The 144,179-nt window shown below is 39.2% G+C and overlaps 1 protein-coding gene across 4 annotated transcripts; it reads right to left on the bottom strand.

Moving 5' to 3' along the window:
* Positions 1-44,384: 44,384 nt before the first annotated feature.
* Positions 44,385-125,337, bottom strand: IGF1 (insulin like growth factor 1). 4 transcript variants are annotated; one of them, XM_021675558.2, is made up of 4 exons: positions 125,015-125,337; positions 120,296-120,452; positions 66,757-66,938; positions 44,385-49,810 (listed from the first exon to the last, which is right to left on the bottom strand). In XM_021675558.2, the coding sequence occupies exons 1-4, from the start codon at positions 125,075-125,077 to the stop codon at positions 49,751-49,753; spliced, it is 462 nt and encodes a 153-aa protein (XP_021531233.1). In that variant the 5' UTR covers positions 125,078-125,337; the 3' UTR covers positions 44,385-49,750. The 4 variants fall into 4 exon arrangements, with proteins under 4 accessions (XP_021531233.1, XP_021531234.1, XP_012324642.3 ...); XM_021675559.2 differs by lacking the exon at positions 125,015-125,337 and adding an exon at positions 123,213-123,221; XM_012469219.3 differs by lacking the exon at positions 44,385-49,810 and adding an exon at positions 64,496-65,249.
* Positions 125,338-144,179: the final 18,842 nt, after the last annotated feature.

Here is a 144,179-nt window from a genome sequence, read left to right as displayed (position 1 = left end):
CAGAATCATGCCAGTGCACTGGTATCAATTATTTTGTTGATCCTTTAGCAAATCCTCAAACTGATTTTTCTGCCCTCCTGAGACACAAATCACAAAGCTGACCTTAACCACGTTGGCATTCCCCTCTAGTCCCAAGGCACACAAAAAAACAGCACAGGGTTGTTGATTTATTGTCTTCCCACACAGGTCACACTTGAGCCCAGACAGATAGAGAAGATCTGTTTTTAACGAGAGAAATGCACCATTACTTGGTCATAAATTCAACTTAATGGTAATTTTAGTAGGGCAGCTTGCCCAGGGTTTGTAGAAACACAAATCAAAAATCCCAAATTCCATGCATATCCTCCTAGAAACTCTTTTGGCAACTCCATTCCATTTGCTTTTTAAGGAAATCAGCTTCCTTATTTATGGTCCCTAGTTGCTTAGGGTGGATTTGCACAGAGTCTAGAATCACTGTGGCAGCAGAGAGGGGAGTGGGTGGCATGCTGCTTGAACTATTTTTGCCAAGCATTAGGCCTTGACTTCAGTTGTCAAGGAGGCACAAGTGAGCTGACACACAGTTTTGGTAGACAGCCCCACAAAAGTAGCATGTAGTGAAAATGTTCAGATGACTCTAAGGAAAGGCTTCATTTTTTTCAAATCCTCCTATCCTTGACTGATTCCAAATGACAAATACTGGTCATTATGAACCTCAGATCACAGAACAAGCTCTGAATCCTCACAAAGTTGACTTAGTCCAAGTTGGCATAGAAGTATCTATGGAATATATTCAGGCATAAGGCTACCAGACACCCCTCCACGCTCTTAGAAGTAGACTCAAACATACCATCTTGTATGCATGACATATCCTGTGCTCACTATGATCATAGCAACTCGAAGACCTTATTGTTCTTAATTATTCATGTATGTTCCCTTATAGCACACTATGTTCTCCCAGGTGCAGGGCAATGCCATACCTGAATTTGTTTCTCCAGTTTTTAACCCAGTGCTTCACATGTGACAGATACACAGCTAGCATTGGTCGAATGGATAGAAGTATGAACGAATAAAGTTCATACCTTTCCAGTAAGGTCTGACTCTTAAGTCAGAGAACCTGGAAAATGGCCATTCCTTCTATTTTTTTAGGATGATATACCTGACCAGGTGAAGACAGTAGAGAGAAAACAGAACTGAAAGTAACTGTCTCCCATAGGTAGAGTAATTTGAGTTTGCTGAAAATAGTACTTTATTTAAACCAAAATTTACAGAATGTCAATACAGTGAAAGCATAATGTCAGGTACTGAACAACATTCAACTAGGAATCAAAGAACTTGAGATTCCTCACTCTTTGTATCTAAGATCCAGTGTTTAATGCTACCATAAAATTACTTTATTCTTAATAGCACTGCTCTATCCAGAGAAAATATATGACATTCTAGCTCTCCTTCTCTGATTTGGTTTTGTAGATGGGTCTACCTATAACGATCCCCTCAGGGGCAGAGAGAAATTTAGCTGGCAGTTTATTTCTATTCCTACTCACACACCTAGCATATGGGAAGGCTGGAAATAAAGCCAAAGGAGAAGCCTGAAACACCCAGGCAATGGCATGTTTGGATCCTTATAAATTCTCTATCAAATAGTGATGAAGAGACTCAAAGGCAGTGGGTCTCCAGCTTGATGGGCATCAGAATCACCTGGAAGTCTTCTTAAGACACATTATTGTTGGGCCCCACTCCCCAGAGTTCCAGAGTCAGTAGGTCTAGGTTAAGATTCCAGAAGTTGCATTTCTAGGAAGTTCTCAAGCAATGCAAATGCTACTGGTTTAGGACCAGCTGAACTAAGGTAAGCCCTGATACTTACCTCCCACCAAATCAAATTCTCCCATTCCCTGGCATAATGCCACAGGGGATTCCATTTGTATGGTTTTGTCCAGGTAGCCTTGGACTCAAATAAAAGAGTCAGTAGGAATTACTTATTTCGTAGCTGTTTTACACTGATCGGGGGCAAATTTTTTATGCCGGATGTCTTCCTTTTGCAGTTTAACCTGTATTTATAGGCTGCCTCTCTTGTCGTTAGTTGGAAATATAAATGATAGTATCAATGAAAGCAATCTGCAAAACTATTGTTAACATAGGGTTGCATACACATAAACTGTTTATTCATGCCATTGGGCTTATGTGGCTAACTGTGTAAAATGGTGAATTTAACATTAGTCTTTGGATTCTTTCTTCTTTCCCTCATCTGCTCTGACTAGGAGAGTAATTGTAGCTAACATCTAAATGGAGAAATATTGGCCAGGTCTTTCTGTCTTCTAGATAGCTCCTGTGGTCCAGCCAAGCTATCTGGATTTCTGATTAGACAGTTTTTAGAAAGACAAAAAAATGTATTTTCTCAAGAATTATTTTTAGTTGTTTTTCTTCTTGTAATGAAAGGCTTATCTAAATAGCTCAAGCTTCATTCAGGATTCTTCCCCACTCTTTGTTGTCACCCAGCCTTCCCTGATCCTCCCCACCCTCAGACAGCCAGTGATTTAAAAATATGTTGGAAGATTTTAATGGTCTCTGCAGAGTAGAATTGCATTCTTCTGTGTAACATTTGGACACCAAGCACAGAGATAGCACAGTCTGTCTAGCTCTTTTGTAATTCTTTCATGGTATTGTTTTAATTGTGGCATGGATTAATTACTGGCTGTGCACAGATTATTCCACATTCTTAAAATAATTATGGGGATTTGATAAGATAATGCTGTGAATTCACTTAATGCTTCTTTTCCAATAGGCTTCATGTTCTTAAAAGGAGAGACACCAAAGAAGGACAGCCAGTCAGTGCCAGCATTGGTCATTTTCTGCACCTTGTGAGGAATGACCAGGATAATATATGCACATTCTTTTATTTCAGATCATCTTCCACCTGCCCAAGGAGGCATTTAATTCAGTACTCAAAAATCCTAAAGCTAGTGTGATACACATCCTATTAAGATCCCTTTACTAGCTAATACTTAATATAGGCTTCACAACTAGTAACCTAGCCAGGCCTGAGTGGACACATTAGTTTTAAATTCAGTGCTTTGTTTATGTAACTATATTAGTCAGGGTTCTCTAAAGGGACAGAACTAATAGGAGAGATTAATATGTGACGGGGAGTTTATTAAGGAGTATTGACTCACATGATGACTCACATGAACATAAGGTGAAGTCCCACAATAGACTGTCTGCAAGCTGAGGAGCCAGGAAACCATTCCAAGTCCCAAAACTTCAAAAGTAGGGAAGCTGATAGTGCAGCCTTCAGTCTGTGGCCAAAGGCCTGAGAGCCCCTAGCAAATTGCTGATGTAAGTCCAGGAGTCCAAAAGCTGAAGAACTTGAGAGTCTGATGTTCGAGGGCAGGAAGCATCCAGCACAGGGGAAGGATGGAGGCCAGAAGACTCAGCTGGTCTAGTCCTTCCACATTCCTCTGCCTGCTTTTATCATGGCCATGGTGTCAGCTGATTAGATGGTGCCCACTTAGATTGAGGGTGGGTCTGTCTCTCTTAGTCCACTAATTCAAATGTTAATCTCCTTTGGCAATAGCTTCACAGACACACTCAGGAACAATACTTTGCATTTTTCGATCTAATCGAGTTGACACTCAATACCGACCATCACAGTAACTGATGACTGCTATCTCCCTTAGCAGTTCCTTAGCTTCAGAAGAGTGTAATGTGGTCATAAATCTTTGTTAGAACTATTTTATTGGTTAATTTTATGTGTCAACTTGACTGGCCTAAGCAATGCCCAGATAGCTGGTAGAACATTTGTTCTGGGTGTGCCTGTTAGTGTATTTCTGGAAGACACTAGCATTTGAATCAGCAGACTGAGTAAAGAAGATGCACTCTCACCCATGTGGGTGAGCATCATCCAGTCCATTGAGAGCCAAATAGAACAAAAAGGTGTGGCAAGGGTGAATTTACTCTCGCTTCTTGAGCTGGGACATCTATCTCCTCCTGCCCTTGGGCCTTAGAGTTCTTGTTTCTTGGCTTTTGGACTTCAAGACTTACAATAATGCCCCCACTCACCACAAGATTCTCAGGTTTATGGCTGTGAACTTGGAGTTATACCATCAGTTCCTCTGGTCTCAGCCCTTCATGCTTGGACTGACTTCTGCCACTGGCTTTCCTGGGTTTCCCACTTGTAGATGGCATATCATGGGACTTCTTAGCCTCTGTAATTTCATGATCCAATGCCTGCAAGAAATATCCTCTTCTTTCTTTCTTTTCCTTCTTTCCTTCTTTCTTTCCTTCCTTCCTTCCTTCTTTCCTTCTTTCCTTCCTTCCTTCCTTCTTTCCTTCTTTCTTTCCTTCCTTCCTTCCTTCTTTCCTTCCTTCCTTCCTTCTTTCCTTCTTTCTTTCTTTCAGTTTTGTTCCTCTGGAGAACTCTGGCTAATAAACTATCATGCAATTTGTATGGTTTGTTGAATACTGATTTAATCATTCATTCAACAAATATTTATTTTCTGCCGGCTATGTGCCAAGTGCTGTTCTAAACTCTAGCAGTGAACAAGCTAAGCAGAATTCCTACCTTTGTGGCACTGATATTTGAGATGCGGGGAGACAAACAGTAAACAAACAATGAAATAACAATTTCAGATATGATTAGTCCTGTGAGTAAAGTAAAGCAGGGTTAGGTAATAGAGAGTGGCTAGAGTGGGGAAATTTTAGATAGAAGATAGCATTTGAACAGAATCCTAGTGATGAGAAGGAATCAGACTTGTGAAGGTTTGGGGGAAGGGAATTTTAGGCAGAAGGAAGGGAAAGTGTAAGGGGCTGAGTCCATGGTAAACTTAGTGGTTCTGTGAACAGTGAGCAGGGCAGAGGGGCTGGAGCAGAGCAAGTAAGCAGCAGAGTTGTTGGAAGAAGAGGAGGCTGAGGCCAGGTCAGAGGATTGTTCCCCCATGGCAATAAGGTTAGATTTTTATGTAATGGGATGTCTTAGAGTATTTACACTGCCTAGTTGATATTTTTGAAAGATCATTCTGGTTGAGGAGATAAGATTCATAGGCAAGAATGAAAGTAGAAAGGGCAATTTAGGAAGCTATTGTACTGGCCCAGTTATCCTCGACTTGGATTAGGATGGGAATGGTAGAGAGCTAAAACCTACAAGATTTTCTAATGGGTAGGGTCTGAGGATTAAAGAAATGAATGGAATCAAGGCTGATTCCTAGATTTCTGGCTTAAGAAAGTGGGGAACAATGGAATCATTAACTGAGATAGGGAAGACTAGGGCAGGCGAAATTTTGTTTAGATTTGTTAAGTTTGAGATAAGTATTATCCATTCACATAGGAGTTTAGCAGAGAGTTCAAAATATAAAACTAGAGCTCAGGGGATAGGTCAGAGTTGAGGATATGTGTGTAGGAATCCTTACTGAATATATGTAGTATTTATTATGTAAGCTACATCTTGGGTGAGTAAGGAGATGAGGTGATGCAAAGAAAGTATACATCATTGCCCTGGCCTACTAGAGAATGTACTTGTAAAATGTCATCTTTTTAAAATGATGTACTTAATGAATAACATAGAGTGGAAACATAGAAGGAAACATAAAGTGGGATTTGAATATATAATATGTTTTTGTTCATTTGTTTAATAGCAAACAACCCAAAATTTAGATATTCAAATAAGAGTTATCTTTCAAGGTAGCCTCTTGGGAGAGCTAGCCAATTGGCTCAGCAATTTCTTAGAGCTTTCTTGGAGTGATTGAGATTCTCTTTTAGATTTTCTCATGGCATACAAGAAAGTTAGCCTAGCTTTTTATAAAATTATATATCATTTTTTAATTAAAAAATAGAACTTTCTTGAAAGTTCACCTGTTATTGGACTTGTGACAAAAGAAAAATTAAAAAACCCAAATATGTCACCAGAGGGATATGACTTGGTACCCATATTAGTCCATTCTCCTGATGCTATAAGGATGTAACTGAGACTGGGTAATTTATAAAGGAAAGATGTTTAATTGATTCACAGTACTGCAGAGCTAGGGAGGCTGCAGGAAACTTACAGTCATGGCAGAAGGTGAAGCAAACATTTCCTTCTTCACATGTCAGCAGGAAAGAGAAGAATGAGAACTGAGTGAGGGGGGAAGCCTCTTATAAAACCATTAGATCTTGTACTTGTAAGAACTTACACACTATTATGAGAATAGCATGGGGGAAACCTTCTTCATGATTCAATTACCTCCCACTGTATCCCTTCCACAACACGTGGGGAATATGGGAACTATAATTCAATGCCTTTCCAACAGTCCCCCAAAGTCTTTCCTCATTTCAGCATTCGCTCAAAAGTCCAAGTCCAAAGGCTCATCTGAGACAAAGTAAGTCCCTTTTACCTATGAGGTTGCAAAATCTAAACCAAGTTAGTTACTTCCTAGATACAATGGGGCTACAGGCATTGGCAAATACACCCATTCCAAATGGGAGAAATTGGCTAAAACAAAGGGGCCACAGGCCCCATGCAAGTCTGAAATCCAATAGGGCAGTCATTAAACCTTAAAATTCCAAAATGATATCCTTTGACTCCATGTCTCACATCCAGGTCATGCTAACTCAAGAGGTGGACTCTCATGGCCTTGAAGAGTTCAGCCCCTGTGGCTTTGCAGGGTACACCCCCTCCCCGCACCTCTGGCTGCTTTCATGGGTCGGCATTGAGTGTCTGCAGCTTTTCCAGGCACACAGTTCAAGTTGCCAGTGGATCTACTCTTCTGAGGTCTGGAGGATGGTGGCCCTCTTTTCACAGCTCCACTAGGCAGTGCCCCAGTGGGGACTCTGGGCAAGGGTGTCCAACCCCACATTTCCCTTCCACACTGCCCTAGCAGAGGTTCTCCATGAGGGCTCCACCCCTGCAGCAAACTTCTGCCTGGTCATCTAGGCATTTCCATACATCTCTGAAATCTGGATATAGGTTCCCAAACCTCAGTTCTTATCTTCTACACACCCACAGGGCCAAGAACATGTGGAAGCTGCCAAGGCTTGGGGCTTGCACCCTCTGAAGCAGTGGTCCAAGCTGCACATTGGTCCCTTTTAGCCACAGCTCGAGCTGAAGCAATTGGGATTCAGGGCGCCATGTCCTGATGCTGCACGTAACAGGAGGACCCTGTCCACTAAAGCATTTTTCCCTCCTAGGCTTCCAGGCCTGTGATGGAAGGGGCTGTGATGAAGGTCTCTGACATGCCCAGGAGACATTTCCTCATTGTCTTGGTGGTTAACATTCTGCTCCTTGTTACTTAGGCAAATTTCTGTGGCAGGCTTTAATTTCTTCCCAGAAAATTGGTTTTTCTTCTTTTTGAATGAAGGAATAAAATTTAACTTTACCTTTGCCTTCCCCATCTGTCTTCCTCTTTGTAGTATATCCCTAGAAACCTCACTCACACCCTCTGCTTCTGAAGCCTAAAGTAATCTGTTCCTGTATGCTGTAACATCTCCCTCAAACATGAAACACTCTTATTTTTCTTTCTCCCCCATTTTGCTGCTGGGATATGTCAACAAATCTCTGGGCTAGGATGCTAATATACTAATTAATTCATAATCAGGTATAAATGATTTGATATTGATTTACTATGGCCTAAACTTTTATTTTAACAAAAGGACAGGACTTAAAGAAATATATCTCTAATGATGGAAATGAAAGCATTTGCAAGTAGTAAAATGATATATTTCTTGGCTGAGAGCCTTCTCCATGTCTCTGATATCACAGCCTATACAATTAAATTGCCAATTATAATTTCTAGGAACAAAAACCTTTCAGATTCTGCCTGATGCTACAATTTCTTTTTCTTTTTAAGAGATATTTTGCAGCATCATGTCGTGTAGTATATTAGCAAGTGATCCTCATAGTTGTGCTAGAGCAATGGACCAAATTTTGCCTTAGTCTTTGTTTAGCTGGATGGTACCTCCACACTGTACTGGGGCTCTCCATCACCATATCTCCTTCGGTCTTGTGTAACATATTATTACAATCAGCTTCACTTGTTCCTAGTTCTTTCAGCATCTGTAGTGGCAGCTGGCGCATCTCCCACTTCATCAGGAAGTGCATTCAAGGGTATCCGGCTAGAAAGTTCCCCCAGCAAGCATTTCTTCATATCGTAAAAAGAAGAGGCAAGGTTTCACTTGTAGGTATTCACATCTGGGGTCAAGTAAGGTAGCGTAAAGTCAGGGGGATATTCCATCATCAAAGTGTCCTCATTATGGGTGAGGTCAGTAAAAAATATCCACTCTTTTTTCTAATAGACTGGCATTCCTTTGATCCTGGTTTTAATCAGAAAAGGAGTGAGCAGAATTATGTGATTGGCACTGCCCTTGTTTGTTTTCTAAATTCTCAAAGGGAATTGCTCTCATACCATGGGTTTCCCCCAAGATATACAATTCTGATTACTAAGGTTCACTTTTGTGTGGGGTTTCCTGCATTTTACCTTTGAACACCCAAGTCTATCTTTCCTGCAATTAACAGGAAAATTCCATTGTGTCATTTGCAGTTTTGCTTTTTCTTCTTGAGGAAACAATCTTCGTTGCCCTTCACCTGCCTTTACCTCCAGTATTCTGTACAAATGTGTCATCGCATGACAAAGAGGGTGGTAATGAGGACCAGCATGTGTCAAAGTGTTTGAAAACTGTTCTAGTTAATTAGAAAGAGCCATGCTTTAGAAAATTCAACTCATGTGAACATAACTGGCTCAGAGAACTAACTTCTCATCAACATTTTCTCTCTGGGGAAGAGCTGTGGGACAACCCCTTCCAAGGTCATTCAATTTTGTCTTTGTAATTTCATAGTATGCCATGTGTCTGGTAATCGGTATTAGAGCCAAAAGTGTTGCTATACTTCAACAATCTTTGGCAGTTATTGAGATAGATGTGTCTCTTAGAGAAAGATTAACTGGAGTCTGAAATGTTTAAGGAAGCTAACAATTATTGAGTGCTTGTTCTGTGCCAGGCAATATGCTAGGAATTTCTGCATCTGCTGTCTCATGTCATAGAATCTCGATTTTTCTGCTTATGAGTTGGAATATGGGATTTTATTTAAGTCTTCCTTTTATTAATTTTGTCTGAAATGTTGCATATGTAGTTTTGTACTTGAAGGAAAGTGTATTCAGTGGTTTAAAGGAGCCACAAAAGTAGTAAATAATTTGGAATTAGACTTGTTCATTAAATACACAAATAAATCCAAAGTACACAAACAAATTCACATTACAGAGTTAGAACTTGTATTAGGCCATTCTTACATTTCTATAAAGAAATAATGAGACAGGATAATTTACAAAACAATAAGTTTGATTGGCTCATAGTTCTGCAGGCTGTACAGGAACTGCAGGCTGCATAGTGGCATCTGCTTCTCAGAAGGCTTCAGGAAACTTTCAATCATGGCACATGGTAAAAGCAGGAAAAAGAGAAAGAGGAGAGGTGCTACACACTTTTAAATGACCCAAATCTTGTGAGAACTGACCCACTATCTCGAGGACAATACCAAGGGGATGTTACTAAACCATTCATGAGAAATCCACCCCTATGATCCAGTCACCTCCCACCAAGCCCCACCTCCAACATTGGGGATTACATTTCAATATGAGGTTTGGGTGGGGACAACATTCAAACTATATTAGGGCTAGTAAATGCCACTAGAGTAAAATAAACTCACAGGACAGTTTTGTGAATTTGGTACGAAAGCAATCATTAGAACTATTTATCAATATTTCAGACTTTCTCTTCCTGCAGTATTCTCATACCACATAATGTATTAGCAAGTGATCCTCATAATTAGGCTACTATTCTCCAAATCTCTGAAATTAGGTGTGGTCATGTAACTTGTTATGGCCAATGAAATGTGAGCAGAACTGATGTGTGTCCCTTCAGGCAGAAGCCTTTAGGGCCAGTAGAAGAGACACCATCTTCCCTTCCTCCAGCCATGGTGACCAACAACATTCCTGAGAGTGCAGGTCTTCCAGCCTGAGTCCTGAGTGAGGACAATGTGAAGCCAAACTCACTACCAACCCAAAGTAGCAGGAGTGAGAAATAAATAAACCTCTGTTATAAGTTACAGAGATTTGGGGATTGTTTGTTAATATAGCACAACCTAGATCATTCTAATTCATACAGGAACCATCCACCCAGAAAGCCAAAAAGTCCTTCCTATATGTATCTGCTTTCATTATCTGAGAGGTTTAACCAGAGGTTTGAATTTACCAGATTCTTGTGATGATTATATAGTTTGGTAGTTAAGAGGTCTGTGCAGTCAGCCTGCCACCATAGGTACATCAGCTCTGCTGCTTTCTACCAGTGAAGACTTGAATGTGTTACTTGATCCATCTAGGTCTCAATTTCCTCATCTGAAAAATGGGCATAATAAACCTTCTAGAGCTATTGTGAGGTGAAATAAGGTAATGTACAGAAAGTATGTGTCAGTTTGTAAGTTTTCTGTCATTAACGTTAGCTGTCGTTCCATTGTCCAGTACCAGCACTCACTTTATGCAGTCTTATCTTTTTGGAGTCTAATGGTTTGAACACCTTATCTTTCAAGTCCCTTCCAGCTCTGAAACGGTATGAGTCCATGAAATACCTTACATTTTTGTCCCTCAATTTCCTCAGAATAGCTTTAAATTGTAGGTTAAGTGTTATAGTGCATGTGGGAACTGATGTTAGCAGAGTTTCTCTGGCTTAAGAAATCCATCTACAAAAAATCAGTTTTCTCTGCCTCAACTCTCTTCCAGTTGACCTATTTCATCATTCCCTGAAGTTTTCCCAGAATTGTTTGATTTTGTAGTTGCTTGCTTCTTTTTCATTCTGAAATACATTTTTTTCTTTTGATTTTTGATACTGAACAACATAAATTTTCCTTTTAATGGACTTGCCCATGTATTTGGTACTTAAAACCAGGAATATGTCAGGAACAATTTCCCAAGAGATTATGGAGGTTTTTGATGGTGTTTTAAAGTCTGATGACACTGAAGAGAGGAAAGGAGAAAAACTTGTTCTCAGACACATAGCAACTTTAACATTACACCGAAACATTTCATATACACATATTTGCAGGAATATTTCTGATTTGTTGTGTATATTTTCCAATGTTCTCTCTAGGAAAGAATGCACTAACACTTGAAAAAAGTAGTTATGATTGTGTGAAAATGTTTTGTTAAAATAGAAAAAAAGTGTAGTCTTAAGTATTTTGCTGGCATAGTAGGAACCAATAACTATTGCTTTGAAATGTAGATGTGCATCGTGACGCTCTGAACAAGACTGTGCAAGGAAAGTAGCAATGTCTAGAATGGAGGAAGAGGCCAGGACCTATAGTTATCAGATGGGAGCAGGTAGTGCCAAGGTTGTTTGTAGAAAAGATGGTGATGATTGAGTTCCTGGGACAACGACCTGAGAGATCAGGGAACATGAAAAGGTAGAGTCAGGGGGGCTGGGAGTGGGATGTCAATGGGAGAAAAACTGAGGCAGGAAGAGGGACAAGATCAAAGAGGATACAGAATGAAGACAGAGCTACAGACAAATCCCTCAGGACCAAAAGTCAGAGATGATCCCAGTTTGTTTAATCCAGAGAAAGGAAAAAGGATATCCTCTAAAAGGACCTAGGTTATGGCTGGAGGGAGAAGACAGATAACAGGAAAGAACTAGGCTTCTCTGGAGACCCAAAGAGCAAGACCAGCCTAACTTCCCCCTTCCTTTCTCTGCTCTAACACTTCTCATAAAACAATAGTTTAACTTGAGGCTAGAAGGTGGAAATGAAACAAACTGAAAAGAGAGAGAACCTGAGTCCCCAAGCCAGGAGACTGTCAGAGAGGGCCGAGCAGAAAGACTAGCATAATGATGGGGCTTGCAGTGACAGGCCATGGCAGGAAGGGATTGTCTCATACTTTATGAGTATTATTTTATAGAATAAGTGTGTGCAGTAGGAAGCATTGAACTTGTGCTGAGCTTGCCAGCAGCATGGCCTTCCACTCCAATTCTGGAAAGCTAATACCCTGAAATTTCCTCCCAGGTGGTAAAGTGCCTTGCCCAGAGTTGTTGCCCAACAAATAATGTATGAGACAGACCTCTCCAGAGGAAGCTAGTCAGATGTGAGCTGGGGCAGGAAGAAGGGGCAGGGAAGGTGTACTGTGCTGATAAAGCAAGTAGGAAGAGGAGCAATTTCCTATTCTCCTTCTTCCAACCCTCAGATGTGGTGAGTCATGGGGAATTCTGATTGGTAAATCCATCACCTGAAGTAGGCTCCTTTCACCACATAATGGCATTATATAATTTGCTGCAATATTTCCATTGCTTAGGCTAGACTAGAGGGTCATTGATAATCCAAAGCAAATAAAGGAAGAGTTTGAGAAATAATTGATGTTAGACAAGATTCCAGAATCCTCTGACAATGCAGGGTCATGAATCCCTGCCTATTTTTCTCTTGCAGTCTTTAAGAATACCAATGGAATCAGATCTGATTCAGTCTTAGGATACTTTGATTTTTCCACTTTGGGTTATTAGACCCCAAGAATTTCTTGACTTCCTTCCTGTCTCCCTTCTTTGGAGGAAGGGCTTCCTAAATGTTTTCTAGAAGGATGGTCTTAGATGCTATTACCTCAAACTTGGGTTCTCTACTTGTCTTGGATTTGTTTTGTGCTGCTATAACAGAACAGCACAGACTAGATAATTTATAATGAATAAAAATGTATTTGGCTCACAGTTCTAGAGGCTGGGAAGTCCAAGACTGAGAAGCCACACCTGGTGAGGGCACTCTTGCTGTGTTATAAAATGACAGGAAGCATCATACAGGCAAAGAGAGAGAGAAAGAGAGAGAGGAGAGGAGAGGAGAGAAGAAGAGAGGGCTGAGCTGATTTTTTTTTTAAATAAAAAATTAGCAACCTCTAATATAACCTCTACCCTCATGAAAGGATTAATGCTACTTCAATAGTAGCATTAATGCTACTTTGATAGCAGCATTAATCCATTCATGACAGTAGAGCCCTCATGATCTAATGACCTCTTAAAGGTCTCATGTCTTAACACTGTTGCATTGGAAATTAAGTTTCCAACACATAAACTTTGGGGGACACATTCAAACTATACTACCCCTAATTAGCTATATATCCGTAGGAAATTGCCTTAATCATCTGAATTTCAGTATCTTCGTCTATAAAATGGGGTACCACTTCCTACTCATAGAGAAGTTGTATAAACTCTTGACACAGGACATTTAAGAAGTACTAAGGTTACATATGGCATACTTCTCTCAGGATGGTGAGTGCCTAGTATATCTTCTTTGCCCAAATAATTCTAGGAGAACTTGCCCCAGAAGAAAGCAAGCCAATTTTGTGTAATGGTCTCAAGGACTTTGTTCCAGAGATAAAGTTTCTCCTAAATAGCAACCTAGCATGTGAAATGGACTGTCCATTGTTTCTTTCATCTCCCAGCTTCAATTGTTTTCCTAAAAGTCTGGCTGCCTGACAGGTCAGGCTGCTAACCCCTTCATTAGTCCAACAGAGGCCTGGGTATGAAAACAGGTGAAAATGGGTCCTACCGGTATACATACGTTTTAGGTGAATGTGATGGTTAATACTGAATGTAAACTTGATTAGGTTGAAGGATGCAAAGTTTTGTTCCTGGTTATGTCTGCAAGGGTGTTGCCCAAGGAGATTAACATTCGATCAGTGGACTAGGAAAGGCAGACCCACTCTTAATCTTGGTGGAGAAACCCAATCAGCTGCCAGACCAGCTAGGATAAAAAGCAGGCAGAAGAATGTGGAAAGATTAGAATGGCTTAGCCTCCCAGGCTACATCTTTCTCCCATGCTAGATGCTTCCTGCTCTTGACCATCAGACTCCAAGTTCTTCAGCCTTGGGACTTGGACTGGCTTCTTTGCTCCTCAACTTGCAGACGACCTATTGTGGGACCTTGTGATCATGTGAGTTAATACTACTTAATAAACTCCCCTTTATATATTTCTATCCTATTAGTCCTCTAGATAACTCTGACTAATATAGTGAGTTATACTTTGCTGAGGTCAAAAAAAAGGAAAGAAGTCTCACCAAAGGCTAGGGATGATATAAAATAGAAGACATTTGCTGAGTGTCGATTCTCAGGACCTATAAGATGACACAATTAGCTTCTTCCTTGACCCTCAATCTCATCACTCGTATACCTAGTGGTCATGGTGGCATTGGTATTCATTGCTTCTTTAGTCACAGGTTATGAAATAATCACTAGATAACACACATGTGTGACTCTGTAATGATGATTTGTCTTCCAATCATAAGACCTGAGAGAGATAGAGTACTTCCAGCCTGACCATGGCAACACCAGGCTTGCAGTATTCGTGCTGAAGGGTGCTCTGAATCAGAGTTGAATGCAATAGTGTTTATGGGCAACATAGAGAAACTCCTGTACCTTCTGCTGGACCCCTGGGAGAGCTAATGCCATCTCTGTTGCAGGGAACTACATTTCCCAGGTTCCATTACCAACTGGTTTTCAGGCAGGTTTGGCTATTGAAAGGCACTGCAGAGCAGATGAACCAGAGTATTTCCCCTCCTTTTTGCTTTAAATGAGGCTTCTAGCAGTGGCTACTTTTGTTTGTTTCTGAAATTTTAGCTTCTATTGGTTAACCCCATTCTTTGTGTCTCCAGCTCCCATGGAGTGATCCCTGCCAAAAACTTTCACCAAATGGCTTTGGTATCTGGTTCTAGTAATGCTGTATTCTCTCTTTGTCCTTCCAGCCCTAGAGGTGGTGGCCGCTTTTGGCTCTTGCTAATATCTGAGTTACCTCACCATCTTTTGGCTGTTTAGCTCTTTCATCACTTATGTAACCATCCCTATATTAAATTTTTTATGCTTAAAATGCCTCAGTTGGTGTCTGTTTTTCTGACTAGATTCTCACCGCTACATGTTTCTCAGTCATTGCTACTTCACCTTCATTTTGGACTGAAGTCTCCCATGTAAGGTTTGTAATCTCCCCAGCCACAAACTGGGAAACCAGGTAATGATTCCTTAAGTCTTTAGGTTTCTCTGAATATATCCTAGATTTCTTTCACTGACCTGTTTGGGCTTTTGGCCCTATGAGGGAGACAGGGTGCTTGTTTTTTTTAAATGACCTACCTTATAAACACCAGTCAGGATTCTTGAGATTTTTCTCCATCCATTGTTTAATTTCTTTTATAGTAGAAAAACTGCTCTTAGTTCAACATTCATTTTTTCCTTTCCTTTGGTTTATGTTATAAACTCTGTTATCTCTCTAGCCTTTACTGTTGGAGAAAAAAGACTTTCAGTAAAACAAATAAACTCGAATACAAAGACAAAATAGGGATGGATGCAGAACACCAAGGACCACATAGATCAGCTGAAGTGATGAGAGTCAGCAACAGATTATATCAGATCTCAAGGGACAGCAATGACTGCAGGACTATTAGCAATTCCCAGTAATGGGGGTGTGATGATAGTGGTAGCAGTGATGTCGTCATCAACTAGGGTTCTGTGGCATGATTTTGAACATGATCCCTTAATGTATAGCATCCAAGCCTGATTTACTGACTTTCCTAGAGATTTGTTGAGCTACTCAATATAATTTTTTGGCAAATAATTATGTTTTTATTTCTGTAACTAAAAATAGTTCCAAAAATTGAAATTCTGAACAATGTTTCCTGATTTACAAAACCATACATTCCAACATGTCCAGGTGTACTTTAATCTGATGTGCCCTCATAATGGGTCTATAATATTTGAGTTCCATGTAATATTTATCAAAATGTTCACCACAATCATTAGGTGATTAATATAATCTATCCTTTGAAGGTCTTTGTCCTCAGCTTTGTCAGTGGTGCTCAGTGGACTTGTTGTTAGTCAAGTGGCCATGGTGGTAGAAACTGACATCCTAGCTTACTGATGTGAACTTTCTTTCATCAAGGCTTTCTTGATATCATCAATTTGTCAGCTCTATTGACACTCCCATCTGATGCCATTCCAAGGATACTGGTCAGTCACATGGTGGCTGGTGAGCCACATTTGACTCCTTTTGGGGAGGAAGAAGCACTATGCCATAACTAAAATAGGCACTATTTGGATTTGGATTTACTTTCTTTTCCTCCCCCAATTTTTGCTTCTGTCAAAGCTATCATCTTTAGATGATCTAGATGCCTTCTTCACTATCACATTATCCTACCCATTGTTGCTTCTCACCAGGAAACTTTTTGGAGAGGAGGCCAACAGGCTGACACACATGAAAATTCATGTTCTTGTAAACTCTCTGTTCTGAAAGCAACTGGCTTTACAAAACAGTGGAATGACTGAGGTAAGACTCAGTTATGATGCCAATTTGAAGTCAAAATCTTGAAAGGTTGTGGTGCCATTTTGGAGGTGAGACATATGTTTTCCTGTGTTTGATACATGGTGAAAGCTCTTGCTGAAAAGATAAATACAGGGACCAAGGTAAGGAAATGAGAATTCCATTTCTCATGTTTACTTTAATATTGCACCCATGACTCTGTGCAATACACATATAGGAGTTTTAGTAGTTGGAGGGGAAATGCTTTCACCACAGGAAACAACAGATACTGCCACCCTGCTATTTCAGGCTCCTGGGACCACTTGGCAGGGAAAATATGGGTCATAGTATTGGCTGGGATGAGTGATCCTGTTAGCAAAGATTTCTGATACATATTATGATACACAGTGGGATCTGAGAGGAATATGAATGCCTCCAGTGGATCCTCTTAGGATTCCTGGGTCTGGTGGTAAGTTAAGGGAAGACTATAGCAATTATTTATAGGCAGGACCACTGAAAACTCACATCCCTCAGGAGTGAAGTTTTGGATCACTTCACAATAGAAACACTGGCCATCTGAAGAGAAAATAAAAGAAACATAAGATGAGTAGTGGAGGGTAGAAATAATACATTTTCACTATGGCCTTTTTACCAGGGAAGCCATGCTTTGAGAGCAGACATAAAAAGAGCAGGACATATTTGCATTTAACCAGTTCTATTACTGAACACATAAAATCATAAAGCAAATCCTCCAAAGATTTTCTTTTGTAACCAGAATAAAATTGAAACTTATTTGAATTTATTCAGGCTTCTAAAAGACTGTGTAAATTAGCACTTGCCTACCTCATCCAATTGTCTGCCATGTTTAAGCCTGCAGGTAAAGCTCATTTCAGCCTCCAGGATTTGTACTAGCTGTTCCCTTCACCTGGAATGTTTTCCCCCAACATATCCACGTGGCTTAATCCCTCACTTCATTTGACTCTCTGCTCAAATGCCCCTTGTTAGTGAAATCGTCCCTGCCCACCCTATATAAACAGCACTACCCCATATTCTCTCTCTTCCCCTTATCCACGCTTTAGTTCCATGATGGAACTGGTAACTGTATTATATATTAAACATGTATGTGTTTCCTGTCTGTTCCTCTCCAGTGGAATATAATCTCCACTAAGAGAGAGACTTTTAAAGTTGGTTGTTGAATCCTCAGAGCCTAGAGCAGTGGAAGTGCTCAAGTATTCACTGAATAAATGATTTAATCAATCGTTTAAATTAAACAGAGAAAATATTTGTTAACAGATTCTAGAAAGCTTTGGAAATCAGACTAAGATGTTTGGAACCTTCACATTTCAAATAACTTAGTAAGGAGTAAAATAGAAGCTATTTTAGAGTTTTTGAAATTGCTCAGGAACCTTTGCTGTTTTCCAAGTTCTTTGGTCATTCAGAATCGTGCCAGTGGCTTGCTCTGTTCTGGGGATGCGTTTATGTTGATCCCTATTCTTCAATAAGTGCCCCAAACCCAACCTGCTGGTTACCCTTGTTTCCTTTTCCAGCTAGCAACAGACCTCTCTCCATCTCTCCCTTTTCTTGTTTAACATTTTCTTCTCCAAGTGCTATATTTTGATTATTCAGCAGCTGCTTCATACAGATGGTGGGACTTTGTATATTTGTTATTGCCCAGCATCATGATGAATGTGCCATTTGCTTCATGTATCAGCTTTTGAAGGCTATTCTAAAGCTTCTGCTTGGTACTTTCATTATCAGAATGTACCTGATGCTTCTCAGATGGCTGGTTTTAGTGAAATAGATATAGTATGGAGTTAGCTCTTTACTGTCCAGCAGGGCAGTCAAGGTAACCTTCTTTTTCCACTTGATCTGTCCAAATCATTCTGCTTCAAATAATTGCTGCTTCAAGGTTTGTCCAGAAACTCCTGCTGTTTTTCCAGGCCTTACTGGTCTTCTCCTTGAGGTCCTTTTGCATGTATAGCTTATATCTCACATGCAAACCCTTAATTATATACTGTTAGACCTTATTCCACCAGGGCTTCAGACACTCTTCTGCCTTCATGTAGTTATAAGTTCACACATTCCCATCATCAACACATTTCTTCATCAGTAATCATCAGTATTAGAGAGTTTGACATGCCCCACCCCATTCTGTTTGAAAATCTCTACACATTACATTTGTCTGAATTATCTTCCTCAATTAGATTGTAATTTCTGGGATCCTTGATTGTATCTCATGTTTCTATAGTATTCTTCTAGGTGTGGTTTGATGCCTGAAATAGTACTGGGCACATAATGGATGCTTTTTATTACAAGAAGCAATTAGTTGATAGATTTTTTAATTGAGTTCTAATCTTTTTTTTTTTTTTTTTACTGAAATATAGTCCCCATGTGTATATATATATTTGATGTTTTTACCTCCATTCCAAACTTTCAGGACAAACGTACTAATTCTAATTTGTTCTTAGATTGATCCTATGACTATGCAATGTGCAATGTGACTACAAGGATAATCCAGTTTTGGTTCTGTAAGTATTAACTCCATTGCTAAGATAGCAAAGACCAGGAATACCTTCCCTGCCACCCTTTAAGCCTCTTCCAGTCTGACCTCCAACATCCAAGAAAGCAGGAGTGCAGCTGGAGACTGGGTACAACCATGTAAGCAATCAATTGATCAATAATCAGTCAATCAATCAATCATGCCTACATAATAAAACCCTAACAAAAGCTCTGGACACTGAGCTGAGTTCCCCAAGATGGCAATACTGTGTATTGTTTCACATCAGTGCTGGAAAGATAATTTGTACTGAGGACAATAGAAGCTTGCCATTTGGTATCCTGAACTGTATTCTGTGTGTCTTTTCTTTCGGCTGGTTCTAATCCTTTTTCTGTAATAAATCATAGCCATGAGTATAATAGTTTTCAGTGACTTCTGTGAATCTTTCTAAAGAATTATCAAATCTGGGGTGGTTTAGGGACTTCTCCAAACTCCCAGTTAGTGTCAAAACTGAGGACAGTCTGGGAGATTGTTCCCAGTTTGGCTAACTCCAGGTAATGAAACATCCACAGCCTCTCTTTCCTGGATATTAAAATATGACTGAAATGGGCCAGGCATGGTGGCTCATACCTGTAATCCTAACACTTTGGGAGGCTGAGGTGGGTGGATCACCTGAGGTCAGGAGTTTGAGACCAGGCTAACCAACAGGGCGAAACCCCGTCTCTACTAAAATACAAAAATTAGCCAGATGTGTTGGCACACAACTGTAATTCCAGCTACTCGAGAGACTGAGGCAGGAGAATTGCTTCAACTCGGTAGGTGGATGTTGCAGTGACCTGAGATTGCACCATTGCACTCTAGCTTGGGCAACAAGAGCAAAACTCCATCTCAAAAAAAAATATGACTGGAATGACAACTTTACATTGTTGTAGTTTGAGAGAGATAGGGCTGGCTTTTCTTTATGTTCTAATTTATTTTCTCACCCACTCCATTAGTTCTGGCTTCATTTCTCAGCTTCCAGACCTTCTCTGCATAATATGCCTCACCTTGTACTCATCCTTGCCTCAGCTCTAGGCTTCATGGAGGTAGGATAGATAGGAAGAGCTGCAATGCACCTGGTGTATCTCACTGTTAAGGTTCTCTAAAAGTCAGAAGTGGCTTCCTGGGAACCAGGAATTAAGGTTCTCTAAAAGTCAGAAGTGGCTTCCTGGGAACCAGGAATGACCCTCGGTCACTGTCCCACAAACTTACAAGTTTCCTCACTTCCAGTCACACCTGGGACTTAGTATCACCAGGGCAAATCATTAGGTGCCTGAGGATACTGGGTTTCCTCTGCATTAAAAACCATTTCTACCCTTTCCCAGAACTTCTTGAAGTTGACTTAGCCCCATGTATTAATCCATTCTCATGCTACTAATAAAGTCATACCCAGGACTGCGTAATTTATAAAGGAAAGATGTTTAATTGACTCAAGGTCGGCATGGCTGAGAAGGCCTCAGGAAACTTACAATCATAGTGGAAGGGGAAGCAAACATGTCCTTCTTCACGTGGGGCAGCAAGAAGTGCCCAGGAAAAAGGGGGAAAGCCCCTTATAAAATTATCAGATCTCCTGAGAACTCACTATCATGAGAACAGCATGAGGGTAACTGCCCCTATGATTCAATTACCTCCCACAACACATAGGGATTATGGGAATTGGGAACTCAATTCAAGATGAGATTTGGGTGGGGACACAATCAGACCATATCATTTCATTCTGGCCCCTCCCAAATCTCATGCTTTCACATTTCAAAACACAATCATGCCCTTCCGACAATCCCCTGAAGTCTTACCTCATTCCAGCATTAACTCAAAAGTCTAAGTCCAAAGTGTCATCTGAGACAAGGCAAATTCCTTCCACCTGTAAGCCGTTTATGACCATGAGAACAAACTAATACACGCCATGTTTCACAAACTGGACTGATAATAAGAATCATCTGGGGTTCTTGTTAATATTCAGATTCTCAGCATGTCTAATGGAGATTTTGATTGTAGGTCTGGGTTTTTGCTCAGGAGTCTGTTTTATTTTAATTTAAATAATAAGTGCCCCAGTTATTCTTATAATCATCTACCACATCCCTGGCCTTACGTTTTGCTTCATGTCCATTTTGAACTTTCAGTTACATCTTACATATTCCCCCTTGGTGTTATAAAACAAACTTGAATCTGTTCTGCATACCCTCTGTGTTGGAAGAGTCATGCCCTAGTCCTCATCCTGGGGCTGGCAGTTCTCTTACCCCGCCTCATTATGGCCGACCATCCTCTCTGGCACTAGGATCTTTCCTGTGCCCTATTCCAGTGCCTGTAATCTTGCCACATGTAGATGGACATCTGATATGGTGACCAACTCCACAGACAACTTCATTTAATTCAATAAACATTTACTGATTTGAGTTATGTCCCAGGCACTGTACTAGGTGATGGCGAGATGAAAAAAGGAAAATATTCACAGTTTAAAGGGTGTGACAGACACATAAAGAAACAGCCATAATATTGTGTGATAAATGCTTTAGCAGAAGCATGTACAAAGTGCTATGGAAACTCAGACAAGAGTGTGATTAATTCCTCCTGGGAAGGGTCGGGAAAAGTCACGGAGAAGAGTTTACATTTGGAAAGTAATCAAAAGTTCTCTCAGAGGTCAGGGAGAGGGGAGGGCATTCCAGGCAGAGAGCAAAGCCGAAACAAATCCAAGGAAAGTGAGAGTGTTTGATCTACTTGGGCAATTTGGACTGAGTCACCCAGTGGGCCAAGAGCAGTGTTTGTTCCAAGTGTGGTCCTCATGCCATCTTCTTCCATAATTCCTTGGGGAGCCTATTGGAAATACACATTTCAAGACCTTAACCTCATTTACAGATTGTAATCTTGGGGTGCAGCCTGACAATGTTTATTCATAACTAGCCCCACCTCAGTGATTCTTTAAACCAAAAATAAAGCAGTTTTTCTCTACCTTGGTATATTATAATCATCAATGAGCTTTAGAAAATACTGAGGGCTGATCTCACTCTCCAAGGTTCCCATTTAAAGAGTTTTGGGATGTAGCCTGGGCATCTGCAATTTTTAAAGCTCCCTTAGTGATTTTAATGCGTGGAACCACTGCACCCAAGTTTGAGGACCACAGAATGAGAGCATCAGATTCAAGAAGGCAAAGCAGGCACTTGGAGACCTGCTACAAATTATAATGGAGGTGTAAAAAGTTCATGCAGAGTTTTCCATGCCATGTTGGGGAGTTTGGTTTCGATTTTGTAGGTGGTGAAGAGACAATGTGGGAGGTGACTTCTACAAGCTCATATTTCTGTTTAGACCCCATTAAATGGTGGTATTAGAAAACCAGATTGAATCTGATTTGTACACCCACAGTGTTGAGGGAAGGAATGCTTTACTACCACTCCATGAAGTGGGCTCAGCTATGCCCTCAGAGTAACTGTTCTTCTTTCAGATAAGGGCTCTGAATACTCCTGTTGCATTCTTTTTTTTTTTTTTCTCAGAAAGCAACTATCATATATATATTTAATTTTTTTAATTTTTATTTTACTTTAGGTGCATACTATATCTGGCATTTCTCCCCATGTTATCCCTCCCCACCATCCCCTCGCTCCCCAACCCCTGCCCTCTCTCCCCTACCCCTGCCAACTGCATTCTTAAGAGGCACCATGGGCACCTATCCTGTGCTCACTGTTGAAAAATCCTCATCTGTATCCCAGGTAAACTTTGAGTCATGCAAACCTTCATGGAGGGAAGACCTAAGGGAGATTGGTGGTGGGCATTAAATATTCACATGGTCTCTATTAGGCCCAGAAGTTACAGGTATTTATTTTGACCTTGAAGTTCAGGAATAGAAGAAAATGTGTTGCTTGGATTATGGTGCCTACAGAGCACAGAGAAGTTTTGAGATGGACCACAATGGCATAGAAGAAGGAGAGATGAGAGGTGAGGGAGAAAGTATAGTTAAAAGCCAATCACCACCCCAGAGTGAGGTCTTTGGATGTTAGTGGGCTAACTTGATTAAGACAGAACCAGATATGTTGTGGGTACAATTGTGAAGGGAAAGGAGAGGAGGTCAGAAGTCTAATGCTGGAGCCACCTGAAGGCCCTAACTAGCAGCTAGTCACGCAGACCTCAATGAAGTCTCTCCGTCTCATAGTCTCCTTGATTTTCTCCCCTTCCCCTCTTCTATCTTTTCAGTCTTTTCCCTCTTCTTTAAATCCCTGCATCCTCACTACCCAGAGTGCTCCCAGAAACAACAGCAAAACCTACCAGAATCCTACATTTCTTAATGAGCCCACGACTTACAGCCTTTGTTGAATCTTATAACCAAGAAGAATGTTGATGATTCTTTGGTACAACCTCTTCAATTTGCAAATTGAGAAATGGAGGTCGAGAAAGGAGACATGATTGTCCAGAAAAAAAGGTCACATAGTTAGTTAGTGGTAGAATTCAAACAGACCCATGTTTTCTGACTTTCTCTGTAAGCCTGCATCTACTGTGCTATGCTCTAGTCACAATGGGGAATTCTCAGGCTTTGCATGCTTTGAGAGGTCAGTTGGACATTCTCCATGTTTGGTTCCTACAACCACTTTGTAAGAAGGCTATAGCAATATGGAAGGAATGTGCTTTGCTTAAGAATGCAAGTTTCACCAGAAAGGAAGTAGAAATATAGAAAAGTTCAAGTTCACATAATTTTAGGCCATGTAAGTAGAATTTTTGTATAGTAGATTCTAAAATTACTGTTTGCCATTATTATGTGATGTAGAGTACCAGAACCATTACCCTAGGACAAGGAAAGACTGTCTGATGATTGTGTGTTTGAGTGAAGGAAAAGACATGATGTGGTTACATAACTTTGGTGTTTTGAGCTTGGTCTTGCTTCATTTTTAAGGATTCTAACCTTGTCTGCTGGTGCTTCATGGGTACATGGAAGATAAGATCATTGCTTCTTGCACAAAACAGTGCAATGAGAACTTTCTCTGTGACATTATGGAGTCTGGGAATCTAGTGTAGCATCTGACTCAGTGCCTAGCCCAATAGCAAGCATGGGTTATTTGTTGAGTTGAGTTGAGATAAAGCCTGCAGGTCTGCAGCAAATTACTATCGATGCCATCTTGAACAAGTCATTTTCTTTTTCCAAGCTCACTCTTCTGTCTTACAAAATAACAAATAAGAACCAGAAAACTTCTGACATTCCTTCCCACTTAGATATTGGCAGCCCCTTTTAAAAAAAAATCCTAGAAATTTGGACTTAAGAGACCCTTTGAAGGTCAATTAGCCCAACCCACAGTTTGTTCAAGGCAGAGCCAGATTATTCAAAGAAGTAGAGATTTGGCAACTTCATGGCTTGTGGAATAGTGAAAGTAAGCCAAAAAGAATAATTTGGGTTAAAAAATCATTTGAGGGCCAGAATTATTCTTTTAGGTCAATATCTATCACATTAATGAGGAATAGTTAAATCTCTATTTTGCTTTGGTTTTCTTCTTTGCTCTCTACTGATATATAACATATATACATCAGTAAAATGCACAAGTCTTAACTGTACACTGTGAGGAATTTTTACATATGTATCCACCCATGTAACTATTTCACAAACCAAGATATGGAATATTTTGACAACTGGAGATAGTTTCCTCATGCCTTCACTACCCTCTCTCAAGGGATAGATTGAATTCTATCACTATAGGTTTGTTTTGCCTACTTTTGAACTTTATGTGAATGGAACCACAGTGTATATAACCCCTTGTGTCTGACTTTTCACTCAACATTGTGTCTGAGATTCATCCATATTGTTGCATATATCAGGAGTCTTTTTGTTGTTGTTGCGATGTGTGAATTGTAAGACTACCACAACTTAAGAATTCATCAGTGCAGAGTATTAGCTACAGACCAGGAGATAAAGTCAGAAGATTTGTGTTCTAATCTTAAATGTATTACTAAGTAGCTATATAAGCCTTTCACTGGGCCCATTTTCCTTAACTGTGAATGAAGAGGTCAGGCTAAAGAATCACTAGCAATTTTTTCTAACTCTAAAGGCCAATGAATGTATGTGAATCACAGACCGAACAAGCAGCTAGAAGATATGAAAAATCTCATACATCTTACAAAGAACTCATACTAAGAATACATAAGTGACTCCTACAAGTCAATAAACAAAAAAGAAAAGCCAATTAAAAATGGGAAACATGTGTGTATTTGCTGCTGTTGTTATAGTAGAGAAAATATTGTTGAGTGGGAAACCATAGTGTCATCATTATGACCATGTAACAGATATTTTCAAATATGTAGAAAGGTGTGGCCATCCACATGCTGCAGAAGCTGATTTTTAAAAAAGGATCCTTTTGTATTATTTTCTGTAAGGGAGGCACCATGTTTCATTTTAGTGAGTGCATGAAATGCACGTAAAAGGGCTTCATAAACTGTAAAACTCTCTGCAAATGAAAAGCACTATTATTATTCCAGATACAATATAAGTGCAGCTGACATCAACCACCATTTATCCAGTTGCAGGTGTAACAACCAACAAGGGTATTTTTCTTTGTTCCTTTGCCATGGCTGTGAGAGAGATCTGAACCCAATACATAAATAACAGCTGTGATTTTAATTTAGAATTTTGAATGGGTAAGCAAGGTGTACACTGAATGCATATCAACAGATAGGTTTTCATTTGGGCAGCCACATTATTATTTCCTCAGACTTTGAAAAGGGAAAGTTTTAACAGGCCTCTTGGAAGTGACCCTTGCTTTTTCCCCCAGCTGTTCGCAGTTACTGTCACAGAATGCATCATCACTCTCCCATGCGCACAGTGGGAAGATAACTTTGCTATCCAGAGCAAAGGGAGTTTTTATGCTGTGTCAGGGATACAAGAGTTTGTGTATGGTTCATTGTCCATTTTCCAATTAAGCTCCCTCTCTAGGTGCTGGAGCTTCCTGCCCAGAGAGCCTGCCTGGACTCCTTATCATTTCAGCAGAAATAAGTCAGCATGAGAGGTCACTGCAAATCAGATTTTTTGCCAGAATGCTTGCCTTTTTCTTCCCCAAGATTTTGCAACTCCAGTCTTGACTTAGCAGAGTGGGAAATTATCCCATCAATGTAATCAACCCAGATTGGTCAACCAAAGAGAATTTCTTGTTGAATCACATTTGCGGCTAGTATCTTCTTGGACAAGGACAAGGGTATCTCCATGACTCTGTCCCTTGACTGGGGTGTCTAACTATTTGTCTAACAATTGGGTATTCTCTTTCTTGTATTGTGTATAGATGTGCTTCAGACTTTACATTTGCCATTTAAAGCTGCCCTTATGATAGATTTAGTAGCTCTGTAGTAATACACAAAGAAAGCTAATCTAAATACTATATAGTTGTAGAGAGGAAAGAGTTTCAAAACCCAGCAAATCTGAATTCTAATAAAAATTTATCACTATACCTGGATGATAAGCCTCAGCTGCCTTGTCTGTAAAATGGAGATAAAATTACCTTCCTAGCTCTGAAGATTATCATAAGGTCAAGAGAGGCAATGCATGTACACCTTCCCAGAGATGGTCTGACCCATAGTAATTGCCTCATAAATACCGAGTGAGTTGATTGTTCCATAAACTGTATAGCTGGAGAAGATCCCCCAATGCAGACACATGGCTAGCCCAAGTTTCACAGAAGTTTAATGGCAGATCTAGGAGAAAAATTAAAACCCAGAGCTTTTTTCTACTCTGGAGCAAAGGGGGCTACATCCAAGAATTGTTTCCTCAGGTTTGAGGAGGAGACAGCAAAACAAAACATTTCAAGGTAAATTATTATGCTTTGATGATTTCTTAAACTGAGTGGCCTATAGTTTACTGGCGTAGAAGGAAGCTTTTTGTTTTAGAAATATTATCTCTGCTTATGTTTACAGCATATCTTTCCTGTTCAGCCAGAGGCATCCATATTGCTTTGAGGAGAGTTAGCATTATTAGATTAGGACTAGCAAAAAGAAAGAGACTAATAAAGTAGATTCTTGCATCCCACAATAGAAACAGATTTGAATGCTGCAGCTTTGATTTGCAAGAGCAAGTTTCTCTATGGGAGAGGGAAAAGCTTGAGAATCCAAAGGGAAGGTCTTTAAGGAAGCAAGTTATAGAGTCTTTGACATAAAGTTAGGTTACAAAGAGAATAGGGCAAGAACCAAGTCACCCCACTCCCTCTCTGGGCTAGTGAGTGGTTGATAGTCACCTGATTGGAGGAGGGAGAAAAGTGGTGGGCTGAGAGTTGGGATGAAGAGGCCAGAGGGGACCATGGGGAGGAGACCCAGCAAGCATAAGGGGAGAGTGTACCTTGCACACCATGTTTTGCTGTTTAGGGGAGGGCCATCTTAGCCATCTCTCTTAGCCTTTGCTGTTGAGAACCTTCTGTAAACATCTGCTTACATATCAACCTATAGATTTTCAGCAGAAGTGATACCCCACAATGTCCCCGGATTTTGCTAAGGTCCATATGAGTTATCTGTTTGGAGATCTGTTTTTCAGTGGCGAAGGACACTAATAAATACCATGAAACAGGCACGATTTCCAGAAGGTGCTTGAAGATATGTAGCATAGACCCTCAGCATTTGTACTGGATGCAGCAACCATCTCATGCCCTAGGTTTAATTTTAGTAGTTAATACAGCATGGCAGTTAGGAGTGTGGTCTCTGGCACCAGATCGACTGCCTTAGATCCTGGTTTTCTCCTCTTATTAGATGGGAAATTTTGAGGAAACTTATGAAATCTTAGAGCCTTCACTTACTTGTCTACCAGATCACAGTACCATCATTTCCACAACATAGGTTTACTAAATAAATTAATACACATGAAAGACTTAGTTAGAACAATGCCTGGTACATAGTATAGTTCAATACTTGCTAGTTGTATTTGTTCTCACTGCCTGTGCCCAGCCAAATTTGTGTGTGTGTGTTTGGGGGGGAGGAGCGGTGTATGTGTGTGTGTATGGTACAGAGCTAACAATCGTTGACAGCTTTATTTGCAATAACAAAAAGAGAAGTTATTTATTCTCTATCTCACCTTTCTGGGGTTGTTAATTTGATTTTCTATTCATTCATTTGTATATGCTTTTAGGAAACATTTGTGGAACCCCATCAGCACTAGGCTAACTACTGAAGCTAAAATGGCATATAAGACAGGCATATTCCTGCCCTCATGTAGTTTACAGCTCCAACTAGTCTATTCCAATAACTCTTTGCCCTTTATCTGATTTTGGGGCCTGGGCCAATCTCCTGAGCACATTTCTTAGTGCTGGCAATCAGGGTCCTGCAGCAGGCCATAAAATGCATGGTATATAGGTTTAATAATGTCAGGGGAAATTTTCAGTTAATCCCTTGGACTGTGGGTACACCCAGGATTCAAAGGCCAGACCAAAATGGCACGAAGAGAAACAGAGAACTGGTAATTATCTGGTGAATTTGGGTCATGTGGAAAGCCAAACCAAATTACTTTTGCCAAGGAAAAAATGATTTTTTTCTCTTCAAATGAATTCGTTTTGGTGAGATTTTGGCAGGGTCTTCCCTTTCCCACTTTGCGTTGTTCAACCTAGAAACCAGCACGGTGTGAGTAAGATAGAAAGACAAGGACTTTGAGGGAAATGAGAACTGCTCATCCATGGGATATCTGGGGAGTCTTGGCCTTATTTCTAGTATATAACATATAAGGAAAATTGAAGCAAGGTTCTCAGTCATGTTAAGTTGGCAGTGCTACTATAAATCCAGTCCATTCTTAGGTGCTCTATTTTCAACTAAATCTGACAGCTTCTGTTTATTTGTGAAACAGATGTTTTAAGTTAGACATTTTCTTATGTCTTTTTGTTCAGAATTATAATTTTGTATTTCTAAGGCAAAAGCAAATGAAGGGAACATGCTTAATTTTTAGGTTATGAGTAATTTATTATACTTTTAATAGAGGATTTCAATGTATTCCCCAGCCAGGAAATGGTAATGGAAATTGCCTATTTTGACATGTAATCTATAAAATCTTGTTAAATAGTGTAATGAGAATTTGTCACTTTGTCACCTAGCTGACCTTTTACAACCCTGAAACTCAAAGTGAAGTGAAACCTTCCTCAATTCAGATGAAATGCCTGCATTTTTACTGTGTTTTCACCAAGAAACCCCTTCAGCCAAAATTTCAGCTAATCCAAGTCAATTTTTAAGCAAAGTGCATAACCAGAAATTGGCACAAACATTTGTGTATCATCCTTTCCATATTCAAAAGCTGTCTGAGACTCATTTGATTAAGCATAAAAATAACTCTGTGAATGTCATTAGAAAGGCTGCTGAGCATTCCATGTCTGGTCCCTTGAATTTGTATTCTGGGGATGCATTATTAAGTCACTGCTAAGTCGTTTCTCTTGTAAGAACCTGATCATGCTCTCTAGAGGCTGAAAAAAATTATTTTCATATTGAGTTTAGAAGACTTAGTTTTTCTATTTCCATTCAACAGAAAGGAAACAGCTGGTAAGTTAGGGAAGGCCAGTATAGTTTGTTTGGCTACTGTAATCTCCACTGTCTTCTCTGGTTAACAGAGTATCTTTATTCCATCCAGGGCTCCCTCCTGCCAAATCTCCTCATTAAACTGAGTTGTGATTAGAAAAGAATAAATGACATTTTATTTCATATGTGAATCCTTTCAAACTTCTATACTCCTCTTTGTTTTCCTCTTACAAAACTTTTCCTCGGTCTTGGGCATTTCTTCTTCCTGGCAGACCTTCAACACAAGATGTGCAAAGTTCTTGACATGTCTTCTAGACTACTACTGAATGAAGCACCTCTTCATTCGTTCCTGTGGGCACAACTGTTATCCATGCACTTATTCATTCCATAAACATTAATTCTTACACACAAAATGGCCATGTGTATTCTAGACTCAAGTTGTCGTCTCTGAAGACCACTTCCAAAAATGGAATGCTCTTTCTCTTCCTCAGATTTGTTTTCTGTTAAGTGCATGTGCTTTATTCCAGTCAAGGACATCCAAGATACATATTGCATATGGTAGAATGGGTTCCAAATGTGGACAGATGTTGACAGAAGTGTCAGTTGGGGAACTTATTACAAATGTAGATGTAGGGTCTCAGCTTCTAGAAGTTCTGAGCCAGTTGGGTAGGGCTCAGAGGTTTCTATATGCAGCTATATGTTGTTCCACTGATGTGTAGGGCTAGAGTTATAGCAGTGGATGTGGAAAAAGAGGATACATTGAAAAATAACCTAGGAGGCAGAACGTGCTGGGCTTGATGGCCACAGATAGCTGTAGGAGTGAGAACAGAGGAGTTGAAGATACCCTGTGTGTACATATTCTTTCTTAGTTCATTTGTAAAAACAAAAAGAATACTACTTATTTGAGTGATGGAAAATTACCCAGGATTGTTTCAACAAGGCAATGCTAAAAATATTCCCCAAACAATTCTTTGGTCTCAAAAAATAAATACCAGATGGAGTGTGCACTTTCTGATGGACTGCAAGGAATTTATTGAAGGTTGAAAGAAAGTAAAACTTAATGTTGCATTTAGCAAAGACTTTGACTTTTCTTTTTTGTACATTCAACCTGGGGCCATAGTGACAGTCATATTGGTGTCACTATGTATTTGTTATTCAGAACTTCAAAAGCACCTTCTCTGTTGATGTATTTTCCTACTAAGGTTGTCTTACCTGCCACAGTGAGCTTTTTCTTTTCTTTTCTTTTCTTTTTTTTCTGAGACAGGGTCCTGCTCCACTGGCCAGGCTGGAGTGCCGTGGTGTGATAATGGCTCACTGCAGCCTTGACTTTTTGGGCTAAATATATTCTCTTATCTCAGCCTCCCAAGTAACTTGGACCACAGATATGTGCCACCACACTCAGCTAATTTTTTGTAATTATTTTTTTAAGAGACGGGTTTCACAATGTTGCCTGGGCTCATCTCAAACTCCTGGGCTCAAGCAATCCACCTGCCTCTACCTCCTTAAGTACTGGAATCCTGGATATGAGCCATCATGCCTGGCCCACAATAAACATTTTATACCTTTTACTCTGGCTTCAAATTTCCATCCTTCAGCCCCTTTCTTCACCATTGTCCTCACTTTGAGTGATGGCTTTGAATTCTACCTCATGGAGAATGTAGAGATTATCAGATAGGCATACTGTACTTTTTCTAAGTCTATAAACCTATTTGCAGCTGCACTTTTTTTTCTTCTTCCCCTGTCCCCATTTATCATCAAGGAAGTAGCATTTCTCTCTTCAAAGACCGTTTTTCCTGCAAGATTCTAAATTTTATGCCTTCTCATCTTCTCAAGGACTTCATTCTTCAAATTTTCTCTTTTCACTCTTTTTTTTACCTTTAGCCTCTAAATTTATGCTGGATCTTTTTTTTTTTTTAATTTCCATAGGTTTTTTGGGGAACAGGTGGTATTTGGTTACGTGAGTAAGTTCTTTAGTGGTGATTTGTGAGATTTTGGTGCACCCATCTCACCTGAGCAGTATACACGGAACCCAATTTGTAGTCTTTTACCCTCAACCACTTCCCACACTTTCCCTAAGTCCCCAAAGTCTATTGTATAGTTCTTATGCCTTTGCATCCTCATAGCTTAGCTCCCACTTATGAGTGAGAACATACGACGTTTGGTTTTCCATTCCTGAGTTAATTCACTTAGAATAATGGTCTCCAATCCCATCCAGGTTGCTGTGAATGCCATTAATTAATTCCTTGCTGAGTAGTAGCCTATCATTTACATGTATATATATCACAGTTTCTTTATTGACTCTATTGATGGGCATTTGGGTTGGTTCCACATTTTTCCAATTGTGAATTGTGTTGCTATAAACATGCGTGTGCAAGTATCTTCTTTGTACAATGACTTCTTTACCTCTAGGTAGTTACCCAGTAGTGGGATTGCTGGATCAAATGGTAAGTTCTACTTGTAGTTCTTCAAGTAATCTCCACACTGTTTTCCCTAGTGGTTGTACTAGTTTACATTCCCACAAGCAGTTTAGAAGTGTTCCCTCTTCACTGCATCCACACCAATATCTATTATTTTTTGATCTTTTGATTATGGCCATTCTTGCAGGAGTGAGGTGGTATTGCACTGTGGTTTTAACTTGTATTTCCCTTATCATTAGTGATGTTGAGCATTTTTTCAAGTTTGTTGGCCATTTCTGTATCTTCTTTTGAGAATTGTCTATTCATGTCCTTAGTCCGCTTTTTGATGAGATTGTTTTTTCTTGCTAATTTGTTTGAGTTCATTGTAGATTCTGGATATTAGTCCTTTGTCAGATGTATAGATTGTGATTTTCTCCCTCTCTGTGGGTTGTTTGTTTACTCTGCTGACTGTTCCTTTTGCTGTGCAAAAGCTCTTTAGTTTAAGTAAGTCCCAGCTATTTATCTTTGTTTTTATTACATTTGCTTTTGGGTTCTTGGTCAGGAAATCCTTGCCTAAGCCAATGTCTTGAAGGGTTTTTCTAATGTTATCTTCTAAAATTCTTATAGTTTTAGATTTTACATTTAAGTCCTTGATCCATCTTGAGTTGATTTTTGTATAAGGTAAGAGATGAGGATCCAGTTTCATTCTCCTACATGTGGCTTGCCAATTATCCCAGCACTGTTTGTTGAATAGGATGTCTTTTCACCACTTTATGTTTTTGTTTGCTTTGTCAAAGATCAGCTGGCTGTGAGTATTTGGGTTTATTTCTGTGTTCTCTATTCTGTTCCATTGGTCTATGTGCCTGTTTTTATGCCAGTACTAGGAAATGTGGCGCATATACACCATGGACTACTATGCAGCCATAAAAATTAGTTCGTGTCCTTTGTAGGGACATGGATGAACCCAGAAGCCATCATTCTCAGGAAACTGACACAAGAACAGAAAATCAAGCACCACATGTTCTCACTCATAGGTGGGTGTTGAACAGTGAGAACACATGGACACAGGGAGGGGAGCATCACACACTGAGGTCTTTGCAGGGGGACTAGGGGAGGAACAGTGTGGGGGTAGGGAGTTGGGGAGGGATAGCATGGGGATAAATGCCAGATATAGGTGGGGGTAGGGAGTTGGGGAGGGATAGCATGAGGAGAAATGCCAAATATGGGTGATGGGGATGGAGGCAGCAAACCACATTGCCATGTGTGTACCTAAACAACAATCCTGCATGTTCTTTACATGTACCCTAGAACCTAAAATGCAATTTTTTATATATATATATATATATATATAAATATTTTATATATATATATATATATATATATATTTATATTTAAGAAAGATTTAGAATCCACCCTAGATCAAGGATGGTTGAATCGTGGAATTCTTAACCACATCTGCAAAGACTCTATTTCCAAACAAGGTCACATTCATCAGTGTGTGTGTGCAGGCAGTAGGGCTTGAACATATCTTTGTGAGGCATACAGTTCAACCCACTATGGCATTAAGTAACCAAATTAAATTTTAAGTGAGCAATGGCAGGGCTTATGATGACAGTGTATATATAAAGATTGTAGGAAGTTGGATTTCGTATACGTTTTTAAGAGAGAGATTATGAGATTCACTGATGGATTTTATTTGGAGTGTGGCAGAAGGAACAGCATCAAAAATGACTCAGAGTTTTGACCTGCTACAGGGTGAATAGTATTTACTGATCTAGAAAGATGCAAGTTTTGCGGGGAGAGGACTATGAAGGCTTTCTCCAATCACTTTAATAATATAGCATAGAATTTAAGAGCAAAACTTCTGGGGGCAAATAGACCTGGGCTCACATTAATGTGCCTTGGAGTATGTTACTTCATCTTCCTGGGGCTTGGGATTCCCATTTGCAAAATGGGTATAGTAAAAATAATACCTTTCTCATAATATTATTGGAATGATTTCATGTGATTATACATGAACTATTAATAGTGGCAAACAGGCAGTACTTCCTCTGTAAATCTTATCTATTCATCTCATTTTGAAAGGAGCCTACAGAGATTCACAAGACCCCTTCAAATGCACCATTCCTTTATTCCGACATCACTGTGGTGGATTAGGTAGATTGATGTGGTAGCAGGATATAGGTTAGACTGGAATGGGACGAGAAGGAGGCAGGGAGCCTACTAAGTTGTCCATTGAGAGATTGTCAAGAGTGGTGGCATGAGAATAGCGGGGAGAGATAAAACAGAGAGGATGTTACTGAGGGAACTGCACAGGACTTGGCAAAAGATGCACTGTGAGAAAAGATAAAGATATCTGACTTTCTAACTCTGGAAAGTTGGAACACAGTAACTGATGAAAGTGGCAAAGTAAAAGTGTAGTGTAATCTTGGGATGAGAAAGGGGAAGTGGCATATTGAGTTTAGACTCTCCAAATTGAAGTAGTGACAATACAAGAAGTTAGGCACCAAGTAGAATCATGGCATGTAGTAAGTGCTTCATATCTGAATGGTTGGTAGACCTAGGTCAGTATTGTCCAATAGACATGTGAGAGCCACAAATGTAAGCCATGTGTCATTTAAATTTTCCTAGTAGCCACATTAAAAAAAGTAGGATGAAATGAATGAAACTTTCAATAATATATTTTATTTAACCTAATATAGCCAAAAAGTTTTCATTCCAACATGTAATTGCTATAAAACATTGATTATGTTATATTCTTTTTTTCAGGCTAAGTTTTTGAAATCCCATATGTATTTTATACCCACAGCACATCCCAATTTGTACCAGCCGTATCTCGAGTGCTCATTAGCTACTGTATTGGACAGTATAATTCTAGGTGGAGGTGCTTGTCAGTAGATTATGACAGCTGCATTTCCAAAGATAGACATCAATCTACAATCACCTGCATAGAAGAAGAAACCAGGTAATAGGATGAACTTTGTAAGAGAGAGGATACTAAAAGAGAAGGGAACCTAAGATAGAATTGGACAGCGATTCATTTTGCAAAGGTTTGTTTTTTCCATTAGACTCCCCTGCCCCTGAAAAGAGGTGAATTAGTAGCAGTAATTCAATGTATTTTTTTAAACATATTGACCTCTTGGTTTTTTAATTCTACTATTTGCAAGTATCTTGTTCATATATTTGTTTATTTTCCTTCTCCTCTTTACCATAATATGAATCTGTTTTGCTTACAACTATATTTCCAGAATAATATCTCTCATGCATTAGTACTCAGTGAAGGCATGTAAGATAAAAGCTAAATCTCTACCTTCAGAGAATTTACAATATGATTGGTAAAGAACAGTTACATTGAGAAAAAAATATACTAATGATAGATTCATAGAGAATTAGATTCCTAATGAATGATATTGCTAATGTGAAGGCAGGAGTTCAACAGAGAGAAAGTCATTAATTTTGAAGTAGCCTAGAAATGCAGAATTGAAACATGGTCTATACCTTAAATGATGGCTAGCCTTTGAATATTTGGGAAGCAAGGGGAAGCTGTCCAGGTAGGGTGAATGAATTATGAAAAGGTGTGGTACATGTGAATATTTTAGATGCAATAGATATTAAGAAAAGGAAAGGTATCAAATTGAAATGGTGGCCACTAAAGTTTTTCATAAGATATACTAAACAAAACTTTAATGCTACATCAAATAAATTGAGAGAGGAGTACTGGTGAGCAGTCATTGCAATTGTCCAGAGGCAATAAGGGTTGGACAAATAAGGGTGATGCCTTTGGGGGTAGGCAGAAGGAGAGATATCAGAGATGTTTGAATAATGACCTTAGCATATTTTGATCTCTATTTAAAAAAAGAGGCTGTTATTTGACATAAGTGACCTTTAAGGATGACCTAATGGGCATTGAATGTTTGAATGTGTTGCTGAGGATAACTCCAAGGTTCTGAACTTGGTTGACTGAATTATGGTGCCGTAGACTGGAAGTTCCAAATAGCAAATTGCTTTTAGAGGTGGAGACTGAGAGAGGAAAATGTGTTGAAGTCAAAGTGTTGGCAGATATCCACATGGAAATTTCCAGTAAGCCTTTAGATGACTAAGGGATTCAGAGAATGTAGGCTCTTTCCAAATCTTCTGTTCTTTTTGCCTATATAGAAAGTGTTTACTTTATGTGTTTCCTTGTGGCTCTGTTGATTACATTTTTATGTGTGGTTTGGAGCTCCTCTGGCTTCAGACCTGTATTTGTTTTGGGGATAGTTGGAGTAGAGTGCTAATGAGCCCAAGATCATGGGTTTGATCCCCAAAAGGGCCAGTTAGTTTCATGGAGAGGAAAATTGCATTCTGTGGTTCATCATAGACTTCACCCCTAATCCTGTCTGCTTGTAACTATGTAGCATTGGTTCCCAAGGGGGTCCAGTGAGAAAGTGTGAGTGGTTGTGTGTGCAATCTATTTAAGCTACTGAAAGAATAACTCTAAGTGGGTTTATCTAGGTTGCTTCTTCAGGAAGCTTTGTCTGCCCTCCTTCCTCAACTCTTGGGACAGAGATCCCCCTTTCAGAGACAACACCATGAACAAATGCACATGAAACTGCCACGTTCATGTCTGCTAGCCTCTGCTTTCCTATGTTCATTTACTTCTCAAGTAGAGGGCAGTATGAGCACCCAGGAGTGTGTGGTTCTTTGGTACAAGTGTCTACTTGTAAGTATTGGAGTATTATCAGTTGGAGTTTGAGAATTGGCTTACTAATGTTATATTAAAAAGCCCTAGAGAGCATGAATGTACCCAAAAGACTCTCTAAGCAAACCTTTCCCCAACAGATTTTCCTTCTCAGGCTGCTTTTGCTTGCTGCATACTTTTACTGGGAAATACAAGTCAACACAGAATTCTTGTGAAGTGGTCATACAAGGATACAGCATTAGAATACTCAGTGTTCTTGAGAAGAATGCTGGTATCCATAAAACACCCACAGAAGGCATCTTCCATACAAATACAGAGTTACCAGCACCTGCTGGGATGGCATCTAAAATCTGTTTTTGTGGATACTGCATTTTCAAAAATCAGTCTTAAAAGTTCTCAAATTGCTTTTTAAGTTGACAGATATACCCTGGGTCCTACAAGAGTGACCCTGGAGAGCACTTGGAATAATGTCTTACACACACTAAAAGATTCAAAATTAATCTTCATGGCTTAAAAAAAAAAAACTTGAAAATTCTTTTCAAGTTCACTTCTCTTTCAGGGAATTGGAGATTGCTACACCAGGGATATTTCTCTTATTTGACATTATGGAAAATTTTAAAGACTGAGAAGTAAGAGACCAGACCATCAAATACTATTTAACTGATTTCTAAGAATAATAGTGATGTCTTAAGAGAATATATTGTGGAATAAATATGACTAAAAGTAAAAGGCAGAATAAAATTATATGCTGATGAATCCAGTAAAACTGGTGGAAAATTTATTAGTATTTGGTTTGTGCACAATGACAAGCAACAGACTTATTTGCATTGTTCCTTTGAATTGATTACATTGAGGGGAAATTATTTTAATACTATAAAGGGACAGCCTGAAAATATTAAATAAGTAGTTAAAAATCATTATATGAAAATTTTGTAGCTCTGCTGGCTGGGCTGGGCTGGAGTGAAGAAAGATAAAGAATTATGACACAGCAAGAAAATGCTAGACTTGAAATTTTTACATCTGCATTGTGGTGCAAGGATCTGCCCTGGGACTTTTTACTTGATTTTTCTGGTCAGAATCAAATTAGGGTAAAAAGTAGTTAGTGTCAGAAATGTTGAGGCCATGAGTTAGGAGTACATATAGAAAAAGGTGTGACAAAGCCAATGGAGAGTATTCTACCTTGGCTAGCTTAGATCCTTAATTAATGCTCTCATTCTTAATAATAGCAGAAGTAATGATAATAAAAGTCAGAGTAAAAATGCCAGTATCCATAAAACCACACAAAACAAGAGCTGATGAGCAAACTAGTGCTGCACTATGCCAGCGGTTTCATCTAGTCACAGGAAAATTAAAAAACTGAAAAAGATTAAGATTATATAATGAGTTTTCTATAAAACTTAATTTACTCAATTAAAGAATCTGCCCTTTTTTCTTAGATTATATTCATGCCATAATTTTTAAAAAATTAATTCATTTTCAGTGACACAATGGTGATGATAGATGGTTTTTTTTATGTCCTTATTTCAGGCAAATAAAGATTTTGCCACCTTAGGTTGATTTTTCTCAATTTCTACTTTTATTTTTGGAAATTTCACTATTTTGAGAAATCTAGAAGTTTAGGAACTATTGTATGACAGCGTTTAATCCTCAAATACTAATTTGAGGCAGATATTACGGTTACTATCAAAATAAGAGGAAACTGAGCGCCACAGAAATTGTTTTAATTTGCCCAAAGCACCAAGCTATCAATATTAGAACATGACACAAGCCTACATCTGCCTGATTTCAGCACACGTTTCTTACTACTACTAGGAAGGAAAGCACAAACCCTTTAACCCTTTAAACAGAGAGGATTTTTTTTTTTTTTTTTAGATGTCTCGCTCTGTTGATTGGGCTGGAATTCAGTTGCATGATCACAGCTCATTGCAGCCTTGACCTCCCAGGCTCAAGCGATCCTCTCACCTCAGCCTCTTGAGTAGCTGGGACTACAGAGGCGCACCACCACACCCAGCTTTTTTTTTTTTTTTTTTTTTTTTTTTTTTTTTTACTTTTAGGAGAGATGAGATCTCACTCTGTTACCTACGCTGGTCTCCAGCTCCTGGAATTAAGTGATCCTCCTGCCTTGACCCTCCAAAGTACTGGGATTATAGGCATAAGCCACATGACCAACAGAGGATTTGATACAGGTGATGGAAGAGATGAGCAGCCAAATAAGGGAGGGGAGTCAACTCAGAAAAAATAACATCCTAAAATCACTACCATCCCTATGGCTAGAGACACTCAGAGAAGGGGTGGTGTTTGGGAAAAACCATCTGCATGGATCTAGGTCCACTAGGGGCACAGAATGCTGCTTGCACTGTGAGGAAGGGATTATGAAGGCAAGGGCTGCAAGTACTGCTGAAGATGCTGTTGGAGGCAGAGAGAAAAGGAGGGAAATACCTGGTTTTTTCCTTCCTCTTGTCTTTCATCTTTTGCTAATGCCTCCTATTGGCCAAACTTACCCAGAAACCAGAGCTCATAGGTGCTGAGAAATTAGTTCCTTGTGAAAATAAGCAAATCAAGGGAATGTTGGGAAATGGATATGAGAGCAAACAAGCAATCAACTAGCACATTCTAGCATGAATCTGTATTAAATTATTCCACTGTACCTTTTACTGTAGCAGTGAGGTCTAGAGATACCAGAAGACACTTCTCAATAGTAACTGTATAAGAGAATCTACTTGGTGATAGTTGAGAGATGAGGATGTCTCTATTTCCAATGCATCTTTAAGGCAGAGTGAGGCAGAAGAAATAAAAAGATACTTGGCTTTGGGGTAGCCTTATTTTTTAGTATTTTAGATCATATGAGGGAGGCTGAATTAGAAGCTCTGAACTAAATAAGATGGAGAAGCACAATCCTGGGTCATGCTTCTTTGTTGCTGTTGGCTCTTTCCCTCTTTCTAGGAAAATCACCTCCCCACTTGTTTTCCCTTTTAGAGATGAGGGGTTGGGAAAGGCAGTTTTATATTCATGGAGTGATAGATTCAACCATAGCACTTGTATAGGGACATTTCTATGATCTCTGTGATCCCCTACATGTCCATTTGAAGGGAGAGACCCTACTCATGGTCCTTTCTGAAGGAGCTTTGGACCTAAGCAGGAACCACTGAATTCAATAAATGAGATGGAGTTAGGAAATTGTAGCACAGTTACTCAATTTTTAAATCTCCATTTAAAAGAGAAACTTCCCTACCAGGTCACATTTCCTACCTTACTTAGCTCAAGGTCAAATTTTATTTCTGATGTAGTGCTGCAATTGTCTCAATTCCAATTTACATCTGCTCCTGTTTTTAGTGATTGCTTTATTCTTTTCCAAGCCATCTCATTCCATCACAGGGTGAAGAAAAGAACATTTAGAAACCAGATGTTGTATTAACTATAACCATTATCCTTTATGGGATCCCAGAGGTTTAATCTCTATTCATAAACAGGTGAGGAAGATACCAGCTTTCAGCTGAGCTTTACACTTAGGATGCTTCACTGAGAAGGGGGCGAAGGCTCTGCCATCCATCTGTCATGATGACCTGGGCAGGCTCATAATGGATGGATATAGCCCAGCAGTTCAACCCTATAAAACCCAAAGCTTTCCTATTTATAACATATTTTATGATATACACTTTAATGTCCCAAAATGAAATTCACAGATAATATCAACATACACAATTTCAACAAAAAGCAAAATGATGCCTGAACTGTAACATAAAGAGAAATAAAAGGAGAAGAGTTTCTAATAAAATAACATGCATTACAAGATAGAATGCTGAGGCACAACTCTTCTAAAAAACACGCTGAAGTGGTCGGATGTTTACACCCATGTGGAGTATCATGCGTGGTACAGCTGCATGTACCACTGATGCAGATGCAGAGTAAAAAGATTCAAACAGCTCAGTTAGCATCGCCACTGGTGATGTGATTTTCTAAAACAGTGGAAAAGACTTGGTCAAGTTCTACCTTTCCTTCATTTGTATGGTAGTTGCATCTCTGAAGAATTCGGTTTATGTTAAAATCGTGCAAAAACACTTTGAGTTTATAAATAAATTGGAGTTATATTCCAGACTTAGGTGATTATAAATAGGATTATTTCCTACTCAAAATATCTGGAGACCTGGTCTATACCCAATAAATGCCAGAAATACTCTCCCCAGTCATTGTAACAGTGCCAAATATCTCCCAAATGCTATCTAGGGCCAGCACCACTCCACCCATTGGGAATGCTTGTTTGGGCTGCCTGGGGTCATTTTGGAGGGCAGGGATATGGGAACGTGTGTCTCATGGAACTCTAGGCTCTAAGTCCACACACAGTTTTTTTCCAGAATCCCCGATTCAACCATAGCACTTGAAACTACACTGACTTTGATAAGCTATCAAGAGAAAAATAGGTGGATTTTTCCCAGAGGTCTTGGTAAGATTCTTTATAATCAGCTTCCAGTTTCACTTATGTGGAAATGGTTTATTCCTGGACTGTATAAGCACCAGCACATAACCTTCCTCATGGAGGTATCCTGAGATTGGCTTTATAACCCTGGTCATTGTGTATATAGCATGAAGCACTATCCAGAACTGACGTGCACAAGTAGAAGAATGGCAGCGGGTAATGACACATTATTAGATACATTGGTTACCATGCAGAAATGCTTCTTTATCCTGATAATGTCATACTCAACAATAGGTTATCATTCAAAGGTACTATTAGCCATGTGTCTGTCTGTAGCGTATAAAGCCAAATTTGAACAAGAAAGTGTCAGTCAGTATTCTGAGCTGGATTAGGTGTAAGTGGTGGGTCCTCATGCCTGGAATGGGTGTAAGTGGTGACATAGTAAAATCAAATGTCCTCAGACCCAGATTCAAGCCTTTTTTGCTGACCTGTGACCTTCAGTAACCTAAGTAATGTCTTTGAGCCTCCATTTCCTTATTAGTCAGTGTTTACAATAGTACCTGATGCATAGGCTTGTTGGAAGGATGAATGAGATAATATAGGTAAACCATGTGGCATAATGACTGACTCACAGTAAGTGCTCAGCAAATATTAACCTTCATTATTGTTGGAGTGGTGGTAATTATCTCCAATAAAGATCTTACAGAAGAAAAAGATGTTCTTTTAAAAAAGAGGCTGTTATTTGATGTAGAGGACCTTGAAGGAAGATAGAATTCCTCTTAGGGAGAGACCTGGTTTTTCGCTTAGGAAAGAACAACTTTTGTACATATTCAGTAATAAAAAGTGAGCCAGCCCTGCCTCCACCCCCACCACCAGCAAAGCAGTGGTGGGGAAGATTGCCCTGCATAGGAACACAATGTAATTTTCTTGTAAGTTCTTTGTAAGGGAGGGGATAAAGGATTTGATAGACAGCGGTTTCTGGTAGAGTTTGCAGAAGAGTAGAAGAGAAGAGATCTTGCTGAGATAACAGGAGGCACATGAGCAGACAGAAATTCCTTGGATTTGTAATAACAGCAGTGATGTTTGCTATTGAATTGGAAGGCATTTTCTGTCCTGTGCTTAACTCACCCCCTTTTCATTATCCACAAAATCTTTAGTGAAAGTCTATAGCTAGATCACCCTATTGTGAATGAAAGGAGAGAGGGATTGTCTGGGATGGAATGGGGAGAGAAGTCATACAGAAGACCATGACTACAGGAGGCAAAATGCTAAGGGCATGAACAAGACATCTGGAGGAAGAGGGCACCTGCTCAGTGTTAGTCCCAGGGAGATTCTTGGACATTTTGAGGGAGCAATGGTGGGAATGACAGTGAGCTGGGACACCAATGGCACATGAGAAAATATTGAAGAAAGCTTTACTATTATTTCCTAAAAACTAAGTACAAAACTTGTAAACCTTTGTTATATTTGGGTAACTTTCCAAATAGTTAATGAATTTAAAAAAATAAATTAATATGCCTTTTTTTTTTTCGAGACAGAGTCTCACTCTGTCACCCAGCCTGCAGTGCAGTGGCATGATCTTGGCTCACTGCAACCTCCACCTCCCGAGTTCAAGCAATTCTCCTGCCTCAGCCTCCCAAGCAGCTGGGACTACAGGTGTGTGCTCCCACGCCTAGCTAATTTTTTGTATTTTTAGTAGAGATGGGGTTTCACCAATTTGGCCAGGCTGGTCTTGAACTCCTGACCTTGTGATCCACCCACCTTGGCCTCCCTAAGTGCTGGGATTACAGGCACAAACCACTGCGCCGGGCCAATGATATGCTTTTAAACAAGAGGGGATTACCAATCTTTATACCTGTGCTTCTATAAATGCTGTTGTGAGTTTGATACTCACAGTATCTATTCAGTAAAAAAATGGGAAGATTTATTGAAACAAAAACTCAATGCTGAGAGATCACATTCTTATAAATCTCTTGGTATGGGAATGTTTTCAATGCCATTTATATATTATGTGCCTTATAGGATGTGTTTGAATCTTCTGGCAAGAAAATGTCCTCCCAAACATTTTGTGTCAGGGGTTATAAGTCACTGTTGGGTGACAGTCAGGGGATTTTACTTACAACAGCTTTATTGTTAATGCATACATTGTACAATTCATACATCTCTTACATAGCTTTTGCAAGTCCTTGAAACATACTTACTTTTAAATATAATCTGTAAATTCTATGAGATAGCTTCATTTTTGTGTATGATTAGTTTTAGTTTTCTGGGTATGTTTTCTTGTTTACCTGTTGCAATGACCTTAATAAAAATGCTATATAACAGTAGAATTCTTAAGGAATGACACATTACACCAACATTATCCAAAAGAACTAATTAATCAAACATGACTAATTTTAATGTAATTACTAAAGAAGGTATACATTTTATGACACTCTAGCCATACATTTCAAAATATGCTTATTAAACAGTAAATGTAAGATAATGATTCAATTAGTTACATTTTTAGAAGACATTAGGATTGATATTCCTCTGCCATAAGTGAATTGAATAATAATTTCAAATGGAGTCAGAGTTAATTTAATGAAAAATATGCTTTTCAACTAGGACAGATGTAATGAATGGCCAGTCATTATTTTCTGGTTTCAAAGTAGCGAGAAATCAATTCAGTGTCTGTAAGTTTATTTATCACACTTGGCCTATAAGTGTGATAAAAATACATGAGGCAAAATACGTGATGTAATCCCAATTCTCATAGTTCATTAACTCTTTTACCAAAAAGAGATCTGACATGGTATTTGGGGCCTTTATATAAACTGAATATAAGCTGCATGATATTTGAAAGGTTGTGATATTTTGAATAGACATTTTCATGATACACAGACACAGATAAAAGATGTAAGTAGACAGCTTGAGGTTTCAGAGTCCCTCCTACAGCGTATTTAGCAGCGGGTACAAGATAAATATCCAAACAAAATCAGATTAAGGGATTAACAGAAGTGACTTTGCTATGAGTTGGTGAGTGGGGTCAATGGGTGGCTTGGAAGGGATTTTATAGCTCTGTTTTCATTTTTCCTACTTTACATCAGCGCATTTTGGGCAAAATAAAATGAGTAATGTTTACTTTTAGGCCTCAATAATATTAAAAAAGGCAGTTTCTAAGAATTGTGGAAGGTCATTTTCTTGAAAGTGATGGGTAATTCAACTCAGGTTATTAGGAGAAACTCTATCTTCATCTTAACTCATATTTCAGTTGGGCAGTAATATTTGGAGTTTTGTGTCCTCTCTCTTTTCTTTTAATTTTAAAAATGTTTGGAGTTTTTTTCCCCTTCAAAGGCCATATCAAAGATAGTTCAAGAACGAGGAGAGAAGAACCATGTTTAAGATCAATGTAATCATACATTAAGAGGGGGACACGTTGGCTCATGCCTGTAATCCCAGTACTTTGGGAAGCCAAGGTGGGCAGATCATGAGGTCAGGAGTTCAAGACCAGCCTGACCAACATGGTAAAACCCCGTCTCTACTAAAAATACAAAAATTTGCTGGGTGTGGTGGTGGGCACCAGTAATCCCAGCTACTTGGGAGGCTGAGGCGGGAGAATCACTTGAACCCAGGAGGTGGAGGTTTCAGTGAGCTGAGATCATGCCACTGCACTCCAACCCGATGACAGTGAGAGACTCTGTCTCAAAAAAAAAAAAAAAAAAAAAAAAGTGAAATATACGTTTTCAATGAGGTTCCTTTAATTCTAGGGTTTCAGCTTGTTCATGCCTCTATAAAATTCTGAGGCAGATACTAAAATAATAGTAACTGGGTTGGGACGGGGGCATAATAAAGATAGCTTCAAAAATCTCCTGGGCCTCTGTCTTATCTGTGAGAGGTTTCTTTAAGAAACAAAAGCATTGTTCCAGATAGGAATTGGTTATTTTAATTGATACTTTATCCTGTACCATATGCACTTAAAGATTCTGACAGTCTTCTTTCTTTTTTAAGTAGAAACTACACAAAAAAAGATATCTATGTATCACTTTCTAATACCTAACAGGAAGGTCTTATAAAATATTAAAATAGCAATAAGCAAATACGTACTATAGGATTAAACACTAGCATTGAAAACAAAACAAAAACCGAAACCAAGAATCAACAACATTTTCCTTTTGTTGTTGCCCCCGACCAGATCTGGACTTTATGATCTTTGCAAGGGAGGGGCATAAAGTTTCACAATTCTTCTATTTTAAAATAAATGATGCCATTGCATAAATCAGATTTATCTTTTGAAAATATTGGTGGAAAGCCCATGTGGTTTGAATGGAAATATTCTGTCTTGTGAGGAGAGCCAAATAGGTTTTGCTCTAATAAATTAGCACAGTCTTTTAAGATTAAAAATAGCAAAACATTTTAAATAGTCTGGTTATAGCTTCAACAAGTCAAACATACATTTCTATCTAGCCTATAGTTTTTAAGAGTCTATGTGGGTTTAACTTATTATTCTTCATTCCAATATAAAAAAAGAAGAAAAGAACCAAGTCATTTTTGAACATTAAGAAATTCATAAAGACTGTATAAAAAATCAAAAACAAAACAAAAACAAGAAACAAAAAATCTTCACAGATTGTTAGCCATCTCTTTCAATGATTTCTCATAAATTCTCTCTTTCTTTATCAGTAGGTAACCCCCGTCTCATGAGGAAATATTTTCCAACATTTCCCAAATGAGATCAGTGATTGCTTTTCATGAGAGCTACTGCTCTTTGAGATGTCTGGGTAAGGGAGAACATCTTTTACAAACCAGTAAATACCAAAGAAGAATACCCAAGGGGGATTTGGTAGAAGATGTTTTTTTTTTTTTTGCAGGTAAATCTATGTATTTTTTCTCTTTGTGCATATTTTCTCCACTTGCTGAATATGTGTTTTAGAGCGGAGAGCACAAAAATCAATAAGGAACTTAGTTATCTTTTAAATTTTTCTATTTTCCTGTAAGATCTTTTCTCCCCATTTATTCTCCATGCTCCTGATCAAGATGTTCAGAAGATCGAATAATATATTGCTAATTTTGCCAACAAAACGATGGAGTCCTCTAACTTATAAAAATTTCCATCTCCTGCCCCTGTACCCCTAAATTCACAATTTGGTGAACAGTACACTACTTGTGAGTGATAACAAGTTGAAAGGTGGTGGTGGCTAGATAGACCTAATGCTATTTTATTAAGCCATCTATCTACAGAATTGTTGTTTTTATACTTTAAAAAAATATGTCTATGCTTCCTTTTTTTTCTTTTTTTCTTTTTTTTTAGTCAAGTACTTTCTTAAAGAAACAATAGCACCACATTGGCATAGCTGGCCAAACAATAAATGGGAAAGCAAAATATGCTACATCTTTTATTCTAAACCTTCTCCCAAGTGCATAAAGTAGTAACAGAAACCCTGGAGCCACAGAACATGAGATGGTTTCATCTACACAAACATTGACGTTCCAAAGAGAAGAAGGATTCTCAAGGGAGGACAGGCTTTTTGTTTGTTTGTTTGTTTGCTTTCAAAAAAATTTTCAAGGAAGTGTTTTTTTCAGTATTCCATTGGATCCTTAGGGTGTGTGTGTGTGTGTGTACTTGTATGTGTGTTTGTATGTGTGTGTGTGTGTGTGTATGTAGGATGGGTGTTGAGAGATTTTCATATCCCTAAAAGACTGGATTCTGATGGAGAGCTGCATTAACTTTTTCAGGGGAGCCTCCTCATTTTAAAAAGTTCAAATAATGTTAACACTATCTGGGGAAGAGAGAACAGAAATTTGACCTAAGTATTAGGTATGGTCAGTTAAATTGGAAATAAGCCTATGAGTTGAAAGCTCATCCTTACCAATGTTTACTGTTCTTTAACAAATATCTTAAAATTGCCTCATTTAAAAATTATAGAGCAATCTAATTCTGAAGCAAAGCTTGTAAAGTTTTGGGTTGTGACATTTTAGTTGCTCTTTTCTATGAAGTCCGAGTCATTCTGCTGTAGTATATAGTAATTGACAGACTTTCAGAGTTTGCATCAATTTGTTTTCTAGTTTTAATTCATTAAAAAAATAAAATACCATAATGAGTTATTTTAAATTTGTTGATTTATGATCCAGTTAGAAAGGATTATGTGTTGGAAAAGTTAAGAAAGATAATGTGGCAATGCATCTTTCAGCTTTCCTCCTTGGGGGATTTTTGACTGTGGATAGAATTAAATGAAGAAAATAAGTAATAGACACTCTTGGAATTATCACATCTAACTATGACAGAAAACACATAAGTCTGCAGAAGCTGCCTATAAAGTTTTGTTGAGAGTAAATAATTTTAAAAGGTACATAATGGGAACAAGAAATAAAAAGAAGGACCACCTTGGGAAGAGGAGTCTAGTATCTTATTCCATAGAACCCATACGTCTGGAAAACAGGCAGATGTATAGTTTCTTCTACATCGGTACATAGTGATTGGAACATTGCTGAGCATGCTTGAGGTGCTCAATTCAAATATGTTGGATTGAGAGTTAAAATACTTGTTAACTGAACAGGAGTGCTAGCTCCATTAAATAGGGCCTTCTTTTTGCATATATTCCGAGATCTAGGGAGAGTCTCTCTCTCTCTTTTTTTTTTCTGGCCTCTGATCCTTGAGGTGACCCAGTGGGAGAAAAACTGAAGATGTTATTTTTGTTTTTCATATACACTTTTCAAGGAGGTAAAATACAAAATTTGCATGAAATAATCAAGCCTGGGTGCTTTTAACTAAAAAGTTCTAAGGTGAATAAAAAGATCTAAATGCTGGACAATTCATTGTTCTGATGAGAAAATCTTGATCTGCAAATGGGGGTTATTTTATAGGCGGTGATGGACCTGTACTAACCACTGGACTTTCTTGATACCAATTTTCAGTTGAATGGATAAAGCACATTGACAGAGAGCTAGGGCCTACCCTTCTAAGTGGGAAATTTCTTGTTGTGATGGAAGTTTGTGCCTTTCAGCTGGCAACTCCAGTCAAACATATTTTAACAAAATTTTTAAAAAATGTATATATGGCTAAGAATAAGAGTAAAATTTGTTAAAGAAGATGACTTTGTGACTTTTTATTATTGTTTTCGTATTTCAAGTTTTGGGTCATTTTCCTTATATTGCCTAGAAAGAAGGAATCATTGTGTTTTTCAAAATGAATAGAATATTATTTATAGTATTAAAAGAGGTTTTACTAGATACATAGTAACTGCATAGAAGAGTCAGTGAGTGCTAATAAACAGAGTAATTGATTCCCCTTTCACTGGTAGAAATCTCTTTGTTTTTCTCCTTTTTCTTTTCCTTTTCCTCTCTTCACTTATCTTTGTATTCATAAAACCAAATGCAGAATTCAAAATCAAATTGAAAATCAAATGCTTCCCACATATTTTGAAAAGTGTTTTAAAAGAGATTGAGCTGTTAGCTTTTAACAACTGGTTAGTTGGCCAGTTATTTGGATAGCTGCACTGACAAGAACTGAGATGTCAGGAGCGTTCAATTAATTGATCTCTAGCTATGCTACGAATGGGTTATTTATAGAATTCCTTGCATCTCAGCAACTCAAGCGCTCTGATGTTGCACCCTTATAGCAACCCAGGGTAAAAAAAAAGAAAAAAAAAAAAACCTGAAGCTTTATCTTTTTAAACCTTATACCACCCCTTTGAGGTAGGTAGATGACATATTGCCCCCATTTTGCAGATGAGGAAACTGAGGCACAGAGAGGTGAAGTGACTTGCCCAAGGTCACACTGGTGAGTCCATGGCACAGCTGGCAGATGTTTGTTTCTTCAGTGAGGAAAAAAAACCAGGACTGCTAAAATTCCTAGTCTTCTGCTTTTTCCATTCCACAATTTCCTCTCTGGACTCGCCAGTCCAATTTGCATCAGTGGACTTTAGTGTCTGAAGTTCCTCTCGGAAGGCATAACTGGGGGGACTTTCCCTTCTTTCCCAAATGGATGGAGCTTTCAGTACCCTTCCCCTTGTGTCATCTTTGGCTCCAGGCTTCCCCTTTTGTTTTGCTTTCACCTATTACCGTTTTGGCCAGATTCTTTCATATAACAAACTACAAAATAGCACCATTATACTAAAAAACAGAGTTTTATATACTGTTTGATATACCTTGTAATATTGATATGCTAAATTTACATAGCGCTCTATATGGAAAAAGTAAAAAGAGGAAAGTTACTAATCAGGTTGCACATTAACTCCTCATTTGAAGAAACTGTTTTGAGTTGAAGAAACTTTCTATGTTTAAAACATATGCCTAAAAATGATTGGCCCCAAAGTTGCAACTATTTGCATTATTCTTTTTTGTAAGCATGATGTGGAAAAATAAAGCTTTGTGTCTAAAATAAATGCATCCAACTTATATTTGGCACAAATGCCACAGATGGAATCTTGTGGGTTAGAAATTGGTGTGTTTCTTGACGACTCGCTGCTGCTTTTGAGGAGGCCAAATTCAACAAATATAAAGGTTTTGAAGGGAGATGGTGGGTGTAGACAAACAAGATTATCAGACACGGTAAAACAAACAGCCCATGTTGTGTAGAAAGAAGTGCAAGTAAAGAAACAATTCATAAACCACTTAGACAAGGTTGCTCAATGAATGGCTCCAGCAGCCAAGATTCAGAGAGGAATTTAGTGCAACTGGATCTACACAATATCCATGCATTTGTGGCTCTTTAGAGGCAGGGACTAAGATATATATGTGTGTGTGTGTGTATATATATATACACATATATATATATATGTGTATATATATATATATATATGTTTTTTTTTCTTTTCTATAGAACATTACTGATAAAGGATCAACAGCAATCTACCAACTCCAGGACAATTTTTTCAAGGTGCAAACCTTTTATCAATCACTCCTAAAGACAATGTTGGAATGTTTACTTGTGTATTTCATTGGGGGAAACGCCCATCTTTTCAATGTTATCAAACTTATTTTTTGGTAGGTATTCCAAAGTTTAACAGGTAACTCGTGCAGAGCAAAGGATTCTGCGGTGGCATGTCGCTCTTCACTTCTCAGGCGGGTCTTCCTACATTCTGTAGTTTTTGTTTCCTGCACTCCCTCTACTTGCGTTCTTCAGATGTACTTCCTATAATTAAGGAAGAAAAAGTGACATTAACTTGATGAAGTTTTATTTATCCATCTATTTCTTACAGTGGGTCTCAGCCTTACCAGTTGAGCTAATAGAGAGCTTGGGCCTTGGTTTTCTTGAGAAGGGCATATATAGGTGTACAGACCCTTAATACTTTTGCCAAACCTCACTCAGGCATCTTCTCTGTATCCCTGGTGGCGTGAATACCACAGATAGCTTTATAATCACACAAAGATGAGATTTGATTCATCTGTCTCTATCACAGATTCATTGATAGGAACAAGATCCTGAAAAATCCAGCCCTCTGGCCTCTGCCTCCTTTCCTAGTAAGAAACAAAATCAGTCACATTCTGGGATCATCCTTTGTTGTTTTATTGCAGTTTGTTCTGTTTTAATTTTTGTAAAAAAAGAGACATTTCTTTTTCATTGATTTTCTTGTTTTCTTCTAGAGCAAGGCAGAGTTTTAGAAATTGAAGATTAGGAAGTCTTATAATTAATTTTGAGTCTATAAAATCACAGACATACTGGGCTAAGCTCAAATTGTAGCTCTTCTATTTTCTAGCTATGTAAACTTGTATGAGTGGCAATCTCTTGTGTTTCAGTTTCTTCATAATAAACTAGGGTAATAATAATATCTACCTTATAGGATCAAAGATTACATCATATATAGAAAAGTGCTTACAATAGGCCTGGCACATGGTAAGTGCTACATATTATTATTATTAACTCATTATTATTATTATATTATTATTAACTGCTATTATTATTATTAACTCATTTTTCCTCTTATTATTTTTTTTTGAGACAGAGTTTCGGTCTTGTTACCCAGGCTGGAGTGCAATCGCTCGATCTCGGCTCACCGCAACCTCCGCCTCCTGGGTTCAAGCAATTCTCCTGCCTCAGCCTCCCGAGTAGCTGGGACTACAGGCATGCGCCACCATGTCCAGCTAATTTTTGTATTTTTAGTAGAGACGGGGTTTCACCATGTTGACCAAGATGGTCTCGATCTCTTGACCTCGTGATCCACCCACCTCGGCCTCCTAAAGTGCTGGGATTATAGGTGTGAGCCACCGCGCCCGGCCTTCATTTTTCCTCTTAGTATTGTCACCTTTATTGGAAAGTAACCATGCCAAGACTGAAAGTTCTGGGTTCCTAATTTGGTGCTACCATCACTCATCAACAAGCAATGATGTTATCTTAAGAATATTGAGTTTTCTTTTATTTTTTAGACAGGGTCTCTCTCTGTCGCCTAGGCTGGAATGTGGTGGTGCCATCTCAACGCACTGCAACCTCTGCCTCCAAGGCTTACACAATCCTCCTGCCTCAGCCTCCTGAGTAGCTAGGACCATAGGCATGCACCACCATGCCTGAATAATTATTTTTATTTTTTGTAGAGACAGAGTTTTGCTATATTGCCCATGCTGGTCTTCAACTAGTGGGCTCAGGTGATCCGCCAGCTTTGGCTTCCCAAAGTGCTGGGATTCCAGGCATGAGCCACTATACCTGGCCCATATATTGAGTTTTGTTTGGAATAGAAGCCCTGTGAGAGCAGAGATGTGTCTGTTCACTGTTACAGTCCCAGTGTCTAAAACAGCATCCAGGTTATTGCAGGTGCTCAATAAATGTCTAAAATGAGTTAAATGAATGAATGGGTATGAGGGACTCCCTTGTGATGTGCAGAACTAAGTCATTATATTTTAATACTTTTCCTACAGTTATTATTTTATCCTTGAATATATTTAAATAGCAAAATATGTAGATAAGGAGTTTTGAAATAAAAAGAAGGAGGAACTGGCATTTATATGTATAAACCTGAGGTACTTTTTTTTTTTGGTTTTACCTCTAGCCAGAGATCCCTCTATAGAAGGATGTAATGGATAATTATTGGTATAGAATGAGGTTCAAAACAGAAAACAAGAGTTTTCTCCGTGATACCTGGAATCTTCAAACTTCCTTCTGGCTAAGGTAGTGAACACTCACACAATCACAACATTGTGAGGAGCTGAACACACTTGAGATTACTCAGACCTTGACCTGGAGATGGTGAGAGGTCTTAATATGGAGGCTGGGGAAAAAAAATCAACCGCCACTCCTTGGAAATAATACCTATTGGTCAAGGCCCATAGAGATCTGGCAGTTTTTCTTACACATGTTTTTCAGTTCTACTTGGAACATTGGAGCTATCACCAAGTCCTTCATGAAAGGTAGCTTGCATTTTAAGAGTTGATGGTCAACATCTTGTACTGACTGAGTAGAAGGAAGATGGCATCATTGTGGAAAAGCATTCATTAAAATAGGTCAGTGACCACTGCAAAAAGGAAAAAAAGCTGGTAGAAGGAAACTGGGCATTTGTATAGAATAACTTGAAATGCCATCTGCTTTTAATCCTGGCACTTTCCCTCAAATATCACAAAAGACCAATTAAGATGCATTTGTTGTGGTGCAAAGCATCTACTGTTAAGCTCCCAGTAAACTTGTGTTCTTAATCTTACATCATGTTCTGTTTTCTGTGTTTTCGAGATGGAGTGTCACCCTGTCACCCAGGCTGGAGTGCAGTGACGTGATCTTGGCTCACTGCAACCTTTGCCTCCCAGTTCAAGTGATTCTTGTGCCTCACCCTCCCAAGTAACTGGGATTACAAGTGCACACCACCATGCCCAGCTAATTTTTTGTATTTTTAGTAGAGATGGGGTTTCACCATGGCCAGGCTAGTCTGGAACTCCTGACCTCAGGTCATCTGCCTGCCTTGGCCTCCCAATGTGTTGGGATTATAGGCATGAGCCACCATGCCCGGCCGTGTTCTGCTTTCTTATAGGAGTTCTCTAGAAAAATGAGAGAAGGACACATGGGGCCACAGAACAGCATCATTAATGTTCTAAAACTCCTTGAAACATTTCTGTTCAATTCTCAATCAACACTGTTGATGGTCTGTAGCTCATCAAACCCCCAAAATACATATTTTTAAGGATGCCACCTCTCTGCCTAACTACTAACCAAATTAATTCACAGCAGAGAAACACACTAATTTGAATTTTGCCTTTTGTTTTTCCATTTACGAGGCATGCCAGCTGAAAATAAGATCTTTAAGCTAATCTTCAATGCCTAAACTAAGAAAATACTCAAGAATGAAATGGGAACAAATTAAAAGAAAGCCTCATAAAGTGTTTAATCTCCATTCTTTCTCTCAAGCCAAGTTAATTGCAAATTTCTACAAGGAAACATGAAGATACCACCTATGCTTCACTCTTTAAATTAGCGGGGGGCTATAGCAAAAAGAGTTGAGGTTAGAATGGCCAACCACATACATCTTATTTTTTGTCTCCAATAGAGAGATTCTTTTTCTTTTCTCCCAAAGCACAAGGCATAAAGTGTAAAATCTGAGCAGAGGGATATCCCTTGGTCTGTTTCTTCTGGGTCTGTCTCAGCATCACAGCAAAGCCATGGGCTGAAACTTCACTTGAGTGAAGCAGATGCTGTGCCAAGTAGCATGGTTCCCGTGCACACACGTGCCTGGTTGAGGCCATTCAAACCAGCTGGGATGTCGTCTGGTTTGCATTTGGCTCTCTTCCCAGGCTGTCACATGTGACTTCTTTGTTGCAGACAATGACAGTGACAAAACAAAAGCACTCAGGGACTGGGTCTCAGTTGCATCTGTTGCTTTGCTTATTGTCTTAACTTAATTATGCCGGCCACCCTTGACAATGGGCGGCAAGTGGAGGCATGTTAGAAGCAGCCATCATCGAAGCTGGCATCCACCTTTGGTGCACTTCTTGAAGGATTATGAAACTGTCCCACATTCATCCAAGCAAAAACTTTTTACTTTAACAGCTTGTCCAACGCAAACAAACCAGCTGAAACTGTTTCTAGTATGCAACTAGACAGATTTTTAAAATGAAAACAGTAGTGGGTAAATACTGTTTCCTACTGACACCAATGAAGGTAAGACTATTAAGAAAACATTGAGCCTCCAGCTCACTGGGGTGTGGGTGACACAGCAAGACTCTGTCTCAAAAAAATAAAAAATAAAAATATTGTTTTGTTTCTTGAAAAAAAAAATGGTTTACCCTTCAGAAGGAAAGTTTAACCAACTGATTAGGAAATAAGTTTGCAGAGGGTTTAATTTGTGATATATGTGATCACCCATTATGTACAGACACACATATTTATGGTGCTAGAAAGACCCTGAAGAGGCCATTCACCTTCTCCCATTCTCTCTTGGTTCTTATCCTAGATCCAAGCTTTCCTTTGGAAAGCTATCCACAGACTTTTCAATTAAGATCACTGTGCCAGGTGTGGTGGCTCACACCTGTAATCCCAGCACTTTGGGAGGCTGAGGTGGGCAGATCACTTGAGATCAGCCTGGACAACATGGTGAAACCCCATCTCTACTAAAAATGCAGAAAAATAGCCAGATGTGGTAGCATGTGCCTGTAGTCTCAGCTACTCAGTAGGCCAAGGCAGGAGAATTGCTTGAACCCAAGAGGTGGAGGTTGCAGTGAGAGTAAGACAAAACAAAAACAAAAACAAACAAAAAAACCTGAGGACTAATAACAATGGCAATAATAATAATCTTGCTTAACATTTACAGAGGATTTATAGTTTACAAAATAATCTCACTGAATCCTTACAATCACCACATGAGGTGATATGGTATTATTCATGTCATCCCATGTACAAGCCAAGACTCGCTAAGATTTAGTAATGTCCTTGAGGTCGCAGAGGAACAAACTGATAGAACAATCGCTAAAATAATGACAGTTCCCATTACTTGAACATTTGTTACATGCTGGGGATTGTAGTATGCATGTAATAGCAAAGAAAAAAAGTTCTCTCAAGGGTAAGTACTAGTGTCTTGACTGTTTTATTTTTAAGGAATCTGAAGCTTAGGGTAAACAACTTGCCTACTTTCTTATGGTGGAGATGTAATAGTGGTTGGAATTTGGACCTATTCTTTCTGATTCTGGAGCTCACCGGTTAACCACTCTGCTAAACTGTCTCCCCAAGAGCTAAAAAATCTAGTGCTTTCAAGTCCAAATCTCTTTCAAATAGCAATAGTTGATAATATCATTAGCTGCCCATGCTCCCAGATGGTGGTAGATGCTGGTTTAGAGGGCAAGGCTGTGCCATGGGACAGAAGACTCAATGAGGAGGGTGAGTATTACCACAAGCTGGGGACCATTTGTAATGGCTATTTTTAGAAGTCTAGGAGCACAGTATTCAATTAGCAAAAGCGAAGTCCCTGATATTATAACCCCTTTTTTTTCTCCCCACCTATCTTTATAAGATTTTGCCTGAGAGATAGAATCTAAAAGGGCAAAAATAGGCTCTTTAAACTCCAGGGAGGAAGCAGTGATGTTTTCAATAGACCACGTTTCCATCTCCACCCACTCCAAACAATTTGAGTATTGTATGACATGAAGTCTAGGAAAAGCCTGGCATTCTATAAAAAACACTGGGAAAATTCTGTCCGGCATGGAATATCAGCAGCTTATTGTACTGCATAGTACTAACTCGGCATTGACCTTCTCCCACAAAGGGCGAAACGAGAAGAAAAGAGCAGTGGATGATTGGAGAGATGGCTCAGATATCAGCCCTTTACCTGTTGAAAGGGATATGCTATAGCAATTTTGCTAGCTTGGCCTGGGGACATGTGAAATGGTGGAGGATGATTTAGATGTCTCAGTATCAACTTTGATATCTCTTTACTTCCTTTACTTCAGGGAATCACAAGTTCAAATTCCAGGAGAGTTGGATCAGCCTTTTCTCTCTGGCAGCCAGGCAGAGTGAGGGTCATGCGATCTACTCAGCACTTTGGGATGTGACTTTAAAACCAAAGAACAAGGTGCGATTTCAAGAAACCTGTACTCCTCCTTTATGTGGCTGCTGCTTTAACATCGTGAGGGGTATATGCTTACTGGACACAGTTTTGGTCGGCCCAGCCTCATGTTTTTTTCTGAAAACCTCATTCCACTTTTTATGTGGTTGTAGCGGGAATTCCCCCTCACCCCCTGCCAGTACAACACTCTCCTCTGATTCTAGTGGATTGGACCAGGGCAGGCCCCTCCCAAGAGCTAATGACCAAGTGTCGGGGGAACATCGAGGCAGATCTATTTTTGAGAAACACAGAAATTTGTTGGGCAACTTCATTGCCCAACTTGGGCTCAAAGACTCCCTGATGACTTTGCTAAACCTTCCTTGGACCATAGACCCATCTAAAACGTTTCCGACCAATCTGCTCTCCCTCTCTTCTTCCCTTGGGGTCAGGCTCGCCTTGCAATCTGATGGCTTCTCCTATCCTCCCCTATTTTCCATTCACACATGAATTCTCCCTAATAAAACCGCTGCTCATTTAACACCTTCCCGTCTTCTGCTTCTTGGAGGACCTGTCTTAACACATGTGGTTTGAATCCTAGCTCTCCCACAGAGTAGTTGTGTGACCTTTGATAATCACTACATTGTGCTGTCCTCAGTTTCCTCTTCTATAAAATAAAAGGGTAGGGTAAGATCATCTACCTCAGAGTGGTGTTGTAATTGGATGCATAAACCTGGACTCATTTGCCTGGCATAGGGTATAGTTGTGTGCAAGAGAGCCTACTGTTTTAAAAAAAAACACTTGGACCTAATTGTTAGCACTCTCAGTCTGTTTTAGCTTGTGTACTATAAAAGCCCTCTCTGGGTCCACATTTGTTCAAGCATTGATGTTCTGTAGAGTCAATTCTGCATGTTTGCCTCTCCACTAAAAGATAAGTTCTGTGAGGGCAGGTAGCGTATTTCCTTCACTTCTATATCCTTCCCAGACCCAAGCATAGTGCTTTGAGCAAAGTGGCCAATGAGGAAATGCTCATTAAACGGACTCAAATTTCCTGCAGGAATGATGGAATAGAGTTCAGGTCAACAGTAAATACCGTGTGGCTGCTTATGTTCTTCCTGTGGCATTCTCTACAAGGACAAATAGCACAGAGCCTCCTGCCATTTCATACAAGTGACAGATTGTAGTATGATAAATATCAACTAAGAAATACAGGAGAGAGTGCAGTGCTTGATTAACACACTGTGGTCTCTCTCTCTCGGGCTTGGATTCTACTTGGCTACTTGTTAGTTTAACACTTTGGCAAGACATTTTGCCATACTCAGCCTCAGTTTTCCTATCTATACAATAGTGATAATTACAGTACGCAATCTGAAGGCTTCATGTAAAGACTAAATGAGGTGATTCACTATAGCTCTTGCCACATAGCAAGTACCTAATCAATATCAGCTACTATGAGTCTTTTAAGTTTATTTTTTAATTGTTACTATTATCATAGCAGTTTCTATGCTACAGTGCTGCCCTTTCTCTGGCTGAATATGGGGAAAGAGTAGCTACCTCCTTGGTTTCCAGAGCTCCCTTGAGTGCTGGGAGAGTGGACTTATAGCTCTGTTTTCTAGTGACTGGGGCATCCCTAGGAAACCCCAAGAATCAGAGGACTTTATTCCAAGAGTATCTTGACTTAGGAACTTTATTACTCTTTAAAGGCTACCACCTGACTCTATTTCAAATATTTCTGCCTGTGATATAAAAAATCTCTATCAAAATGTTTTAAAAGCCTGGAGAGCAAAGAAAAAAAAAATGCCAATGGGTGCTTTCCCTTGCTGACAAGAGGTGTTTATATTGCCTTTAATTGTCATGAAGGATGTTGTAAAATACATTAGGATCAGGGTTCCCCAGACGGTTGATTTTATGGGCAGCTTGTTTAGTTAGCTGTTTGTGTTACATTTTTAAATTTAAAAAAAGTTTAAGCTTATTATCTTTCCCAGAGGGAGTTGATTTTGGAATTGTTGAAAAGTCACCAGATTCTAACAATTTTGCTGATATGTGCTAAAGATTCAGCACATTCTTACCTAAAAACTGGATTTGGTTGTTCTTTTTCTCTTAAGCCTCTGAAATGCCATCGTTTCATCTGACATACAATTTATGCTAGAGTTACTCAAACTAGTGTATGCAGTAACTCCTATTACAGTGTCCTTGGGAGATGTGAGGCCTAGGGTTTTTACCTTTTGGTGTCATTTCAGTGCAATAGTGATGAGTTCAAAGGGTTAGGAGGAAAGGGTGTTGCCGTCTTTCACTCATTTCTTGTGTGTGTGACAAATCTGGGCAGAACATTCAAATGCCGTGTTCTGAATTTTCCTCCTCACTGAATTGAAAGAAATTTTGGAAGTTTGGAAGGTTCTCTTGAACTTTTAGGATGAATAAAATAACACTATGACAAGTTAAAGTGATTTGCATCTGTTTGAGGTTGATGGGAGTCTTCAGCATATGAAAGTAAACATGCAGAATGCCAGCCAGTGCTCGTCCAAGGCAGAGAATGGCTCAGGAACATTTCATGCATGCATACAGTTCTTTTTTTTGTTAAATCAGAATTGTGGCATTGTGCCACCTCTACCTTCATCCTAGTGTTCTTTCAAAGATGGAAACATTATAGAGAGACAAATCAGAGCATTAATATTGACCTAGGTAAACCAATACTGACAAAATAACAGTCATTATACTATGCATTTATTGATTCATTCATATTTTTCATTCCTTCTAGTCTTCCAGTGCTTCATGAGCTAGTCAAGCATGACACACACTTGCACCATGACATAAACATTGCCTATCCCCAACTCTACAATTATCAGCTAATGGGGAACCTTATCCAACCCTCAACCTGCCATGGTCTTGCTCCTAATCCTTTGGAATTTTGTCTTGCCATAATTGTGAACTAAAGCTGTGAAAATAGCACATCACATTTTTACAGATGGCAAAGCTAGTTGGCCTTTGATTACTTAACCTCTTGGTGTTGGCTAGACAGAAAGCCCCAAGCAAATGTTTATACGTTGCACATAGGATATTGTAGAAACTTTTGCCATGGATCCTAGCTTGGAAGTTTGGACCATTGGATCTGTTTGGGTTTGATGTAAAATTTCTTGGTCTTTCACTAGGAACTTTGGAGTTATTTTATGAGACAAGAGTTGCTATCACACTCAGCTTTTCATAGATCTTGCTCTTAACATCTTATCTTCATATGGACATTTTGACTATAACAGTTAGAGAAGCCCAGGAGGACAGGGTAACCCATTGTCATCTTTTTTCCAGAGTGATCATAATAGATGCCTACTCAAGTAAATGAATGTTCCTTTATCTGACCCAATGGGCATGAAAGCATATGACAGACTAAATAGAGGAAGTTAGAGGCTTATGGTTAAGAAATGGGAAAGTGGTAGAAGAGGCATTTGATAGGTTTTGCCAATAATCCCAGTCCCTAACAGAAGTAGGGGCAGGGGATGATAGAAGCAAGATTGGCTGGAAGCACTGACCTTTGGTTGTAATGGGTCAGTAATTAGACCTAGAAGTTTCCAAAGTTGCAAATTGGTTCTATGGGAAAGTTACTGTGATCTATAGATAGGGATCTACAGAATCCTTCTCTGTATATTAGATGGGAAGTGGTTGAAGTCCCTGGATCCTTAGAAGATACAAAATAAGAAAACCAACTTATTTCCACCCCTCCAAAAATGTCCCCTTTATTTCCTGAATAGTTTTTAATTTAGGATGAGAAACAGGCTTTTGAGAAGACAAAGGAATCCTGCAGTTTTTACTTAATGATCACTAGTTTTTACAGAGGAATTTACCTCCACTGAAAGAAAAGCCAGTAAACTGTTTTCAGCTATAATTTTGGAAAATAGTTCCCCCCAAGCTTCCCTAGTGGGTGCAACATTGCTAGGACACAAAGCTAGACACACACACACACACACACACAGAGAGAGAGAGAGAGAGAGAGAGAGAGAGAGAGAGACACCATACACAGGAGAAAATAATCCCCTTAAAACTGTTTGCTATAGTTTATTACAGATTCTAAATTACTACAAAGGACCTTTAGAATTAAAATCGGTTTGATGCATCTTTAGCATTCTTATTTCTAACCATCATACTTCCACTTTTTAAAAAGTTAGCTTCTTGACCAATGGTTCTTAAAACTATAACCACATTAGTTAATAAAATAAAGATGGCAATTTCCAAAATGTTTTCTAGCTCTTGTTACCCATCTAACAATAGACAATGAGAGTTATAATTGAGTTCCTGGTATGGTAGGAATTTTCTTAGGGGTTCTCTGGAAGAGTCAGACATGGACTCATAAACCTCTTGTCCCATATCTCTCATCGTTTGCCTGCTGTTCTCAATCTCCATTTCTCTCTTCTGGAATTTAAACGTAAGTTTATATTTCTAAATCATCTCTTTTGGCCACTGGATAAAAATGGGATGGCACTAAAAGCATTAAGGAGTTCCATTACAGAAGGACCCTCAAACATGTGGGCATCAGGGAAAACTTTTGATTCCAGTTAGGTCTTTGGGGATGATGGAAAAGCTGATGTTCACCTTGCAGGTCTGGAATTTTAGTGGACCTGGAGAAGCCTTGCTAACCTCAGCTATTCTCTTTTTAAAAATAGACCTGTGTTGCTTAGGCCAAAGGAATCAGTAACTGGGCTTTAAGCACTGAGGTGAGCATACAAACTGGGTATTTCAAACCTCATGAAAAGGGATTTGAATTCTGCTTTATCTGTTAATCTTTTCATTGCTCCTGAAGGCTTCCTCTTTAATTAGAGACTATCAATATTACCCTTGGATTAAAAGTCAACTGTGTGTTATCTAGTGAATATTGCAAAAAGCCCTACACTTTTCCTATGGGCAAGTAAAAATAGACCTCATCTTCCCCAATGGATGTTAATGGACTTGAGAAATTGCAGAATTTATTACCTAATAAAACACTATTTCTCTTTAGTGGGAGGGAGGTGGTCAGGGGAACGGACGAGAGAGAAGGGGAATTGCTCTTTGGGAGCTCATTTCTTTGCCTCCTTTTTCACCCTTACATTCGAACAGTGCACACATTAGAAGCTATGTAAGGTTTTGTTTGTTTTCAAGAGATGTTTAAAAAAAGATCAAATGCTTGTGAAAGGCATTAGATTGGCAGCCCTAGAAACTGAAGTGTCCCGGAAGCTGTGTGAGCCTGGAAATATCCTGCATTTCTATTTGTTTTGGCAATTTTACTTAAAACTACCAAGAACCGGAGTTCATGCTACAATTAAATTTTCCCTAGGCACCAAGAAATGAAAGCACATATTACATTTAATTTTAACTAGTTGAGAAAAATGGTTGTTTTCTGAAAGTTCGTTATATGACCCTGAAACAGAAGCAATGGCTCTGCACTTGGGAGAGCCAAGCTACCATTTAAGTTGGAATTATTTATAGACCCAGGGGTTCTCTGGGTTGGAATGGTTCGTAGGTCATTGAGTTCTCTTATTTTCCTACCACATGCTTGAAACTCTACTACCACATCATGGAAAAGGGTTGGCAGGCTTGGGCTTGAAGTTCTTGGTGACACAAGACTGGCTTTTACTTCAGGAGGTAGCTCCAAGTTTTTACATAGCTCCAAGTTTTAGAGGTACGTAAAATAATGTTAACTAAAACTTTAATAGTGCTTACTATGTACTAGATACCATTAAAACACTATAATATGTGTATTTGAATACACATCTCCCACTTCTTATACAGAGACACTCATGCACACATTATACTCACACACATACACACACACATACAATCTCAGTAAACCCTCACAATAACTGTATAAGGTAGATTCAGTTGTTACCCTTATATAACAGATGAGGAAACTGAGGCACACATAAATTACATGATTTGCCTAAAGCCACAATATAAGTAAGAAAGTGCCAAGATTTGAACCCAGGTATTCTGACTCTACATTTTGTACTCTTAGTGACTATATTTTATTATTATTATTTTTAAATTTTTTTTGAGACAGAGTCTTACTCTGTTACCCAAGCTGGCGTGCAGTGACAGGATCTTGGCTCACTGCAACCTCAGCCACCTGGGTTCAAGCAATTCTCATGCCTCAACCTCCCGAGTAGCTTTGATTACAGGTGCGTGGCACCACACCCACCTAATTTATTGTGTATTTTTAGTAGAGACAGGGTTTTGCTATGTTGCCCAGGCTGGACTCAAACTCCTGAGCTCAGGCAATCTGCCTGCCTCAGCCTCCTGAAGTGCTAGGATTACAGGCATCGGCCACCTTAAAGACTATATTTTAGCCTCTCCAATGCTTATAACTATTGTTCATGCCTAGCACAGAGGTTTGCACATTGTAGATGCCCAATAAAAAATATTTTTCACCAATTTTATATCAGGATGATTATTCCATACATATTCCAATTAGTTTTACACATAAGTATCAATTTGCCCTAGGAAACAGTTGAAGTTGAAACACTGGAATTTTAAATGTTTATTAATATTCTGCCTACTTCAAAGAAACATTAAGAGGAGTAATAGGTATATAACATTCACTATGGAATTCTTAGCCAGTTGCACCTGTAGCAGTAGGTCCTTGAACAATTTCAATTTGGCCAGAGAAGGAAATTCCAAACATGCAAGACTTGTAGTATAAGCATAGCTCCTATGCCTTTCCTTTTATACTCTGTACTTGCCTCACTGTCTTATGTAGGAGAACAGGAATCATTTCATTCAGCAATGCAACTTGTTTCTATGATGTGTATTTCTATCACTATTCATCAGCCTATGTCACTCATTTGTCCATCCATCCATCCATCCATCCATCCATCCATCCATCCACCCACCCACCCATCCAAACAGCATTAGATGTCATGTATCTCTGGATGCTTGGGTACTGATACTAGAAAGAAGGAGATGGAAAGGTAATAATCGATTCTTCCTGTTTTCTTGGTTCATACTATTCAGTAATCACATGTAGGCATTCAAGATAATTGCTTTAGAATTGGTAAAACTCATTCCGAAAAGGACTGTGCTGCAGTACGTAGTTTGCCAGTTAAGCATTCTTTAACTAGAAAATCTTTTTATCCCTTCCCTTCCCTTTCTTCCTTTTTTCCTTCCTCCCTTCCTCCTCTCCTTCCCTTCCTTCCCTTCCCTTCCTCTCCTTCCCTCCCCTCCTCTCCCTCCCTCCCTCTCTCTTTCCTTGTCTCTCTCTTTGCCTTTGCTTTAGTTCTTCTTGAATAAAGTTTATGATTGGGTATAATTATAGTTCATTCAAACCTTTCTACAGGATATGAATTCTTAGTCATTCTATGGAGCTGTGATCCCTTGAAGAACCATCTGTGTTTATTTGCTACTCTAAGGTGATGGTTGTAGAAGGAATTGGCCTCTGCCTGCAGCTGGTCCCAAAGCATGGATGTCTTAGCAGGAGAACTTAGCATCTCCTATCTCCTGACTCACCATTAGGCTAAGGCACCAGCCTGGCTTCTCTCTGCTCTGATAAGCCAGGGTCCACTTTGCAACCACAGCAGCAGTGGCTTGGCTCCCATGTGGGGCCTTGGCATGCTTTCAGTTGGACCTTTTCCTCCTGGATTAAGCCTTGAGCATCTCTATCATATTTAAGTAATCCTGGGTTTTCAGTGAACCACTAGAAAGGGTGATCCTGGAGTAAAAAGCATGGCAGGGGCATGGAGGACCATGCAGAAAGGAGTTTCCTTTATACCATGACATCTTCAAAATAGGCTACTTGGATGAAATCATACACTTCTGAGTTTAGTCATATTCTTACCCCCAATGTCATCATTTGCTTGGCTGAGCACTTCTGTCTTATGCCCCTTCTCAGCTCTTCTAATACATAACTTGGAGGATGGTTAGACTTTTTGCACTGTTTGCTTTATTATCTATGATTAAACCAAGGGATCTGAAGAAGATCTCTAAAATCTGAATTATGTGATTCTATTTAGCTTTTCCTCACCCTCAGGGAAATCTAGCACTCTTGCTTTCATTTGCTCCCTTTCTTCTGGTGGAAAAATATTAAATTAGTAAAAGACTTTACACAGTATTTCTGCCCTGTCTTTTTTTTCTGGAATTCTTTCTTAGTTGACCCACTTTGATTATGTGCTGTTGTCTGCTGGCCAGAAGGAGAGCAGCTTTGAATCCAAGCACATCTTTACCTACTTCTGGATCTCAGTGTCCTCGTCTTTAAAATAAAGGGATTGAACCAATTTCTGAGGCCTCTTCCAGTTCTAACATAGTATGGTCCTGCAGTTTTCATGGAGCAGAAACTCATGATTTTAGATATAAAAATAAATTTGTGGTAGGGTGGCGATGGGAGGGGAGTGTTTTCTAGGAGCTGTAGTCAAAATGCAGTGGTTATCATCAGGTATCAGAAGTCTTCTGTCACTGGCTGAATTGTGTCCAAATTCACATGTTGAAGTCCTAATTCCCAGTACATCAAAATATGACTGTATTTGGAGACAGTCTTTACAGAGATAATTAAGTTAAAATGAGGTCAGTGGGGTAGGCCCTAATCCAATCTGGCTGGTGTCCTTTTACACAGAGGATGTTCAGACACAGAGATATGTATGGAGGGAAGATAAAGTAAAGACACAGGGGGAGAAGAAGGAGGTCACCTACAAGCCAAGGGAAGGAACCCATGACAGAGCCTTCTCTAAGGCCCTTGCAAGGGCTGACACGTTGATTTGGGACTTTCAACTCCCAGAACTATAAAAAATTTCAGTTTCTGTGGTTTAAACTACCCAGTCTATAGTACTGTGTTATGGCAGCCCTAGCAAACTTACACATCTTTTGTATCTGATTCCAAAGTGTAAAAAAGATGAAGAAAAGTGCAGTGGCCTCTTCTCAAAAGTTACCTCACAGTCCTCACAGGGTTTTAGGCAATATTGGATGCCCTTTGGCCTAAACCCTGGACTTGACTAAGAAATGCAGCCTCCAATGACATTGCAGGAAAAGGGAATCTGGGAATTTCTATGACACAATTCAGTCTTGCTAAGAATTTCAGGCTAATATTTAACTCTGGACATATATTGACATGGGCAGTTCTTCCATAACAGATTCATACAAAATTTAAAAATGCATATAGAAGCCTTAATTTTTTAAAAAATTCTTTAATTGTGTTTTAGAGGCAGAGAATAGTATGTCTTTTTTGCCTATTTTATAATTTTTATTCTTTTTTTTATATTTGCCACTGTCTTTCTTTGGGCTTTCTAGGGCATTACATTTTTCTTTTCCTTTTTCTCCTTGTTTCTTAGCCACATTCTCTAAAAGGTTACTTCTATTTCCATCACATCATTATCTAGCTCCAGCAGGCCTACTTTTCTTCATTTCCTCTATTGCGTTTTCTGCTTTTCTTTCTTGCTGTCTGCTCCTCTCTCATCATCCTTGCCTCTGTCTGCTTAGTCCTCCTGTCCTCCATTTTTCTTTTTTGCCTCTGCATTCAGCATTTCTGCTTCCAGTCTCCCTCCTCTGCTCTTCCTTCTTTCCTCTGACTTGCAGACTTGCTTCTGTCCCCTCCTTCTGTTCCCCTCCTGGATGTGTCTTTGGCTCACCTTTCCTTCTCCTCTGAGACTTCGTGTTCTTGTTGGTAGTTGGGGGCTGATACTGTAAATATCACAAAAATAATTGCATTGAGAACAAGTGGTTCCCATTGTGTCCCTGAAGACAGAGCCTTTGAATGAGCTCAGAATGTCCAGTCTCCATATGATGCAGGAGACAGCACTGGTACTGGAGAGGGGTCTAGACCTCAGCCACAAGATTCAGCATTCTAGAACTTTGGGACTCATCTCTTGACACCTACTCCCTCTGCAGTTAGAAACCAAGAGGCACTGGGTCACCTGGGAAGAGAAAGAATAAACCTGCCTTCGCCCCAGCAAGCACACTTTCCTGCCACATTCACCTAAAAGTCTTTTCTGAGATCCTTGCCTCCTGACTGATCAGTGGCTTCTGCGTTCTCGGTGTGCTGTGGCTTGCCCAGTCCCCTTCCATCCTGCAGAGGGGCTCCCTGGGGTCACATCTCTAATAAGCCACTGTGGTCCTCTTCCAGCCTCAGCTGAGGTTTAGGACCAGGAAGCAGAAAGGTGTCATTGTGACCTTCTTGATCTCTCATCTTGTGCTTTTGTACAATATTATTTGTTCTAGCTCCAAAGATTAAAACCACATGTTGGCCTTCATTTTTTCAACAGAGTCCCCAAGAAGACTTAAACGAGAGCTAATTTTTTCCTTACTCTACTTCCTTGCTTTCTCTTTTTCCTCCTTGACCTTCTCTTCAGTTCTTATTCTTTCTACTTAATGGCTAAAATTTTAGTTAATCCATTATATTCATTTGTTCATTCATTCACTCATTCAACAAAAATTGATCAAGTGACTCAATGTGCATCAGATGTTTCATGTACTTCTGATGGCATAGATGGTACCTCTGAGGTTTGTTTACAGTCTAGCTCTTAGAAAATAATGCCTGCAGATTTTGATCATTACAAACTTCTAGGCATTCTTATAGCCAAACAGAAATTTCTATTTTTATTGTTTCTTGTTTAATTATGTTTGTTACTGAATGTGAATTTTGAGTACCTCCCATTAGCCTTTTTTTCTTTGCAAGATTACAGAACTTGAAAGGTTACAAGCTTTGTTATTAAGTAAAATTATGACAGACATTAATGATGGTCCAACAATTACTTTATGCAGGCATTTGAAAAGCATCTCAAAGTATATGCATTAACTGCTTAACTCTGACTGATGTGGTAGATATTATTATTATCCCAATGTTACTGATGAAACTGAGGCTTGGATACGTTACATTATTTGGCAAGGGCTCTTAGTTGGTGTGCGGGGAAGCCAGGACTTCACTTTTGTCTAATACCAAAGCCCATGTTTGTTTAGCCACTGTTTTGTAACATCTTCCAATCTTCACATCATCCACAGCCATGGAAGGGGAAATTTGCAATGCAGAGTGACCAAAGAGACGGGGATGTAATCCATCCCTTTGGTGCGAATGGAGCTTTTTTTTACCTGTAAGCCAGGGGTCTATGGGGCAGAATTACTGCTTGGCCCACTCACATGCACAAAAGAGAGACCACTTAAGGATGGTTGGATCCCACCCAGGTGGGCTTACCTTCTGGGTCTTGGGCATGTCAGTGTGGCGCTGCGCACGGGCAGAGCGGGCTGACTTGACAGGCTTGAGGGGTGCGCAGTACATCTCCAGTCTCCTCAGATCACAGCTCCGGAAGCAGCACTCATTCACAATGCCTGTCTGAGGCACCCTCCGACTGCTGGAGCCATACCCAGTGGGCTTGTCTGTACACATCAAACAGAGTGGCCTCATGTTAGAGTGGAACCTGCTTTCTTCAGTCTTCCACCCAGCTCTTGCCTGTCCCCACATCTAGTTAACCTACGTATTCTGCAATGTCTCAACCTCTTCTTGAAACTTTCCCAATGATTCCTGACCCCATGGATCTTTCTGGATTCCAGTATGTCTCCTGGATTCTGTACTACACTCAGCACTAACTCATTCACCACACTATTTGTGGTAATTCTCCCCAAGCTTTGCAACCTGTAGGCAAGGATCTTGTCTATGCCCAATCCTACTCTTTTTTTTATATATTGGCTTCAGAGGATGATAGAAATATTAAAAGAAGATCATGCATTATTTTCTTAATTTTGCTGGCAACTCCACATTGTTTTCATAAGCAGAACAGCTCAGATGTTTGCCTTTTTGTTTAGCTGCTTTGAGTGTATAGTCAGGTTGAACACCAAAGAGGTTTTAAGTTTAGAAAGGGCTCCTCATTTTACTAATGTGAAAACTGAGACTCAGAGGTGGCAAAGACTTGCTCAAGGTCATTCATGCAGCAAATCGTGGAGTCAAGATGCAAACTCAGGTCTACTTGCTGCAAAGCCCAAGTGCCTCATGGAGCCCAGAGGAGCTGTTGTTTGACTGGACAAGTCACTAAGCTCTCTGGGCCTCAGTTTGCCTGTTTGTATAATGGAGTTAATAATATCATCCTTGTAGGAATTGTTTGAGAATTAAATGAAATCATGTATGAATAATGCATAGCACAGAACCTAACGTATAGTGGAGGTCCTAAATAAATCATAGCCAGCTTTCTCCAAGTACCGTCTCCAGGGTCCTCTGTGGTCTGTGGAGAAGCAGTGTCACTATTGACCATATGCAGAAGTCTTGGGACTTGAAATTAATTACAATACCAATCTAATAGGGCTCCCTCTCTTATCACCCCAAGAGACCAGAACAATGAATTCTGTTTCTTATAGAGTAACTACCAAACTGAAACAATGAACAAAATGTCCATCTTTCTTGTGATTCTGTTCTAGCTCAGGCAAGGGCAGAGGGACAGAACCTTGCTTTCTCTTCTCTTCCCTTAACTCTCCTCATCTTCTCCACTGATTCTCAGGCTTAATGGAAGAAAATTTATAAATTATGGGCACAGAAGAATCCAATTAATCAATCTGACATGTATTCAATCTTAATTCCTGACAGAAGAAAACATTACGTTTTAAATCACAAGTCTATGTTTGTGTAGTAATGACACCATTACATGAGGATAGGATTTTGAAAGAATCCTCACGTATTTTGCACTCCCTCATTGGGAGAGATCAGGCCCATGGTAATGGCCCGCTACCAAACTAGCTTGGCTGCCTCCCTGCTGGAAAGGCCAGTATTCATGGCATCCTCTAAGAACCCAAATGCTTTCCTGATGCTTGGCACAGGACCCTAGTGGCTGCTTCCTCCCGTAAAGCAGGTTTATTGTCATTCTTAGGACAGCTGGAGGTAGTAACTCAGTGAGGGTTCATTTGTGGTCTTTCTGGGTGGGGTCTGCTGCTCAGCTCTCAGAGCAGACTCTGTGGGCTCCTGATGGCTGTGGGGTTTGGGAGGGACAGGGCCCTGGCCAGTCGTGCCTCAGCGGGTCCCCTGAGCAATGTAAACAATGTTTTTTGTTTTTATAATCTTTTCCTGGAACTATAAATTAGAGGAAAGACACAAATGGGCTTACATGGTCCTTTGTAATCCACAAAGGACTTCTACATACTTTTTGCTAAGTGGCTAGCCAATAAAGCACAGCTGATACCCTTTGGCTTCTCTCTTGGGGGTGGGAAGGAAGGAAAAGGTAACTTGGCCTATTTTGTGATCATTATACCTTTTGTCCATTACATGTAATGATTGCTCTTTGTTGAAACTATAAATTTCTTAATGAGATGTAATTGGGATTCATTTGTTGATTATGAAATAGTAACTTGATGTTTCGGGGTGGGCTGGTAGGAGGAGCTCCAGAAACTTTCAAAGTTAGCCAACCCAGAAACAACTATTTCAGAATTCATGCTTAGGGTTTGAAGACAGACAAGGGCAGGCTTTGGGATTCCAGGACCTATTTAGTATTTCCCTTCCAAGCTTCTCTGACTTAATTCTGCTGGAGCCCCTTGACTGATATAGGGGGAAGACACCAACCTTCATCTTGGGATGGCAGAGATCATTTCTAAGATTTCATACTCTCTTTTTGGTGACTATAAACAACCACAAAACTCACCACATGTCTATTTCCTCTTGTAAAATAGAAAGTCATCATCATCACAGCAAAAAATAACAGGACATGCTGGGCATCTGGCTTATCACCTTGCTTAAATGAGCTCAGAGTTTGACATGGCCCAGTCAAACTCTAAGCTTATCTAAACTCTGAACTCATGCTTTTTAGTCTATAGATCGATGAATTTAGGTACAGAGAATTTTAGGACTTTTCTGCAATGTTCCATAGAGAAAGCTATCTCATGTCTACATTTGTTAAAATATTGTTGAAATAGTGGCATATAGACTTAAATTTTGCTGTAAATATAATTGCCAATTATCTCTAGTTACCACAATCCAGAGAGATGTTTTTCTTTGTCTACTCATAATGTCTACAATGGACTCATTGTACGTCATTGGAAATACATGAATATAACAAGTGTTTATCTATTGCCTTTTGAAGTTTAATTCATCTTTTGAAGTGCCCTATAAGGTTGATTTTTTTCTGGCTCTACATCAAAATATTTAACAAAAAAAATCTAATTTCTCACCAACTGAAAGATCACAATTGAGGGTCAAAGTTTTGTTCCATATCTTCAAATGCTAAATATTGTTTATTTTTCCAGAACCACAGTAAAGGTATTTGCTGCTGTGGTCTACAACTAGAAGTCTGATACAATGTAATTTATCAGAAAGGTAATAAAACAATTTGCTTCAGTATTTGATATTTTCCTATTTGAGATAGTTATTTTTTAATGACTTGTAAATTATAACTAAAGTCATCTCAATTAATTAAATGAGATGGAACTAATTGTTTTATTTTTGCCTTGAGAAACTCTTCATTAGGGGCTATATAATTCTGCTCCATTGGGCAGAATCAGAGCTGGTAGGTGAATAGGAAGCCAATATTGGCTTAATATAAGAAAGGATTCCTAACAATTTGAATTTACAAGTGTTAGATATGGGACAGATTTCACTGAAAAGTAATGAACTCCTCATTGCAGGAACAGTTAAGTAAAGGCTGTAATAAACATCTGTCAGAGATCCTAGCAGAAGATTCCTTTGTTGAACACAGTGGGTAACTGCTATGGTCTTTTCTATTCCAAACATTCTATAACAAGTGAAGAGATGAAAAAGAAAACTGGGTTGGGCCCAATATTCAGTATGGTTGGAAACTATTTCAAGAAAGAGGTTCAAATATATTCTAACTTAGAAGGTGAAAATTTGTTTTCTATCTATTTGAAGTTGCCCAAGATGCTCAAAACACTTTTAAATTGTCCTTACTCAATGGTACCAAAAAAAAAAAAAAAAAAAAAAAAAGACGAGTGCCTAGTATAGTCCCTTCTATAGCAAGATGTGGTTCAAGAGTTCGGTTGTACTGGCATGATGAAACATTCATGCACTTATTCTACTGTTAGAATGAAAATAGGCATGTATAACATTCCATTGAATATTTCTTGCTGACAGTCTTGACATTGAAAATTTATATATTTATACATTTATTTTGTCAGTTTCGCTTCAAAGGTTTCATAGCATGTAGATCAAAGATTGCTTACCAGACAAGTTGGTCACCACCTAACCAGACTTTGACTCCTCCATGAGTAGACATAATGTTTAGTCACAAGGTACTGCTGTATCTTAAAAGTTGGTCAACAGACAGAATTCCAATGGTTAAACAGCTGGCTTCTATCTATAACAACAGCACTTCCCTTTAAATAATGCATGATCAGGAGAGTAATTCAATAATCTTCAGGGCAAACTTGCTAGTTATAAGGGTTTTGGGCAGAACTGTGGCATCATCAAAACCACACCAATTAGCTGAGTCTCGTATTTTGTCACGGATGCAAGCAACTCACTCCCCTCCATCTCTGAAGGGAAATGTGTAATGCTAAGATTTAACTGGGGTCATCAGTTCTAGAACAAAGGACTCTGATCATTCATCACTGATAAAAATGGTATTACCTCTACTGATGCTGTATAAGTTTTTGTTTCTTTTAGATTTCTGGAAAGCACTTGGGACAATGTATTTGCTTTTAATTTCCTTTGAAACTTCCCATCTTGCTTATTGAGAAAGTTTTGTTTTAACTGTTTCAACTCTATCATTGGAAAGGAAGACATTAATTTGAAGAGTCAGTATTTAATAAAAAATGCAAACGTTTCCAAGTTGGGATACACCTAGTTCTTAAGATAATACATTTGCTATTCTTTGTGTTCTAAGGAATAAAGCTATTCTTTAGAAATTTGCTAACAGGAAGAGGTTCCAAAGTTGATCACTTTTGTCTTTTTAAAGGAGGAAAAAAGAGGTAAGACAATTTAACTTGGATTTTAAGGTCTATTTCTAGGAAATGTTCAATTATGTGTCTGATAAATCACACAAATGAAATTATTAGCTAATAAGAAACAAATCTGCATTTCACTTAGATTAACTAAGGATTGATTATACAACCAAATATTACAGTTAAGATCTGAAGAATCTAGAAACTTAGGTTTTTCACACCAGTTATTTATTTTAGAACTCCAGACACATTGCCAATTTCGAATAACTTGGAATGGTTAGTTTTCAGGGCAAGATTTCTTCCTGGGCCACCTTATTTAATATAAATTCATTTAGTTTGCATTATTTTGCATGGGATGCCAGTAGGGAAATTGTGTAAGATATGAATAATCTTAAAGTAGTCTTCATTTTAGCATTTTAATTACTATTTTCATTTGTGAAAAATGGAGAATCATTTCCCAGTATTTCCTACATATTTAATGGATTTGTAAGGAAAAATTGACTCCTTTCACAAATTTCTAATATAAGGAAAATTGTGATTAGATTATTACCAAGACCCCAATGTAATACATTGAATGGTTGATATTTTCAGAGTTCATAGGATTTGCATTTACTTAAAAACCTTTTGACAGTCAATGTTTTGCCTTTAAAATTTTTTCCATTGAAATCACAACTTGAATTAAAGCAATTATTGAGTTATACATTGCGATGTGCCTAGTAAAGATAAGGAAAGAAGCTTTTACTACTGTAAACTGGCCATATCTTTTTACATTTAGAATAACATGAGCACGTACACACATATACTTAAACACATATTAGGGAATTAAGTGAATTACTGTCATATCAAAGCTGCTGTAAAACACTTTGAAATTCGAATTTTTAAAAAAGATTTTCTAATATCTCTATTGCCTGGCTTATACTTTGCTAGGAGACACTGTACATTTCTGCTTTTCTGTGAAAGGATCTTTCCAAGTCAGATTGACCTTTGGCATCTGTAAAAGTGGAACACTGAGAAAATGTTCTCTTTTCTATGAACTGCATGTCATAAACTTTTCTTGAAAACCTATCAAATGTAGGTATCGATTTCACTTTTGGCCTGTGTTAATTTTTAATTGCCAGTGTTTGCTGGTCTCACTACCTCTCAATTGGACAAGGTCATCTTTTCTAGGAATTATGGCCCTCTATGACCTGCCCCCACCCTCACAACTCAGCAACTCTTTCTTAGCTACTAAATTCTCATAACCCAAAAGACCAAAGTCTTCCATTACCCAATCAAGTCAATGATTTTTTTTCTCTGAGTCTAAAAAGAATGAAGCAGAGTTCTATGGGGCTGCCCCTTTATTGAGAGCCTCCCTTCTTTTGGAAGCCCAAGTCAAGAGCAGGTGTGAAAAGAGTACTATTCAGCTCACCTTGGTTTCCAAGGCCAGGGAGCTAAAGCACAAGTCCTAGGGGCAGTAACAGCGAGAGATTCAAAGCAGAAACATTACTGTTTTAGGACTCTTTGGAGAAGTGAGCAGACAGAGTGGGAAGCAAAATGATGTATTACTTTAGCCTGATACAATGCCCTGGAGGATGAGTGTCTTGCCAGGACAGCACAATTTACTAGCTTAGGTCTGATTCCAGGGCTTGGAGGAGACAGATGTAGCCAACAAAATTATACTTTGGCAAGAGAAATGCTTTGCTGGACAGAAATGTTGTCCTAAGGGAATGGTTTGGTTTATCAGCGTCTAAGGTGAAAGATAATCAAATGCCAAGAGGTCATTTTTATGTTTGAATAATTTCAGTGTTGTTTGCTATATAAGTTAGCCACCATTTTCTAGTTATATGCTTTTTATTATTTAGAACATATTGTAGAATTTGAGTATGATCTGCCTGTGACATCTGCCATACCAATAACAGAAGAAATATGTGAAGTGGTTAAAAGCACAGGTCTGGATTCTACCACTTTTTTACTGTTAGGCTTTGATTTGGCAAAGTACTCAATCTTCTAAGATTCAGGTCCTCATATATAAAAGGGATATATAAGAGTATCTCCTAGGACTGGTATGAAGATTAAGTGAGAATGTACATAAAGTGTTTTGCACAGTGTCTGGTGTATGGTAATCTACATAAATGTTAGCTATTATTATTATGGTGTTGAATTGGCTAACATAGCTAGTTGGACAGGTGTCCTCTTCCTCCATTAGTCTTAAAAATGTATCCTTTCCAAAGTTTGGTGGAAGCAGATGGACTTTCAGATATTGTTATTCACTAAAGTAAATGAAAAACTGTGCTCTTGAAAGAATAACCAAACTTTATGTTGTTTAGACTGTTCTGAATAGTTTTGACCTAGAAGAGACACTATGAGAATGAATCTTTCAATCAAATCAAATAAAACAGAGTCATATGGGTTTATCTTGGCCCCTTGTTACATTTGATTTGTCCTAAATCATCCACTGTCTAAAATCATTGATTTAATATCAATGCTTCTAATTTCCAAACAATGCTGCAAGGCCTGGGATGAGTGTGGTGAAATACATGGTCAGAAATGGTTTCCCAATCACTTTCACCTAACGTGGTATTTCTCTCTGCTCTCTCCACTTTGTGCCTCATTTCATTCTGTTCTCTTCTTTTTCTATTTCTTCTCTCCTGCTATTAACAATCTTTTACATTCTTTTTATTCATTGATATACTTTTGAGCAAGGTTTGTGCCACTGTGGAGTTCATGGTAGGCTAGGTATTAGCATTTCATTTCTTCCCTGTAATGACTGAAAACCAGGGCTCCCTCTCCTGCCAGCCATACTTTGGGAATAAGCAGTTACCCAGTATACAATGTCACCAGGCCTGCTTATTCACTACTCCATCTTGGATCCATGCCTGAATAAGATGAAAACAGACAGCCAGAGAAAGAATAAGAAGGGATGTTGAGGAATCGCATACATGGGCTTCAGAATGAATCTCTCAATCAAGTCAAATAAAACGGAGTCATATGGGTTTATCTTGGCCCCTTGTTACATTTGATTTGTTCTAAATCATCCACTGGTTAAAATCATTGATTTAATATCAATGCTTCTAATTTCCAAACATTTGGAAATTATTTTATTTATTTTTTTTTAGAAAGACTGACAAAAACTGTAAGCGGAGACTGGCTCCAGCCTGGAGATTGTAGCCATGCCACCAGCATTATCTCCCGTACTTACATTCTGATTGTTATTTTACTCTTTCAGATGTGGGAAGAGAGACCTTGTAACAAAACATAAGGCATTTGTGATTAGAGGGTAACGCCCTCTTTCTGGTGCCACAGAAAGATGAATCAGCCAAAGGGATATTAAAACACATTCTCTTTATTTTTAGTTTCTCTCTAAAGTCCCTTCCTTCCTTCTTTCCTTCCTTCCTTCCCTCTTTCTTTCTCTTTCTTCCTCCCTTCCTTCCTTTCTCCCTCCCTCCCCCTTCTTTCTCTTTCTTTCTTTCTTTTTTTCTTTCTTTCTTTCTCAACTTGGCACCTGCCCTCTGTTCTTAGGGGCCCTGTTTCCCATCAGTCTCCTCACTCAGGGATCTGTTTTTTTGCTCAGGGCACATCTGGACATTGTCCCAGGGGTGGGAGTGACATGGTCAGGATGGCAGGTGAAGGAGTGGTGGCTGCCAGGGAAGTCTGGCATGTCTGGAGGGAGAGCGTTGGGAGGTGGAGGCTCCTTAAAGAGAGGCATCCGGGCCTGCATCAGGGAGTAAACTGTTGGAAGACAGCCTCAACAGCAGCAGAAACAGCCCTTGGCACTGTTGCAGAGAAGGGAGCAGCCAGAGTGAGTGACAGACTGAACACAGGAGAGAGGGAAGGAGGGAGGAGATGGTTTGGTGTTACATGATATAAATAACTGCATGGTGCAGACTCAAGTGCCAGTTGGGTTGTGTGTGATATCCCTTTCATGCTGGTGTATCAACAGTATTGTTCTTGGATTGAGAGGTCCCCAAACATTGGGGAATGTTTCTATAGCACCTAGCACAGTGCCATATGCAGAGAAGGAATAAAAACAAGGCAATATGGTATATTGAAAACAACATTAGATTACAAACCCAAATCCTTTGTGTGGATGCACAAGTCACCCAAATTCTCTTGAGATTCAGTTTCTCACGTAAACAACCAGTGTACCAGACAATTTATAGCACCCCTTCTAAAAAGATGACCCTAAATATTATCCAGATGGCCAGGCACTACCCACTTTGTAATCAAATATATATATGACATATTAATGTTTCTAGCTAATAATCAGGGAGTATAGTAGCAAAGCGAAGTTTGATGAGAAAACCAGGAGTTTACTCTTTGTCAGATTTAATTTTGGTTGTAAACAAGATTTGTAAGCTGAATTTAAGGAAAGCATGGATTGGTGTTGAGTTTGATGAAGGAAAATGTCTAATTTGGAGTTGGGCTTGATTAGGGGAAGGAGACAAGCCCATCTATGGTGATTGCAGAGGCCAGCTTGAGGGAGGTCACTCTTCAGAGAGTCATTTGTTGGAGCTGTTGAAGCAGGTGACAGAATCAAGCTACATTTTGAAAACTGGAGTCCCAAGGAAACAGAGATGGTCCTCACTTCTGTGGACACTTAGAAATGAGAATTAGTGTGAGAAGAGTCTTCCTAGCAATCCTTGAGCCTAGCCTTTTACTATTAATCTTCACAAAGCTGCATCTTCATAAGGTAAACAAATGCCTCCTTCTGCCCTCGGAGGACTGTTAATATTGTTGACCAGATTGCTTAATTTCCTAGTGTTCCAGGTAGGCCAGTGTTTTATTTCACTAATTTCCTTGGTGTCTGCCAATGGTACATGAATTCTTTGTGTGATATTCACTTGTTTTCAGGTGGGAAAATGCATAGTTTCCTTGGAAATGTCTAGCTATAACTACATGTTATCTAATCTCTGATAATATGAATGGGCTTCCAGACAGGATATCATCTACGCCACTGGTACCCAACAACTGCCCAGAGTATAAAATCAGAAGATAAAGATTAAACATAATTTTTCAAATGCCATCCTCTTTTTTTTTTGGTAAAATAAGTTACTGCTAATGTTAGTAAAATTTAAAAGTCTATACAAAGAGTGCTCAAGAATGTAGCGGCATTATTTTTTTCAAAATACTAAGCAAGTATGCAGACTGAGGCTGATTGGTTCATTTAGGGTGTGGTTACATTATTTCAGGAAGTTTTATATAAAATCTGGACTCATCAGAGCATTATTTCTTTTCTTTCTGTAGAATTTTGCTGCTATTATTTATTTCCCTTTAATTCTTCATATAGCATTGCTTAAACATGACCATGAAACTTTAAGTGCCTTCCTCAAATTATTGTATTTTAGAATGCCATATATGTTTGAATATTACAGCAAACTTAAGGTCAACTGAAGAGGTTTCTTAGTAATCTTCTGGCCTTCACTGAGCCTGTTTTTAGCCATTGCACTCCTCTCAATCCCCACCCCTCTGAAAACTATTTTTCTGAATTGAAGAAATGAACTGTGAATAAGGAGAAAGAAAGAGAGAGGTGTGGTTAAGTTACAGCTTGTCTCCAAGCTAAATCATGTTCTCATATTTATTTCATCTGGGACCAACACCATGCCCACATTCCCAAACCTCTTTAAATGCCTTTTAACAAATATAATTATCCATCAAGAAAAATCTCTGATTTATTTTACTTAATTCAGCAAAGAAAAATATTCTCAGCTTGTGATATTGGCAGGAGAAATCATACTCTTTTTTTATTTTTATTTTTTCTCACATATTCAAACACACTGTGAATGGCCACATCACTCTGCTTTGGGATCCACTCTGAGGTAATGGCCTTTTGGCCTTCTGGCCAACCGCTTACTTCTGTGAATTTCCTTTCTGAGAACTAGAGGCTGTTGCCCCAGAAGTCATTTTCCAGTTTATCACAGGACCTATCCATGGTTACAGAAGTAGTTTGCCTCCTTGAGAATACGCAATATGAGACCTAATGCGACACACAGCTGGGGAAGCTCCTTTGGTGCAGGGACACCAGGCCAGGATAACTGCTTGTGGGTCATTTTATTTCCCTGGACACTTGCCTTTTGTCTGCTCTCTTGGTCTCAGTCTGAGTTTTTGAGAAAGCTGTGTGGAGGCATCACTTATGCCAATACTTAAGCATAAGTAGCTCTGCCCCTCTCTAGCAGAAATGAGGGCCTAAGTTGAAGATTTCAACGTTCCTTTCTGATACACAGTCTTTCAACAGGGCAGCCTCCATTCTTTCTTCTCAGCCTTCCAGCCAAGTACCTGCTACTGTGTAACCCCATGGGAAGCCTCTTCTCTTTGGGAAAAAGGAGAATATCAAAATCCTTTGACCTCTTGATGGATATGGTCTTTGTAATCTCCGCTATGTTAACTGGACGCCTATTTATATAAAAACTACGTTTAAAAACCTTTAGGCTAATGAATGAAATGACCCTCAAGGTGTTGTAGCAGCTTCATAGAATAAGGATAGGTGAAAAGAAGTGAAGCTTTTGACTCTGAGTAGTAAGAGTTCTGATAAGGGAGTGTGGAGAGAGCTATACGCATCCTCATAACTGAACTGTAAGTTCAAGCTATTGAAGATGACTTAAAGAAAATAATTTTAGTAAAAAGTGGGCTCTGGTTCAGGAATATTTTAATCTACTTCTAAAGACTTGCCAATTTATTTTTCTTCCAAACAACTTGCTCATCTTCTTCTCACTCTGCTTCCTTGCTGTGGTTCAGAAAGACACTCTGGGAAAGGTCACTTGTGAAGGCCTAGCCTTCTCACGTCTTCTCATTGAGCCGGTGCTCCCATGGTCCACTGAGATCTGCCTTTGGCAGGCATTTCCCTCAGTTGGACTCTTAGCCACATAAATTCTTTGCATTTTTCAGAACATCTGTGCCTTCTTTTGTCACATCTTTTTTCCTGGTACTCAACAGGCCACAAATCACCCTGTACTTCTCTTTCCAGGCTGCTGATGTCTTAATACTCTCTTTTCAAAACAAATTCCTCTCTTGTGTCTGGCTGTGGCTCTTGGCTCCCCAGCCTTCTCCTCTTCCCTATCTGGGTTAGTCATCTGTGGCATCACCAAGGGGTCTCTTTTTCTTAGCCTTCTATCTGGCCTGAACTTTTGCATTTCTCTAAATGTCAGAGTTACTACACATACCACACTACCAGGCTTGAAGCCTAGTTAAGTTCCCTAATGTGATTTAAACACAGGAGTGCAGACAACACTTTCATGCAAGCATGAACTCTTGAGAAGACTCAAACTTAGAGGATACCAATTAGCTAGTGAGAGAGAAGGCACTATAACAAGATCCAGAGATACAATCAAATAAAGTTGAAAGTGATTCCATTAAACACAAGTTTCTCTTTGACATTTAGAAAAATCAGGGCCTTTGCAATAATACATTACCAATAGCTTCCCTTTTTGAGTGTTTCCTACTAAGCTTCTATAGTAAATATTACTTTTCTTGTCTTATTACTCATGTGCAGCGTCTACGTGGAGTCAGCATTACTACTATATCCAGTTCACATTTTAGAAAGCTGAGGCTTAGCAAGGTGAAGTAACTTGACCCAAATCATACATCTAATGAGTTGAAGAGCCAGGTCACCTTTATTGGGGATACCTTGAAAGTCAGAGAATTCCCTGGTGATGAAAAACTCTAAAATCGATACCTTTACTGGGATTCTTGTGGGCACATGATGCTAATATTAATGAAGAATGTAAGTGAAGGCATCTAAGTGGGCTTACTAACCTCAGGGTCTGAGCACATGCAGCGCACAGTTTTACCCTAGGTATTCTGGAGAACGACGGAAGGAATCCCATGCATGACTTTTTCCCTTGAGAGAGAAGTCTGTGCACTTCTACAGTTTAGGACATGGCTCTTGCACGCTCACATCTACCCAGTGCTTTGTGACTCTTTTAGTTTCAGATGGGTGCGGTCAGCCTTGTCGCATAGCCAGCCAATACCCTTGAATTGCGTAAAGTTATAACAACTTTAGCAGACACTGAAATAGAGAAGTTTCTCCCATAATCTTAATATCCCAGCAAATCACTTGATCTTCATTTTTTCAAAGTTGTTTCTATTTCTCATCCAGATTCATACATTGTTTTGGCATAGCAACAGCCACAACCTAAATTTAATGTAGTATCATATTTTTTCCCCACTTAACATTATATTGTAAGCATTTCCCATATTGCTATATAGTTTTTATAATTATAATTTTATAACTGCAGAATATTTTACTGAGTAGATATGCCATTATTTTTTTCTTTAACCATTTTCCTGTTACTAGGCATTTAGGCTTTTTCTAGTTTTATCATCATTTTGACTAATGCAGCAATAAATGTCTTTGTGCTTCCCAGGAATGGAATTACTGAGTCAAAGGGTATTATCAGACAATCCTATTTTGATGAAAGCCCACAATTTTGCATAAGGACCAGAGGAATTTAATCAACAAAGCAGAGAATTATATCCAGATTTTCTCATGGGATTAGAAAAGAGACAGCCAAGGTGGAGCACAGACAGGGATCTTACCTGTGTCCTCTGAATTAGAATAAGTGAACCGATGTATGTTTTCAATTACTAGTGCAGTTTCCTTTGAAGGAAACATAGGGCGTAACCAAGACTTGAGTCTGGCATCCAAAGTTTTCTAAGTAGAAGTAAAACCAAGGAAAATGAAATTGATGACAAGAGACTCTGGTTCTCTCAACTTTGAAAATCACTGAGTACCTATTAGGTTTCTTCTCTAGGGTGGGGAGAGGGGTTCAGAGCATGCAGCTGCCAAGACAGCACCACACCTCAGTGTATGGGAGTGGGAGAGTTTGCATCCTAAATAACAAAGTTTCTGCTCCTGTGCTCTTTCTGAACCCAGGTCCTCTCTGGAGAACCTGGCTCCTCCCTAACCTGGTGTCTCTCCACCTTTGTTTGGGTCATGATATCCCTGACAATTGGCCATCTCATCCAATCCAAAATTTGGCTGAACACTCCTGTCCTCCTTTCATCACAGTGTTATTCTCCTTCTTATAAACATTCAATCACATATGTTTCTTGAGCACCTACTGAATTCTAGATGCTATTCTCAGTATCAGGGATAAAACAGACAAAAACAGAATAACACGTCACTAAATTCTTATAATCAGGATAACTGTAACAAACTTAAAGGAAACTGCAATGCAGGGATGCTGGACTCGACAGTTCAAGGATAATTGCTCAGAAAAATTGTTGAAGTCTCAGTAAGTCTAGCAACACAAAACTTCTTCAGGCCCCCATGAAAATTCTTGTCTGATGACTTCATTCCCATTAACTTCTCTAAATATGGAAAATGATTACTTGGTATATCATAAATGAGTTCTTAATTGTGTATTACCCTTTATTTTCTGTTTTGTGAAGACTGGCTCATTCTTTCCAACTTGATTTTGAGCATCTTGAGGGCAGAAACTGTTATCTCATGCTTCTGTGTCTAGAAGCACAACACTGGGCACTTGGACAATTCACAAATGCTCACTGATTGGTGGATTGACAAGTCGGGTGCACAAACAGTACAGAGAAGAGCAATAGAAGAAATTTATGCTTTGGAAAGAAGAAACCTAACACCAGGGCCACTCTGTGTGTCTCCCTTTCCTTTCTTGTTGAAAGAGGATGATCATTGTATTTCCGTCTACAGGGTTGTTGTAAATTAAGGCACAAAGAGAGCTTGAGACAGCTTGTGGCACACAGCAAGTACTCCCAGAATGTCATCTCACATCACCCTCCTTAGCATCATCATGATGAACTGATTGTGATGTTGTGTAGAGAAGTGCTTAGAACACAGGCTCTGGAGCAGTTTGCCTGGCTTCAGATGCTGTCTCAACCATTTCTTTTTTTATTTGAAAGAAATTTTTTAAAAATTTCATGTGTTTTGTCATTTGAGTTCAGAGAGCATTTCAAAAGTACAGTCATCTCTGTATTTGCAGATTCCATGACCACAACCGTAAATGGAAAATATTTGAAAGAAAATTAAAAATAACAATATAACAAATATAATACAAAATTAAAAAATATAATATAACAAGTGTTTACATAGCATTTACATTGTATTAGATGTTATAAGTGATCCAGAGATGATTTTAAAGTACACAAGAGGATGTGCATAGGTTACATGCACATATTAATACTACACCATTTTACATAAGGGCCTCAAGCATACCATTTATGACTATGTGATGTGGGGAAGCTTCTTAACCTCTCAGGTAGCATCCAGAAAGAGGCAAATACTCACCTCACAAGGTGCTCATGATGCATGCATGAGTAAACACTTACCCAATGTTAGTTAAAATTATTCAGCAAAGACTCAGTGAATGGCTATTATGTGCCTGGGCGTGGTGCTCAGAATACAGAAGAGGACACAGGTTACACAGTCTCTCCACTTCCCCCGGCATGCCTGCAGTCCATAATGTGTATTGGCATCATTGATCCATATAGCTAACTCCAGATCATGCCTGGAAGTTCACAAATCTTTTTCACATATGTTCTGTGCATCAACCATTTCAGCAATTTTATGATGCCAATGCAATTATTCCCATTACACAGATCAAAAAACTGAAAGTTTAAGTGGCTTATGAATCTGGAAGTTCCTTTGATTTCAAATGGCAAGACTTTATCATCTACATACTTGTCCCCAAGCCTCATGAAAGGATGAAATTCAGGCCCAAAAATCTTGGGGGTTCCTGAAGCAGCTAGTGCCCAAGATAACTAACATACTGTGGGGTGAGAGGATACACAATGACACTTATCAGTGGTTTTTAAACTTAAGCCTGCATCCTTATCACCTAGAGGGCTCATTAAAACACTAATCAACAGGCCCCACCTTTAGAGTCGCTGTTTCAACAGGTCTGGGGTGGTGCTTGAGCATTTATATTTTCCCCAAGTTCTCAGATGATGCCAATGCCTGTGTGCAGTGTCACCTTCTAATATGTGTGTATAGTATATGAAATGATCAAGTCCTAGAGCACTGGAGAGAAGGGAAGAGACAATAAAGACTGCAGTCCTGGAAAATACTTCTTACACTTTAAAAACTCCAGAAAGCCTCATATCACCTGTGAAAATTGCCTAATAAAAGTATCTGTATGTCAGTTTGGTGGCAAAACCAGTTTTATTGCAAAACAGAAAGAAAAAAATTATAACCCTTCAAAGTAAGAAACTGAACTGAAACAAAAGACACATGTTGACCTTTTTCCGTTCCCTGCAATTTTTGTTTGCACAGTCTGTCCTTCTGAATTCCAGCTAGCACCTGAAGACAACAAGCCAGGTCTCAGGGAAGGAAATTAGAGCCTTAGCAGATTCCCCAGCCAAATGGAAAGCTAGAAACACAAGCTAGTCTTCTGATATTGAAAGTTGCCTTTTCTAAATACCAAGTTCAATTTATTTTTAAGCTTTCAAAATTGTCAGATGGCCAGTCAAGCCAACCTGTTCAATTGCAAAACTCAGCTCAGAAGACAGACTTCCCAAGAACTCAGATCTACCCTTCTATGCCTTTGCCCTATAACCTCGTAGGGTAATGCAGAGAAACCAAAAAGGAGGTGTGGGTTTGGGGCACCTCCAGTACCACATCGTCAAAATATCCTTTCATGGATCATTCAAAATTCGTGGCAAAGGAGGGTGAAATGTAATATACCACTATGTAATTATACAAAGCAGAGGCCATTTAATTTTGCAAAAAAGTATTATAAATTATTATTTTTCAGTCAGATTGCATCTAATCATCAGAATTTCTCAAGTAAGTGTTAGGATCAATCTCACTGAGGAAACAGGGTTAATTAATCCAACTGATTCCATGCATAAGTGGCAGAAAGAAGTCACATGAAGCCCTATTTGTTTTCTGAGCCCTTCTGATGAGACTGTGTGTGAGGCTCTCATAGCTTTAAATCCAACAGTGCCCAAAGGCAGGAAATCCATATTGGGAGCACTGGGAGGGAAGGCAGGGGCCACTGCTGGCTTCATAATTACAGCGTTCCTCCAGGTCCCTGTTTCCGTTTTCCTTTAAATAAGAAGTTGGGTTTTTAATCATTCTCTTTCTAGTCACTTCCTTCCTGCTGCCTTGCTAGGTCATTTCAGCACATGCCTTCTCAACGAATCTATTTCTGGAGAAGACAGAGGAAAAATGACCTCATTCACCCATTGAGAAGTCAACAGAGCATCCCCAGGGCTAGCTAGTACCTCTGTGTGGAGGGGTCTCCCTGGAGTCCCTAGTGGTTTCTCATGCAATTGCCACCTCGGGACTCTGCGGGGGAACCTGCCACAGGTGCAGAAACACATACTAGCACCACTTGTGTACTGGGCACTCCACCAAGGCTGAAGGAAGCTTGAGAAGTTGTAGGATGCTTGATCTTGTCCCAAGGAAGACATAGGCTAATCAAAAACATGGACCAAGATTGTCTTTTCACTCTGTTAATTGTTCCTTTGCTGTGCAGAAGCTTTTTAGTTTGGTGTAATTCAATTTGCCTATTTTTGCTTTTGTTGCTTTGCTTTTGGGGTCTTATCCAAACCAATGTCAAAAGACGAATACCATATGACGTCACTCATATATGGAATCTAAAGAAATTAATCTTTTAGAAGTAGAGAGTAGAATAGTGGTTACCAGAGGCTGGGGAGGGTTAGGTGGAGAGATAGAGAGAAACTAATCAAGGGGTACAAAGTTACGGTTAGGAGGAATAATATCTGGTGTTCTATTGCACAATAGGGTGACTCTGGTTAACAGTATTGTATATTTTGAAATAGTTAGAAGAGGGGATATTGAATGTTCTCATCACAAAGAAATGGTAAAGATATGAGATGATCACTATGCTAAATACCCTGTTAGACTTTTACACAATGTGTGCATGTATCAGAACCTCACATGTACCCCATAAATATTTACAATGATTATGTGTTAATTGAAAGCAAACATACAAACTGAAAAGATACCATAGACAAAGATGTCAACATAACCAGAGCAGAAACCTATTTGAACTTTAGCACTGGACAAACAGGTCCTTAGAAATCCTCCAGTTTAGAGATGCATTTTGGTAGGAGGCCTGTGAACCCTCTGCATGATGTATAATTATGTACGTTTGTGGGTTTTCCTGGAAAGAGAACATTTAGATACTCAGAAGAGTCTCAAAAGACTCCATGATCTGAGAAAACTAAAGAAGCATAGGCCCAGGGTCACAAGAGAAGCTGAGGCAAAGTGAGGGAGGACTCCCTGCCTTCCTCTGCGGTCTTCTTTCTGTCACACTCTTCAGAGACATTGATGACTGGCCTGCATATTGGCTGCTGGTGATTTGGAATCACATCCCAAATGCCAAATCCAATGTCAAAGACACCTGAGGATCCAAGCAATCGTCTCAGCTTAGCATTCACCGAAGAGTGTTCTTCAAGAATTTCCATGCAAAAAGCGTAGGAAACAGCTGTAAACATTATTTTGGAGAGTCTTAAAGTTCACCAGCCTATTCAAGATTGTGGGAACAGCCTATTCAGGTTCCACAGGGAAGAAATCTCTTTCATGTACTAAAGTCCACTCTCTTCACACAATAGACCACTGAACTCCTGTTTTCCAGGAATGCCCATTAACTTTCTGAGGAACAAAGGCACCCTTATCCTGAAATTCCTTTTTTTTTATCACTTCTTTTGATTAAAGAACATGAGAGAATCCTTTGGGAATGTAAATAATTACTAACAAGGCATTATAAAGCATGAACACCTCAGAAAAAGTTAGTGCTGGGTCTGTGAGAAGAAAACATGAGGCCGGGCGCAGTGGCTCAAGCCTGTAATCCCAGCACTTTGGGAGGCCGAGGCGGGTGGATCACAAGGTCAAGAGATCGAGACCATCCTGGTGAAACCCCGTCTCTACTAATACAAAAAATTAGCTGGGCATGATGGCACGCGCCTGTAATCCCAGCTACTCAGGAGGCTGAGGCAGGAGAATTGCCTGAACCCAGGAGGCGGAGGTTGCGGTGAGCCGAGATCGCGCCATTGCACTCCAGCCTGGGTAACGAGAGCGAAACTCCGTATCAAAAAAAAAAAAAAAAAAAAGAAAAGAAAAGAAAACATGAGTGAGTGGGTTTGCTATAGGGGATTGGTTCGGAATAACAGAACTCTGCTAAACTGAAAGGTCTTCAGGATCTTTTTCTCAGGGTGGACCGCCCCCATCAAATCCATCTAAGGCAGTACCACCCTCAGGTTCATCATCCCATGATTTCTTTCAAAACGTTTATCAAGGATGACATGGTCTTGTTTATTTGTTGCTTGACTTGTAATTTGTCTCTGTCCTCCCCCATACCCATTGGAACGTGGGATCTATGAAGCCAATAGCGTTTTATTCCCTATTCACTACCATAAGCACAACATTTGCAACAGTTCTACACAGAATAAGTACTTAAGGAGTACATTTAGGATACATGTAGGAACATTAGTTCCTGGATTAGTTCCTGGAACATTAGTGAATGGATAGAGAAACTGTTCATCGCTGTGCGTCCACTGCCTACCCTGTGTTCAAAAGATATGTGGTGAATAAATGAATGGAGAGGGGTGGCCTGCATTGTTTTTCATGCTCAAACCATGCTTGTGAGTATTGGGAGAAATGATTGATATTCAGGCCCTTCTTGGATTCATATAAAATTGAGTTTCCTTCCTCAATGACAAATAATACACTAGAATGTTTTTCAGATGGCACTAAGTCAGGTAAAGAAACATTAGAAGGTAGGATTTGAATTTAAGGAGACCTTTTAACAATTTAGAAACAAGGAGTCATTAAAAACAGAAAGATGTTTAAAATAGACAAAAATGGGCTCCACCTGGCAGAAACAAGTACTATAACAAAATAGCTGTGGGCCCTGAGTGAGCAGGAAAGTACTACAACAAATTGTAATATGAGGCAGGTGTATGTAGAGAATTATGAAACAAAAGCCTAGAGAGTAATCTTTCCACAAAACTTGGCATTGTTGAGGTTTTAATTAGAGTGGGAACTCAGATTTCATCCTCCTATTTTAAGGCTCATTTGGAGAACCTGGAAAAGATCCAGCTAGGAGTGGTGGGGTGGGGGGAAGATTAACTGGGTGAAAAATGAAGTTAAGATCTAACCCAAAAAAGAAAAGGCTAAGAAGTGACTTAATCACCAGCACCAGGTATAAGAAGACTGATTATTACACAGAAGATTCTTCTTTTCTGAGGACTAGACAAGGGTAAACAGATTCGAGCCACATTGGAACCATTTCAACTTAAACGTTGGGAAGAATTTCTTAATTATAAGGGGAAACATGCTGACCCGGGGCGCTGCGGGAAGCTGAGCAGTTGCTCCTCTGGAGATCTTTAAATGTAGGATGACAACTATCCGCCTTGGAAGGCTTAGATAGAAGCAAGGGACTGGACCTAAGGACCTCTTGGCTTTTCTTCCATCTTTGATTCTTACTGCCGCTAAGCATCCCCATTCTACAGAAATCCTCCATTCCGGTCATAAGACAGACCCCACACTGTTCAAATCCGCACGGCTTCCCCTGGGAGGAGCTTGATTGTTCTCTTCTGAATTGGAAGGAAACTGATCATGTTGCCTCAGCTGCTTCCCTTCTCCAGCCCCCACAGAGAGAGGACAGCTTTGGTCCTGATGGGCCTCCCCAAATACTGGAATGGGCCTGCCTTTCCTTCTTGTGTGGGATTGGAAGATGTGGATTCAGTTGGAGACAGCCGATTTCTCCAAGAATCATGGAATGTCAGAGCTGCAGACATTTCAGAGCTAATCTAGACCCATCTCCTTGCTACTCAAATCAGGCAACTGAGAACCTGGAAGACTAAATGATTCTCTCCAGGTAGTGCAGCTGGTTGTTTTCCATGGGACTAAAATCCAGACCTCTGGCTCCTTATTCTACACTGCCTCTTTGCTACCTGTGTTTCTACTGCAGTTAGAAAGAACATTTTTCATGTAGATAGAATGTTTAAATTCTTATCTTTCGCAGCTGGACTGCAGGTGAAAAAAATGTGCAAGAGAGAGCAGAAATTCTAATAATAGATTTTCTGGCAGCGTTATTCAACTTGAGTGAACAAGGATAGGTCACTCAGACTCTCTAGCAGGTCAGTTTCCCCGTACTGAAGTGAGGCATTTGGGCCAGGAACATTTTAAGGCTTGTGCAAACTTCAATATGTTGTGATTCTGTGATTTGAAATTTCAGCTATAAAAATTATGAATAGAAACTCAGCTTTTGGTCTAAAAGAATGAGTTTTTTGGGAGATCATTTATGATGTAATTGGATGGTGCTCAGTTGTTTTTAGACTCTAAAATGGCAATTTTATTTTTATTTTTAAAAGTAATTTAAAAAATATTGTGACGGGGAATATGCTCCAACTATCACCTGTACAAGGAAAGCTCCAAGCCTCCTCTTCTATGCAGTCCCTTCACTGAGCTTTGGACAGGCACCCTACTGACTCATGGGAATTATCTTCTAAATGCTCAAGTATCAGTCAGTATATCTGAAACCAAAGTCAAAATCTTTGCCATTGACCAAAGTCTCAACCAAAGTTAAGTCAACAAAGTCAAATCCTCTGGACTTGCTCCTATCTGCACCATTATCTTCTTGCTTACCCAGACTCAAAATGTTACAGTCATCTTAACTCCTTTCTATTCCTTTAACCAGGCAGGCAATATATTGCATCATGTCTTTCATTATCATAGATTTCAGGTCTTCCCACTCTTACTGCCCACTGCTCCTGAAAAATTCCAGGTACTCATGACGCTCCTGCTTCCAGCTTTCACCTGCCCATTAGATGAGCTGAAGCAAAGTGGGTAGGGAACATAGAATAATGGTTTCAGGAATGACAAGTAGGAGTGGGCAATATTTGGGAAGCAGGCTATAGAGTGAAATAACTTGAGAGAAGCATGATACCCCAAATCTTCAGAGCTCTTGGACAGAGCATGGGCTTCTCATAGAATGTGAAAAGGGGTCACAAGTCATTTTATGTAGATATTGGAGAAAAACGTGACCTAAGGAGACTGGAAAACCTGAGTGCATCTGATTTATACATATGCTCTATCATTTACCTTTTACAAAGTCCTGTGAGATGGACACTGTTATCATCTTCACTTTACAATTGAAAATGCTGAGCCATAGTAAAGTCTATTTATTTGTCTCAGGTCACTCACTCACTAAATGTCCAAATCAGGATCCAAACTCGAGACTTTCTGAACACTAAATCATTACACTGCTTCTTCTTCCTCTTTTTTTTCCTTCTTCTTCTTCGTCTTCATCTTCATCTTTGTCTTCATCTTCGTCGTCGTCTTTGAGACAGGGTTTTGGTCCGTTGCCTAGGCTGGAGTGCAGTAGTGTCGTCATGGCTAACTTCGCAGCTTCAATCTCCCAGGATCCAGCAATCCTCCCATCTCAGCCTCCTGAGTAGCTGGTACTACAGGCATGCATTACCATGTCTGGTTAATTTTTTATTTTTTATAGAGACAGGGTCTCATTTTGCTGCCCAGGCTGGTCTCAAACTCCTGGGCTCAAGTAGTTTTCCTGCCTTGGCCTTTTGCTCAAAGTGCTGGAATTTCAGCCATGAGCCCCACCTGGCAACACTGCTTCTTTAGTAGAAACTTCCTGCCTAGACAGAAATAAATGGGAATAGCTTAGTGCATCTTAGAGCATCTCCTAAGAGAAACTTGGTGTGAAACAATGGGAAATAAAGCCTGGTACTTGACATAGGCTTTTAATTCATTTACTTGATTTGACATAGTGGATGATGTCAAAATAGGTACTTTTTTTTTTTTCTATCTTTTTCCCTGTGACTTTTCACATTAGTTTGCTTGGCCTGATAGAGTGCACTGAAAATGCATGCTCTTTGCATTCTAAAAACCCCACTACCTCAACCCCTATCATTTTAGGCTCCTTTTTTAAGCTCTGCTGATTCTAATTGTCATCTCTTATGATACTGACAAGTTTATTAATTGCTTCTGTCTTGTTTGACACCATCCAACAATAACAGGAAAAAAAAAGGGCAACCGAGGATAAAGACATTCTCTTGAGCAGCTGCTCATTTGCTCCAACGCATCTGGCTAATGGATAGAGTATAAAAATGCTCAAGAAATATGGCTGCCAGGAACGTTGCTAATGTTTTTATGCCCAAGTTGATCTAAACGCTCAAGCTAAGGCAGTCTTAAATGCAGACAGACCGATAATAATAAATATTGAATAAGTATCTACCATATATGCCAGGCAGTGTGCTAGGCACCACTGGTTATCTTATTCATCCTACAGGAACCTAATAGGGAGGTGCTATTGCTGTTTTTGATAGCATGGGAAATGTCTTAGAGATCACACAGATCATTAAGTGATGCTAACAGGATCAGATAGAACTTAAGGAGCTCAGGGATAGTTTCTTTGGCAGAGATTCCTAGTAATTTCCCAATAGGTATTTCCTCCTCTTTCTGTAATAATAGAAACCCTAATTTTCAGCTAACTGTATTTTCCAGTCTACTTTAGAGCTCCATGTGGCCAATGTGCTCAAGTTCTAGGAAATGAAATATCAGTGAAAGTGTCACATGAAAGCTTCTGAGATCCTTCATTAAAAGACAACCAAAATGCATCCTTTGCTTTTTTTCATCTTTCTGTTGGCTAGAGCATGGGTATAATGTTGAACCTCCAGCAGTCATCTTGGGCCCTGTAGATGCAGGCCACCATGCTGGGATGGTGAAATAGAAAGCTAGAAAGATCTGGGTCCTTGAAGATTTTGTGGCACAAGGCTACTTTGCACAGCAGATAGCTCAGCAGCCCTGAACTATGTATTTTGGGACTACTACATGAGGGAGAAATAAACTTCCATCTTGTTTAAGTCAATATAATTCTCGAACTCCTTTTCTCACAGAGTATTTTCATGATAACTTCCTCTTGAATGAATAAAGCAATAGATCACTGGCTGGTTACTAATGCCTCAAATGTCTCCATTATGGCTTTGTTCATTGAATTAAGATATATTTACACAGAGTTTCTGGAAAGGAAAATAACAGATCACTGAGAGCACATGACCAAAGCAACAGTAAACAAAAAACAGGCAGGGACACACAATCTTGGCTCACTGCAACCTCTGCCTTCCAGGTTCACGTGATTCTTCTGCCTCAACCTCTTGAGTAGCTGGGTATGGTGCTACTATACCCAGCTAATTTTTGTATTTTAGTAGAGGCTGGCTTTCACCATGTTGGCTAGCCTGGTCTTGTACTCCTGACCTCAAGTGATCCACCTGCCTTGGCCTTTACGGTGCTCGGATTACAGGCATGAGCCACCATGGCTGGCTGGTGATTACAGGCTAGGCCACCATGGCCTATTATTCTGTGGCAGGCATTGGTGCTGCTATTGGGTGCGAGGAGTCAAGAGGGAGGGGGCAGAGTGAGGCCCTCCCTGCTCTTGACAATATGAAAAAAAGAGACCTAGTTTCCTTTCTTTTTTTTCTACTGAACAGTTTCGTCCAGGGCTGTTCTTTTCTAGAAAATGTACCCCAGATCTATGATTACACAGAGCAAAAGTTCAGATTACATCAGTTTGGGATTAACAGTGATGATGACACCTTTGTACTGACAATACTAGACTGAAACAGGAGAGTTAGGGTCAGGAAATGAAAGTGTTCTCCCAACACTGTCTCAATTTCATGGGCAAAAAGTGGGGCACCCTCCATGAGCAGTCAGTCATTGGTGTATTTACTCATAAGTTCATTCAACAAACTTATTTACTGTCTACTATGTGCCAGGAATACTTTATGGTTTAAATGTTAACAAAATATTAAGGACATTTTAAATCCACAATGACAAAATCATCTCATCTAGATAATCTTCTTGCAGAACTAAGCTGCAAGTCAATTTAAAAATAGCTACTTTAAAAGCCAGCAAAACAATTGGTTACCTGCTACATTCAATGTACCCTAAGTGCTGTGTGATATGTGAAAATGAATAGGCAAGGCAAAGTTGCAATCTTCAAGGAATTTATGGCCCAGTAAAGAGATGAGTTAACTCATAAATAACTATAATATAAAGCACAATATGGTTGAGTGCCTCAGCAGGTACAAGATACAAGAACCGTGCAGAGAACAAATTTTGCTGAGTCACTGAGGGGTGGCCTCCACTCAAGAGCAAGATGATCATCTCATAAATTGGTATGATACCCCAACACCATTTATTAAATAGGAAATCCTTTTCCCATTGCTTGTTTTAGTCAGGTTTGTCAAAGATCAGATGGTTGTAGATGTGTGGCTTTATTTCTGAGGCCTCTGTTCTGTTCCATTGGTCTATATATATGATTTGGTACCAGTACCATGCTCTTTTGGTTACTGTAGCCTTGTAGTATAGTTTGAAGTCAGGTAGCATGATGCCTCCAGCTTTGTTCCTTTTGCTTAGGATTGTCTTGGCTATATGGGCTCTTTTTGGTTCCGTATGAAATTTAGTTTTCTTCTAATTCTGTGAAGAAAGTCATTGATAGCTTGATGGGAATAGCATTGAATCAATAAATTACTTTGGGCAATATGGCCATTTTTGTGATATTGATTCCTCCTATCTATGAGCATGGAATGTTTTTCCAATTGTTTGTGTTCTCTCTTATTTCCTTAAGCAGTAGTTTGTAGTTCTCCTTGAAGAGATCCTTCACATCCCTTGTTAGTTATATTCCTAGGTATCTTATTCTTTTTCTAGCAATTACGAATGTGAGTTCACTCATGATTTGGCTCTCTTTTGTCTATTATTGGAGTCTAGGAATGCTTGTGATTTTTGCCATTGATTTTGTATCCTGAGACTTTGCTGATGTTGCTTAAGAGGTTAAGGAGATTTTGGGCTCAGATAATGGGGTTTTCTAAATATACAATCATGTCATCTGCAAACAGAGAGAATTTGACTTCCTTGCTTCCTATTTGCATACTCTTTGTTTCTTTTTCTTGCCTGATTGCCCTGGCCAGAACTTCTAATACTATATTGAATAGGAGTGGTGAGAGAGGGCATCCTTGACTTGTGCTAGTTCTCAGAGGGAATGCTTCCAGTTTTTGATCATTCAGTATGATATTGGCTGTGGGTTTGTCATAAATAGTCTTATTATTTTGAGATATGTTCTATCAATACCTAGTTATTGAGAGTTTTTAGCATGAAGAAGTGTTGAATTTTATCAGAGGCCTTTTCTGCATCTATTAATTACTATTAATTAATACTAGTAATTAGTCACTGCCTCAATTTCAGAACTTGATATTGGTCTATTCAGGGATTTGACTTCTTTCTGGTTTAGTCTTGGGAGGGTGTATGTATCCAGGAATTTATCAATTTTTTCTAGAGTTTTTAGTTTATTTGTGTAGAGGTGTTTATAGTATTCTCTGATAGTAGTTTGTATTTCTGTGGGATCAGTGGTGATATCCCCTTTATTATTTTTATTGTGTCTATTTGATTCTGCTCTCTTTTCTTCTTTATTAGTCTGGCTAGTGATCTATTTTGTTAATCTTTTAAAGAAACAACTCCTGGATTCATGGACTTTTTGAAGGGGTTTATGTCTCTATCTCTGTCAGTTCTGCACTGATTTTGTTATTTCTCATCTTCTGCTAGCTTTTGAATTTGTTTGATCTAGCTTCTCTAGTTCTTTTAATTGTGATGTCAGGGTGTCAATTTTAGATCTTTCCTGCTTTCTCTTGTGGGCATTTAGTGCTGTAAATTTCCCACTTAACACTGCTTTAGCTGTGTCCCAGAGATTCTGGTACCTTGTATCTTTATTCTCATTGGTTTCAAATTTACCAATCTGTGTCTTTTAATTGGGGCATTTAGCCCATTTCCATATGCTGAAAACTAAAACCGGACCCCTTCTTTATACCTTATACAAATTTAACTCAAGATGCATTAAAGACTTAAACATAAGACCTAAACTATAAAAACCCTAGAAGAAAACCTAAGCAATACAATTCGGGACATAGGCATGGGCAAAGACTTCATGACTAAAACACCAAAAGCAATGGCAACAAAAGCCAAAATAGACAAACGGGATCTAATTAAACTAAAGAGCTTCTGCACAGCAAAAGAAGCTATCATCGGAGTGAACAGGCAACCTACAGAATGGGAGAAAATTTTTGCAATCTATCTATCTGACAAAGGGCTGATATCCATAATCTACAAGGAACTTAAACACATTTACAAGAAAAACAAACAAACAACCCCATCAAAAAATGGGCAAAGGATATGAACAGACACTTTTCAAAAGAAGACATTTATGTGCCCAACAAACATATGAACAAGAGCTCATCATCACTGTCATTAGAGAAATACAAATCAAAACCACATTGAGATACCGTCTCACACCAGTTAGAATGGCCATTATTAAAAAGTCAGGAAACAACAGATGCTGGAGAGGATTTGGAGAGAGAGAAATGCTTTTACACTGTTGGTGGGAGTGTAAATTAGTTCAACCATTGTGGAAGACAGTGTGGTGATTCCTCAAGGATCTAGAACCAGAAATACCATTTTACGCAGCAATCCCATTACTGGGTATATACCCAAAGAATTATAAATCATTCTACTATAAACATACATGCACATATGTTTATTACAGCACTATTCACAATAGCAAAGACTTGCAACCAATTTAAATGCCCGTCAATGATAGACTGGATAAAGAAAATGTGGCACATATACACCATGGAATACTATGCAGCCATAAAAAAGGATGAGTTCATGTCCTTTCCAGGGATATGGATGAAGCTGGAAACCCTCATTCTCAGCATACTGAGACAGGAACAGCAAACTAAATACCACATGTTCTCACTCATAAGTGGGAGATGAACAATGAGAACACATGGACACAGGGAGGGGAACATCACACAATGGGGCCTGTCAGGGAATGAGGGGCTAGGAGAAGGATAGCATTAGGAGATATACCTAATGTGGATGACGGGTTGATATGTGCAGCAAACCTCCATGTATACTTATGTAAGAAACCTGCATGTATATACCTAAGTAAGGAACCTGCATGTTTTGCACATGTATCCCAGAACTTAAAGTATAATAATAATAAAAAATGATATGATATCCCATTGCTATAGTTTTCTGTTCTCAGGACGGGAAGACAGTACATTTATTTGTTTTTTCCACCCCTACAGGAATTTCAGCACAGGCCTCTCTCAGGATGTCTATTCTCTGACAGGGAATTCTAATCCTTTCTCCTTGGAGGGATTTTATGAATTCAAAGGTCTTTCTCAGCCCTATAATTCTACCTCTATTCTTCTACCTCTATTCTTTGTACAAACTCTTGACCTCTGGATTACCTGGGGTTTCTAAACCTTGTCATATCATATTAACTTGGCAGATGTGAAGCACAAATGTGTGTAGGTAAAGAGACCTCCAAGGAATACCTGGCTCATGGATTCTCCTTTGGTCTCATCCAGTAGCATAGAGAGAGGGTGAATTCCCAAGAAGGAAGTGCTCAGACATGTCAAACATGAGGTTACGAGATAAAGACTTCAAAAGTGTTTAAGTTACAGATTCTTCTGAATGGGGAAAATCCATCCTGAGTGTATCTATTTTAAAGGAATGACTTTTCATATAGTAGATTCTCTACAGGGGAAATGATTTCTTCCCAGGGTTTTTATATTATTCCTCTGTCACTCTTTTTCTTTTTCCTCACTAAATTTCATGCTCTTCTTGCCCAGTTCACTTATTTGCTGCTCAAAGTTAAAAATCTCCTTACTTTTATGCAACTCTCCTAGAAATTGCTCCATGACAAAGAGTAAGAGAGTAGCATAAAGAGCTAAATGAACTATTCTGGGTGTGACAGGAATTGTATTTGCCTTTGGATGCTGGTTTCCAACTTTCTTTGTGAAGCCTCTCTTGCTCCGATGGCCCCAGCAGCTCTCTGCCACAAATGGAAACATGCCATCGTACGATGCTCCACTTGGAGACAAATGGACGACCAATTGCTCTGGGACTGAATTCAACTTGATAAAATGCTGCCTTTCCAGACTTTTCAATCTGTTCTTCACCCTCTATCTGAAGGCTAAGGCCTTCATCATCTAATTTGGAGATGGTTATTATTACTCTTTCCATGTTGGCAAATACAGATACAGGACACATTTGCCTTTCTTTCAGACTCATTTGGGAGACTTAAGTAAGTTCTCTTGCTACATTTAATTTCATTTTCTCAATATCTATATGCTATTTATTAATATAATAATATACTTCCATCTCTGCCTCTAGTTTTGAATCATTCTTTCCGATTTGAATAAGATTCCAATAATACCTTGGGTGTATTTTCAGAAGAAAAATCTTGGGTCATTTCCCTTAAGCCTCTGTTAATTGAAGACAGGATTTGGGATCTTGGAATGCAGAGTCATAGAGGTTCAGCCTTGAAAGAGGCTTTAGAAGATCTTTATAGTAGATTAGTTATAGTTGCTTAGTCTGTTAACCTGTTATAGTACATTAGTCTGATGGTATCAGTGGATAACAAGAAGAAAGATTTCGGAAAACCAGAAAGGCTACTGGTAAGAAAATAAGCAGGTGTCAAATCATATACTCTAATGCTATATCAAGTGAGTCACAGTTTCATATACAGAATTTGAAGAATGGCTCCATACACCTAGGGTAGCTTTTCTATTCTCAGGACTTTTCTACACAGACCAATTGACTCCTGGGCAGAAACTAAGTTCATCAATGAAGCTTTATCAAAACCTGTAACTTCTGATGCATTTGATCTTCAAGGATCAGAGAGCATTGCTCTCTTTTTCTATAGATCATTTCAGTATATCTTAAACAAATAATGTGAGTATTACTGAGTGCTTTTTATTACTCTGTATTTTATTTGTTTACACAGAGTAAATAATGAACTTCCAGGAAGCCAGAACTTCTAGACACTCAAGATCAAGGTACTAAGATGTAGGCCTGTGGACAGTGAGGCTTTCTTGCCACAACAAATCTAATACCAATTGTAACAGTGGGTGTGTAACAAGGCATGCTGTAGAGGATGAAAAGAAGAGAAAGTGAAAAGAAGATGGGAGGTTGATGAGAAAGATATTCCAACCATTGGGAAGGAAAGAAAGCCTGAGGAATACACTGTATAGCTGACTGTGCAGATGATTCCAGTGCACAGGGATCTCTCCCTTCCTTGCTCTTCTTTGGCACTGGCCATGTTCACCTTTCTGGCTAATCTCTAAGCATCTGAGGCAGGAACCCTGTCAGTTTGGTTCAGTGTTGACATGGTTTGGCTGTGTCCCCACCAAATCTCATCTTGAACTGTAATTCCCATGTGTGGAGGCAGGGACATGGTGGGAGGTGATTGGATCATGGGTGTGGTTTCCCCCATGCTGTTATCATTGATAGTGAGTGAGTTCTCATATGATCTGATGGTTTTATAAAGGGATCTTCCCCCTTCTCACTCTCTCACCTGCCACCATGTAAGATATGCCTGCTTCTTCTTCTGACATGATCATAAGTTTCCTGAAGCCTCCCCTGCCATGTGGAACTGTGAGTCGATTAAACCTCTTTTCTTTATAAATTACCCAGTCTCGGGCAGTTCTTTATAGCTGTGTAAAAATGGACTAATACAAATGTCATATCCCTAGCATCTGTTATAGAGCATGTCATATAATAGATGCTCAGTAAATATTTGCACACTTCCCAATCATATTTTAGTACTGAACTTTGCAGACCTATAACACTCAATCTGTGTTGGGTGGTCTTGCCAATTACAAAATCGTAGGCAATTCAGCAAGCTTGTTTGACATCCTTCAAGAAAGCATGGTGCTGCTCTTATTGTGGTTATTGATTCTCTGAGTTTGGAGATAACTAATGAAGACATTGAAGGCATACTTTTTAAAAAGATAAGACATTCTCTTCTTATTGACTAACTGCACCTATGGAAAAAAGAAGTCTTTTTAGCCAGAAGAGTTGGGTCAAAGAGGGAGTGCTTGGGCTGGAATCCTCCAGAGAAACTTGGCCTTTCAAGATATCTAAGCAGCAAAGCAATTTAAGAACATGGGCCCTAAAAAGAAAGCAGCACCTGCTTTGCTGAGCAGCCTTGTCTGGAAATTGCTGGATTAGCAACATGTTGCACCCTGTGAAAACTTGCGACTTAAGTGTGAAAAACAAAAGGATTTAATTAAATCAAATGTTTTTGGAATTTTCCTCAGGGAGTTAGGGTTTGGGGGTTAAGAAGCTGAGAACTTTATTAGAATGAAAGGAGTCTTCTAAGAAATCCTGGAACCCCACAATTCTTAGTGAGATACATCATTCATGTGTGGCTGTGTTTGTGCCTTGAGAAGCACTGCTGCCATTAGCATGATTTTACAGCCACATAAGGCTAAAGATGGAATAATGCATTAGGCGTGTGGCCTAGGAGGGTCCACATTGTGCTTTTTCAAAGCATTTTTTATGGGATGTAGGTTTTCAGGAGTGGGAGAGTTCCCTATAGGGCTTGACACTTCTTAGATTTTTTTTGTTGTTTTGAATTTAGAAAGATGATCTTAAAGACGTATGTTAGGGTTAGGAAACTTTTCTTCAGGCCTCAGTTAGTGGCCTCTGGTATTCAATTATATTCAGGCAATGTTAATTGAGCACTTTATACATGCAAATCACTGTCCCAGGTTCTGAGGACATAAAGAGGAATATGATGTCAATTCTGATCTGAAGAAGTTCACAGATGAGCACATTCTTAACTCTAATATAAGTAAGGTTGGGAAAATTACTGTATATACAAATAAAGAGGGGCCTGTAACAGGGAAAGATAGGTTTCTCTTATGATGAAGTTGGAAGAGGCATTGCTAAGAAAGAGATAAGCTTGGCCTTAGGAGTTAGTACTCAGCCTTTCCATGGCTAGGGATATGGGGATGGAAGAAGAAGCAAAGAATAAATGTATGCTATGGAGAGCATGCTGTCAAGGTTGTCAGGTACCATGGGTGCTTGGGTAGGCTGTCTGAGTTAAAACCCTAGATTTGTTGTGCTTAGAAGCTATGTGCCTGTAAGCACATTCTGTACTTCTCTGTGCCTCAGTGGCCTCACCTGTAAAGTGAGGATAATGATAGTACCTATTTCACGGAGTTGTTTGGCGAGTCAATGAGTTAATACATGTAAGTACTTAAAACAGTGTCATGCATATAAGAACTTGGAAAGTGCTAGCTATTATAGTTCTTCAATATAGATGTGCCAACCTATCTTTCTGGGCTTATCTTGAACTGCTCTGCGCTAGCATAACACCCAAACAACTGGCTGATGTCTCACATCCCTGCAAACATACTCCTTACTTTGCTGTCTATGTGCTCTTCTGTTGAGCTAGTTTCTTAGCCCAGAATTTCTCTACCTATCAAAATCCTCCCTGTTCAAGGCCTACTTTAAATACCTGCTGTGACTTCCAGACAAACATGGGTACCTTCATTGCACTTCACAGGCATTGTGGCAAGGTTTTGGAAGCTCTCCCTTTATGCAACTTGCTATTAACCACAGCTACTACCAACCCTCCAGAGTGACTCATGGGGTCTAGGGAATGACAGAGTTTTCTCTTTCTACTCCCTAGAAGGAAGCACATGCCCCATAGGGAAGGGAATGTTGGTTTTTCCGTTATTCCTAGATTTCCCTGAAAGATGACAGGGATACAGAAGGAAAAAGATAAACATTAACGTCTGATGACCACCTACATGTGCCAATGTTTGTCTTAACTAAGTCTGAAGGCCACTGTCACCTTTGTGAATAAGCCAGAACATGACACTCTCCATGAAGCTCCCAAGAACATTTAGGCCAGCCTATTTAAGAATGGAAAAGGGTCTTATTTCCTCAATTTTGAAAATTGTTCATAGATTGAGCCAGTGGAGTGATCCAATGTGGATGGAAGATTCCCCATCAAGGGGTCAACTGAGTGAGAGGCAAATGTTTGCTCTAGAGCCAGGCTGTTGGATAGAGCCCCGGATATTTGATTGGGAATGCAGGGATAAGAGGGAAGAAGAAGCCTTTCCTGTTTGCTTTTTACCTAGCAATCTGGGGACAAATTGGTGATTTCAGGCTCATGCCTCTATATCACAATGCACTGGAGTCATCATTAATGTGGGGCTTGGCAGACAAGTTCAGGGCTGAACACACAAGGGCCAGAGCTGCTTTTCCACTTCAGCTCTCTCAAGCCCAGAGAATCTTGGCTGGGAGTGTAGGGGAAGGGAAGGGGAGGAAAAGAGAACATGGCTCCAGCCACCCACCGTGCCATTCCTGGGTTTTGATTAAAGAGGAAAATATTGGCTCTGACATTCTCGATTTGCAAGATCCAAATGTATTTTGACTTTTTAGAAGAACTAAGGGTTCAAGTTTCACAAGAATGATCCTGCCTAGAACTTCTGACTCAAACTTAAAGCTGTTCTGCTCCTCAGTAGTTGAATGCACAGCAAATGCAGTTAGCAGAGTGACATTGCCATGGCTGCGAGTTGCACAACAGTATAGTGTCAGCCTTCTGATGAGAGCTGGGCTGTTGAGCAATACCAATTGGAAGAGAGAGGCCACACACAGAAACGTGTCCAACAGTTCTAAGAATGTGATATCTTTATAAATATTCAATATATTTCTTTATGTGTTAGGACCCAGACTTTCGAAACCTCTGATTCATGTTTTTTTCAGAAATCTCAGGTCAGATGATACATTTTCAGTTGACAAGTTAAGTTCATTTTGAAATACCTCACAATGAAACCAGAATAGTGCACTTCAAGTGGGGTATGAGTCCCATACAGAGGTCTCCTCTCATTGCATCTACCCTCTCTTCCAGTCTCTACCTGCAGCCACTTCCTTAATGCTGAGTCTGCAGTAGCTGAAATCAAAAGCCTCCATGAAGCAAAGTGGGCAGACTCAGGCAAAATTCCCCATCCTGTCATCCTAGCAGGGAAGAGACAAGCGTTCCAGTATGTCCAGTAGAGGATTTAGGCACCCTGCAATCTCTCTTCCCAGGATGAACCTAGCAGACAGCTTGGATGAAAAGTTGTCATTTCTCTCCCTGGTCCTGGGAAGAGTCACGAACATGATCAGAGGACAAGAAGTTGGCTAACCATAAGTAAAGAGTTGGGATCCCATTGGATATTGCTCCCTGGAGAATGAAAAATATGGCTCCACATCAGGCAAGTGCTCAGCAGCAACTGCTTATAGTCCTTCCTCTACTGATCTTTTCCTTTATCTCTGTGGTCATTGTGCTCAGTGCTAATATGGTTTGCTAAGGATCCATGTGTACATAGTAATTTGGTAAAACATCTCCCTCATAGAAAGCAGAACTTAGGGAGGAGGGCATAGTGGCCATCTTAGGCGCATCCAAGGAGAAAGTTTTGCCGCCTTTTAAATTCCTAACATGGACATTCAACTTATTCAATTTTTCCATTTAAATAAAGGTAGGGGTGTGTGTATGTGTGTCTGTGTGTGTGTGTGTGTGTGTGTCTGCATGTGTGTGTGTGAGAGAGAGAGTGTGTGCTAACTTAGAGATTGTAAGGAGCTGATGAAGTATGAACAAATGCACTTCTAAGACTAAACTGGACTGTAAATTCAAATGAGAAGAAAGTCTTCATTTAGGGAAAATCAGAGAAAATACCTCAGGGAGGAAAAGGTATCAAATCTAACTGTTAGCATGTAATAATATTTTGTCAGGAGTTTTTCTCTCATTTCTGCTCAACTACAGAGTTTCAGCTAGCATTAATCTTCTAATCAAAAGGGAACAAATCTATTTATAATTGACATAAATGATAGTCCTATTTATAGTTCTCTTTAGCCTTCCATGTTTCTCTGTGGGAGATTTTCCCTGAAACAAAAGCCTACTTTTTGAAGCAACTGTGTTCCATAGACAGCCTTGATTATTTCTGCTGCCCGAGAGATATATTTAATTAACCTCTTATCCCTACTCATGGGATGGCAGAATGTGAAAAGTACTGACCATTATTACAGCGATTCCTACATTTGCCCTTGTAATTCCAGCCCACAGAAATCATACACTACGCAAGAAGGAATGGCAGCTCCCAAGCTCCAAAGGAAGGGGCATGGATGCATCTTGGCTAACCCACTTTCAACTTCAGGATGTACTCTAGCCCAGCCCTCCCTCAATTCTAACAACACTTCACTCAAATTATCTCTAGAAACTGGGAACGGGTCCTGATTTTCTAAGAATTTTGTGGCAATTCCACAGGTATTATCTTACCTTATACTAAAAAAAAGCCACTTTTGGTAGGCAGGCAGGGCTGACTGTACCCATTTCACAAGGGAGAGAATTGCTTGATGGAACCAAGCTAACCAGCAAATTCAAGGCTTTTCAGGGTGTCCGGGTCTCCTAACCTCATATTCAGAACTGGTTTTGCATACCCAATGTTGTCGTGCTGATAGCAAAACAAATATTATTCAAATATACCCAGACATTTACAGTTGGATTTCTGCTTAATTTATTAACCAAACTCTGTTTTGAGGAGTGCTTGTGCTAAAAGAAAAGCAAACAACAGTGTCCATCCTATCTGCATCAAATCCTATCTGGGCTGGGGAATACAGAGGATAAGATGGGAGGGGAACCTCATGACTCCAGGTAGAATTCTTATGCATCATTGAACTTGAGTTGGAAAGACTGGCCTGGCAGCTCTACAAAAGGAGGGCTTTTTTCATAAGCTTTTCATCAACTCAAAGTCAAAGCAACTTGTTTGCCCAGTATTTCTGGCCTCTCATCCATACCTCTACCTAGCTAAGGACCCAGGAAGACAGAGAGTACATGAAGGTGACAAATTCCACCTTACTTTTAAACATTAGTAGACACTTTAACAAGACTGTATATACAAAGAAATGGATAAAAAAATTTTTGTATTCTTTTGGAAGTTCAGTAAACTTGTTTTGAAATCTGCCATATCCAGAAAGAATATGAGAAAAAATGCTATTTTTATACATTATTACTTACTTTAATTATGTAGGGTTATGATTATTATTCTGACAAATAGGTAAGAGTTGTTTTCTTAGCCAGATTGAAGGTAACCTTAAAGCAAATTTGTATGTTACCCTTTGGGAGTGTGATAGGTGTTATGAACATTAGTTTTGTGCCTCTGGCTTTTTTGTTTCAGCTTCCTCTTGGTTTCTAACACTATTCTAGGTACACAGTTATTCATAAAACATTGCTGAATTTAATTACACTTAAAAAGGGTGACTTTCTTCTTCTTGGTCAATACTTTACAACTGGCCATTCCAGTCAAACTTCACTGAGTTGGATCCATTTCTGGTGCCTGAGATGTGACTCTATAATCTTGTAACTTACTGACAGTCCTCTGCAGGGCAAACAGGAATGCGAGCTCCTTTCTAGATACTCAGAAACTTTAGAAATGGACACTTTTAAATGCAGCACACGGAGCTCTTTCTGTTTCATTTTTTATAGGGTATTTGTGCTCTACCTGGCATTGACTCAATTCATTATTTCAGCCGGGCCCCCAGGAATAGACTGACTCCTTCAATTCTAACACAAGTTGAGCATACTCAAGGATTTGCTGATGCTCCTCATGAAGTAGCAATAGTGTTTTAATCTGGAGATCACAGCCAGCTTCCAACAAAAAGGATCATGTTCTATTTACCTAAATTCCCTCAGTAGTTTCCTTTAGATACAGCATTTCTCGCTCCATACTTGAAAATACCGAAAAGTCCATGGAGGCCTTCCAACTCAGCCATGTCTACATTTTAAATGAGTTACTGCCTTCTTAAGGGCACACACAACTAATCTAGGCCTGTAAGGCCAAAGAAAAATGAATAACAATGAATTCCATGCAGACACGGACTGTACAGTGTATGAGGGTGTAAGTGGGATCTTAAAGAGTTCAATAAAACATAGCCCTCACCTTGGCGGAGCTTATAGTTAAGCAGATGGTAGGAACACTGACCAAAAACCCACAAAGTGCTGTAAGAGTAATGCTATTGCTTCTCTCCCTCGGAAGAAAGAGGGTTGACAACCAGTAGAAAAGAACAGAGGAAAGTCCAGGAAATAGGCAGTAAGAGGTCACATAGGTTGGGTGTTGAAATATGTAGGGGCATTTGTAAACTCAGTGAGCCAACTGAGTCAATGTCCCAATGACTAAAGCAAATCAGGCAATAGAGAGTGGTGGGCGGTTTCGGTAAAGCAGAAAGCATGTGCCAATACAAAGGGGAGAGTCATTTAGTACGTACTGGCAGATAATTCAAATTTTAGTAAAAACACTGTATTCACCACACAAAAACATTTCTGAGGACTGGATACAACTTACAGACTGCCAGTTTGTGAGCTCTGCTATAGGGATACATTAAGAAAGACAGAAGCCTTCTATAAAATGCCTTACTGTCAAATTGGGGAGTTTGGACTCACTCAATTTACGTAGCCATGGATGGTCACTGGATGTTGTTTAGAAAAGGGATAAAGTGATAAGAACTGCTTTAGAAAGATTAATCTCATGGGTGGGATGGTTGGCCTCAAGCAATCTTGCACACAGCGTGATCCTGGAGGAGGCTGTTGCAATAGTTTTGGTGGGTGATGAGGAGGATCTAAAGAGTGATGGTACTGAAAGGATCTTCCAGTAAATTGGTAACAGCTGTTCTGGATCTTGGTGCAAAACAAACTGTAGTGCTACAACTTGTTTTGTCTGAAGGGTTGAGTTGATGGTCTCCACTGTGCTCAACATTCAGGGTGATTGTGCAACCCATCCATTGCATTGGCTTGGAACCTGGCCTTTCCTGCTTCACAAGGTCACTGGCCCAAAACTCTACTTGCTCTTGAGGAAATATCCCTTTGATAGTCTCTAAATTTTTGAAGGTTTAATTTTTAAAATCTGCCTTCTTCCTTCACCAGAATGACTGATTGTCTTTTAAATTCTAGCTGAGCGGTACTTGCTATGTTTGGGGAGGGCTATAGAGATCTATAAAGATAAAGTTTGTGTCTTATTTATATGAACCAGCAGCAGTTAGTCTGATAACTGTGTGATAGCGCAAAGGCAATAGATACATATTGAATGTAATAAAGTAGACAGGTGTATAGTTAATATCCAACACGATCTTGCATATTTGGAGCAGGAGTGGCGTAGGTCAGCGCATGCTGAGCCAGATGGGTATATAATGAATAAATTAAGCCTGCAAGGGCACATACCGCACATAAAAGAGTGACAAAAAACTGCCACTCAAGAATGCAGGCTCAGCCATGCTAGATTGCTCAATTTTTTCATAAGAGAAGTTGTTAATCTTTGTTTTCACGTATAATCCTTGACTTTTATAATTTCAAATTTAAAACAAATATATATTGGGTGGACCAAACAAAACATGTCTGTGGGCTAGATGAAGGTGGGGTGGGAGTGGAAACATTTTGTGACATTGCTCTAGGATATAAATTCCATGTGCATAGTGCTGTGCTTTACTCATGTATTTCATTGTCAGTGTTTGGCTAATCAGAAGGCACTCAATAGATGGTGTGGACTTGGATACTGTAGGGTAGAAATATTCCCATCTGACTCAAGCCTGCAGTTGTAAGATTGGTATTTCATGTGTCCTCCCATAAAGAAACCTCTTTGAAGGGATGGCTTCATTCTCCCTTGGGTATTGCTAAGCACAGAGCAGGTGCCCAGCTGATGATTCTACAATTAAATTGGGAAGAGATATAATTTTACTTCCATGCATTTTACTAAAGCACCCAGCAAAAGGAATGAGAGAATGCTAACAAAGAAACAAACAATAATCTCCATATCCAGCCAGATTTCTTAAGGGATTTTAGAGATTTTCATGAACAACAGTAAATATTCATTCTAGAAAAGGTCTTAGAGATTATTTTGTTGACTTTCATTCAATGAATAGAGTGCAATGAGTCACGGATATCACTGTATTAAAATAATGTGCATTAAATCTAAACAAATCAAATATATAATTTTGGTATAAGTCCAATACTACCTTACCCAAGTCAAGAATATAGTCAAGAAATGACATGTTCTTAAAGGTCAAGTAAAATATGTGTGAAAAAAAATGTGAAAACTGTATTCGTAACTTTTTTTATCTGCCAAATTGGGAAGAGAGATCACAATTATCACATTTCAAAGGTGGAATGTTTTGGTTCATTTACATATCACTGTTTCAGTGGCAACAGGCTTTGAGACCCAGAGGACTAATAATCAAACTTACCAAGTTATATAGTGGTCGCGTTCTGAGTAAATCCAAGATTTTCTACCTCTCCAATCCAAAGGCTGCCCCTTTTTTCTATTGCCATTTCAAGCAGTACAAGTTAGAAACTGGTCCTCTCTCACTTTACCTCCTCTCTGTGGGACAAAGTCCTTTTGAAGAAGCACACCCTTCAGCTATCAAGGCCTTCATTAATGACCTTCATTAATAGGCTCAGGCTGGGGAACTTGAGTTTTAGAATGACCCTCGTGAAGGTTGGAAGCCAGCTGTATCTCTTTGAAAAGAGTTTTAAAGTTTACCCTTCACTTTCTGATAGGTGACCAAAATAGACTTTTCTTACCTTAAAACCATTTCTCTAAAATCCCAGTGGGAACCCTAATGGAACTAATTAAATCAGACCCATAAGAAATAATATTAGAACCTGGCTGAGCATAACAAAGGATGAAATTTGATATGAGTAAAACACACATTTGTCCGCTTAATGAAATTAGTTTTTTTTTTTTTTTTTTTTTAAAGCACTCTCGCTTGGCTGTTCTTGAAAACTGTAACTATTGAAAAAGAAACTGGCAAGATCTTAAGGACTGGAGCTCAGTTCCTGGCCCCAGTGATGGGCTTGGAAATTGCAGCTACAGCAATTAGAAGTTCCAATTTCCAGTTCACAGAAGGTCAGGCCATGGGGTTATCCTTGGAGCAGTTCTATAATTCCTCCAAGGAAAGGTTCCACCAACTTGAGGGAATCTGGACTGAATACACGTGAATCAGCATATATATTGTTAATGGCCACAAGCAGGTTTGACCTCAACATCATTTTGAAATCTGCAGTGAGAGTTGAGCTCTGATTGCTTTGTATTCTCTTATCAAATGAGAGCCACGAATTAGCAAGTACTTATTATTTCCTGCTATTCTCTAGATGGGGCTTCTCAAACCCTAACATGAATCCAAATCCTGCGGGTGTGCTGTTAAAATGCAGATTTTGATTTAATTGGTTTGGGGTAAGGGCCCCTGATCTGCATTTCTAAAAAACTCTGAGGTTTCTTTGAGTAGCAAGGCTCTATGTCTATGTCTATTTTCACATACTAAGTTTTTTTTTGTTTTCTAAGCAACATTGATTCATTCCCCTTAGACAATTTGTTAAACCAATTAGCCCATTGTAAACAAGAGATAAAAGAGATTGTTTCTTGCCACAAAACACTTTCCCTGGCCATTAATCAAATCTGTTTTTTTCTAAGGGATAGACTTCTCTGTTCTTTATTATTACTGTTATTTTTGATATGTGCATGGGGGAGGGAGATCAAAATCATTTATATTCATTGAAACCAGTCATCCACTGAATGACTTTAAAACACTTCAGAACCAGCCAGAAGTAAGCCTTTCTGTGTCTTTAGCTTACACATCATGATGCTTTTGTACAATGTTACTGAACCCTCATCTGACTTATCTGGTAAGGGAGATTTTCATAATTGCATGCAAAGCACCGATAATCTACAGAAATGCCAGCCAGATTTGTGTCACTAATACCTTTCACAAGTCTTATGATTCATATGGCTCAGGGCCCAGAGACTGTTTAACTTCAGGGAAGCCTGAAATGATGCTTATTGTATGTGTGTCATTGATCTTCTCAGAATTCATCTTCAGATATCTGTTCCATACTAAGAGGCAAGAATCAGCAGAAAAGAAGGAATCTTTGGAGAGCCAAAAACATTTCTACATCAAATTAAGAGAGTGGAATTATAAGGTGAATGCAATTAACTGGCAGTTGCATCTATGTTGAAAACATAGTCATTCCTTTAATAGGGAATATTTGCTGTGCTTGACAAACTCATAGGGAGATGATTGGATCCATAGGAAGGAACATGCTGAAAATGGTTTCAATATGATCCTGTTTTTCATTCAATGCCATTGATTGAGGGTGTCCAGCCAAAAACAATGAGAAAATGAGTCAACAATAGTCTTCCCCTTTGACCATATTAGATAAAGTTGCAGCTGAAATTTGTTATATGTTTCAGGAATAACAAAGCATCTATATGCCAAACATATATTTGGCAGTGTGGCAGCTGATGAAACCAGGAAAAATTAGACAAATTATCAATTGCTCACTCCCAAATTACCCCCAAAAGAAATTCGATCCATTTTCAGTAGCTTTGCCTTCAAATTTCTTCATTCTGTGAGTCACCACTACCTTCTGCCAAGCTAAATATGTCTATGAACGGCTGGAAATTTTAATGGAAAGAAACATAAAACTCAAACTACGTAGGAAAATTTAAGCTTCTTTGTGGAAGACCTTCATGGAAGACTAGCAAGTCAGGAATGTGTGAAGACAGACAATACATTGATAATACCTTTTGTTTTGGGTAGCTTCTGAGTTAGCAAGCAATACAACATGCTAGCTTGACCTCAAATTAAAATTAGCTCTTTCCTTTATTTCTTTTGTAAGCCTCCAATCCCTCAAACTACGAGGGTTTATTAAGAAACATAGTCCTAGAGTCAGGTTGATCAGATTTAGGATAAAGAGACTTGATGATGTTAACCAATGGATGGTAGAAATTAGGAAAAAAAGATTTCATGAATGGTTAAGAGCTTAAATTTCTAGAAAGGATTCTGAGGTGTTGCACCAGAAGAATATGACATAGCAGTTCACTTTGAGTTTATGGACTGTGGTTGTGAGCACTACCCTCATATGAGTTTACTGAGTGTAAGTTTAAAGGGTCCAGCTGTGCAAAGAGCTCTGGACCAAGTGTGAGGTGACTGAACTGTAGCCCTGGCTTTCCGACCAGTAGCTCCGGCTTTTCTGACCAACTTTTACGACCTCATGCACATCATGTTTTTTCTGGACCTCGGTCGCCTCATCTGGGAAGTGAGAACACTGGACCAGATTGCTCTATATGGTTCTTTCTAGCTCTCTAATTTTTCAATTCTGCTTTGGCAAATAGAAACCACTTGTAGTGTTTAAGGGCTGGTGCTCCAGCTGTTATTCATACCTTAGCCAGGGATGTAGCAATTGCTGCATACCTTCCCTTGCCCACCACTACTCTTTTTAAATAACTCAGAAGTAGAGAGGAACTGAGTGGAGGTTATGTTCCCACTTTCATAAGTAGACTTATTGGTAAGGGTCTAGTAGCCTTTGAAAATTACCTGTTGACTAGAATTAGCTTAATCCTGAGCTAGGCATTTTCAGTGGAGCAGCAGTGAAGGGGTCCTAAGAGGTGACATATCAAGTAGACTTGTTGACTTTTTTCTCCTGTATCTTCAATCTCAGATCCACAATGATGGCAGTAGCAAATTGAAAGTCAGGGTATATATTCTGGGGACTGGATTAAGGAACTAGCTTTTGGAATGACATTTTCAATATCAAATCAAAAAGTTTTATTAAGTGCTTCACACTAGATGCTTTGGAAAATGTGGTGGTGGTGGGGGAAACTTAAAACTTAGTCTGTGTTCTTCTGAAAAAGCTCAAGATAAAATAGAATGAAAATTTGCAGCAGCAGTAGGCAGTATTTGATTGTGTGGTTCAAAAGTATAATAACTGCATCAAATGTTGTATCTCTGGGAGCCAGGGGATGTGAGGCACCTGGGATATAAGAACCAATGGTCACTGGTCCATATGGTGATAAAACTCACAATTTTGATTTAATCAAAGCCATGCTCAAACTAAAAACAATTTTATTTTGAGATGGAGTCTCGCTCTGCCCCCAGGCTAGAGTACAGTGGCATGATTTCAGCTCACTGCAACCTCTGCTTCCCAGATTCAAGCAATTCTCCTGCCTCAGCCTTCTGAGTAGCTAGGATTACAGGTGTGTACCACCACACCTGGCTAATTTTTGTATTTTAGTAGAAATGGGGTTTCACCATGTTGGCCAGGCTGGTCTCGAACTCCTGACCTCATGATCCACCCACCTCGGCCTCCCAAAGTGCTGGAATTACAGGCGTAAGTCACTGTGCCTGGACAAAATAAAAAATTAATTCCCCTAAGTCAGGCTGTGATAAGGACACAGTTTGGATGTGCAACTTGAGAGTGCAAAGATACTTTTTCTGATTAGTGAATACATTTCCTCTGCTGAATGCTGCTTTCTGAGGCTAAGCAGAAATCACCAAAAGCTGACTTGAGAGAACAGAAATCTTTTGCCTATATGTGATATCTCTTAGTGACTACCCAATCACCTCATGGGGAACAAAGTCTTGAAGCAAGCTCAGTGTGGTAAAATGATAGGCCTCATCTCTTTTCTGCTTTTTCCATTGAGAGGAAATACATAGTGATACTGAGTGAGCATTCGGAAGATCCATTAATTAACTCTTGGGTGGTCTCAGTATAAAATGATATGTGAACAGGAGGTAGCAGCATACTTTTCTTTTTAATTAATGAGGTTAAGAAGATATACTGCCAAATTAACTTTTCCAGATTATAATTGTTACCTAAGGTTTTACAGAAATCAAACCATTGATCTAATTTCTGGGCCATGATTAGGGATACATGGGGAAAAGCATCCAATTCAATTCATCAGTCAGGACATATTTGGATGGCACTTTGTTTCCAAAGCCTTCTACAGCTGAGCCTCAGAACAACTTGGAAGTGTATTTTTATTCCCATTTTTATGATAAACTATGTAAGGCTCAAGGGCATTAAGTGACTTCTCCAAGGTCACAGAACTGTTCAGTAGGGAGCTGGGTCAGCCCAAATGTGGAAATTGTGATTGTTTCTGAGCAATTGAATGACTGTGATAGGACTCGGGAAGGGTACAAGAAAGAAGGAGAAAAATTGTAATCATTACCTTTGAATCAGGCTTTTTCACTTGCAAGGAATTGAGTTTATTTATTATGTGCCTGACAAGGGAACAGCTACAAATATTGAAGTCAAAGATAACCAGCAGGACACGGTGGCTCATGCTTATAATCCTCAGTACTAAGAGGCTGAGGCAGGTGGATCATTTGAGGTCAGGGGTTCAAGACCAGCCTGGCCAACATGGCAAACACTGTCTCTACTAAAAATACAAAAATTAGCCAGGCATGGTGGCGCATGCCTGCAGTCCCAGCTACTGGGAGGCTGAGGTGGGAGAATCGCTGGAAGCCGGGAGGTGGAGGTTGCAGTGAGCCGAGATTGTGCCATTGCACTCTAGCCTGGGCAACAGAGGAAGACTCTGTCTCAAAAAAATAAAAAAATAACAAAAATATAACCAACTTCTTTTTGATTTGCTCCACATGGTCACAATTAGACTTCTAAGCATGGGATTCTGCTCTGAACCATTTCTGCCTGCCTTTCCTTCTCTTACTAAAATACAAGAATTCCATGGCTATAAGCAAAAAAGAGAAGGCCTGCAAATGGTTTTAAATAGCCTATAGGAAGAGCTTTTAATTTTCAGAGAAAAGCTTTCAAAACCACAATGACTATTCTCATGGCTTGCTCCAGGCAATGGACCATAGACTCCTGGTTAAACAGTGACTGAGTGTTACTTACACTCAAGGTTTTCCAATCTCTCTAAATGCCTCTCTTCTGGAGATTTGTCTAGTCTAGGAGTCTCAACTGGGGGGTGATTTTGCCCCTGAGGGTACATTTGACAATGTCTGCAAACATTTTTGATGGTAATGACAGGGAGGAAGGGACCGCTGGCATCTAGTGAGTAGAGGTCAAGTATGTTGCTAGATATCCTGTAATACACAGGTCATCTCCTTCTCCCAGCAAAAAACAGTGGCCTGAAATGTCAATAGTGCTGAGGCTAAAAAGCTCTGTTGCCAATGGTGCTTGGGGAAAGTTGAATGGGGAGTATAAGAATGAAGTAAGATTTTAAAGCAGGCTGAGTGTGGTGGCTCATGACTGTAAATCCAGCACTTTGGGAGGCCGAAGCGGGCAGATCACTTGAGCCCAGGAGTTTGAGACCAGCATGGGCAATATGGTGAAACCCCATCTCTACAAAAAGTACAAAAGTTAGCTGGGTGTGGTGGCATGTACCTATGGTCCCAGCTACTGGGGAGGTTGAGGTGGTGGGAGGATCACTTGAGACTGGCAGGTTGAGGCTGCAGTGAGCCTTGTTTGTACCATTGCAGTCTAGCCTGAGCAACAGACTGAGGCTCTGTCTTAAAAAAACAAAAACAAAAATGAAAAAAACCACATCACTTTGTCTCAGAAAGAGGTTGGGGATAGGCTCAGCAAGGAGCCAGAAGAAAAATCTATAGTGTCCTTAGACCCATTTAATCCAGAATTCTAACTCTTGGTGCTCCTTTCCCCAGTTTTATAGGTAATCAGGAGTTGGCTTCGTGTGGGTTGGCTCAGTGTGGACTTTCTAAATCACTTGCCTCTGATGAAAGACCCATTTCATCAGGGTAAATGGCACAGAGGTAGCACCATCTTCCCAGCAATACTCTCAGCATTGATTCTATGTCTGCCAAATTTTCAAAGTTTAAAAAGGTCCCTCAAACAGCTTTTTAGTACCTCATAAAGACCAGAGATGAAGGAAGAAAACCAGAAGAGATTCGTAGAGTATTTGCTTGGGAGTCTGCAAAAATATCAGGTGTAAATTTCTTTTGGCTTGGGACAGTCAGTGAAATCTCCAGAAAAAAAGGCTGATCCAACAACTCATCAGACCATTTCAGATTTTCCGGGAGTGTAGCTTTGCTAAGTCATTCCAAAGCAGTTCTACCAAAGTTGACATTGGAGACAGTGACCAAAGAGTCAGAATAGTATAATATACAATAATAGTCAAATTATGACCTTAAGTGGACTTGGAATGCCCAAAGTACATGTGAAGGCTTTGAACACCATATAGGAGACAGGCAGGGAATCACTTTAGTTTGTACAAATTTCCACAGCAAGGGAACAAGTGTTAACCTAAGTCTCAGGTAGATTTGAAAGGAAGGAACCAACAAGATCTATGTTCATTTAGATGAATTTGATTGGCTGATTCTCCTGGTCATTTCAATGTACTAGATAACTTTGACATAGGCCTAGCTGATTGCTGCTAAATGGGGAAATACTGCCATGGAACCAGAAAACAGAATCACAGTATCTTCTGCTTCTGCCACTAATTAGCTGTGTGACTTTGCACATGTCACTTCTCTCTGGATTTCAGTGTTTGACTAATTATTATTATCATTTTCATTTACATAAATGTATGGGGTACAAGTGCAATTTTGTTACATGAATAGATTGCATAATATCGACTCAATTATTTTTCAAGGACTTCTAAGTTTGAGTTTGTAGCAATCTTCAATTATATTTTCTTTGAGCAATCAGTTAATTTTAAGAGGGAGTGATTACAGAGATGTATACTTAATCAATAATCAGGTTCTTGGGTATCTTTCCCCTCCTCTTTTTGATTTTTGACTGCTCTTTTTTTTTTTTTTTTGGATGTGGAAATCCTTATTCCTGCAGAATGCCTGAACATTTAATGCAAAAGGTTTTAATTTAAAAGAGGCTGTGTGGTCTCTGCTGGTTATACAGTTTCTCTTTGTGTCTGTGCTACTGCTGATCAAATATTGCAAAGCCATTCATGACCTTAGGACAAATGCAGAGGGCCATGTGCAAAGGTTCTGGCCAGTTGCAGAAAGCAATATGCCAGATGTAAACTAAGTAAAGGGTTTTTCTTGGTATTTAAGGTTCAGTGAAAAAGTAAGAGGGGCAGCTATGCTAAGAATGAAAAGCCAGAGCTTGGCAAGTGCTTCTTTAAGTGGCTTTAGCCAATGTGAGACTAAACAATGCATTAAATAGGCATACAACTTACTGCAGTTAGGGAATTACATGTCAAATAACACCTCTTTGCTATGTTTTAATCAATCTCATGTATAGATAAAGACAAACAAAATGCTGTGTTGTCATCTCCTTAGTCTAACAGCTAATAAGGCCTGGGGGTTTGAACTTTCCAGGCAACCAAAAGTAATTCTTTGGTATGTAAAAACTTGCTAATGTCTCATGGAGAGGTGTAGGATGGAACTCTTCCAAGGGCAGCAGCTCAATGCAAAAATGATTTTTTGCCACCATGGGTTGTCAAAGATGTCTGACTGCACAAAAGAGCAAAGCAGGCTGTTACTGAGGACAATGAGACATCTCCTTGGGAGAGACCTCGTGGTGTTTTCACTGTGTCTGAATCTTTGGTGTGTGCCATAAAACCACAAGGAAGGCTGCTGGAGCGACAAAGTCAGCTCTAATGGAGACCTTGGGCAATGATGGCATGACATAAGATGTCTAGTCAATGTATTGGAGGCCATTGAATTAGCAGAATGCCAAAACTCTCTCCTAGATCCAAAATGTCTCCCCTACCAGTCATTGAAGACAAGAGATATTTCAATACCTATGGTCTTCAAACAACTGGTTGAGTAATACCAGCAAAGGTGGAGGTCTTCCATCCCAACCCCTAGCTGCTCCCACATCTCCTTTTATAGTCAAGTTGGGGATGTTTCTTCCTGTCTGGATTATGCTGTCTGTGACCACCTCCCTTTACCACCACTCTAATAGCACCCCAAGAAAAAGTTTGGTCCATTTAAACAGCCTTTCTCTAGTAGGTCTTTGAGAAAAACCAATGAGCAAATAGTTGCAAGTAATAAAGCACTTGAGGTTTCCAGGAAGAGGAAGACTTGAAGTTGGCCAGAGGAGAGGCTCCCCAGAGTCTACTGCATATCCTGGTGTACAGAGGTGAGTTGCAGTGCTCTGTCTGAATTCAGCCTGTGAAGACTCTTGTACGGCAGCAGCCTCTAATCAAAGAAGACTTTCCTTGTGCTTCCTGAGGAAATTTTTTTTTAGCATTACCTCAATTTTTCCAGAAGCGAAAATATAGGGTCATTACATAGATATCTCTCTCATGCCTCCTTTCAAGGAAGTGTTCAAAATCAATTTAGTCACCCTGGGATTCTTGGTCTTTATCTCCCAGGAAACTACAGGGAATTTGGAAGCATCTTCCTATGCTACACACTTCTTGGAGGCAAGAGAACTTGGCTCTGTTTCTGGAGTCCTTCAGTGGCGTTAGTTACAAAACCTTCATGTCTCACATTTCTCATTTGTCCCATGAAGCAATAATCTTTGCCTACCAAGACTGGGGTAAAGACAAAGTGAGAGAGCTGATACAACTGGATTTTGCAAAAGTAAATATACTAGATAAACATAACATTCTTCATGTTATTATTACTAATACTACCTCATAATTCTTACTACTCATAATAAGTTTTTAAGCAGCTGGCTCCAAGGAGAGAAAATGAGTATATAATTAATTGGGCAGTTCAGATACCTCAGCATTGGCAATAGATTCTGCAGTTGATCTCAGAAGAAAATAAGTAAGTGTAATAGCTCACATATGTATGGTGCTTACTATGTTGCCAGGCAATATTCTAAGTTAACATATTCTAAACTAATAACTAATTTAATCCTAACACCAACTGTATAAGGCAGGCCCCATTTTACAGATGAGAAAATTGACAAACAGGTTAAGTAACTTGCTCAAGTTCACTCACCAAGTAAGTTGCAGAACTGGGGTTCAAACTTGGGATGTTGGGCAATAGAGGCCATGCCCTTGGTAGTGAACCCTTCACTCACCTGTTTATAACTCTCCATCAAAAAGGAGATGGTCTTGAAGGGTATTAGCATGTCAGAAAAAAATGCAAAGCAAAGTATTTTCTAATTTTACATCATTTTCTTAGTGGTCCTGTGGTTGCCGAGACTGGTCCTTTATTATTTAAAATAGTAGCAAGCATTTGGGGTCAATATAAAAACTCATTGCTTTTCTTTAACAATATCTGTGGCCTATTAGCTTAGTGGCATTAATGAGGCCAGGGTCATAAGGTCAAACCCCACATATACCAAATAGTTTCAAAGAGAAAAGCTTTTCCACAGCTAGTGACTATATTCCTAACTTTGACCAGCTGTTACACAGATGCACAGCAAGCAGTCTAAGGGGTACCAATCAAAGGAGTGAAAATGGTGCAGCTCAAACCCAGCCCCACTCAAAACAATGCTAATGATGGATTAGTGTGATGTCAAATGCCCCAATTTACACTCTCTTCTTTAATTGAAAAGATAATAGGTTGGGAAGAGATTTAGAAACCTATAGATTCTTATTTGTCGCCTCTAATTTAATAAAGGGCATCTAAAAATGAATGTACTCACTTGACCTCAAAGCCAGGAGAGTGAGAGAATGTAAAGATAGAAACTGTCAGTGAGTCTATCCTAACAAAGAAAAATGAGAGTTTGTTTTCATGAGGCGTGTGCTTCTTTGGCTCCTTGGTCCAAAAGACCTGCATGTTATTGTTCATATCTGAGCTTCTATTCCATCCCCGAGGGGTTGCAATCCAGCTTAAAGCAAAGCAAAACGAAGAATCTGGTTCCTCTTACTTTAAGTGGGTGGAATCTCCTATCTCTTGGGACCAACAGAAACTACGTAAATAAGATACAAGAGACTAAATGTTCTTTGGTCACTACTTAAATCCAAGGTTCTTTCTTGAATAGCACCAGAGCTTTGTTAATTACAACCTAGACTATGAGTCTATTAAAGTTAGAAGAGGTCATTTACTTTAATAAAATTCCCTTGTTTTATGAACAAGGACATTTAGACCCATGAAATTTAAATGCCTGCCAAAGTCCTACAGCTAATGAATGACAGGTCTGGGAGCAGTTTTCTGGGCAATATATATCAAAGGAAACAAGCTTAACTTAATAATAATAACCTAGATCTAAGAAGGTTGTTGCAATCAATAATGATGAAAGTTCATTGTAAAGTTTCACTTAAAGTCCTTACAAAACAGTCTGTTTTAACACACGAGGAATGCCATTCGTTTATTCAGACCTATTCTTAATAACTATACATTGGAAATATGTTTTACAAAAGCTATAAATCCTGAAGAGTTGCAAGAATATCCAACTTTCTTTTCTAATTGATTTACTTCTTTTCCCCAGACCACCAAGGCAAAGCATATACAGTTTATTTAAGGGACTGTTTATAGACTCTTAAAACTAAAAAAGACCCCAGAAACTCTCTTTCTTTCAGTTGCTCTTAATTGAAACCATTCAAGATGGTTGGTTGTCTGTCAATTTTTTAAGAATCTCCAAGGAGAGAAATTCCACAGGCCCATAGCAGCATGTTAAAATGGTTAATCACCATGGCTGTCAAAAATTATATCTATGGTAAGCTTCAATTCTCCTGTTTCATTTGAAGCTCTTTTTCTCTTGGTGTTTTTCATGCAAAAATGAGGTTGTTATGAGCCACCCTTCATAAAGGCTCCATCAATCTAGTAAGAAAATAGCTAGCCCCTTCCATATGTGCTTTCATCTCCATTATGCCACCATTTTTCTCACAGGACTACAAGAACACAAGGCTGGCTGATGGGCTCTCCTATCTTCCCTATGATGCATAGGGAAGAATCAGTAATTAGCTCTTCATTGGATCTTTCATTTCATAAAATGTCTGGGGAAGCTACATTAATTATACATGAACTGTTCCATTTATGATGGGATAATGTTCACAAACAGATAATCTAGAAGGCTGCTTCCACTGTGCTGTAGTGGAACTTGGGCTTGAAGGGAAATATGAGCTCATTCACAACATGGGGTAAATCTACACACAGTAAGCATTACAAAAAGTTTTATTCAGAACAGTTCTAATAGAGTTAAAAAACTCTCCTTGTTAAATATTGTGATTGAGAAAAGTGATAGATATGGAGGCAATTTTCTTTTAGATGTTTGAATTTCAAACTAAAATTAGAAACTGCCTTCTACTACTAAAAATATTGTACTTCCAAAATGGATTTGAAGCAGTTTAAAATAAAAGGCACAGCCACAATAAAACTTTGAAAATAAGCATAACGATAATAATAAGAGTCAACTGACAGTGTATAGAGGTGGAGAAGAATGCTTTCCTCTAAAAAGTATTTCAAAGACTGTATGTGCTTAGAGCTGACTTCTCCATACACAGTACATCTCAGGGGATGAAAAGGAAACTAAATGAAATTTGTTGACAACAGTTAATGCCTGTAAGAATAATTGGCTCAGACACAAAACAGACATCAATGTAGCTTGGGGATGACCAAACTGCAGCAGCTTCTAAATCATTGTTAGTATATATTTTTTTCAGTTCAACAAAAGAAAAGCAGTTTTATTAAATAACTGGATAACCATGAGATGAGAAGTATTGTCCACAGTACTTGACAACCTTGATGGTTCTTAAGACTAAGATCCCAAACAAGTAATTCCATTCAATTCAATTGAATTCAACTGGATTCACTTCAATTCAATCCTGTCCAACAATCAAATATGGGCAGCTAATATAGCATCCAGGCAATGAGATAGACACTTGGATTCAAAGGTAAATAAATATGTCCTTTGGCATCAAGGAGCCCACTGACAGGGTATTATTCTTGGCAGGGTAGACCCTTGTAAGGTGAGACCACAAATGGGACAAAATACTCAGGAAAAACATAAAGGATATAATCTATTCTCCATGGTTATTTTTCTCTTATGACAATAACTTAGTGTATTTTTCTTTTACCACTCAACTCAACTAAGCCCCTTGAAGTCAAGGTCAATCTCTCATTCATTTCTAGGCATCTCATTCATGCCTTGTCCAATGCTTACACATAACACATGCTCCATCAATGTTTTAAATTAAATTAAAATAATCTAAATAGACTAACTTACTTTGGGCAAATAAGATTGTCCAATTGACTAGAATGTTAATGAGAATACTTTTGTGCATGCAGTTATGTTGGACACTTTTGTGCAGGAGGGTATGTCAGATTCACATAAGTCACAGAATTTTATAAGGAAAAACACATGACACACATTTCAATGACAATACTGACAACAACATATGATTTACAGAACCACTTTCTAGCTAGAGTCATACAGTAAACATCAAGAGTTGCTATATATAACTTTTCCTTTTCAAGTTATTCAGATACAATTTTTAAAAACTTGCTGAAATTTGATTGTTGCAGTAACAGAATAAGAAAACCTGGAAATTGGTTTCCATTTTAGTTGTCCAATGTTCTTAAGTAGCTGTGCAAACACATATAAATTTCATACAGTTACTTAGGAACAATCACTTTTTCCATTCTCATTTTTCATCATTTAATGCAAACACCATAGGCATAGAAGGACCCAATTTTCATACACTGTGCATGGAAATTCTGGAGCATGTCATGTCGAATGCCACAATTCAACCTGGCACATAACAAAGGACACTTCTAGACTTAGCAATTACCTAGTGAACTGGATCAAAGGAAATTGCAGAAATGGATTATCAAGACAAAAAAAAAAGTCCTCTTGGGCATAATAAGTGAGAACCACTTTTTCATTTTTAAAAAAATGTGGATCAGTAGCTTCAAATTATAGAATAATTATGACCCACTGTTGGATCATGTGAGGTCCCACCATTATCTTCCACAGGATATTTTAAAGGTAAAACAAGTCTGCTATTGGAAAATCACTCACCCAATGCATTCATTCATTTCCTCTGCAACAGAGAACTGGATAGAATTGCTTTATCGCCAGGAAAATAAATGAATTTACTCAATTAAAGCATTGACTATGAGCAGATAGTGGGAATTTGCCTATTCAATAGTAGAAGGAACTTGTGATTCTTTGTCACTAGTGATTTAAAAACTATTTGTTGACGAATCCACTGTAAGTACTGATCACCAATCCCCTCACCAGCCTCTTTCTTCCCATCTCCCTTACTTATCTCCAGATCTGTACACACAGGCCACCCTCTATCCTGCCAGTCATACACATACATACCCCACCTGCCTAGAGAGAGGCTGACATTTGGGAAGAAAATGAGAGAGAATTCAAGTGTGTGAGTCATCACAGAAGCTATTCAGAGCACAGTGGGTAACTGAGGTAAGCTGTCTACACTGGAGTGATATGAACCTTTAAGAATGATTCATGCTCAGTTTCCTGGAACTCCCTAAAACTCCAAAGAATTATACGGAATGAGCATCTGGCTTTAAATCTTTCACTGTCCTATAATATACAGTGAGTTAAATGCATGGGAGCTAGATTCTTTAAGTGAGCAGTTTCCATAGGTATCACTGACTTTTGCTTGTGCTTATTATTACACAACTTGACTTGGCTGTCTACCTTTTAATGGCTGTTGACTTTCTAATCACCTAAGAGATAAGTGACCCTGAGATAAGTGACCCTGTACTTGTCAGAGATCCTTTTCCAGATGGTGATATCGCTGAAGGGTCCCAGAGAAGAGATATGCCAATAGAGAGCAATGAGAAAAAATCAAGGTCAATTGGCAAAGAGGGCAAATCAGTATGGCATTTCAGCCTACATTTAGAGACAGTCTACATGCTTCAAACATGCCTTTAAGTGGAGTTCACCTTCTGTCTGTTCATGGTGATTTCATATTGAATGGAAACATCTAGGATATGCCCTTTAATATTTTTTTCCAGATCCACATGACTGGAGAGTTCTTACTATTTTACTCCAAATCACATAGCACTTAAAGCAGCCCCACATGGGTTCCATATGTTTATATGTGCACCCATAGATTTTGAAAACAAAAACATAATTCCTCAGGGTTATTTTGTCCTATCCTTTCATTGAAAGAATGGAACAGTGAGGGTAGATTATAATAGCTGAAAGAAGACTTAGCAGGAAGTAGTTAAAGACTAATTGTTAAGGAGGAAAATTCCATTCTAGATCTGTAAAACCTGCCAAAGCCCAGATGAAACACTATGCTTACTTTAAGGTGAGGAATCCTAGAGATCTAGGATGGCTGCCAGACACGGGCAGTCATTCAGTTATTCACACACTCCCTGCGGTTGTAAATCCACAGAGCTGTACACTTTAGACCTGAGCAGCACAGTGAGAGGGAGGGATACTTACTGAAATAAAAGCCCCTTTCTCCACACACGAACTGGAGAGCATCCACCAGCTCAGCTCCGCAGAGTGTCTCCGGTCCAGCTGTGGCAGAGCTGGTGAAGGTGAGCAGACACAGAGCCAGGTAGAAGAGATGCGAGGAGGACATGGTGTGCATCTTCACCTGCCCAAGAAACAGAAGGGTGGTCAGGTTTCCTCCTTGGTCCTTGCAAGGGAAGTGGGGTGGGACAGAAGTGCATTGACTCCCATGATTCCATGATTATCATTCATCAGGACTACCTGGCACAGAAGTGCAATAGAGAACATGAGAACCCAGTGGGAGTCGTGGATGTAGCATGTCTTGGCATCCAGCAACCTGTGTTTATTCCCCTGGCTACTGTGGATCCTTGGAGGAATCCTCTCTGAACCCCTTCTTTATGGGTTCCTATTTCAATGAATTGAGATAAAATATCTAGAAACATTTACTATGGAAATGAAAGATGCTATTATTACAGTGAGATCCCATACCATTCTGAGACCCTGGTAGAACTTTTGAATTATCAAAGGTTAAATTGTGCCCAGTACAGATTTGGAACCAAATAAGTTTTGTTAATTTGAAGTCTCTCAATATTGGCCATCCACAGATGGTATATGCATTCATTATTGACCAGAATATTTTTAACTAAACATCATTCCCTATTTTTGACTAAAAAGAATTTACTATGGCCAAAAAAAGGCTTTTGACAATACCATATATTATCAAAGGTTTTTTTTTTTTTTTTCCTCTTAACATGAGAAAGAGACAGAGACAGAAAGAGTCAGAGAGAGAGAGAGAGAGAGAAAGAGAGAGGGAGAGAGAGAGACTGATTCCTAACCTGGGGAGTATCAGCCATTGACATAACCACAAATAGAAGAAAAATAACAGAAATAGAAAAAAATATGAGAACTGAAGAATGAAATTGGCTCAAGGAGAAGCCACTTCTTCTGCATTCTAAAGCCCCTTGCCTCAAGTCCAATATCAAATCAACATGTGTTGAGAATCCCTTCTGTGTATATGGCACTAGGCCCAAACCTGCAAAAATCTTTTATTTTTAGTCACAGGAATTCTGGCTTCATCTCTTGTAGGGACTTATGTGTCACCGTATCTATTTTATAGAAAAATATGCCAAGGGACCCCTGGTTGGCATGACTTAGTCAATGACAGACAGCCAAGTGGCAGCCTTGCCAAAAGTAGCAGTCCTGTGGCTCAAGTCTCTATCCTCACTCTAAGTAGTAGAAACTATGCTAAGGTGATCATTAAGTTTTCCCGTATTGTTACTTATGGCACAAAGATGTGGTGGCTTCTTCCAAGAAACCTCCCAATGTGAGTGGCTTCACTTCTCTCAGATGCATCTACTTTCAGAATCATGGGAAGAGTCACTGATGGGGTGTTAGGTGAGGGGCCTTATTAAAAGGGTTGTGGAGTTACGCTGGAAATTATCATTATAAAAGGAGGCTTTTATGAACCTCATAGTAGCGGTAAGTCCATTCAAATCCATCATTTTTGGAGAAACAGACTCAGTCATTTATTTTCTGACCACCCTCCTTGCCCTCCGTGGACTCTTAATTAAATGGCTCTATATCAGTGGCAAAATTTCCCCCCTCATTCTAATGAAGATTTTCATTTTTGTAGTCAGACCTTCAGCCCAGCAATTGACAAAACAAAACAAAACAAAACAAAACAAAAAAAAAAAAACCCAAACTCCTGTCTCTCATTAACACAACGCAAATATTTAGTTAACTCTTATAAAACAGTTGAAGATGAAAAGCGCCCTCTATTTGCAAATCATCATAAATAATGGACATAAAATAGAAGAGGAGGGAAAAGCTCAACAGAAAATTTATTGCATTTTTCTCAACAGGATCTCTGGATGGAAATCTTCTACCCTGTACATAGCCTGAAACATCGGGACTAGTAGAAGCAAGTTATCATCCAGTTCTTATTTTTTTTTTTAGTTATAAAATAAGTAATGGGGGTTTTCCTGTTCAATATTTCCAGTAGAAACCTCAACAAATCCAACCCAACTGGACCTCATGGCCTTTTTCAAAAGAACAAACCTGTGATTGATCTTACAGAGCATATCCCCACACTGTGGGAATGGGCCAGTTCTAGAAAGTGTGTTATTCTACCAAATTCTATTTCTCCACCCCACCCTTCTTTGTTGAGTTTATAGCAATGCTGAAGGCTAAGCACCTGTAACTGTAGATGCCTTCAGATTCTTCAGTTTTTGTGAAATCCAGAGAAAAAAATTACTCAAGTTATAACCTCAGTGAATTTCAAACTTCATTAGATGTCAAAACTGTATTTTTAATAGTTATAGTATAACACATTTAAGTGTAGCAATACATATAAATCTCTAGAACTTAAGAATTTAAGAGTTTTAAAATAGATTTTCCTTTTTCTTTCTTTTTTTTTTTTTTTTGCTGAGCTATATTGTCAGATAAATCTCAATACTTACAGTTCTAGTACAAGACAGAACCTCTGTTGCATTTTCCTTGAGTTTAGGTAATAGTCCAGTATACCCACAGAGAACCAGAGATTTTATCACATTATGTTCCCAAAAAGGAAAACAAAACCGAACTTGCTTAGGAGTTAAAAGTGTGAAACAAGTGGCCCCATATGTTCATTATTTCCTTGGCCTTTTATTTTGCCAAACACAAAAGAAATACATGGAGAGAAAGGAAAGATATGATAGAAAAAAAGGGAAGAATCAGAAAGACAAGAGAAAAAAAGAAAAAAGAATCAGAAAACATTTTCTCAAAAATCATGCACAAACCCAAATTTTGAAAGCCCTTTCTCTTTTTTAATCTTAAATAAATGGAATATTAATTGATTCCAGATGTCTAGACTATAATGAAAATGCCCCGTAAAATTTGAGGGCAATAGTCATAAGAAAATACTCACTGTAGGTGTAATCACTTTTGCTTGTTCCAGGTCTTTTACAGCAGGTCAGGGTGTATATTATGAGACCGATGTGAATAGAAAACTGAGGTCTTAAAACCATGTGCTGCTTTGTGGGTGGGGTTTGTGAAAGCATCTAATTACATTTGGACACCCAGGCAGGTATGCTATGCAGCTGGGCAAACTGCCTTTTGTCCATTCAAACAATGAACAAATTGCACAGCTGGGATTTAAGTCCATCTTTTTCCCCTAGTCTAGCCACCTATTTTCATTGTATGCCTATTGTAGCCGCCCAGATAGTGACCCAAGCTCCAGTCTACTCCCTAACTCCCTTCCCCCGACTCATTCTCTTGGAAATACCTTGAAACTCAGTACAATCAGCTTGTGAGTTCTGCCTCTGGGCAGGACAACTTTACTCACTAAATTACCTATGAAAGACCAAGCAGCTTCCTCAAACCACTTTCTGCCTCAAGTACAGAAAAAAGTAACAACTTATTACGAGCTCCACTTCTGAAACGTTCTGCATACAGTGCATGAAAAGTGCATTTGGAGACAATTTTCTTAACTTGTAATTAACGCAGAGATAACATTCAACGGCCTCTTTTATGATCCCCTAAGTAGGGAGACAAAAACTCCAGGTGCTAGACCACATAGTATGTATGCATAGTGGTGACGTCATTTCTTTGAAAGCAAGGTGGCCTGCCTGTGTTGGCATCTCAGGAACAGCAGAATCAGGTGCCTGACAAGGGTGTACCTTTAACTCCCGGAGCCACTTACTTGACTAGAGAAAGTCCTAGTGGTGGTGTTTGAAAGCCGCGGGTGAGTGCTGCACTAAGTGGCAGAGGGATCTTATGAATTGAGCCTTCAGGCAATTGCATCAGTGGAGCCAGTGACAGCAGCTTAAAAGCCCTTGCAAATTGAAAATACCCAAGTCTTGAGGGATATAATATTGCTGAGAATGGAAACTAGAACTACGGCCAGCAATCAGAAATGAGAAGTCGGTGCACTGAAAACAGCAGCCAGATTTACCTAAAGGGACTTCACGACACCGAATATAAAATCAGAGTTTTACAACACAAAACCCCAAGTCCAAACTTTGCCCGTGAAAGTCCTCTTCTGAACAGAAAGGTTGGGCAAGCAGCTGTTAGAAAGTTTCTGCTTTCTATATTCAGTATGTATTTGTTTAAATTATACAAATATACACGGTCAGCAAGAGTTGTCAAGGAATTATCTCCTGGAAGAACAAATTACTTTAACTCTCTGGGCGTAAGTGCAGAGTTCCGAGACCTGAGCTCCAAAGATCATATTAAAAAGCCTTAGTATCATCTAAAATATAACCCTTCATATATGGCATGCCTTGTAAATAAAGTCCTGATGAGTTACACACACACACACACACACACACATCACACACACATGCACACAAGCATGGTCTTAAAAATAAAACATCTGCACCTGCAAAAGAAAAAGAAATCCCCAAGTTAATATCCACGCTCTATAGCCCTTAGCCATAGACAGGATTTAAAGGAATCTTCTATAATGACACCACGGAAGCCCTGCAGAAGTGGAGGATTTAGCATAAGTACCTTGCAATAGTTTCTACTCATACAGATATCTGTGCAAATGCATCCATCTCCCCGAGCTATTTTTCAGATTCCACAGAATTGCATATTCAGCAATTTATAAATAACTCTCAGTTCCAAAACAATGAAAATTTTAAAGTGAACAACAGTTCTAGGCAGAAGCAAACAGTACACAATTTAAATAAAATTCCCCAATGACTTCAAAGAGTAAGAAATATTTACCTTCAAGAAATCACAAAAGCAGCACTTAAATAATTGGGTTGGAAGACTGCTGATTTTTCCCATTGCTTCTGAAGTACAAAGTCTGAAAATGAATTGGTTAGCAGGAATAATGAAGCAAAAGAAATCCAGAGAGATGGGAGATGTTGAGAGCAATGTCACATTTCAATTTTGAGGACTTTATTCCATTGCGCAGGCTCTATCTGCTCTGAATTTAGCAGTGACAGTGAGATTTAGCAAACAGAAGAGGGATTTAGAGAAAATCCTCACATTTATCTACAAAACACAGACACTGTAGACAGGAAACAGCTGGGGGAACATTTGCCTTCTCTCTCTCTCCCTCTTCTGGCAAAGTTATCGAGTAAGGACTTTTTTGGGCATGGTGACAAATAACATCATACCTTTGCATTTTAAAACTAGAGCACAGAAGCATTTTTTTCCCTTAAAAGAATGTGTGTTAGTGACAGGGTTAGCAGACATTAAAATACGTATGCTGCTGTAGAAAATAAGGATCTGTTTTCTGATTAACTTTCTGCTGGTCATGAAGACACACACATGTCTGCTAATACACCCTACCAGTATTAAAGGAATATACACGGGGGATGGGTGAGCAATTTTACGTTCTAGAGCAAATGCAAAATTTAAAACAAAAAAAGCAAGAAAAGATGAAAAGACCCTCTCCAGCAAACTCTACGATTTTAACCTTGAAGTGACGGGTAAAGTAGATTGGAAGACAGGACTCAGGTGACCCCTTGTCCTAGTTGCCAAGTGAGGGGAGTGATCTCATTTCCTAGAAACTATGCAGGGGCAGGCAGCAAGAAATTGGTCCCTTTAGGACACTATCTCATGCTTTTTCTCCTGCAATGAGGCAAAGACTATGCCGAACTCTAAAACCAACTGAAATAGAATATTTTTCTTTATTCTTCCACTAGGCTGCTGGTCACTGTCCCCTCCCCACTCCACCACTCTGAAAGAAGGGTATCTGGGGAGAAAACAATTTTCCTATAGTTCGAATTTTCTGCATAATTCAAACCTGTGTGTGTGTGTGTGTGTGTGTGTGTGTGTGTGTGAAAGAGAGAGAGAGAGAGAGAGAGAGAAAGACAGAGGGAGTCTATGTGCCAGAGTGTGTTTTCTTTCTCTGATTTTTGTATATTCTAAATAACACCAGCTGGCTAGCAATACCCTTTCAAGGGTTATGATGTCATTCAAATCCCTCAACTGGGTGACTGGCCTACAGCATGGTCCAAGCCAGCTGTTTTGCTATTTATAATGTACACTTGCCTTTGCCACTGAGAATTCAGTTCTGATCTTTTGTTGGTACAGTTTGTACCTATTTCTCTTTGGTTTTGTGAAGCAGTAGATAAGAAAGTGAATTATAAAATAAGGCTGCAGAAGCCCAGAGTAGACATACCTTTTTTCCCTGGAGAGCTCTCCAGGCTTGGTTTCCCAGGAGTGGTAGAAATTACCTGGACCTTGAATTTTTTTTTTTTCCCGCACATGACTCTCGGGGGACTGATGCATCCCATGAAAACAGAGGTGTGCTTGAAATATTTATGGATCTTTATGTTGTCCTTGGATCTTTATGTTGTCCTGGGGTCAGAAATTTGTTTGTTGAAGTGGGTGCCCTAACAAAAAACAAACAAACCTGTTTTGTTTGGAAGATGGTTGGGTTTGTTTGAGTCTTCTGGGTGGGTAATACCTTGTAGCAATGTTTACCTTTCAGAAATCAAAGTTAGAAATCTGGAATTATGTTGTGTCAATGGTGCCCTATGTTCAGCAACATTTTGTGAGCTCTACTATGTGCCTAACTAGGAAAACAAAGAGGGATAAGATGTGGTCAAGTCCCTTCAGGAGCTTTCAGCTGAATGTCAGAAACAAAGAGGAAAACTTCACAGTCGTGTGATGGGCACGTGTGCTTTTAAAAACATGAACAGTGCACAATGAGAGGGAGTGACACATCCTCTGGGAAGACAGGGAAGCAAAACCTTTTAAAAAATCCAAAATAGGGGAGTCAGATTGTGTCATGAGAGGCTTTGGGGTACCATGTTGGGAAGTTTCAGTGGATGGGATTTGACCTAAAGAGTATACCAAGAGGTATTATCAAGAGGTGGCTCTGTAGGTGGCCCTGGATTATTATTATTATTATTTTTGAGATGGAGTTTCACTCTTGTTGCCCAGGCTGTAGGGCAATGTTGCAATCTTGGCTCACCACAACCTCCACCTTCCAGGTTCAAGCGATTCTCCTGTCTCGGCCTCCCAAGTAGCTGGAATTACAGGCATGCACTGCCACACCTGATTGATTTTGTATTTTTCTTAGAGATGTGGTTTCTCCATGTTGGTCAGGCTGGTCTTAAACTCCCGACCTCAGATGGTCTGCCCACCTTGACCTCCCAAAGTGCTGGGATTACAGGCATGAGCCACTGCACCTGGCCCGTGGATTATTCTGAAATGCGGGGATTACCCACATGTGCAGATGTGTGGGTAATCCCTACATTTAAGAATAATCCATGGGTTCCTTTAATAAGCTCTCCTTGTGCACTTGATTTATGACAAATCTTTTTCTTTTCTGCAGCTTTTGTGGATCACCCCCTTTCTGAAAACCTTATGGACTTTGATGATGTAGATTGCATGAAACAAAAGAGCTCATCTCACCTGTCTTCCAGATGAGAAAGAATTTCTTTCACCAAGTTTGGAGAGTCAGATACTGGCTGGAGTTGTGGTGCTAAGTTCCTTGTTCCACCATTGGGCACCATTACAGGTGAAGTACAGGACTTTGTTTAACCCTTTGCACTGCAGTTTTAGCATACTTTAACTGTTCCAAGATGTCCTAGGAGCTAACTATATTTCTCCAAGTCTGTCACCCACTCTGATGTGCTCTCTTGGCATGCTCAGTGCACAGATAACCTCATCCACAACCATTTCATATGAAAGGCTGTTTTAGGGACAGACACTGTACTCCAGTGATATTGACACACTGACTCACAGTCTCTTGGTTTTATAACCCCAATTACCCTTAAAGGATAACTAGGTTTTAATTTATGTCTCAGTTTTTATGTCACAATCAAAGAAAACTGAAATTTCAGTGAGTCGTAATTGTCATCAGCTGTGCTTTGGAAACATTCCGATGAGAGCTATCAGTTTCCAATGGAGGAAGCAATTTCCTGAATGATTAATGTATATTTCAATTTGGAGAATGGTAGAAATTTTTGGAGATGGTGAGCCAGCAATGGAGCAGGGCAATAATTCCCAGAGAAAAGGTCATTTTCTTTGCTAATTCCAGGGGTCAGTATGAAAATGAAAGAGCAGTAAACGTGCCACCTGATTACTTTTTAATGGCTGAGTGCTGTATCTGTTTAGAAGTAAAAGAAATGAATGCCCCTATTACTATAAATCCAAGGTAGTAGTAAATCTAAAGCCCAAGAGAGTTCAGGTCATGAAGTCCCACTGAAGAGAAACATCTAGGGTCATTCTAAAATTATGGAATGATTATGTAGTCTCCTGCCTGCAAAAATCTGACAGTGAGATAAGGCCACCAAAATAGCTAACTGCAAGGATGTGCTCATCATAAGAACATCCACTCCTGGAAATTCAGCGATTCAGTTTCACCTTTTGCATGTGTAATGCCTGGGGGATATAAATAACTCTCCCCTAAGGCCTTCTTCTTGAGTAGCATATTTGCATAAAGCGACAGCCTCAGAAGCCTTCTGACACCTTTCAAACACACACACACACAGAAAAAAAATCATTTTCTTAAAGGGCAAGCTGGCTAAGGTTCACAGAAAGCATGGGTGGGGTGGGCAAGGAGGCCCTGTCTTCTCCTTGGCTTTTTTTTTTCTTCTCAAGCCATGTTCCCAGTCTTTCCTGTGTTAACTAGAGAGGTGCTTATTCAAAAGATAATTTCATATTCATGTACAATAGGGCATATTTACAATCTATTTCATTAATGTCTTTGCTGACTCTCAAAGAAAGCTCAGAATGGACATTTGGAGGTAAGGGAATTTTGGAATCAAATAAAGGGTGAGGCTTAAGGTGCTAGGGCAACCACCAGGCAAAGAACTTTTGGGAAACTGTTGGATGTTTCTCTTGGATCAGGTTTGTGAGGAGGGTTAGTCATGGGTTGCTGAAACTAATGTTTGGGGTCAAGAACTTGTCACTTCAGAATATAAAACTCAGATGAAAAGACAGAACCTCGAAAACTCAACATGTTGCTGAGCAAGGGGACTAATGTCAGCTCCAAAACATCTGCTCAGAAAGATTCCTGTGATTCCCCAGGAAGATTTGCTCAAAGGAGCTGCTCTAACTCCTTAAAGAAGTGTTTTCCTCACAACCAAGGAAAGCAGACATAGGGAGGAGAAATCCTCTTACTAAAGAAATCAATGCTTTCAACATCAAACTTGGATCTTATTTTTTCCAAAATGTCAGAAGGACAAATGCTGGAAACAGAAACGAAACTGTTGTGGTTGTGTGAGCAATATAATTCTTCCTTTTGGCAGAGGAGAAGTCACGGCATGGGGTAAGGATGGGTTGGTGGAGTGAGAGAACTTGAAGGGTCGCCGCACTTGCCCCACGTTGCATAGAAGGTCGGGAAAAGAAACACCAACGCCAAACTTCAGGGGCAGGACCCACATAAACGCTTTCTTGGGGAATAAAAAAATGTGCGCGCCCTCTAGTGGGCTTTTTAGAAACTGCCACTGCACTCTTCACCTTGGCTGTGCGTTCTGGCAGTAGTGGGGGATTTTTTGAAAGCTCTGGATTTAAATATATTTTAAGCTGCATTATCTTTAGTTTTATTATGTCTTTTGAAATAAGTAATATAGATATTAAACTCACTGCAGTTTAAAAAGGGGAATATTGCTAAGGGGGAAAGAAAGATCATAAACTTCATCAGGGCACGGATGGCTTCCTCATGGCCATATTCCCAGCGCCTAACTCCGGGTGCATGAGCTCAAAATATTTTGTTGAATGAATAAAAATTTGGAAAACAAATGGTGATAAATGATGATGGAAAAATATAAAAATAGGGGATATCAACTCTTTGAGAGTAAAATAACCCACCTCCTCATTTTATAGGTAAGAAAAATAAGACCAGAAAGAGGGGCTGTTGGAGGATAGGAAAATAGCTTGTCAAGCAAGACAAATTTAGGTGCTCACAAAAGAGAATTCAAACCGAGTCTCCCTGTCTGTTCTGCAGTATTTCTATCATATTAGTTTGTAAAATGTGGGTTATCACACCCCTGATCCAAGACGTAGCGTTAAAGAATCACTAAAGTATAGAGGTTATTCCATTTACAATTCTCTTTCTATCCTGAATTTCCAAAGGAGAAGGTCCCAGTCTGGTACTAGTCTGTCTTCAGTCCTTCTCTAGAACTCATTAATCTCTTTTTATTTTCTTTTTAATTATTTTTAATTTTCGTGGGTATGTAGTAGGTATATATATTTATGGGACACATGAGATTTTGATACAGGCACAAAAAGTGTAATAATCAACATCATGGAGAATTGGGTATTCATCCCCTCAAGCTTTTATCCTTTGTGTTACAAACTAACCTCTCTTTTTAACAACAAAAAAGGTGGATCTCAAGTCTGAACTCTTTGCAGGCAGAAGTTTCTAGCTAGAATTTAATAATACTGTTTTATTTTTATAGAATTTGCTTTTAAGCAAACCTTCTATTTAAAGCAAATTATGCTATATTTAAAATAGATATTTTAAAGTTTAGTTTTAAAACATATGTATCTGAGTCTTAAAAATATCATCAAGAAAAATGTATATATTTAAATAAGTAAATAATATTACAGGTGGCCAACAGTTATTACACACAATTGCAGGTGGTGTTTGAAAGTCTGATGTTTGGAAATCACTACAATAACATGTCATTTTTAACAAATGCACATAGCCACAACACACAGGCAGGGAACACAGATCCTGTACATAAAAAGATGCCACCATATAAATGTATTAATCACATTTCTAGATAATCTTGATCTCCATTAAGCTCATTCATTTTTCTCTTCACTCTTTCATAGAGACTGGAGATGTTAAAGAGGGATTGGAAGACAGAAAAGCATCTGAGTTAGGCCTTGAAGCATGAGTTCACCTCTAAGATGGAAAAACACTGATAAAGGCTCTTCCAGTCAGAGGGAACAGCATGAGCAAAGTTATGTAGGAATGAGAAAGTTTATAGTGATGGGGATACATGGGAGATGAGGCTGTAGCTGTGCACTCAGAGTCCTACCCTGTAGAACCCTTTTACTTCCCACTCTCCATCAACAGCCTCCTTCACATATTGGAAAACTGGAAAACTTAATTCCCTCATGTTCTCTTGTACAGAAATATTTGTGTATAACTAAGTCTGTGATTACCCTGGGAATGGCAGAGGACCTCACGGTAAATATATAATAGAAGATGTGGGTGACATCAGAGCCTAGGCCCATGAGAGCAGGCCTGGGTAAGAACTGAGGTACATATTGATCATCTATTCACCTTTCCAGATATTCCATTCATAAAGATGAATTGCAGTGTTTATTCTTTGGGAGGTAGATTTTAATAGAAAAATGATAGGATTATAGTTGATAAAGATTTTCTACTGTAAGAGTTGAGGTAAGATCTTGTTTCTGGTAAGCAGTGAATCTCTAGGAATGCAGGTTCATCAGAGCATCACATTCTCCATGTGGGCCAATTAAGGACGTTTTATTATGCTCCGTGAGAGCAGGGCATGCAGCCCCAGCCTCAATCTTTTCCCTCAAGGTGGCTAACTGGGGAATCTCTCAGGCTGCTTCCTGTTGGGATCCCCTGCATAAACAGAAGTTAGGACACTCAGTTGCAGAGGGGACCCTGCCTCCAGAGGAGCTCTTCGTGATGCTCTACCCAGGAAGCACATATCCTTCAAAATAGTACCTTGTCCTTTGCTCAGCACAGACCCTTTAACATGGGTTGAACACCTTGCAGGTGCTCAGCTATTCCTACAACACCCTTTGCTCCTTTTCACAATACCTTGGTGAAGGCCTCAGCTTCTTTCAGAGCTCCAGATAAAATGTTAAACCCAGTTGTATTAGTCACGGTTCTCCCGAGAAACAAAATCAACAGGATGTATACATGTATATATAGAGAGGTTTATTTTAGGGAATTGGCTCACATGATTGTGGCGGCTTGGAAAGTCAAAGTCTGCCGGGTAGACCAGCAGGCTGGAGACCCAAAGAGAGGGGCAAAAGCAGTCTACTGGCAGAATTTCTTCTTCTGAGAAAGAGGTCAGTCTCTTTTTACTAAGGCCTTCAACTGATTAGATAAGACCATTATGTGGGTAATCTCCTTTACTCAAAGTCTACTGACTTAAATGTAAATCTCACCTTAAAAAGTCACAGAGACATCTACAGTGATGCTTGACAAAGTATTTGGGTACTGTGGCCTAGCTAAATGGACACGTAAAATTAACCATCCTATCAGTGCCTCCCAAAAGCTGCACTCACTGGTCCTCTCTCACTAAAACTGAATAGTAATAGTAATAATAATCATAATAATAATATTTTCCAAGTTGCAAAAAAGAAAATCCAAGTTAATAAATTATATTTTCCAATTCTAAGTTTTCTTCCCATTCATTTTTCCTAAATCTCTGGCTCCTGCACTTACTGTTTCTTGATCGTTGTCAAAAACCTAGCCACTTGGCTTGGCTACGTTATTAATATTTTATGAAGATGATGCTCATTGGCAACAATAAAAGAAACAGTGTTTTGTCTGGAACACACACACACACACACACACACACAGACACACACACCACTCAAACACATGCAAACAAATACATACATAAGCTTATTTTCTCTAGATAATAAGAAGCACACTCATTCCCTTTTAGGAAAGTTTGCTGTTTAGACCAATGGAGAGAGGTTTCTAGCCTAAGGTGATATTTGCGTTAGGGCGATTTTCTGCCCTTTAGCAAAATGGAGAGAGAGAGCTTTTCCACGTTTATGCCTCCAGAGACTGACTCTGTGCCTGGCCCTATGTGGGGCCATGAACCTTTGTGTAGCATGAAGGCAAGTAATTTTTAGTACCCCTAATACTTTTCTGCATTTTTTTTTTTACATTAAGAAGGTATTTTACAGTCAGGAAAAGTCTCACAAAACAGTTTTTGGAAACATAATTGATAGGTGCTATTTGTACCATCTGTTCTTAGTGCTGACTGAAGATGTAGCATATACATACGTGTTTATGTGGATGCATTTTTTTATTATTCTTTAAGTTCTGGGATACGTGTGCAGAATATGCAGGTTTCTTACATAGGTATACATGTGCCATGGTGGTTTGCTGCACCCATCAACCCATCATCTATATTAGATATTTCTCCCAGTACTATCCCTTGCCTTGCCTTCCACCCACAGACAGGCCCCAGTGTGTGATGTTCCCCTCCCTGTGCCCATATGTTCTCACTGTTCAACTCCCACTTATAAGTGAGAACATACGGTGTTTGTTTTTCTGTTCCTGTGTTAGTTTGCTGAGAATGATGGTTTCCAGCTTCATCCATTCCCTTGCAAAGGACATGAACTCATTCTTTTTTATGGCTGCATAGTATACCATAGTGTATTTATGCCACATTCTCTTTATCCAGTCTATTATTGATGGGCATTTGGATTGGTTCCAAGTCTTTGCTATTGTGAATAGTGCTGCAATAAACATACATGTGCATGTGTCTTTATAGCGAATGAGTTAATACCCAGTAATGGGATCGCTGGGCCAAATGATATTTCTGTTTCTAGATCCTTAAGAAATCGCCACAGTGTCTTCCACAATGGTTGAACTAATTTACACTCCCACCAACAGTGTGAAAGAATTCCTATTTCTCCATATCCTCACCAGCATCTGTTGTTTCCTGACTTTTTAACGATCTCCATTCTAACTAGCGTGAGATGGTAATTCACTGTAATTTTGATTTGCATTTCTTTAATGACCAGTGATGATCATATATTTGTTGGGTACGTAAATGTCTTCTTTTGAAAAGTGTCTGTTCATATCCTTTGCCCACTTTTTGATTGGGTTGTTTTTTTCTTGTAAATTTGTTTAAGTTCCTTATAGATTCTGGATATTAGCCCTTTGTCAGATGGATAGACTGCAAAAATTTTCTCCCATTCTATAGGTTGCCTGTTCACTCTGATGATAGTTTCTTTTGCTGTGCAGAAGCTCTTTAGTTTATTTAGATCCCATTTGTCAATCTTGGCTTTTGTTGCCATTGCTTGGTGTTTTAGTCATGAAGTCTTTGCCCATGCCTATGTCCTGAATGTTATTGTGTAGGTTTTCTTTTAGGGTTTTTATGGTTTTAGGTCTTACTTTTAAATCTTTAATCCATCTTGAGTTAATTTTTGTTTAAGGTGTAAAGAAGGGGTCCAGTTTCAGTTTTCTGTATATGGCTAGCCACTTTTCCCAACACCATTATTAAATAGGGAATCCTTTCTCCATTGCTTGATTTTGTCAGGTTTGTCAAAGATCAGATGGTTGTAGATGTGTGGTGTTATTTCTGAGGCCTCTGTTCTGTTCCATTGGTCTATATCTCTGTTTTGGTACCAGTATCATGGTGTTTTTGTTACTGTACCTTGTAGCATAGTTTGAAGTCAGGTAGCATGATACCTCCAGCTTTGTTCTTTTTGCTTAGGATTGTCTTGGCTATGTGGACTCCTTTTTGGTTCCATATGAAATTTAAAGTAGTTTTTTCTAGTTTTATGAAGAAAATCAGTGGTAGCTTGATGAGATAGCATTGAATCTATAAATTGCTTTGAGCAATATGGCCATTTTGATTCTGATTCTTTTTATCCATGAGCATGGAATGTTTTTCCAATTGTTTGTGTCCTCTCTTATTTCATTTAGCAGTGGTTTGTAGTTCTCCTTGAAGAGGTCCTTTACATCCCTGGTAAATTGTATTCCTAGGTATTTTATTCTCTTTGTAGCAATTGTGAGTGTTTGTCTATTATTGGTGTATAGGAATGCTTATAAATTTTGCACATTGATTTTGTATCCTGAGACTTTGCTGCAGTTGCTTATCAGCTTGAGACTTGGGGCTGAGACGATGGGGTTTTAAAATACAGAATCATGTCATCTGCAAACATAATTGGACTTCCTCTCTTCCTATTTGAATACACTTTATTTCTTTCTCTTACCTGATTGCCCTGGCCAGAACTTCCAATACTATGTTGAATTGGAGTGATGAGAGAGAGCAGCCTTATCTTGTGCCAGTTTTCAAAGGGAATGCTTCCAGATTTTGCCCATTCATAATGATATTGGCTGTGGGTTTGTCATAAATAGCTCTTATTATTTTGAGATATGTTCCATCAAGATCTAGTTTATTGAGTGTTTTTAGCATGAGGGGTGTTGAATTTTATCAAAAGCCTTTTCTGCATCTATTGAGATAATCGTGTGGTTTTGTTGTTGGTTCTGTTTATGTGATGGATTACACTGATTGATTTACATATGCTGAACCAGCCTTGCATCCCAGGGATGAAGCCAACTTGATCGTGGTGGATAACTTTTTAATGTGCTGCTAGATTCGGTTTGCCATTAATTTATTGAGGATTTTTGCATCGATGTTCATCAGGGATATTGGCCTGAAATTCTGTTTTTTTGTTGTTGTTGTTGTGTCTCTGCCAGGTTTTGGAATCAGGATGATGCTGGCCTCATAAAATGAGTTAAGGAGGAGTCCCTCTTTTTCTGTTCTTTGGAATAGTTTCAGAAGGAATGGTACCAGCTCCTCTTTGTACCTCTGGTGGAATATGGCTGTGAAACTGTCTGGTCCTGGGCTTATTTTTGGTTGGTAGGCTATTAATTACTGCCTCAATTTCAGGACTTGATATTGGTCTATTCAGGAATTCAACTTCTTCCTGGTTTAGTCTTGGGATGGTGGATATGTCCAGGAATGTATTCATTTCTTCTAGATATTTTAGTTTATTTGCATAGAGGTGTTTATAGTATTCTCTGATGGTAGTTTGTATTTCTGTGGGATCAGTGGTGATAGCCCCTTCATTATTGTTTGTTGTGTCTGTTTGATTCTTCTCTCTTTTCTTCTTTATTAGTCCTGCTAGTGGTCTATCTATTTAGTTAATCGTTAAAAAAAACAGCTCCTGATGCGTTGATTTTTTGAAGGGTTTTTCGTCTCTACCTCCTTCAGTTCTGCTCTTCTTAGTTATTTCTTGTCTTCTGCTAGCTTTTGAATGTGTTTGTTCTTGCTTCTCTAGTTCTTTTAATTGTGATGTTAAGGCGTTGACTTTAGATTTTTCCTGCTTTCTCTTGTGGGCATTTAGTGCTATAGATTTCGCTCTAAGCACTGCTCTAGCTGTGCCCCAGAGATTCTGGTACGTTGTGTCTTTGTTCTCATTGGTTTAAAAGAACTTACTGATTTCTGCCTTAATTTTGTTACTTACCCAGTAGTTATTGATGAGTGGGTTGTTTAGTTTCCATGTAGTTGTGCAGTTTTGAGAGAGTTTCTTAATCCTGAGTTCTAATTTGATTGCACTGTGGTCTGAGACTGTTTGGTATGATTTCTGTTCTTTTGCATTTGCTAAGGAGTGTTTTACTTCCAATTATGTGGTCAATTTTAGAATAAGTGGGATGTGGTGCTGAGAAGAATGTATATTCTGTTGATTTGAGGTGGAGAGTTCTGTAGATGTCTATTATATCCACTTGGTCCATAGCTGAGGTCAAGTCCTGAATATCCTTGTTAATTTTCTGTCTTGTTTATCTGTCCAGTATCGACAGTAGGGTGTTAATGTCTCCCACTATTATTGTGTGGGAGTCTAAGTCTTTTTGTAGGTCTCTAAGAACTTGTATGAATCTGGGTGCTCCTGTATTGGGTGCATATATATTTAGAATAGTTAGCTCTTCTTGTTGCATTGATCCTTTTATCATGATGTAATGACCTTCTTTGTCTTTTTTGATTTTTGTTGGTTTAAAGTCTGTTAAATCAGAGACTAGGATTGCAACCCCTGCTTTTTTTGCTTTCTGTTTGCTTGGTAAATATTCCTCCATCCCTTTATTTTGAGTCTATTTATGTCTTTGCACGTGAGATGAGTTTCCTGAATACAGCACACCAATGGGTCTTGACTTTATCCAATTTGCCAGTCTGTGCCATTTAATTGGGGCATTTAGTCCATTTGCATTTAAGGTTAATATTGTTATGTGTCAATTTGATCCTGTCATTATCATGCTAGCTGGTTATTTTGCCCATTAGTTCATGCAATTTATTCGTAGTGTTGATGGTCTTTACTTTTTTTCTTTTTGCAGTGGCTGGTACCAGTTTTTTTTTTATTAATTAATTTATTATACTTTAAGTTCTGGGGTACATGTGCAGATGATGCAGGTTTGTTACATAGTTATGCACATGGAATGGTAGTGGTTTGTGCATCCATCGCCCCGTCATCTACATTAGGTATTTCTCCTAATGCTATCCCTCCCCAATCCCCTCTCCCCCTGCTATTTCTTTCCTAGCCCCCTAGCCCCCAGCCCCCAGCCCCCAGTGTGTGATGTTCCCCTCCCTGTGCTCATGTGTTCTCATTGTTCAACACCCACTTATGATTGAGAACATGCAGTGTTTGGTTTTCTGTTCTTGTGTCAATTTGCTGAGAATGATAGTTTCCAGTTTCATCCATGTCCCTGCAAAGGACATGAACTCATCTTTTTTATGGCTGTATAGTATTCCATGGTATATATGTGCCACATTTTCTTTATCCAGTCTATCACTGATGGGCATTTGGGTTGATTCTAAGTCTTTACTATTGTGTATAGTGCTGCAGTAAACATACATGTGTATATGTCTTTATAATAGAATAATTTATAATTCTTTGGGTATATACCCAGTAATGGGATTGTTGGGTCAAATGGTATTTCTATTTCTAGATCCCTGAGGAATCGCCACAGAGTCTTCCACAATGGTTGAATTAATTTACACTCCCAACAACAGTGTAAAAATGTTCCTATTTCTCCACATCCTCTCCAGCATCTGTTGTCTCCTGATTTTTTAATGATTGCTGTTCTAACTGGCATGAGGTGGTATCTCAATGTGGTTTTGATTTGCATTTCTCTAATAACCAGTGATGATGAGCTGTTTTTCTATATGTTTGTTGGCTGCCTAAATGTCCTCTTTTGAAAAGTATGTGTTTATATCCATTGCCCACTTTTTGATGGGGTTGTTTGTTTTTTCTTGTAGATTTATTTAAGTTCTCCATAGATTCTGGATATTAGCCCTTTGTTAGATGGGTAGATTGCAAAAATTTTTCCCATTCTGTTGGTTGCCAGTTCACTCTATTGATAGTTTCTTTTGCTGTACAGAATCTCTTAAGTTTAATTAGATCCCACTTGTCTATTTTGGCTTTTGTTGCCATTGTTTTTGGTGTTTTGTCATGAAGTCCTTGCCCATGCCTATGTCCCGGATGGTATTGCCTAGGTTTTCTTCTAGAGTTTTTATGGTTTTAGGTCTCATGTTTAAATCTTTAATCCATCTAGAGTTAATTTTTGTATAAGGTGTAAGGAAGGGATCCAGTTTCAGCTTTCTGCATACAGCTAGCCAGTTTTCCCAACACCATTTATTAAATAGGGAATCCTTTCCTCATTGCTTGTTTTTGTCAGTTTTATCAAAGATAAGATGGTTGTGGTTGTATGACATTCCTTCTAAGGCCTCTGTTCTGTTCCATTAGTCTATATCTCTGTTTCGGTACCAGTACCATGCTGCTTTTGTTATTGTAGCCCTGTAATATAGTTTGAAGTCAGGTAGCATAATGCCTCCAGCTTTGTTTTTCTGTTTTGTTTTTTTTTTTTTTTTTTTTTTTGCTTAGGATTTTCTTGGCTATGTGGGCTCTTTTTTGGTTCCATATGAAGTTTAAGGTGGTTTTTTCCAGTTCTGTGAAGAAAGTCATTGGTAGCTTGAGGGGGATAGTATTGTATCTACAAATTACTTTGGGCAGTATGGCCATTTTCATGATATTGATTCTTTCTGACCATGAGCATGGAATGGGCAAAAGCTGGAAACATTCCCTTTGAAAACTGGCACAAGGCAAGGATGCCCTCTCTCACCACTCCTATTCAACATACTATGGGAAGTTCTGGCTATGGCCATCAAGCAAGAGAAAGAAATAAAATGTATTCAAATAGGAAGAGAGGACATCAAATTATCTCTGTTGGCAGATGACATGATTGTATATTTAGAAAATCCCATAGTCTCAGCCCCTAATTTCCTTAAGCTGATTAGCAACTGCAACAAAGTCTCAGGATACAAAATCAATGTGCAAAAATTGCAAGCATTCCTATACACCAATAATAGACAAGCACAGAGTCAAATCATGAGTGAACTCTCATTCACAATCACTACAAAGAGAATAAAATACCTAGGAATACAACTAACAAGGGATGTTAAGGACCTCTTCAAGGAGAACTACAAACCACTGCTCAATGAAGTAAGAGAGGACACAAACAGATGGTACCAGTTTTTTCTTTCCATATTTAGTGCTTCCTTTAGGAGCTCTTATAAGGCAGGTCTTGTGGTGACAAAAATCCCTCACTGTTTGCTTGTCTGTGAAGGATTTTCTCCTTTACTTATGAAGCTTAGTTTGGCTGGATATGAAATTCTGGGTTGAAAATTCTTTTCTTTGAGAATGTTAAATATTGGTCCCCACGCTCTTCTGACTTGTAGGGTTTCTGGAGAGAGGTCTGCTGTTAGTCTGATGGGCTTCCCTTTGTGGGTAACCCGACCTTTCTCTCTGGCTGCCTTTAATATTTTTTCCTTCATTTCAACCCTGGTGAATTTGACGATTATGTGTCTTCGGGTTCCTCTTCTCAAAGAGTATCTTTTTGGTGTTCTCTGTATTTCCTGAATTTGGATGTTGACCTATCTTGCTAGGTTGGGGAAGTTCTCCTGGATAATATCTTGAAGTGTTTTTTCCAACTTGGTTCCATTTTCCCCATCACTTTCAGGTACACCAATCAAATGTAGGTTTGGTCTTTGAGCCTTTGTTTGTTCCTTTTAATTCTTTTTTCTCTAATCTTGTCTTCATGCTTTATTTTATTAAGTTGATCTTCAATCTGTGATATTCTTTCTTCTGCTTGATCGATTTGGCTATTGATACTTGCGTATGCTTCACAAAGTTCTCGTGCTGTGTTTTTCAGTTCCATAGGCTATTTATGTTCCTCACTAAATGGTTATTTTAGTTAGTAGTTCTTCTGATCTTTTATCTAGGTTCTTAGCTTCCTTGCGTTAGGTTAGAACATGCTCCTTTAGCTTGAAGAAGTTAGTTATTACCCACCTTCTGAAGCCTACTTCTGTCAATTTGTCAAACTCATTCTATGTCCAGTTTTGTTCCCTTACTGGTGAGGAGTTGTAATCCTTTGGAGCAGAAGAGGCATTCTGGTTTCTGGAATTTTCAGCCTTTTTTCTCTGGTTTTTCCTCATCTTCATGGATTTGTCTACCTTTGGTCTTTCCTGTTGGTGACCTTCGGATGGAGTTTTTTGCATAGTCATCCTCTTTGTTGATGTTGGTGCTATTGCTTTCTGTTTGTTAGTTTTCCTTCTATCAATCAGGCCTCTCGTCTGCAGGTCTGCTGGAGTTTGCTGGGGGTCCACTCCAGACCCTGTTTGCCTGGATATCACCAGCAGAGGCTACAGAACAGCAAAGATTGCTGCCTGCTCCTTCTTCTGGAAGCTTCATCTTGGAGGGGCTCCTGCCAGATGACAACTGGAGCTCTCCTGTATGAGGTATGTGTCAACCCCTTCTGGAAGGTCAGGAGGCATGGTGGTCAGGGACCCACTTGAGGAGGCAGTCTGTCCCTTAGCAGAGTTCAAGTTCTGTTCTGGGAGACCTACTGCTCTCTTCAGAGCTGGCAGGCAGGAACATTCAAGTCTGTTGAAGCTGTGCTTATTGCCACCCTTTCTCCCAGATGTTCTGTCCCAGAAAGATGGGAGTTTTATCTATGAACCCCTGACTGGGGCTGCTGCCTTTCTTTTGGACATGCCCTGCCCAAAGAGGTGGATGTGTATTTAGTTACTCAATTTTGCACTTTACTCTTCAAAGCTTTTGAGCCTCTGTAAGTATTATCTTGGTCTTGGCTTGCTTATTTGACACCTGTATTCATTTGCTTATCAAACCTCAACCTCATTCTTCCACTTTCTTTTATAATTCCTTTCAGGTTCATCTTCTTCTTTTCCATTTGCCTGGCATTGTTCCACGATGGATTGATGAGTTCCTGATTATTGCATGAGCTTCTAACTAGTCTTCCCTCATGGCAATCTAGCCATTGACTGGTTACTGAAATCGTCTTTCTCACATACCATGTTCAGCAACATGCAATGGCTCCTCAAATTTTTTTGATCACATCTAAGTCCCCCTCCTGCCATTCAAATCACTCTCTTCCTCAGCAGCTTCATCTCTTGCTGATGTTCAGTATGGCCTCTTCATAACTAACCTGTTATTGTACACCAGTATATCCCTAGCTTCCAGTTTAGTGCTTGGACTTAATAAATATTTTTACATTAATAGTGATATTCATAAATATTACCATTATTAGGTTTGCATTATGTTCAATATTTTATTTCATATTAGTTCTAATAATCTCATTTAATTATCACTCTGTTTTCATTTTTAGTTCAAAGTGTCTTAGGGCAGTTCTTGGAACATACCAGATACCCAAAAATGTTTGTTGGATGGATGAAGAGAAAACTGGGCTAGAAGTTAAATGATTTGGCTGATGTCATATGGGTAGCAGATTCCAGATTCCAGATTCCAGATTCAAAATCAGGTTGTTCTAATACACAACACTATGTGCTATTCCAGTCCAACACTACAAATCCATGCAGACTTTTCACTATACTATGTTACCTATAACAAAACAAAACAAGCAGCCAAAGAAGCCTAAATAGACAATTACTCTCCAGAAGCAAAATTTGGAAGAGTCCAAGCCAGAATCTCAGACAAAGCCCAACTCTGTCAGGAAGCCACTTATACTTATAGTCTTCCAGTTACAGTAAGAGAAAAGGATAGGTTTTCTGGAGTATGTCTGACTGGAGCCTTAGATTTGGGAAACTGAAGTAAAACAAATCATAATGCCAAACTTTTATCTATTGAGTCACACTCTGATTTGGATAGGCTTTGTTCTAATGAGACGTAAAAGCCTTAACATTCCCACTTAATAACCATGAAAGCTCTATTTCTTACAATCCTAGAGTTTAGGGTAAACTCAATCTGTATTTTCTAAGGTTAAAGAAGTATTTACATGTTGTCCTAGGGCAAATAACATACAAATTCTGTTCAACTTGCCCCAGAATCAGTGCAGTTTGTGGGTTTTCAGAAAGCTATTACTTTCCCTGTTTGGCAGTTCTCAAATGGGCTCATGGTAGATTAGAGACAGTTTTTGAAGTCATGCTGACTTTCTTGAAATTCAAGATAGTATGGTTTGACCAGGTTATATGCTTACTGACTAGCATTTTGGCATTTTGTTCCCAGTTATTCTTTGTGGGTTTTTTCCCCCTCTTTCTTTTCCCTCTTTCCCTGGCTAATAAATACTAGATGAACTAGTTCCCTTTAATCAACTGCTTTCTGGCTTCAAATCCCTGATTCTTCACAAGGAAAATGGTGACTTCAGATTTGGATCTTGCAGGGGTTAGAGCACTGCCAACCCGCTGGCAGGCTCTTTCCAAGCTTGGGTTCTCATCGAGGTAGCAATCCCACATCCTGGACTGGTAGCTTCTCTGCAAGGTGCCAAAGTTGTTAAATTCACTCCACTGCTTTGGAAAGCAGGATACCTCCAGAGACAATTGTAGCATTTGCAAAGTTTGGAGAGAAGTTAGGGCTTCTCAGTGAGGGCATCTATTTTCTCCAAGAGGATAGCTACTTTTCCCAAGATGCTTTCCCAACATCTGTCCTTTTTCAACCTCCTCATTTTTGTGGATTTTGCAGATAAAGCAAATGTTTCCAAACCACACACTATTCAGCAAGTGCTGCCCCCAAGGACAGGTTCAATGGGGCAAGGAATTCCTGTGATCCAAATTTGAACAGTTCTTAGGACCCAAACACAAAACACGCAAAACATAAAACCCAAAGCTGCTGGGGATTGAATGGAATCTTCCCAGTGGGTGGGAAGAACTGATAACCTATGCTAAGTGAAATCAGGAATAACTAGACAATAGCAGTTGTTAGCATTCAACACCAGGGGTGGCAGATTTGCATTTTTGCTGTTTATAAATACCAGTTTCATAGGATCTCCATTGAGCCCTTTTGAAATTTTCAGTGGCACACATGTCCCAGGCATGCCAAATCCAGTGTTGTGTTTATACTATAATACAAGAGGGATTTTCTTTGTGAAAGGAAAACCGTTACTAAAATGCATGACTGCAAGATGCAATTCTTTAGTGGGGGCAATCTAACTGCTCACATGGAAGCCAGGTCACCCGAAACTAGAGAAAACTTCATTCTTTTGAAACCGCTGAACTATATGCAGCCTGGATAATATGTTAATATAGTACATCGTGAAACAAGTTGGTTAAGTCCAGAAAATGGGCAGGAAATGACAGGCTGGGCTCACATAGGTGCCCTGAACTACAGCATCACTTTGAATGAGACTATTATTTATTTCTTAAATAAATGTCATGGGACAAAATCATGTCTTATACAAACCAGCTGAAGTGTCTGATGTAACTATTTTAACATGATTTTATAGTCCTGGAAGAACGTAATGGGGTGGGGTCTATCAGTAATCATCTAAAGACGCTGAGTATACATTCCAGATGTCCATTACGTCCCAAACATTTGCTGGGAGTAAAGTGGAGGCTTTCTTCTTGTCCAGGAAGTCTGATTTTAGTAATTGAAACAGAGACACAGTTGAAATCTCATGTGTTTGGAATTATAATGCTAAAATGTCATAGTTCCAGTTAAGTAAGTGTATATGTACAAAGTAAAACAAACATATAAAAAGCAGTGGGGAGAGAGAGAAAAGGAAAAAAGAAAGAGCAAGAAAATGCAATACTACAGGACCTTTGCACCTAAGCTCTTTCCCATTTCAGCCTCACAACACGTTGTTCATTTCTACTGTCAAACAGAGCCTTTACCGATAAGGTCCAGGGACATGAGAAATAAGTGCACGTGCATGTCAGATCCACTGGATCACTGAGAAATGGACCTTGCAAAATTAGACTGTTCAATGGCCTGCACTATC

This window comes from Aotus nancymaae, unplaced genomic scaffold, assembly GCF_030222135.1.
Source record: "Aotus nancymaae isolate 86718 unplaced genomic scaffold, 86718_ANA_hifiasm-v0.15.2.pri h1tg000021l, whole genome shotgun sequence".
NCBI classification, from domain to species: Eukaryota; Metazoa; Chordata; class Mammalia; order Primates; family Aotidae; genus Aotus; species Aotus nancymaae.
Note: the sequence above shows the minus strand (reverse complement) of the source record. Positions and strands in the feature narration are given on the sequence as shown.

Coding starts and splice junctions, on each gene's coding strand:
- IGF1 (XM_012469219.3), bottom strand. CDS start 125,077: ATGGGAAAAATCAGCAGTCTTCCAACCCAATTATTTAAGTGCTGCTTT. Junction 120,453..125,014: donor GCTTTTGTGATTTCTTGAAG/GTAAATATTTCT, acceptor TTTCTTGGGCAG/GTGAAGATGCACACCATGTC. Junction 65,250..66,756: donor ACATGCCCAAGACCCAGAAG/GTAAGCCCACCT, acceptor TGATATTTACAG/TATCAGCCCCCAACTACCAA.